Below are 144,179 nucleotides of genomic sequence, written 5' to 3' on the forward strand. Positions count from 1 at the left end.
GATGACATTGCAGGTATGAGGGAGTATTTTTATAGATATGCAAAGTAAAGCTTCTTCGATTCCCCTTTAAACTAACAACTACATTGTATTAAACAGGTGTGGAGTTACTAGCCCGGGATTTCGTCCAATCAATAATGAGACGTTGGTTACTTTTATTAAAGGGTTTATTTGTGCTTACTGTGTTTTCTTGAGTCTTCCACCTTATTCTTTCTCCTCTTCTCCCATTCCATCAGTTATCTGGTTTTGCGCACCATGATTGGTAATATAATCATTACACCCATTGATATATTGGCAGTGTCCAAATTCTTGTAGTTGCAATACCAGGAACTTAACGAATTACAGCTAAGCAAAAGCGTGCTCAGGCAATGTAGATCTTTTGAACTGTGCATAATAGCAAAACTATTTAGCTCACAATTATCTTATGGTGCTTACGGAGTATCTCTAAGGTGTTTTGAAGTTGACGCTTTAGAATATGGTATCTTGGCAAAACTAAAAATAACAAACACTACCCTGTTTTTATGATGACTATACAAAAAAATGTTTTAATGTGATTTTGAACTGCTTACTTTCTCAAGAAATAAACATTTTTCGCACCTACGAGATGTGCACGTGACGGAAAGGTTGTGAAAACACCGAAAATTTCAAAGGTAAGCGCCAAAGGTAAGCGCCAAAGGCACAAAACACATTCTATTATTATTTAACACTTTTTGTTGCTTTATCTGTTGATCTCTCTTAATATTATATAGATTTTGACCCATGTATATTATTGTCATGTTAAGCAGTCAGGTGGATCTAAAGGGGTTTATCCTCGTATGGAACTGTGAACGATAAATCGTGAGCTATTTAGCTCACAATTATCTAGTGGTGTTTACAGGGTATCTCTACGGCTCTCTGAAGCTAGGCCTACCATCAATAGCTACAAAAACTAACTGTTTAACGATATATACTTTCTAAACTCTCCCAGCGTAATGATTTCTGATGGTACAGATCAAGTAAAGAAGAAATAGCCGTAGAAGAAAGGGCCAGTCTTAAAGTGAATCAAATGCACCAAGCAACTATTAAAACATCTCCTTAGAATAAACAACATAAATTTCATGGAACTTCTATCTTCCGAATGAGTTGACTTCAAGATAGAATATTAGCTACTCTCATTAAAGTATTCGTTATGACACCACCCTAAATTCAGATGTAGACAACTGCTGCTGTCAGGTTGAAAAACGGTATTTGATTGCTTAGTATAGGAACATATTTCCGAATTGCGATTTCTTCCCAGTTTCAAAGAAACCATCAAACAGTCAGTTGTAATAAACTGTAAGTAAGGAGCGACTCCGACCAATAGCAACCAAAACTCTAAAATGGAATTTTGGTAACAACAGACACATAAAAACCGAGACATAAGAATAACGATGGATGTGAATTTACTTGTTTTTTTCTTCCCAAGGGTGATCGTATCAAACCAATGGTCCTGGAAGATAGTTAGAGAGCTTATTCGCACAAAATAAAACAGTTCTAGTGCCCTTTTTGAGTGACTAAAAAGATCAGAGGGCACCTACCCCCCTCCAACGCCCATTTTTCCCCAAGGATATCCAAATCAAAATTTCTGACTGCCATATAATTTGACATAGTTGACAGGTCCAATAACTATGCTGTTAGTGATAATACGATCATCCATACTCCCTGGGGAAAGAGCTGTAATTAACGCAATTTGCCCATATTTTTGGGCAATATTATGGGCAATTTTGCCCATATTTGATGTTTACATCAGTACTTGCTGTTCAGAAAAATAAGGACATTTTTGGGGGTAATTTTCTATGTGAAATAGGAGTGTTGGATGGAAAGGAAAGTTTCCGAGGGAATTTTCCACGAAAAAATATTACACAGAGGGGGAGGGGATTTTATGGCATGATTTGAAAACAGTCATAAATTAAATACAAAAAACTAGATTATTTAACTGAAAGTAAGAAGCAACATTAAAACTTATAACGAACAGAAATTGTTCTGTATATGAGGGCGGAGGGGGTACCCCTTACTCAACTCTCGTTCTTTACGCTAAATTTTTGGTTTTGTCCTGATTCTTTAGGGAAGACAACTCAAAAACAAGGCCCTTTGATTGTAAATGATCAGATTTTTTAAAGAGATTTAGTACTTTAAAGTAAAGAGTGAGGGTTAAGGAAGGAGCAGCCCCCTCATATACAGAATAATTTCTGTTTGTTTTAGGTTTTGACATTGGTCCTTACTTTCAGTTGAAAAAACTTTCTTTCTTAAAAATTGGATAACTGATAGAAAGCAATAGTTTTTTTAAAGTCCTTGCTGGTGTATGTAGGATCTCTTCTTTTTAACGGTTTTTCACATCATTCTTCCATAATGCAATAGCACATAATAAATCAAAAGTTATTGATTAAGACAATATAAATGTAGAAAAATGACAAAAAAGCAACGAATCTGCATCGTTTAGATTTAGCAGAATCAGACAACGGTATGCTCATCGATAACAATTTTCCAATTATAGGTTATGAATAATCAACATGAAATTGGAAGCATGTGAACTGAAAGAAAAGAGTTTACTGCAGCAAAAACTACCGGCCAGAGACAAAAACTTGACATTGTCTTGCACATAATTAAATGTACCAGCTGTGAATGGCTCCTCCTTAAAAATGGCAGCAAATTCCAAGAAGTTAGTGATTACTAACAAAAGGAAGAGGAAAAACGAAACTTTTCTTACTTTAAAATTGAAATTTGACGAAATATTATCTCACCAATTTGAGAACAGTTGGTTATAAGAATAGTTAAAGTGTATCTAAACCGCAGTCTTCTGTCATGCTGAGAGAAGCATTCAGAAGTGGCTAAGGAAACCGGTTTCAAAAACACTGAAAATTCTCTAGTCGAGTAGAGAACTACAGGGGGTAGTCGGATAGTTGTTCAACTGCAGCCCAAAGGTGTGTAGTAATATGTAGATACCAAGGATACTCTCTTGAAGTCACTTCCAGAAAATATTGTAGACTTTTTGTGTTTGGATTAATTTTAATAAAAATTAGCAGCCTGTCTTTTAAAGGTACGTTTTTTAGTCTGTATTATCATACACGGTATTTCATCGACGCCTTTTCGGTTTCGTCCAACGGCAAATGCAAGTTTCTATATTTTGTATAACGACCTGGCCATTCAGTGTAAACAACTGCTTTAAGCGTACAGAGTGAGGTGTTCACCTCCTTAGCACTGTGAATAAAAAATAGAGAATAGCGGACAAGCCTACCTAATAGGCCAGGGTTACTTGACTTCCTCCTCATTAAATTCTATCCTCTTGCCCCTCCTCCTTCTATAAACAATCGTAGGTCATTCTTGTATTCCTTTGTGTATTTAACCCATACAAAATACTTACAGAGCGCTGATTCCCCGACAGAACACTAACAAATAGGAGAAATATACATCAACATTTTGTTGAATTAGAACAAAGCTTTTTTGTTCTGGGATATTTAGAAATGGTAGGCTATTTATGATTATGGTTTATGTTTAGGATTGGAGCTGTCGAGAAGGAAACTTGTTAAAATTAGCCTATATGGCACTTGGCCGACGGGCAAGTGCCATAAAAACAATTCTTACTTCAGAATAATAGGTTGTTGACACATTTTGACTGCGGCTCCACTATACTTTACCCCCAACCGTCCCTACTGTGCAATTATGTGGCCCAAATTATATATTTCCCGTGCATTTTGCCATGTGCCATTCTTGTTTCAACCCATGTACCCGTACATCGAATGAACTGTGACGAAACCAAAAACTGGAAATCACCTGGGAAATAGGCCAACATAGTTTTGGCTATATATTTGCAAATTGGGAATTTGAGGGTAGGGGCGTAATTTCCTGTAGTGCAGGGAGGTTTAACTACCCCCAAACCCCAGTTTGCCCTCCCAGCTGAAATTTAGTGTCTCCGAAAATCTTATCAAAACTAAGATAGGTCTACTTAATTCAACTATTCACATAAAAAGATCAGTTTTCTATAGGTGATATACCTTTGCCTTTATGATACTATTTGGCTCATATTTTCATTTTTGACTTGGTCATTTTTACTCGACTTGGGAAAATCAGCTCCTGCTTTGCTCCCTCCCTCCACCCACCCATAATCTTTATGAAATTACGTACCTGATTGGGGGTCATGCATAATGGAAATTGTGGCCTGCAGTCAAAATGTCTGAATTAAAATAGAATTGTTTTCTTAATATCTTTCCTTCACAACAGTCCCAATTCCAGACTTATAGCATGATTATAATATAATGTCATATTATCATGATACTCATTGACATCGTGTGTAATTTGTCCTCCCTTTGCTATTAAAAAAGTTAACTCGTGTTCATCACTCTCAAACCTTGTGATTTCCTAATTACGGTGCTTAATTTTGGTTATTCTTAGTGTGTATCTACTATGTTTTTGCGTGATACTCACATCATATACAATTGGTGTGTAAAGATAGATAGATAGGGGTATTTTAAAGCCAAATATACAGCCATGAACACAGTACAAACAACATAAACGAAAGACACAAATAACATATTGCTTAATGCTTGAAAAAAGGTCATTGAAAAGAACATTTAACACTTGGAAAAACATATAAATAAAACATTACATTTAATTTATACTGAGATTTTTTATTTCATTGTTTAATGATTTTTTTCTTTCTCTAAATTTTTTTCTTTCTCTCAATTCTACTTTATAAAACAGTAAATAACTTTAGCATAAAGAGCGGGACGTTGAGGAAGGAACAGCCCCTTTCATACATGGAGTAATTTCTGTTCGTTTAAAGTTTTAATGTCGCTCCTTACTTTCAGTTAAAAAAACTTGTTTTTTTTATTTAATTTCTTAACGTTTTTGAATTAATGCATGTTTGATTTTGGCTCTCCGGAAATGAATAATTAAAAAAAAAGTTGCGTATTAATTACTTTTTTTGCTAAATCGCTTTCTCTTAGTTTTGATCAGACGGTTTTGAGAAAAAGGGTGGGAGAGGAGGCCTAGCTGCCCTCCAATTTTTCGGTTACTCAAAAAGGCAACTAGAATTTTTGTTTTTAACGAACGTTTTTATTAGTAAAAAATATGCGTAACTTACAAATTAACATACCTAACGAACTGCTATATTTGTATATTTTTACTATGTATATGAGGGGGTTCGCCCCCTCGTTAATACCTCGCTCTTTACACTAAAGCTTTAATTTTGTCCCAATGCTTTAAGATTGATCCCTGAATCACAAAGGCTGTAGAATAAATAGTTGAAATTAATAAAAATACTTCAGCGTAAAGAGCGAGGTATTTAGGAAGAGATGAACCCCTCATATGCGTAATAATCTCTGTTCGTTTTAAGTTTTAATGCTGGTCCTTACTTTCCATGGAAAAAACTTTTTCATATTTATTTTTTCATTGTTTTTTTTTTTAAATAATGCTAGAAATTCATACGCCCCCTTCATGGAATTTCTCTTCTCCCATGACAAATTCCTGTAAGGGAAGATCTCCCACGTAGCCCCCTCCCCTCAACCCGCCCCCCCCCAACCAAAAATTCCCCCTGAAAAGGTCTGCACACTTCCAAATAACCATTACTGTGTGTAAACGCTGGCCATAGTTTTTAACTTGCAGGCCCTCCCCCGGGGACTGTGGGGGAGTAAGTCTGCCCCAAAGACATAGTCATTATGTTTTTCGACTATCCTGAACAAAATGGCGATCTCAAAATTTTGATCCGTTGACTTTGGGAAATAATGAGCGTGGGAGGGGGCCTAGGTGCCCTCCAATTTTTTCGGTCGCTTAAAAAGGGCACTAGAAATTTTAATTTCCGTTAGAATGAGCCCTCTAGCGAAATTCTAGGACCACTTGGTCGATACGATCACTCTTGGAAAAAAAAACAAAAAACAAACAAATAAACAAGCACCCGTGATCGATCTTCTGGCAAAAAATACTAAGTTCCACATTTTTGTAGATAAGAGCTTCTACAGCAGGGCTCTCTGATACGCTGAATGCAATGGTGTGATTTCGTTAGGATCGTATGACTTTTAGGGGGTGTTTCCCCCTATTTTCCAAAACAAGGCAAATTTTCTCAGGCTCGTAACTTTTCGTGAGTAAGACCAAATTTGATGAAACTTATATCTTTAAAATCAGCATAAAAATCCAATTCTTTTGATGTATCTATTAGTATCAAAATTCTTTTTTTTTAGAGTTTCGTTTACTATTGAGCCGGGTCGCTCCTTACTACAGTTCGCTACCATGAACTGTTTGATAGGTAAAAATAAAATTACCGGCCGTAAAAGTATGGCATCAAGATTCAGCCTGCTGAAGATAAATCCTGGATGCTGAGAGCCAATAACTATAAAGCACATTTCTGGTATAAACTAGAATGAATATCAATAAGACATTGTATATTTGTAGTAAAATTACTGTTCAGCTGCTTTTGGCTAACTCAGAAAACTATTGAGCAAAGTCAATCTAAATTTAGGGCTGGATCTACAAACCCACAACTCTACTCCTGTCTACTTGTAGCCCATAGTTATAAAATATTTAGATTATTCACTCGTAGCTTCAAACAAAATTCAAAGTTGATTTAGAACCAGAACGTATCAAGGATTTTGGTTTGGGCGGGGAAGGGTTTTTTCGCGGGGGGAGGGAGGGTTACAAAAACATTAAAACGCATAAAAAATTTGTTTAAGCTATATGCATTTTTGGTACGGTTTTATCAATCAAAACGGGGGGGGGGGTCAGAAGGGGGGGATAAGGTCTTGATTTGAAAAAAGCTTAAATCTTGGCGATCACTCTCCCAAAGACTACAAGCCAAGACAAGTAGACTCTTAAGCCATGCCCGATTTTTTTTTCAAATTTAAGATAAATCTTCCTAGAATCTTTAGTCTCTTGAGCAAGGGTCAGGTGAAAGTAGGAAACTTGAAACAACTTCCTGGGACCTAATTTTGGCTTTGATACATTTGTTCTTATTTAATTTACCTAGTTTGAAGACATCCAGTGGCGCCAATAGAGGGGGTAAACTTGTCTGTTAGATTTTCAAAATACTTTTTTTTTGTACTTTCATTGAAATTTATAAAAAAGTAACATAGATTCCGGAAATACATTTACCCCCCCCCCCCCAACATTTTTGCGAATTGACGCCACCGATAACATTTCGAGCTAGTCAAGGCCACTAATGTGAAGTTTTTAACTGCAATAAACCTATAATTAAACTGATGTTTTGGCTTTAAATGTTTATTACAGTATAAAAGCGTTTGATAATATTTATTAATTTTTTGGGATAATTATTACAGCGGTTGCCACGGTTGTAATTATTTTATATGGTTATTTTAATGATGCAAGCAATAAGTAATTAATTTGAATAATTCTAATATAATTTTCTCTAGATTTCATTCAAGGATGATCCGTAATTATGAGCAGATGACCACTTAAAACGTGCTTTTTTGCACTTTTTCAGCAGATAAAAATTATCACACATTAACTGGAATTAATAATAGACGTATAACCTAGCCATAGCTATAGATTAGATCATTATATTTAGTCCTACTTGCAATGATATTATTTCACAGAGAAACCTGAAAATCACTAATCTTTTTTGTACCCCCCCCCCCTGAAAAAAATCCCGCATGTAGCCCTTTTCAACAAAATTTATTATTAGCTAGGCGCAGCTTAGATACCATCATTATGTTAAAGTATCAGGCCGATCTGCAAAAATATATAATTAACTTGATTTAAAATATTTTGTTATCTGTTTTGACTATAAAATGAACAAAAACAAAATAAAAAGACCTGTTTGATACTGTAGTCGTAAGAAAGGTATTATACGCAAGCGTAGACCTATGAACCATTAAGCTGAAGATTTACAATAGACCCTCTGCACTCATAGTAGCTCATAAAATTTTATGGACATAGGCAATAGCTCCACACTTGGATGTCGTTGTAGTTATTCTGTCTACCTGTAAGTGGGTATGACGATGTGTTTACTACGGCTTGAAACACAGAATTATCAAGGAGTTCATCTACCAATTTCGTCTTCTCTGATGCCTGAAAGATAAGCTTGTCACGTATGATAAATTAATTTATTCTCCTTTTATTTGGCTCCCATCTTTGGTGTATCTTTTATTTTGTTCATTAAAAAAACGGAAAAAAGAAAATATCACAAGGAGGGGCATAATTTGCTTTGGGGCAGAGGGACAGCTGCCCCTCCCAGAACTCGGTTCCCCCCTCCCCCCTCCCCGATGAAATTTAGTTTCTTCAAAAATTTTGTCAAAACTAAGAAAACCTGCATAATTCAAGCATCAATAGAAACAGATTAGTATTTTTAATGCACATTCACATTTATAGTATTTTGAGAATGAGAATCTCTGGGAAAGAGAACCTTAAAGCCTTAACCTAGGCCAAAATGTTAAGATCTTACAGTTGTTTCTTCATTGACTTGAATTTTGTTTTTCAAAATTTCAAATCACCCCCTCCCAAATTTACGTCATATAACTTACTGCTTTTGTCACTCATTTAAAAGTACCGTTATAGTGCTTAATAGTACCTTTATGGTACCAAATGGCTTATTTTCTAGTTTTTACTGTCATTTTCACTTGATTTTTGAAAATTGGCTACAACTCTGCCAACCCCCTTCCCCAGGATTTTGAAGAGATTACGCCACTGATGATAAGCCGTATTTCACATAGTCATTATAATGGCTTCGAATGTCGCCTTTAGGTGATAAAAATAGTATTCTAAGTTTTCAATGTGCTATTAATCCCCATTAATTCACTCAAATAAATCCAGTGGACGTAATTGTGCACACTTGCACATTAAATATGCACTAAAAACTAGATTAATAAGCTTTTCTGTCTTCTAAATGAGAGCAAATGGAAAAAGCAACACTTAGCAATTGCTCAGACTTCATTAGTCGATGCACCATAGTGTATTACATGCATTTCTTATCTTTATAGTTGGCTGGTTTATCTAATGGTGCTTACAAACTAATCACCATTTCACAGGCTAAGATAGTCAAGTCCGTAAATGTACATATAAAAGGCCTCTATTCATACAAAGCCATAACCAGAATGCTAGTCAACGTGAAGTCATACGTGAAAACTGACAAAAAGGTACACAGGTATGACATGATTTTAGAAAGCTGAAACGTTAAGGGGAACAAGAAGTTGAAAGCTATTATTTGGTTGAGGCCTTCTTATGGATATTTTGCAACCATGGCTGCTCAAAGAACGTAGGAACCCTCCCCGCGAGGTTGGTTTAAATGAGTCTCCGGGAAAATCTTTGAACTTGGGCCTCAAAATATTAATTATAATTTATCCGCTATGTCTTACCTTCCCAAGGTTTACGCAATCAATTTTATGAAAGGATCGTCATATCTTGCCAGGGGGCGGAAAAGTGTATTATTAACAGGGCTATGGATCCGGTTATAAGTTATAACCGACTCCAAACATTTTTAATGTACTGACACCACAGTCCTGATTTTTAAGTGAACAAATTTTGATTTTTTGAACATTTTAACGGTTTTTATCAAAGTTAATATAGCGAAAGACTTTGCCCCCGTAATTCAAAAGAAACCAGTGACGCTATTTTTCAAACTCAAATTTATATTTTACCCTTTTATACTGGGAATGTTGGATCGGTCTGGATTTTATTCTGCAGCTTCTCTTTTTTTATATATATGCTTTGGAAATTAAGGATCGAGGCTAAAACACTGACCGGTAGGGAACTTGATGTAGTGCTTGCAGAAATAGGTACCCTTGAATTGATTGGGCTTGAGGAGAAGCGTACGTGGCTGTACTGGCCTCAAGTGGCTTGGTGCTGCGGTGATTTGTTGGTACTAGCATTAGTTGCAGAAACACCTGGAAAGTCATTTTTATCAGATTTTTTTTTCCTTGTCTTATTGGTTTGTGTTGAATCTCGCCCAGAAAATTGGTTGTTATGGTACTAGAAAATGTGAAAAGACTAAAGGCATGTTTTTTGGACTTGTGTTGACATTTTTTTTTTATCTAAATGGACCTAACTTTGAAATATTTTTGTCGTTCTATTACATGTGCTAAGTTGTTTATTTGGCTGTTTGTAAATTCGATTTTAAATCATCTATTAACGGAATATTTGCACAGAACGTCTGCGAGTAGCGAACGTTGAGTTTTAAAACCTGAATATCGTGATAAATGTCACATTTTCAAGCTAATAAAAGCCATATTTCTTCCACAATGTTGTTTGGGATAGGTCTACTACAGTTTTTGGTATTAGGTCATTTTTAGCCTAATATCTATGATCAGTATTTCTTAAGGGCTTGGCCTATGCGACATTTTTAAGCTAAGAGCGAATGTCTTTGGCCCATACATTCCACGTGTGGACGGCATAGGCATTCTCGAAGAAATTCCTATACATTTTTGTAAATTATAAAATCGTTTCGAGTGTTTCTTATCCTCTGCGACGCACACCAGGGGATTAGGTTCTTAGGGATCCTGTGCTCTTCAAAATCTCATGCATTTTAGGGTTTTACCCAAGATACTCGGCATGCATCGCACAATTTGACCTTTTTTTAATAATTAAGACTCCCCCAAAATGTCGGCCCTCCGAAATATACCTTGCATAATAACCAGAAAAGGCTTTACGGGGTGAACAGAGTATTAGCCCAAGGTGCAGAAATTTTAGGGACGCAAAATTTCAAATAAATTGAACATTCATAATCGTTTGGTAATTTTGAAATTTTATTCTTATTAAAATAAAATAGAGGGCGCATTTGGCAATAAGTATAAGCAAGTTGAATTCGAAGTTTTTAGTTTTCCTATTTCTTTTCCCATATAAACTAGGAAAAGTCAGTTTTGTATAAATGACGAATTTTATTAACAAGTTAAAATTTTGTTAAGCTTTTGCCTGAAAATCTTTCAGATACAGGGGAGGGGGTGCTAACCGTGATTTCGCCCTGGGCACAAGGGAGGTCAGAACCGTTACTGATGCTAGCCTGTCTATCGAATCCTTTATTGTAGTGTTTGAAATTGTATGAGGTTTATAGAGTAAACATGAGCGAGTTTACAGTAGTTCTGTGGAAATTTCCCGTGAATATTCCTCTCAACCGCAATTGTTATGTCAATACCCCCGCTTCAAAGTACACAGGTTTCCTTTGATAAAAGTCATTAAATAGCTGCTCAAATGTCGAAGAAAAGCCTGTGTCTGTCTTACCTTTTTTTCTTCCGGCTGTCGACTATTTCCTCTGTTCTTCCAAGTAGAATGAAAAGTTAACATTTTTCAAAATTTGCTCGTAAATGTTGCGGGTCACTCGCTGTCATGATGTACCTAAAGCTTAGTGATTCAACCGCGGCTAAATACTGAAAGCCAAATACGACTAAATAGCCACAGGTAAATTTCAAGAATAGCTAACAATCAAAGGATTTTTTCCGCAGTGTAAGAGTCACAGATAGAAGATACCAAAAATGTAGTTACCAACAACTTACAGGAAGTAGGCTACTAAAGTTAGGTCCTCGGCAGTAATGCGCAATATTTGCTTGGTATTTTTCAAGGTTTGGAGTAACCTGGAAAATGTAAGGAAATACCTTTTTTCGGCGATTGTTGACGTCTGAGAAACTGTTAGATGTTTCTATCTTGGTCTGGTCTAATTGATAACGTAGAACATATCTTCACTGATGCACACCAGTGGAGGATTTCCCCTTCTCCCAGATTGAGCAGAAGCCCCTCTAGCCAAATCTGAAAAATTTTGGCCAGTAGACACACTTTTTAAAGCATCAGACCTCTCCTCAGAAAAAAATTCTATTAATGCTGCCACTATTACTAGGTTAGGAAAATGAAATTTTCAGGAATGGGTCTAAAGGCTAAAGTATGTACCCAGAAGATATTTTGAAGTACCTACCTCCACCCCCTCTCCCTCTAGAGGGTCCTGACCTTTGATGACCTTTAAAAATATGTGTGTTATAAAAGTGAAACCTTGCAAAATAAATATTCTGCTTGAATGAAGTACAACAAAATTGTTTTCAGCTTCACAACACTTTTGCTGCAAATGAAGTTTACTTGAACACATATAAATATACTAATTTAGGATAGCCTATATATTTGTAAAGTAGGGGGAGGGGTAAAGTATAAACTTACCTCTCAATTTGCATCAGAAATAAACTTTATCCCCACTCCCTCAAATTTGCAAATATATATCCTGTATTGGTATTTATAGGGGTTGGAGTTCACTGCAACACCAAGCTGCCTGAACCCATTACAGCTACGCATGCTCCTCCTCTATCACAATATTCAAAGCCTCCCTCTTTATATCCTCCCAAGAAGTATTCATTACCCTTACAGTTAATCTCCTTTACGACATCCTTCCATCACGCTAAGGATGACCTGCTTTTCGTTGGGCCCTAGATAGTTGCCCAACAAGGGCGATCCTAGGCAATCTGTCATCATTCATTTGCAGAAAATATCCTAGCTATCTTAATCAATCTCTCGTTATAGCCCTAGAAAGCGGGATCGATCCAAATTTTTCGTACAGTTTACTGTTTGAGATACTCTAAGTCAGCTGGTTACCCAGAACAATCCGTTAGCAATTTTCGTGTAAAATCTCTAGCAAATTCTCCTCCCCCAGAATTCGCAAAACCTTCAAAAATTCATTCATTTTGCTAACGTTTTCATCTAGGATACTTAAATCACCAGGATTATCAAAGTCAAGGAGAGGTTTATTTCCCCATTTGATTCCGTGTTCTCTAATTGCCTTTGTTGTGCTCCTTATGACAGAGTCCATCAAAATGATTCATGTAAATGGGGATATAACGCAACCTAGCTTAATTCCTGATTTGATGCGAAACCAGTCACTAACCTCTCTCCCTACCTTAACCGGAACAAAGCTATCCTCCTATATAGCACTAATCACTTTAATGTATTTATCTGGTATACCATACAAGGATTGAACCTTGACTAAAGCTCTTCTATCAGCTGAATGAAACGTTTGTTCATAATCTATAAAAGTGAGAACTATAAGGGTTTGATAACTCATAAATCATATCAGGGTAAAATTCTAATTTCCTTAAATTTGGTCTTTCAGGCACCTATATGCACCATCATTCTCCAAGCTTCCTAGTTGTATCGAACTACGTTAAGATTGCTTAAAGTTTGTTTTCGCGATTATTCTGTTTTCATTTTGGAATGTGAAATGACGTGTTGCTTTGTAGTTTTGTTTAGGATTGCGCGTACATCTTCGTACTTCAAAAATTTGCTTTAACAATTCTTATCACAACTTTTGAAGTTTTAAAAATGCACATAGGTGAAACGAAAGCTTGCTAAAAAAAAGTTTTAGAACATAATTTTCAATTCGACCAGTCTCGGGAGGGGGATTCTGATTTTCTTTCAAGCTTACATACATGATTGATGAGATTCCAAGTTCTTCTGTTCTGTCATGTGATTCTAGTTGCTTAATTTACCTACCCAATATTCAAGAGGTCATAAGTTCCAATATCTATGAAGGCGGGGTTGTCGAAACGAATTCTCTTATCATAAAATATTTTTTTTCTTATGAGGAGATACCCTCTTCCCCAAATGACTTATCCAGGGGCCCCTCGTCGTGAATATTTAAAATTGTGTCTAAGTCTGATATGACGAGACCCAAGGCTAAGAGGCAGGACCGTCACACACAGTTGTTTCAAAGCGTTAAAAAAATATCGATAAAATATACTTTTTAGTTTTTCATGTATAAAAACAATATATTAATACCCTTTACATTGGAGTGGGCTCATAAGATCGAAAAAAACATAAAAATAAGGGAGTTCCAGTGACAATACAAGAATTTATCTAAATTTTTTCATAAAAACTCGGGAATTGGGGAGGGTGTTTACGTTCATAGAGGCCTCCATTGCATATATACCTGCATTGTCTTCACCAGCTGGGCTTCAGTTGAAACTAATTTTTAATTGGGGCGATACTTGAAGAAACTGAGTTAGACCCTTATTTATCACTTGCTTTCAGGGCTAAAAAAGTCTTAGAAAGAGTTTCATAAATCTCAGGGGTATGATCAAGTTCAACAATTGCTTTTTTAACAGCAGGCTTGGATGAATCTATCGTTTTGGGGTTGTATTCTTGAAGATCCGCATCCATTAACCTAAATTCATCGTGACTACCGTAACAAAAGACCAGATAAGTGGGCTTTCCGTGCGAATCCTTTCCTATTTGCATAATTCTCACAGGCCATAGGGGGGTAGTTCTTGAATTTAGCTAGCGCAACATCAAACTGCTTGAAACGCTGCATCAATAATAGTATCTTATTTTTAGAAGTCAATAAACAGAGCAAAAAGACTTATCTTTAAGTGAGGGCCGAGCCTTCCTATTGCATCCAAGTGGATTCCAATCCCACCTGTGTAAAGTCGACCTAAAAGACTTTCCTTCGTATCACTGAGTAGTGCACTTTCCCAAAGAGGGTCTACAATTTGTCAATTCCACAAATAAAAAATCCTCCAAAAAATATCAATTCCAATTTGTAAAACTTATTTCAGTAATTGCAAGTTACTTCGTAACAGTACATTTCATCCAAGGCAGTAGCTAGCTCAGATAATGAACAATGTAAAAAGATAATCCGATTAGTTTATATGTTGTAACCTTGAAAACTAGTTCAGTACTGAAAAGTTACTAACGAGTGTTGGCACAACTCGCTAACGGAATTTACAAAGTAAATTTAAAATAGCACTTTCTTCTTTTTAGGTTCAAATTTAGTTATATTAATTCTAATGTATATTAAATTGTAATGGTACGTTAACATTGGGCCCAAGAAATCAGGGTTGTCTGGGGACAAACAAAAATATACACGACTAGACTGGACAGCAATTGCAAAATTTTAGATGAACGCAAGCTAAAACGTTAAGAAAAAAGGAAAAGGTTTTAGAGTATCTAAAATTTTTATCGAGATTGAGAACTGCAGGATTCGAAAGAATCTTGTAGTACAAAAGGAATCCTCAGAACACGATATCTATTGCTTTCTATTCTTTCCACGCTTTTTAATAGAGATACAGTTTTTAGGAAATCCCATTTCTCCATAGCGTCGTCCATATTTACTATGGTTACAAAATGTTAGTGCTTTTTTGACATTTTTTTTTTAACTTCAGCTGTAACACTTTATGATTTGAAAAGGTCAGTTTTTGAAAAAAGGGACCTTTTTCCTTTTTCGGATAAAACTCGTTAATTTTGATTTTTGACTTTTCATTTCCAAACTTGTGCCTTTCAAACTTTTATTTGATATCAAACCTAAAAAATGACAATTCTAGCTTGATTAGAATTCAACAGTTATTGGTCCCTTCACGATGAGACCTTACCAACACAAAGATTTAGCTAGGGCTATTTTGAGACAATCAAAGTTTTTCATAGAATTTTTTACCCAACCAGAAAATTCTATGAAAATCTGTTTGGCTCAAATCAGCTAGCTAAATTTTGGTATTAGTAAAATCTCACTACACCGCTTTGTATTGGTGTAAGTCTATTATCTCAATTTGATAGCAGGCTCATTGTCTTTGCTTTATGTAAAATGGCAACTTTATAAAAAAAAATCGACTTGAAGAATCATGTGACAATTCCGCTAAAAAAAAAAAATGCAAGAAATCAGCTAGAACTAGAGCCACGCCACCAGTTTTCGGGATAACGCAATAGTTATTCTTTTTTTCTCATTTTATTAATTTGGCCTAAAAAGTTTTGGCAGCCCAGTTTTTATCCGCTGTCTCGCTTGGCGCATGATTTGCCTATTCAGACTGGCTAACACAATATTGAAAGTTTGCAAAACAATAATTATACAGCAGTAACTAAGTGGATTGACAATATACAACCTATTAACTTTTTCTCACTTTTAAATTGAGCATCAAAATACACTTTATGACCTTAACTACCTTAAATACTGTTATTATATAGGAAAAACCAACACATCCCATTTAGTAGTTGTAATACATTGAGATAATAATAGAGGGAGTAGAAATGGGACTATAATAGCCGGCAATCATGTACAAGACAAGTTAAGACACGGTGGCTGTTTAGTGCTCGGTTGTCGAATCAGGTATAATCCGTATCATCAAGGTACCGGTATATGCTAATAACATGGTACGCACATGCATGGTATGTTGCGAAGTGTTTGATAATTATAGCAAAGCCTCGCGATAGTTATGTTGGTATAATCAGTTAGAGTACCTCGTGTTGGCACAGTAGCCCTAAACTTGAGATTAGTTTAGTAATTAGTGTCGAAAAAGATATGATGTCAAGCCGATTGTTTGGATTTAGCAAGTAGGAGTCAAACATGGGATTAGATTATTGTAGTTTGCCTCGAGGGGTTGTGAATAGAAATAATTGGTTTTGGAATTGATTGCAGGCCTCGTGTTCCGCCTAAAATGCTTAGTTTTGGGATTTCTTGTATACTTCTGTGTCTCCGCTCGAGATGAACTAGTTTGGTGAGCAGCTAGCTCCTTAGTTTGTTAGTGCATCTTGATAACCAATGAAGCGACGGTTAAAATGTGCATAGGCATAGCCAGGGTCATGAGTGGGGGGCGGGAATTTTCCTTTCGAAAACGGCCAAAGACTAAAAAAGAAGAAAATATTATTCCTTTTCAGAATTGTGTTTTTTTTTCAATTTTAGAGAAGAAAAGAAATTTCGCATCAGAGGCGAAGACTTCAATCGACAAGATCAAGCTTCTTATGTAAGACTTCTAATATCTCTCTCCTAACGCTTTGGTGCCGTGCTCTAACGAAGGGCGCCTGCAGGAAATTTCTAAAAGAAGTACAAAAGTTTTTTCTCTCTTTACGGATGGCTTTAAGAGCGAGACTGAAAAAAAAAAATTCCGGGATCTCCGGCCTTAAGCCAAATTAAAATGCCTTTTTGGGGTTAGGGGATAAGTCCCGCAATCCTCAAATGTTGTGAGCGAACATAGTTTAGCTCATAAATGTATTGAACACAGTTCCAACAGTAATAAAGGGATATCAAAGGATTTCTCTAAGGGAATCAAACACCTTTTCAACCAAATTTTGAGGTATATTATCTTTTTTGGTGGGTTGGGATTCCCTTTAACCCTGTTTGTGGTTACGCTTGGACCAACGGTAAAATATTCGTTTTTAGAAGGAAAATATTCCTGCTTTTACCAATGGTCGCCTTAGAAGTTTTACGTTTTCCTAGATGAAAAACTAAGAATTTTTGTTATGTTAGACTTGCTTTAATACCCGCATACGTTATCGCCTCCAGGAGCTATAAAAATTAAACGTAATATTACTAAACAATAACTTGTTCCCATTCCTCATGTTTTTATGCTTATGTGCTTAAAGTTATGTCGTTCCGAATCTTTCACATTAAAGTTTTTCTCCGAAGGCAAGCGCTGTTTAACGGAATTCTGGTGTTTTATCGATGCTCCACGCAGCTAGTGTATCCAAAATTGCTTTAGCAGCAATGCAAGAAGTTTTATCTTCTTTTTTGACAAAAAGGCTTATCGTAATGATGGTTATGTATTAAGCTTTATTTCCACGGGAGGTAAGATGTTGTCATAGGCGTTGTCTTAGGGTGCAATGAAGCAGCTGCCTCCACTGGGCTCATAATTTGTGAAATATAAGGGCAAGCAACAAATGAATTTATTAGAGGAAAATGAGTATTTGCGCAGTCTAGGACCCCCCAAAAAATCATGACTATGTCCTCACCCTAATTAAATTCCGAAGGTGAATGTGAGTTTTTATGTGCAATTTTGGGAAATTTGTCCGTTTTGATATATTTTATGTTCTCTTAGCTGATGGTATGGTTGTTGCCTTGTACTTTCTGGCTAGGCTAGGGGTTCCAACCATGCGAGGGTTCCTTGTCTACTTTGTGCAACAAGAAAATTCGTTAATGAACCCTTCTATAGGCTACATTAAAAATTATGTTATTAAACTCCATATATACATGTATACACTACATATATACACATATACACTCCATATGGGTAGGCTCTATATACAATTATATTGCTTCCAATGGAACGCTGTTGGCACTTTCATTGTATTTTTGTGTTCTTTGGTAAAAATGTTGTGTTTTCCAAAATTGCCACCTTTTATTAAAAGTGACGCGTTTATGAATAAATTATACAGAACAGGATTGCAAAGGTTATACCGTAGCTGTTTCATGGACTTTTCCAATCCACCAAGATCAATAATAACTTGTTCTGCTCATAATAGCGTGTGATAATAGTGTGTTCTACTCAGTACACCGTGGATATTTTCTCTTAGGCGGGCTCAAAAAGCCCCAATCTCTTGGATAGCCGAGTTCTTAGCCATACTGTAGATCAGTGTTTCTCAAACTTATTTAGACACTTTACCGGACTCCTTTTTACCAACAGAACGTTTTAGGTACTCCTTCTTAGTTACCGGCACTAAGTAAACTATAGCTAAAATATAAATAAATTTGCCAGCCATGGAAAATAAATAAAAAAACAAGTTTTTTCAAATGAAAGTAAGGAGCAACATTAAAACTTAAAACGAACAAAATTTATTGCATATATTAGGGGGTTCGTGTCCTCCTTAATACCTCGCTCTTTAAGCTGAATAATTTTTAGTAATTTCAAAAGAGCCATTTATTTTTAATTAACCGACCTTTGTGATTCAGGGGTCATTTTTAAAGAATTGGAACAAAATTCCAACAGAAGTGTATAGAGCCAGATATTGACGAGGGGGCAAACCCCCTCAAATACATCATAAAATATACGAATATAGAAGTTTGTTACGTGAGTTAATTCGTCATTTACGTATATTTATCACTAACAAAAACGTTCGTGAATAAAACTAAAAATTGTACTGGCCTTTTTAAGTAACCGAAAAATGGAGGGCAAATAGGTCCCCTCCCCTGTCCCTTTTTTCTCAAAATCGTCCGATCAAAACTTTGTGAAAGCCATTTAGCTAAAAAATAAAATTAATATGCAAATTTTGTTTGAATTATTCATGTACGGTGGGCCAAAATCAAAACCTGCACTAAACAAAAAACGCTCAGAAATTAAATTAAATAACAAATTTTTTTAACAGAAAGTAAGGAGCGACATTAAAACTTAAAACGAACAGAAATTATTCCCTGTTTGAAAAGGGCTGTCCCCTCCTCAACACCCTGCTCTTTACGCTAAAGTTTGACTTTAGTGACTTTAGCTCTTTCTCACAACTCTACTTTTTAAAACAATAAGACACTTTAGCGTAAAGAGCGGGGCACTGAGGAGGTGACAGCCCCTTTCATATGCGGAATAATTTTTGTTCGTTTTTTGAGTTTTAATGTCAGTCCTTACTTCCAGTTAAAAAACAAGAGCTAAGAGCTCATATGCCACTTGTGATGAGGCCAGAAGAGCTAAGAGCCAAGAGCTCATATGGTATGAGCTCTAACAAAATTCTAAGAATCAATAGATTGATTTAAAAGTAAAATCAGAGGCTTAATGCCGGTTGGGATTTAAAATAAGAGCTCTGAGTCACGATGTCCTTTTAAATGTCAAAATTCATTATGATCCGATCACCCACTCCTGAGTTATAAATATCTCTATTTTTTCTATTTTTTTTTCTCTCCCTTCAGCCCTTCAGATGGTCGAATCGGGGAAAACAACTTTATCAAGTCAATTTATGCAGCTCCCTGATACGCCTACCAATTTTCATCGTCATAGAACGTCCAGAAGCACCAAACTCGCCAAAGCACTGAACCCCTCCCCCCAACTCCCCTAAAGAGATCGAATCTAGTACGGTTACGTTAATCACGTATCTACGACATTTGCTTATTCTATCCACCAAGCTTCATTCCGATTCCTCCACTCTAAGCGTTTTCCAAGATTTCCGATTTCCCCCTCAAACTCTCCCCAATGTCAAAAGATCCAGTCGGGATTTGATGAATTCCTTCTAAATATGAAGTTTCATCAAGATCCGATCATTCATTCGTAAGTTAAAAATACGTCATTTTTTCTAATTTTTCGGAATTAACCCTCCCCCCAATTCCTCCAAAATAGAGCGGATCCGTTCCAACAATGTCGATCACGTATCTAAGACTTCTGATTATTTTCCCCACCAAGTTTCATCCCGATCCATCCACTCTTAAGTGTTTTCCATGATTTTAGGTCCCCCCCGCAAACTCCCCCCCCCCCAGTGTCACCAGATCGGGTCGGGATTTAAAATAAGAGCTTTGAGACACGATATCGTATTAAATATCAAACTTCATTGAGATCCGACCACCCGTTCGTAAGTTAGAAATACCTCATTTTGTCTAATTTTTCGGAATTAACCCTCCCCCCCAACTACCCCAAAGAGAGCGGATCCGTTTGGGTTATGTCAATCACGTATCTAGGACTTGTACTTATTTTTCCCACCAAGTTCCATCCCAATCCCTCCACTCAAAGTGTTTTCTAAGATTTTAGGTTTGCCCCTCCAAACTCCCCCCCCCCAATGTCACCAGATCCGATCGGGATTTAAGATAAGAGCACTGAGATACAATATCCTTCCAAGCATCAAATTATATTAAGGTCTGATCAACCGTTCGTAAGTCAAAGATACTTCATTTTTTCTATTTTTTTCGAATTAACCGGCCCCCCACTGCCCCCCAGATGGTCAAATCAGGAAAACGACCTTTTCTAATTTAATTTGATCAGGTCCGTGATACGCCTGCCTAATTTCATCGTCCTAGCTTACATGGAAGTGCCTAAAGTAGCGAAACCGGGACCGATAGACAGACCGACAGAATTTGCGATTGCTATATGTCACTTGGTTAATACCAAGTACCATAAAAACTTGTTTTTTTTTTTTAATTTATCAAACTGTTCGTGGTAATGAACTGTAGTAAGGAGCGACCCGGCTCAATAGTAACCAAAACTCTAAAAAACGGAATTTTGATACCAATAGTTACATCAAAAGTTCCATCGCATTTTAATGTTGATTTCAAATATATAAGTTTCATCAAGTTTAGTCCTACCCATCAGAAGTTACGAGCCTGAGAAAATTTGCCCTATTTTAGAAAATAAGAGGAAACACCCCCTAAAAGTCATAGAATCTTAACGAAAATCACACCATCAGATTCAACGTATCATAGAACCCTACTTTACAAGTTCCAAGCTCCTATCTACAAAAATGGGGAGTTTTGTATTTCTGAGATAGCCATCTTATTCAGCATAGTCGAAAAACCTTATAACTATGTCTTTGGGGACGACTTACTCCCCCACAGTCCCGTGGGAGGTGCTGCAAGTTACAAATTTTGACCAGTGTTTGCATGTAGTAATGGTTTTTGGGGAGTGTACAGACGTTTTCAGGGGGAGTTTTTAGTTGGAAGGGGGGCTGAGGAGAGGGGGTTATGTGGGGGATACTTTTCATGGAGGAATTTGTCATGGGGGAAGAAGATTTTCATAAAGGGGGCGCAGCTTTTCTGGCGTTATTTAAAAAAAAAACAATGAAAAAATAAATATGCAAAAGTTTTTTCAACTGAAAGTAAGGAGTAGCATTAAAAATTAAAATGAACAGAAAATATTACGCATGTAAGGGGCTCACATCCTACTAATACCTCACTCTTTACGCTAAAGCATTTTTAGTAATTCCAACTATGCATTCTACTGCCTTCGTGATTCAGGGGAAAAAAATTTAAGCTTTAGTGTAAAGAGCGAGGTATTGACGAGTGGGTGAAACCTCTCATATACATAATAAAAACGTACGAATATAGAAGTTTGTTACGTAAGCTAATCCGTAAGTTACATATATCTTTCACTAGTTAAAACGTTCGTAAAAAACTAAAAGTTCTAGTTGCCTTTATAAGTACCCAAAACAGTTGGAGGGCAACTGGGCCTCCTCCCCCTCCTTTTTTCTCAAAATCATTCGATCAAAACTATGGGAAAGCCATTTAGCCAAATAAATAAATATGCAAATTTTGCTTTAATTATTCATCTGCGGAGAGCCGAAATCAAAACATGGATTAATGAAAAAACGTTCAGAAATTAAATACAAAAAACAAGTTTTTTTAACTGAAAGTAAGGAGTGACATTAAAACTTAAAACGAACAGAAATAATCCCGTATATGAAAGGGGCTGTTCCCTCTGCAATGCCCTGCTCTTTACGCTAAAGTTTTTTATGTTTTAAAAATTAGAGTTGAGAGAAAGAGTCAAACTTTAGCGCAAAGAGCAAGGCGTTGAAGAGGGAACTTTCAGTTAAAAGAGCTTGTTTTTTTATCTAATTAATTTTTAGAACCGAAACGTTTACACCACATGTGCTCAGTCCAGTAGCTGTTTAACACAGGACGGTAAGGACCCCAATGCTACTATCAGCGGGTGATTAAACAATTACACGGATACAGGAAAAACCAAGGTGCACGAAAAAATGATAGGGGAATTGTTTTTTGTTGGTAATGCAAAATAAAAATAATAATGTTAGTGAATAAATGGAAAAATTCTCTTCCCAGTTTTTACGTTTTTTTTTTCAAATCTTACGTCTAATGGAGCCGTCTTAGCCAAGTGGGTAGCGCTCCAGACTTGAAATACTGAGGTCAGGGGAACGAGTCCATGGGTTGGTTTAGAACGGGGGTCAATAGTATGACTCAGCCAGAGTCGACCAAGCTCTAAATGGGAAGGTGCCTAAAGAAATCTGCAAAGTCGGCCAAGCTCTAAATGGGCTAAATAAATCTGGAGGAATACATGGGAAGCGTCGGATGATTTGCCCCAAGCACATATTGCACTCCCGGCCGAAGACTTTGATTCTGGAGATCGGTACCTGCGCAACGTACCTGCGCAACGTAGACCGTAGGTCGGCATGCGAAAAAGTTTTAAAAATAAGAAAGTAATGGAGGATTACGTCTAAGAAAATTTTAATTTTTCTGCTTGAGCCTCTTAGTTCGACTGCGCTTTTCGGAACTAAAAATGGAAATAAAACAAAGGAAACAATACGAAAAAATTTAAGTTTGTTCAAGGCACCTTCTCTATTCTAAGAAGAAAAAACTAAAACGATGCTAAAGGGGGATTTTAATGTCATGAGACCTTTTTTATCTTTGATGTGATCGCCGTTTGAAAGTTTGAATTTGTTAAGGAAATTATGTGGATTTTGTATCTTTCCAGAGGAATTTTTATGAACTTATTATTTTGTTCAGTTGTACAGTATTTATGTTTGTGCTACAAGGACACACACTTCTAATAAAGTTTAAAAAGAGTCTAAAGGTCACAAATAACATAAATAAGTATATTAAGCAGTCAATTTGTATTCTTGTACTAAAAAAGCCTCGTTTCAAAGGCTAAAAAACTAAATGGGGACTTTTAAAGCTTATTTTAGAAATTATTTCGAATCGTTTTGGTGACAACCTTGGTTACAGTATGCTGTAACAAACAAGACAAAAAAAAGGGAATGTTCATTGCATATCTATGGAATGATGACAGTCTTCTTGGTATTAGAAGACAAAAAAAAGTTGGAGCTATATATTGTTTTTGTTTTACTACTAAATCCATCATCTTCAATTTCACTGGGACTTGTAGTCATTCTTCGGTTGGTATCAAATAACCACATCCATGTCGAGTTAGCGACAAGTAAAAAGTAGTTAGATTTATCTAGGTCCAGATATTTGTATTTTTTTTGCATGACCTTAAGGTTCATGTTCCCTCTGCAAGTAGTTGCATGAATTCTAGGAAATCTTGGTGGGGCAAAATGTGTTTTTCAAAACCAGAGGGGTGATTAGCTGGTTTTTCAATTTTATGATGAAAATGCCCAGAGAAAAGACATTTTCAGTGAAACTACCCTAGAATTTTTTTTCAAAATCGGGCGGGGGGGGGGGTAAATATCTAGGGGACAAATCCCCCTTGACGCCCATGTATTTGAGATCTTGTATTTTATTTTTTTGCTATCATTTTTATCAAAGAAAAACGAAAATTTTGATATCATAGTTGAGATTTAGTTTTATTCATCTACTGAATTAAGATTAAAATGTTTTTTAGAATACCCTTATATTATAAATACTTCCAATATTGGTTGAAAATTTGAAAAAAAGAAGATAATTTTCATATTTTTATGGATTGTCTCGATCCATCTCTAAGAAAAAATTGAAGTAATACCGTAGTCCTGGTTCGGTGAATGGACATACCTGAAACTAATGAATCCATTGATATAAATATCTTAATTATATCCAATGATAGAGGATAGAAGCATAAATAAGTTAATGTTGCAGACTTGTCGGAAAATTGGTTGTTTCCGAGGGAACATATATATTAAGCTGTCTTTCCGCCACAAATAGCAAGGGTATCTGCTGGAAAATTTAAGGGGGTTGAAAGTCTGCAAAACTTGTTTGAAAGGGGGGGTAAAGATTTTGGTGAAACATTACTTTTTTTCAAATATATTTATTTCCAACACTTTAATATCATAAAATTGTGTACTTTTTCCATATTTTAGTCTTTGGAGAGACGCTATGTTTGACATTACCCCCACTCTCCTTTTCAGTGAGCGCCCATGCTTTATGGACAAACATGATCCGTAATTTTGAGCGGTATTCTCCAGTATGAGTTAAGTACTTTAAATGAAGGAGGTTTTGATATACGTAAACAAATAGGAAATTTAGGCTTATTTGTTCCACCAAAAATAAATTGTCATGCTATTTTCTTTTTATCCTAATGCAACTTAAAAAGCTATACACAGGTATAGTTTTTAAATTGGAGAGTTATTCGTGGGAGGGATTAAACACCAATTTTAGTTTCAGGCTATAATTTTCAACCACGTATGTTTTATCCCAGCAAACGAAGTACGTTGTATCAATTGGTTCAGTCCATATTATTTTATCTTATTTAGTTCATTGGGGTCAATTCACGTAAATGTAAGGAGATATTTTTTTTTTAAATGAAGATACAAAAAGAAAGACGTTTTTCAAAAAGTAGGGGGCATTTTTGCTTCTTTCGATTTTCTGAAAATAAAAATACAAAAAAGAGACCCCCCTCCCAGCTTATATGCCAGGCTCCGCAGCATACGCTTCGCTTCGCCCTTGTCCATCAAAAATAAAATTTAAGCAACTTATATACTGTTATTGAGAGTATTATAATATTATTGGAATTGATTCTTCAAGTCCACAAATTCCACTTTGATGACAAATCAAAGATTTGTTAGAATTCGTGATCACGTTTTTATTTGGATTTCGCTCCATGTATGCGGGCAAACTCTTACAAACAGCGACATAATAGCCAATTCAAATACACGACTATTATGGGAATCTCCTTAACTCATGATTTTCCAGGGGAGAGAAGTACAAGTCACCTTGGGTGCTTCATGGCTTTTATTTTCCATTTGAAACGCACCCCCAGAATCCTCATTGGTCAATAGCATAGTACGAAAACGGTTGGACAGACATGTCAGTCATTCGGAATTTATGCAAAGCTAAATAGTTTTTCTTGCTCTTATGTAACAAAATACTACAGTGAATGTAATTTCTTTAGATGTTTTAACCTACAAAAAAAGAAGAAGAACAATTTAAACAGGTTTCCTCTGAAGTTTACAGAGATAAGCTCGGTTTGTGTAGGTATCAATTTCAACTTGAAATTTTCAGTGGTTGAAACTGCTATATTTTTAGTTACTGATTTTGCTGATTTGTCAAGCCCGAAAACAAAGTGAAAAAGAGACTGCGCATGGTATTTTAATAAATATACGGCTCCTTATTGCCACCCAAATTGGGGAATAGAAGTGGAACAACTGCGTAGGCTAATGATGATCAGGGTTGCCACCTCTAGTGATTTATCACTATTTCTAGCTATTTTTTAGGTACTTATGTGTTATAGCAACCACACTCAAGTTCTTGATCTGAGCAAAAACGGTTTCTATGTCTGCATTCGTTGACCCGCTTGGCCTGCTTTCCATGATTCTTTGTTGTAGTTTTCTTAATTTAGCTACTAAAATATTATATTACCTTTGGTATATTTCATTAGGATTAACCTAACTTCACTTCTTCGGTGGGGTTGCTAATATTCGTAAATACCATTTTTATATTGCCTAAACAAAAATAATCACATAAATTGCTAGATTATTGAAGAAAATCGCCAAACTAAAAACAAAACAAAAAAACACCAAAATCTTTTTTTCACCGGGTGGTAACCCTACTGATGATTGTTGCTGAGAAAAACACGACATCTCATACACGTTATTGCACAAAGATGATTTTTGCATAGTAAAATGGGTGTATCATACGAGTTAGCTGAAAATCTACCTTTATCACAAGGCCGTATCCAAGGAGGGGACGGGTTAGTGGCTTGTTACCCCCCCCCCCGGACTCGTAAAAACGTAAGGAACATGCATATACAAAATTTGGATGCGTTTTTTAAGTTTTTCTACCCCCCCCCAGAAAAAATCCTGAATACGGCCCTGCTTCATAACATAAACTATTCGATTTATAAGAAGACGCAGGAATTCAAAAAAGAAAAAACGACAACGAATTATCGTTTGGTAACTGATACATATTCAGGAATTTATCTCCGGGAATAGGGGGGCTTGAGAAACACGAAAACTTAATGATTTTTTTGAGAAAGGCAAGGAATTACAAAGACAACTTTGAAAATCAAGTTTGGAAGGGGAGACACGGGACAGAATTATCTACTTACATGCATAATGGATAAGAATGAAAGTGCCGGTAGGTGAAATCATATGTATGATCATTACAGAAATTTAACGTTTATTGAAATTTACCCGTTACGGAATGCATTACAGTCAAGGCCGCATCCAGGAGGGAATTGACGGATTTGACCCCTCCCCCAGAAATGTTCTTTCAACTCGTAAAAATGTAGCAAAAATGGATTTGAAAATTTTTTTGACGCGTTTAAAAACAAATTGTGTACCCACCCCCTGAACAAAATCTTGGATACGGCCCTGATTACAGTGTATTTCGATTCATTTTTTTTATTGCAAACAAAAGAATATTAAATTTTCGAAGTTTTAGTGAGTGTTCTCAAGCCGCCAAATTTGCTGAAATTTGGTCAGTAGCCTACTTTTTTATTATAATTTATTTGCTCAGAACGAATAGTGAGATAAAATGTCGGAGGGCCGTTCTCTGCAGAGTATTGTTTGTGCTGTATTATATCCCTTATTTAGGACAAACTTTGAATTTATTTGAATTAGAAAGAGGATTAGTTTATTCTAAAAAAAAAGAAAAAAAAACATAAAAAGGGTCTGCCATTATGCTCTAATGAGCCTGTGTAGTTAAAATACACTTTAAATTCATTCATATGGAAACCAAGAGATAAAAAACAAAGAAAAAGCATAAACAAAATGGAATAAGAGGGAAAAAATATTGACATGGAAAAACACTTACATGGCTATATAATTACTGGAAGTCTAGGAAGCCTGGTAAATCCATAAAGTATAATCACAAAGAGATATGAAAAAACAATCAAAACTTGTAAGTTTGCCTAAAACCATCCAAAGGGGAAAAAAGATCTGACCTGGAGAGAAACTAACAACCATACATAGCATAACACAAGCTCATTATACTATTTTTTAAATTTTAAATTAAATATTTTTTTAAATACTATTTTTTTTAATTTTTTTAAATTATTTTTTTATTAAATTAAATTTTTCAAATTAAAAAATTACAATTTTTAAAAATTGGAGGATCAACAATACTGTGACCTCCATTTGGAACTTGGACCAATCTTTTGGGACTCTGCAGGCCAAAAGAATTCCGGGAGTACTGACCGTGTTATTTGCATCCTAGTGGGTGACACGTCCCTCCATTTCTGCACCACCTTTAATAATCACAAAATTTATGTAGTTTTACACTTGGGATGAATACATGACTAGTAAATTCATTCTTTACTAAAAGAGGCCAGTTTTAAAATTTTATACTAACATTTTACCTTTAATCATATGATTTATAATCTAAGATACCAATTAATTTGTAGGGGAACAGAGCGTTGAACTGGAATATGTCAATCATAGATTGAAGTGTTTGTTTTGGGTGGAAGCCTATACATTTTGTTCGTGGTCAGATCCAGCTACCATTTGTCAATGGTAGCCTATTTTTTGTTTTGGTTCTACTTGAATAACCGAAAAGCACAGTTTTGACAACCTATTATAGTTGAGTGGCCAAATATGACCTATCGCTCTTAACCCTTTTCTCATAGTGGGACCGGACAACCCAAATTTATTCCTAGGCAATTCCTCTGACAAACATTTAGCATAGTATCTTAACCCTTGAAATCTTCCACGTATAAGAAACCAACTCGACCACTGCCATTACGTTGGCCTCTAGGGTGACAATCTCGGTTCTAATACTTATCTTCCTGTTCTTACACACCTTTTCCAACTCCGAAGTAATTCAATGGAATTTAGGGGGTGGAGACAGAATGTATTTTTCAATTTTTCTATGAAAATGTCCTCAGAAAGGTTTTATTGAAAATTTTAGGGTGACCATAAAATATAGGAGGGCATATGCACCCTACCTCTTCTTCCTCCGAATGGATGACACTAAATCCGACATCAATACTGATAATTTACTACCTTGGCTGCTGAAGTTGTCCACTCTGTGAGTTACATTGCCTCCTAATATCGCCTATTCACCCCCGTTTACTCGTAGTTTAAGAATGTTGTTTTTCTCAGTGCTAATTTTCGTAGCTTTTCACGCGTCCACAACTCTAACAGCCTCTAATGATTTACTCATTTTGCTACCATTTTCTCCGGGATTCTTAAGATTATCTGCCTAATTTAAGCCCCGGAAAGCTTTGATTTCCTTAGTATTTATTACCATGTTCTCCCAAAGTCTTGGCGGAATTCCTCACCTTTGCACGAAGTCTATCAAACAACAGAGATAAGACACAACCATGGTTAAATCCTGATTTCACGCCAAACCAGTTACTAATTTGCTTCCTACCTCAACCATAGTATTATTATTCCCGTAAGTAGCAATAGTCACTTAAATGTACTTAATTCTTAATTGATATACCGTACAAGTATGGGACCTTCAATTAAGCTTTTTCATCAATATAATTTTGTTTCTCATTCTATAAACTCTGGACTAAAGTAGGTCTGGAAATTCAGATAATACGAACTAAGCGTATAAATCTAACACCGCACAGTTATTTTTCCTTAAAACTTATCCACAACCTCTCTTCCTCTACTAAGTACTATGATGCTAAGTAATTTGCTGTATAACCTTACAATTGCTGTAATGCCTTATAATTTTGGGTTCACTCTTAGCGCCTTTCTTACATAAGGAGCTTTATTTTACTGAAAATCACTTATTACCTACGCTCTATAGAAAAAATTATATACATGATATTCATAACTTCGAAACCCTATTTTCAAATGCACCTTCACCATACTTTCAGTACATGATACTTAATTATTTTTCAAACCTTTCAGTACCGTCTCTAACTCCTTGTCGCTAAATAAAATTTCCGTCATACCTAAATTATCATAATATCTTATTATTTTCTATATCCTTTTCTAGCGCTTTGTCACGGTTTAAAGTATTCTCAGAATGTTCTAGTCATCTCGCCCCAACAACCTAAATCACTAATTGTGGCCTCTTTCCTACCTTTAACTGGCACTATTCCGGATAGACTACTTCCTTACAATTTCCCTTACGTCAATCTAACTAATCCCTATCTTACTAATATGCTGTCTGACTGCACCTTTCAGGTCATCAGCACTTTAATGCATGGCCTCTGTTTCATGTATCCTTAATTTCTGCGTTTTATGTCTTCCCTAATTTCCTTGTCCCCCTCTTATTTTCTAAGTTATATTGCTCAGAAATTTCTTATACGAAACCTATACCAAGCTTTACGCTTTTTCATTAATATTTATTTGCTACTTTTGGACTTCCCTCACTAAAGCATCTTCAGCTAATTTGTTTTTATTTATTTGCTGCTTTTCGGGCTTTGCTCACTAAAGCATCATCAGCTACTTCACAAATTATGTTCCTTGAACTGTTCTAATTATCACCTACATTATCAAATTCTAAACCTCCCAATTTCATGTCGAACTGGTCTGAGAGCATTCTTCTGAAACTGTCATCCTAAAATCCAAGTCTAACCACCTGGTAAGCAGTTACGCTTCTTGAGTTTCAGCAAGTTAACTCTGGATACTGCTAGATAGTCATCTTTAATTTCTACATCAATAAGAGTTTTGTGCCCGTTTTGGGTAGTTCTGGTATACGTTTAACGACCTTATATCAAACAAAAATACCAAAAATTTAGGTCCTGCCTACTTTTCACGGCTGTAACGAGAGAAAGGTCGATATGGCTAGGACACGTTAGGCGGATGAAAGATTGCTGAAAAACCAGAAGAACTCTACCTAGCTCAAGATCCGGTGCAATGTTATGCCGTTTAATGGCTATAATTTCCTCAAATCGTCAAGATCGCCTTCAATTTTGTTGTCAGTTACGGTTCTGGTTAGGCAAACTTGTAAACGGTTCAGACCCAACTTTGACGTCGCTAAGAGGCCGGCCACTCATGCATGGTTTCTCTTCCTGTGATAGGGTTGGAGAGAGAAGCTTGTGGTAGCAGTGGGACCCACAACCAAATCACAGTCGAAACAGCTTAAACCTTCTTAACCTAACCGGTCCTCTTCGGGACATTTTGCAGGGGACGAATTATCAGTCTAACAATTACAAAATAAAATGGACATTGATTAACGATATTTCCATTTTACAAGTATAACGATTGCTTATGGGGTAAGAAGAGAGCTTAAAATATTGTGTGATTCAAATTGTTAATCACGGTCTTTTTAGTTGTCTCTGCTCTTTAAGTAAAAAATTCAGTTTTTTATATATTTTCTTTTTAATAGGGAGGAAGTTATTTGTAAAATAGGAGGTTCTGCCAGTATTGGAGTCACAGCACAGCACAGCTTAGATACCAATACAGTTATAAAAACTCGATTTATTTTTGGGACCCAGTGCGCGATAGCAATGCTAGCGGCTGGAGACAGGAAACTGGTAGCACAGCTTAGATACCAATATTGCTATCTAAGCTGTGTATGCAACAAAATTGCGTTCCCGCCTATGGTGTTGTAGTACGATCTATGCGTCGGAGCGCGGGCTTGAAGAAGGCGCCAAGTTCAGAGCTCTGTACCAAAAGCTTCTCATGGGCAAGATAGGAGTTTTCATAACTGTATTGGTATCTAAGCTGTGAGTCGCAGCAGAAACGAAAGCATTTGCTTCTGAGGTATGCCAGCTTCACTGGAAACTACAAGAAATAGGCAAATTACTTTGACTTTTTTAAGAAAAATTGAAGGATATAACCTTCGAAAATCACAGTAAATTGTAGTCAATAGAGGTAAATTCAATCTTGTTGCCCTCAGTAAGCCGAATTTCATTTTTTTTTTTTTTTTTTTTTTTGATCGTTCTGTTCTTTGTCTCGGTACGGAGGGAAAAATAGTGAAGAGGTTCATCTACCAAATATTATTCAGAAGCTGGCTAATACAGGGGCTTCAATTAATTGCCCCCTCCCCATAGTTACTGAAAAATGCTTTTTCGGTAATTTCATTAAAAGTTCCTTTTTTAATATTTTTCATTTAAAAATTGAAAGCCAACAAATAACCCCTCTAAATTTAAAAAATATAATTTGCCCCCCCCCCATTTATTTCTGAGAACTGGTGTAGCTTGACTTGTATACACAATAGACTTTCACAAAACGGCGTGTCGGTGCTTGTCACCTCAACACGGTTTCACTCATTTGTTTTCCTATACTTTTTTTATCAGATTTTCTTTCTTTTTTTTAGGCCGTTTCCTGTTTTTTTATTCATATTACTCCACTATTTATATTTCTTATGAATGTGAGTAATAAATAACTTTTATTATCATTAACGTGGCTAAATTTCTCAACTGGATCCGTTTTGAAAGAGAATTAATTCTTCGTTTTTTCATGACCTGTCCTCAGTGACGTCAGTTGTTTGGGCGGTGGGTAAGGGAGAGTATATGCCCCCTAGATTTTTGCCCCCGCGCCCCAACTGGATTTTGAAAAATATCTTTCAGGGGTATTTTTTTTGTTAAAAAAGCCTTTTTTGGTATTATAATCGTAAAAAGTGAAAACATACTACAAAAATGCCCTTGATTCTCAAAAGTAAATATTGTCCCCCTCTAAATTTTCCTCAATTGACACTACTGTCTATCCTTAATATTAAAACAAAATATAACATGTTGCAGCTATTTTATTTATTACCTCCAAAATATACTAACGCTAAAAAATATATTCACCTAAACTTTTCAAATTAGCTACGACATAAAAAAGACATTTGAAACTAGCTATTTAAAACACAGTTAGTATTATTTGTATTTTGACGAGGTTGACGTAAGCGAAAAAATACGAAAGAAACTAACGCATATTTAATTTTATAGTATCTACAATTTACCGACACCAAGTATTTACCTTTTCATGCATTATGACCCCAGTATTAAGCAATAGATTCTTAAATATTGTGCATTTTTTGCTGTTTGCTGGTGGCAATCGTTTTTGGTCACGCAGAGTCAGTTATTTAGACAAACTGCTTCTTCGTCTCTTGCGTCGCGTAATTGATCATAGCCAGAGACCGTACAGGCTACATTCCATTAAATTTTGATAGGATTCTGCCCTGAAGGTCTATATTGAGTCCGAATGGTCGTCACTAGGTCTTCCCGTCAATCTCATAAAACGGATGACGCATCCAACTATAATGAAAGAGGTTATTAATGCATTGACAAACCTATAAAATTGCTCAAGATACAATTTACTGAATAAGAAGAAGTGCAGTAAATTCTTTGGTGGTGAAAAAGATGAAGAAAGCAGGAGAATATATAACAAACTATCCAGTAATTACGTGTTATCCCGACCACACTCAAGAAGTGAAGCTAAAATCATATTGAAATATACCTAAATATAAAGAAAGTATTATAATATAGTAACAAAATTGTGGAAACTACAACAGAGAATTATGGCAAGCAGGTCGCCCAGAACGCATTATCGGTAGTTATCTGTTATAGCTACAATACTCAAGTTCTTTGTCTCACAGAACCGGTTTCTTTCTATAGATTCTTTCAGCTTAGTGTGAGAGCCACAAAGAAAAGTGATAGAATAGATGGGAAACATATAATTTGGGCAGTATATTTAAACACTAGGGACTGGGGTAGTAAAGTATTTGAACAGCGTCAAGTTCGAAAACAGTTCTTACTTCATAATATTCAGAATAACGGTAGCTAACACATATTGCATGCAGACTCGCTATACTTTACCCCCACCCTCTCTAATATGTAAATATCTAGTCCAAAATTTTCTCTAAACTATATTTTCATCATACTTAGGCATATTTCATTAGGATTAACCTAAATTCACTTCTTGATTGTTGTAGCTATAATAGAAAAGTACCTGCTCCTAAATTAACAACTCATCACTAATCTAGATGTCACCTTACTGACTTGCTCTGAATCAAACATGTACATTGTCGTTTTCCACCCTACCCTGTTTGGGTTTTCACTATGGGCCCCGCAAAGCGTTATTTTTTGTAGTTTTTGTTTTGTTTTATATGGGTGGCTGAACTTTAGCTAATAGTTGCCGGATGGGACAATAGGATTAAGCAAAAATTGAAAGTAGTGATTGAGTGGTTGCAGCCAATGTTGATTGCACACACAAAAAATTGTGAGACGCCCAGATTTGTTGCAGTAGAACATCGAACTAACCAAAACTTTTACTCTACTACCTTTAAAAGAAATAATACCACGATAAAAGTAGTTAGTCACATACAAAAGGGGGAAAGGGGGTTTGGGTCTGTGTCCCTTCGCCCTCATACAGTTCATCCTTATTTAGTGTTCAACTGTGCATACTCTCCTCTAAATAAATTATGCTTACTGGGCTGTCGTAGCTATTTAATATATAAAAAAAAATCGTTCACAAGCTCGTCTTCACAACTTTTATAGACTGACCCAGGGGGACGGGTGAAAGGGAATTCGGACATGGGTTGATTTAGTACAAAGTTTCTATTTAATGGAATACATTATTCTTTCCATTTTCTTTCATCTTCCTTTTGATTTATATTTCATTCTGAAAATACATCATTTTCCTTATGTTTGAGAGGGCCTGTAACAAATAAAGGAACAATTCGTGAATTCCATTTGCAATATTGGTTGTAATCCATTTGCAATGGTAGTTCATCGCTTTACATGCATTTTTGGTCATCATGTACACTACTGTGGGTGCTTTTGGTGTATCATGCGATTTTCTTTTGTAAATTGCTTTTACTGATGCCATCAATATCCATAAAATCACAATCAGAAATACTTTTTCAGTATATATTTTCTGTCTACTCAACTTTTGGCATGCTAATTGAGGAGTTGAAGATAGGTGACATTCCCTTTCAATTTGAAAGAAAAATATCTATAGATTAGGTGTGTAATTGAAGTCATAAAATCAAGTTTATCGAATGAGCTTCTCGAGGCAATTATAATGTCGTGTGGGCGCTAGCCTCTTGGTAAAATCAAGTTTGAAGAGATTTTAGGAAGTTTAAATGAAGATCCAAATCCACTAATGTCTTGTTTCATAAATTAGCTCTTTAGAGTATTTTTTCGTATGTGTGCGTGTGGAAATATGCTCAGTTACATTCATGACCGTAGCTAGGAGGCAGTGCCCCCTAGAAAACTCATCGTCGCTGTAGAAAAATTCCCAGATTCCGGTGCAAAATGTGTTTTGCAGAATACGTTAAATTTATTGGTCCTAGAAGATCCGGTCCCCCCTTTCTTTAGGCAGAGCAGACACCACAGCCACGTTCATTGTCAGACTTGGTGCCGAATTGGTCAAATATGTTTTTTCATGTGAATAAAAATCAGTTGTTAAACGCTGTCCCCATGTTAATCTGGCTGGTCATTAGGTTCTGCTGTAAAGGACAGTCGCTCAGTTTATTAAATTGATTGTCTCTAGAGGCTTTTAAGTAGAGCCGATAACCTTTATTTTCTCTTGCAATTTTTTCTCATCCCCTCCCCCAACAAAAGTATCTGACTTAACTAGGATGCGCTGGTACCCCTTCCCCTCCCTAGCTGTCTCGGTCCCAATCCGCTCCTGGCTCACAGTTCCCTTATCTTCTCCCCCACTGAAAAATCCAATGACCTCCCTTCTAAAGAAGAAGAAGATCAAGTAGAGAAAGAAGAAGAATTATTTTGTCTGACTAAAAATGTGTTAAGCAATAGTTTTTGCTGCTAGGGTACGGTACTTGACTTGACTACAGTGAGGTCAGCTATAGTTCATGACTAGTTACTTGGACTTCTAATATTTCTTTCAAAGCATTTGAAGAACTTGGAGACAAAACTTCATGTAAGTATTTTAATAAGCCAACTAGGGTTCAGTTAAAGGTCCAAGGGACCAAAATTAACACATGCAAATTTCTAGCAGAGTATTACATTTAGCTACAAACTGAACGAGAATTATTATTTAAAACATTTTAGATACATTTGAAAATTTTAAAGGCAATATTTCTAGTGATCGGAGGATAAGTTATAATTATTTGCAAATGACGTAAGAGCAATAAGAAAAGTGAGAGGGACAACTTTTTTGGCTTGTACTTTTTTGGGTGAAAATCCCTCTTTTGGGGCCTTGATTTGCATTCTTTTCGACGTTGGCAACCCTCCTAAAAACACATTTAGGGACGAAGGTGCTTCGCGTAACAGCAAGGTCTCGCAGATTGGAAGGAAATATGAATAGCTTTTCGACTGTTCTAAACAGATTAACTATGCATAATTTTTGCTTAAGAGCATTTTGGTCCTATTCTGGCCTAAATTGTTGTTTTGTGGTCCAAATGGGAGCAATACTTTACGGACTGCAGAACTTTAAAGTTAAATTGACCCTTTTCCCGATGTTTAACTACAGCTGGTTCGGAACGATCATCCCTAGTTAGAAATTCAGTAGGCCCTTCCCTAAGTATTCCACGACTAGTGGTTTGACACGATTATCCCTAGTTAAAAAAGAAAGAAAAACGACAGAGGGCTTGCAACCCTTCTTCTGAGAAATGTTGAATTTGATAATTTTCTTATGATAATAACTTTAGATGAGTTACTTTAAACTCAATAAGGTACTTATCTGTTAGCCAGCACACACTCGAGAATTTGGATCTACAGGTACTGGGTTGAAACAACTGAGACGCTTGGGAGAGAGATAGGATATATATATAATTTGTGCTGTATATTTGCACATTAGGGAGGGGGGATTTAGTATAGCGGGGCTGCATGTAAAATATAACTTAGTTTTATCAAAATACTGACTAAATGTTTATTAAAATATAGCCACAATGTAGTTTTACACTGAGCCGAAGCTAATTGTCTCATTATACAAGGAGTAATAAAGCGACTAATTTTATATATCTAGATTCTCGAGTGTGTACTGGTAACAGATAAGTACCCTTAATAAATTTATTTTTTTTGAAATCTACAAGAAATACAGGTTCTTTATATACATTTGAGATATATAATATTTTCGAACTTTCGGTTTTTAGAGTTCCTTTTAGGTAATAAACACGGGTCGCTCTTTACTTGCAATACAAGCATTCTATTCAACTCTTTCTTCAGTTGCTATTAATAACCCAGTACATTGTTACGATCCAAAATAGGAAGGATAAACTGAGATAGATGTTCAAAGTTGGTAATAATGCAAGTGACGAAACACTGTAGAATCCAAGGTACAACCTTCCAAATTTTATGAATGCGTCTCTCAATCTACCTATGCGCTGTGGTCTCCTCTGAGGCATTTTAATCTAGCGCTTGCCAGGGGGTCTTGATACCGTCAGATTACTAAAGCATCTGGCATCGGAGTCGGGAGCAGCAACTAAACCAGCAAAAAATATACCCATGGTTTTGTTAAGCCAATGATTAATTTTTTAATATTAATATTCAAGTATTTTTATTTCTATTATACTACGTTTGGTTTATTAAGTTTGACTAAAGTAACTTTGCAACTTGGATGTTCAGCTAAATGGGCTTTGAAAGAAACTTTGAGTTATTCAAATTACTATTTGTATTTTGCCGTTTTCCTCACACTTTGCATGGTTAAAATTGATTTTATATTTCCTCTGCCTTCAGACTTACCAAACAGAGTTAGAGGAAAAGAAAAAAAAAGTCAATTGAATAGTGAAACGAAAAATCTAGAAGGACAGCGTTTTCTTCCAATGTTTTAGAAGCATGCATGTGTAATTGATGAGCGTTTTTTTTTTACAGACAGGTAGCGTATTCTTTGCCAATTATTTTCATTTCCTAAAACATGAATACTCGACAAAGACAATTTGCTCGACCAAGCCATCAGTTAGCATATTAAGACAGGTAGTGAGTAATTCCACGAACCTTTCTTTGAAAATACTCCAACATAATAAGAAAATCTCTCAAACTTAAAATTCAGCCTTGAAAATGCTCAAATTGAGTGTGTAACTATAAGAAACGTTAGTCAGAAAGCTGTAATAAAGAGCGCGGTCTGCCGCTTTTAGTTTGAATTAAATAAAAAAGTTTTTTCAACTGAGAGTAAGGAGCAACTTCAAAACTTAAAACCAACAGAAATTATTACGTATATGAGGGGAGTCCTTTCCTCGTCAATACGTTGTTCTTTACGCTAAAGTTCGACTTATGTTACAATTCTTTAGGAAGGATCTCTGAATCACAAAGACCGTTTAATTAGAATAAATAGCTGTTTTGAAAGTACTAAAAAAAAGACTCCAGTGTAAAGAGCGAGGTATTGATGTGGGGGCGATTCTCCTCATACACGTCATAATTTCTGTTCGTTTTAATGCTGTTTCTTACTTTCAGTTGAAAAAACTTGTTTTTTTTTACTTAATTTCTTATCGTTGTTTAATTATGCTGGGAAATCCGGCAGCCCCCTTCACGAAAAAAAAATTACTTCACCAATGAAAAATTCCTCCATGGGAAGACCCTCCGAGGTAACCTCCTCCCCGCTAACCTTCGATCATAAAAAACTGAAAACATGTGTATACTTCCCAATAACCAATACTACTTGTAAACATTGGGCAAAGTTCACAACTTACAATCCTTCCCCCGGAAACTGTGGGGGGTTCGTGACTTTAGGAATACAATGAGCGTGGGAGGGGGCGTTGGTGCCCTCCAATTTTTATAGCACTTGACAAGGAATCTAGAACTCTTAATTTCCGTTGGAATGAGCCCTCTCGCGATACTCTAGGACCACTGGGGCGATACGGTCACCCCTGGGGAAAAAAAGAACAAATAAACACACATCCGTGATCTTTCTTCTGGCAAAACGTACAAAATTCCACATTTTCGCAGATAGGAACTTGAAACCTATACAGTAGGGTTCTCTGATACGCTCAATCTGATGGCATGATCTTCATTAAAATCCTATAAATTTAGGGTTATTTCCCCCTTTTTCGAAAATATGGCAAATTTTCTTAGGCTCGTAACTTTTGGTGAGTAAATGAGGCTCTAGACGGTCAATCATTTTGGTCAAAAGTTGCCGTCAATTGATTGACGTGTGTTTCGATCAACCCTTCAATTAATCCGCCAATTTCGACCAAAGTTAATGTAACACATTGCTTTGATCAGAATGATGGAGTCATTCAAACTTTCGATCAACCAACGTCAACGCTTGACTCAAGCGTCAAACAGGTTCCTAGACGGTCAATCATGCTTGAGTCAATCAATTGGCGGAAACGTTTGATCAAAATGATTGACCGTCTAGGGTATCCTTAACACTAAATTTGATTAAACATATGCATTTAAAAACACCTTAAGAACCTTAAGACACCTTAAGAACCTTAAGAGTTTTGCAATGAAAAGTTAAGTTTTGCAATCCTTTCTAAACAATACAACCTTCTTAAAAATAAGTATAATAAATTTTCTGCACTAATTGCAAAGTTTGTTAAATCGATAAAATGAGCGTTTTTATGGTCTTGATAGCCACTAGTCACGCAACTATCACATCCGTGATGATAAAGGCCTTTTTAAGAATATAAAGGTATCAAACAGTTCGTGGTAACGAACTGTAGTAAGGAGCGACCCGGCTCAATAGTAACCAAAACTCTAAAAAATTGAATTTTGATATCAATAGCTACATCAAAAGAATCACATTTTAATGCTGATTTTAAATATATAAGTTTCATCAAGTTTAGTCTTACCCATCAAAAGTTACGAGCCTGAGAAAATTTGCCTTATTTAAGAAAATAGGGGGAAACACCCCCTAAAAGTCGTAGGATCTTAACGAAAATGACACCATCAGATTCAGCGTATCAGAGAACCCTACAGCAGAAGTTTCAAGCTCCTATCTACAAAAATGTGGAATTTTGTATTTTTTGCCGGAAGACAAATCACGGGTGCGTGTTTATTTGTTAGTTAAAGGGGCAAGCTATGGCTCTTGCCTGGGCATGTATGCTTTTTTCGTCACAGTTAGATACTATAACAACGGATCTGCAATCAAACAGTTCGTGGTAACGAACTGTAGTAAGGAGCGACCCGGCTCAATAGTAACCAAAACTCTAAAAAATGGAATTTTGATACCAATAGCTACATCAAAAGAATCGCATTTTAATGCTGGTTTTAAATATATAAGTTTCATCAAGTTTAGTCTTACCCATCAAAAGTTACGAGCCTGAGAAAATTTGCGTTATTTTAGAAAATAGGGGGAAACGCCCCCTAAAAGTCATAGAATCTTAACGAAAATCACACCATCTGATTCAGCGTATCAGAGAACCCTACTGTAGAAGTTTCGAGCTCCTATCTACAAAAATGTGGAATTTTGCATTTTTTGCCAGAAGGCAGATCACGGATGCGTGTTTATTTGTTTTTTTGTTTTTTTGTTTTTTTGTTTTTTTTTTCTTTTCCCCAGGGGTGATCGTATCGACCCAGTTGTCCTAGAATGTTGCAAGAGGGCTCATTCTAACGGAAATGAAAAGTTCTAGTGCCCTTTTTAAGTGACCAAAAAAATTGGAGGGCACCTAGGCCCCCTCCCACGCTAATTATTTTCCCAAAGTCAACGGATCAAAATTCTGAGATAGCCATTTTATTCAGCGGAGTCAAAAAACCTTATAACTATGTCTTTGGGGACGACTTACTCCCCCACAGTCCCCGTGGGAGGGGCAACAAGTTACAAACTTTGACCTGTGCTTACATATAGTAATGGTTATTGGGAAGTATACAGGCGTTTTCAGGAGGATTTTTTTGGTTTGGGGGAGGGGTTGAGAAGAGGGGGATATGCTGGGGGAACTTTCCTTCGAGAATTTGTAATGGGAGAAGAAAATTTCCATGAAGGGAGAGCAGGATTTACTAGCATTATTAAAAAAAAAACAATTAAAAAATAAAAGTGAAAAAGCTTTTTCAGCTGGAAGTAAGGAACAGCAATAAAACTTAAAACAAACAGAAATTATTACCCATATGAGGGGCTCACCTCCTTCTAATACCTCGCTCTTTACGCTAAAGTATTTTCGGTAATTTCAACTACTTATTCTACGGCTTTTGTGATTCAGGGGGTCATTCTTAATGAATTGGGATAAAATTTAAGCTTTCGTGTAAAGAGCGAGGTACTGACGATGGGGCGAATCCCCTCATATATGTAATAAAAACATGAGAATACAAAAGTTCTTTACGTAAGCTAATTTATAAGTTACGTAAATCTTTTACCAATAAAAAGATTCGTAAAAAATTAAAAGTTCTAGTTGCCTTTTTAATTAACCAAAAAATCGGGGGGCAACTAGGCTTCGTCCCCCGCTCTTTTTTTCTCAAAATCATTCGATCAAAATTATGAGAAAGCCATTGAGCCAAAAAAAAAATATGCAAATTTCGTTTTGATCATTCCTCTGCGGAGAGCCAAAATCAAAACATGCATTGATTCAAAAACGTTCAGAAATTAAATAAAAAAAACAAGTTTTTTCAACTGAAAGTAAGGAGTGACATCAAAACTTAAAACGCACAGAAATTACTTCGTATATGAAAGAGGCTGCTTCCTCATCAACGCTTCGCTCTTTACGCTAAAGTTTTTTACTGTTTTAGAAAGAAGAATTGAGAGAAAGAGTCAAACTTTAGCGTAAAGAGCGGGGCGTTGATGAGGAAGCAGCCTCTTTCATATACGAAGTAATTTCTGTGCGTTTTAAGTTTTGATGTCACTCCTTACTTTCAGTTGAAAAAACTTGTTTTTTTTATTTAATTAGATACGAGAGTTATGGCTTCCATCACCGATCATCCCGTAAAAAAATCGTTGTCCGTCTAGCTAGAGGTATAAATGGAGGTTTATCTGTCTATAGCCAAAGAGGATAATCGGTACTTGTGTGTTGTAGCCACCACACTCAAGAATTGAAGTTAGGTTCATCATATTGAAATAAACCAAAATATGATGAAAATATAACAGTTTAGTAACAACATTATGTAAACTACAAAATTAATTATACAAAAAGAATATATAATGTCCAGATCGCATTATATTAAATATGACCTAAACTAATCTAACCTAACAAAAATACTAACTAAATATTTAATTAAAATATAGCTACAATGTGGTTTCCAACCGAGCCGAAAGTAATATTGTCTGGTATAAAAACCATAAAATCGGTTATTGCCTCATTTTCGCGATACAAAATCGCCAGAGAACTTGAGTATTGTAGCTTTAAAACATAGGCACTGAATATTCTTATACAGAATATGATTTGGGTCCAATAAATTTTGCATAAAAATAAACACAAGCTATAGGGACCACTAGGTGTATTCTATGGCGTGAAACTATCAAACAGTTCGTGGTAACGAACTATAGTAAGGAGCGACCCGGCTCAATAGTAACCAAAACTCTAAAAAATGGAATTGGGAATTTGGAAACGAATGGAAAAAAACGAAATTGGAGGGCACCTAGGCCCCCTGTCACGCACAATTTTCCCCAAAGTCACCGGATCAAAATTTTGATATAGCCATTCTGTTCATCTTAGTCGAAAATTTTCGACTGTTCATCTTTGGGGATGACTTAATACCCCCCCCCCAGTCCCCGGGAAGGGGTAGCAAGTTACAAACTTTGACCATTATTTACATATAGTAATTGTTAATTATGAAGTGTACAGACGTTTTCAGGGGGACTTTTTCACGTTGTGGTGGGTGGCAGGGAGGAGGTTACGTAGGAGGATCTTTCCGTGGAGGAATTCTTCATGAGGGAAGAGAATTTCCATGAAGGGGTGCAGGATTCTCTAGCATTATTTAAAAAACAAAAACAATGAGAAACGAAATATTTTTTTAAAACTGGAAATAATGAGCAGCATTAAAACTTAAAACGAACACAAAATATTATGTAGGCCTATGTAAGGGGGTTCGTCTCCTCCACAATACCTTGCTCTTTACGCTAAAGTATTTATAGTAATTTCAACTGTTTATTCTAAGGCCTTTATGACTCGGGGGTCATTCTTAAAGATTTGGGACAAAATTCAAGCTTTAATATAAAGAACGAGGTATTGACGAGGGGGCGAACCCCCTCATATGCGTATTAAAAATATCCAAATATAGAAGTTCGTTACGTAAGTTAATTCGTAAGGTACATGTGTTTATTACTAACAAAAACGTTCGTAAAAAAAATAAAAAAAAATCCAAAAGCCAAAATCAAAACCAAAATCAAAACATGCCAAAAAAAGCCAAAATCAAAACATGCAATAATTAAAAATTTTCAGAAATTAAATAAAAAAAACATGTTTTTTTAACTGCAAGTACGGAACGACATTAAAACTTAAAACGAACAGATATTATTCCGTATATAAAAGGGATTCACCCCTCCTCAACGCCTCGCTCTTGACGCTAAAGTTTTTTATTGTTTTAAAAAGTAGAGTCGTGAGAAAGAATCAAACTTTCTCAGGCTCGTAACTTTTGATGGGTAAGACTAAACTGGATGAAACTTATATACTTAAAATCAGCATTAAAATGCGATTCTTTTGATGTAACTATTGGTATCAAGACTCCGTTTTTTAGAGTTTCGGTCACTATTGAGCCGGGTCGCTACTTACTACAGTTCGTTACCAAAAAAACTGTTTGATTCCAAATGCATCAGTTTCATTAAGTTCAGTCTCACCCCGAAAAAATTTGCCTGAATTTCGAAAAAAGTGGGAAATACCCCCTAAAGGTCTTAGAATCTTAATGAAAATCACACTGTCAAATTTTGCGTATCATAGAACGCTACTGTAAAGGTTTCGAACCTCCTATTTGCAAAATTTGGCATTTTGTATTTTTTGCCAGAAGGAAAGTTTAGGAAGGGAGGAAAGTTGCTTTCTCTTTGCTGACTCAATTTTACGCGTCAAGAGTTCAAGGGTAATTGTCCGTGGTAAATTTTCACCATGATTGAACTGTCTTGAGGATATATTCATGAGGAGGAGGGATTTTTCCGTGGAGGTGGAGCCAGATTTTCCGGTATAAATTCAAAAACGATCAGAAATTAAATAGAACAAAATGCCAACAAAAAATAAAAGCAACGTTAAAACTTAAAACAAACAGAAATTATCACGAATATGAAGGGGTTGCCTCCTCCTCAACACCATGCTCTTTACGCTATTTTTTTTTTTTAATTTAACGTAAGATCTAATATAACCGGTTTCATAGCGACAAAGACAAATCACGGGTGACAAAATACATTGGACTTTTGTAATTTGGAATAGATATTTGCACATTAGGGGGTGGGGGGTAAGGTTACGTTAGGTTTGGTTAGGTTACTTTAACCCCTCCCCCTTCCCCTAATGTGCAAATATATAGCCCAGCTTGTATTATTATATAAACTAAAATATTATATTTTTATCATGATTTGGTATATTTCATTATGATTAACCTAGCTTGACTTTGATTGTGTTCTAGATTGTACGGGGGTACTCTTTTTTTGCTTCAGTTTTTTTATTCCGTTTTGATGAGTCTCAGCTTCACCCAAGTTAATTATAGCTGCTCTCGTACACAGGGTGTTGTCACACCATAGTCCCAAATAAAATTTTCTCTGCCGATATTTTACGGACTGGCCTATATGCGACAAATATTCCGTCGTTTTAAGGAATTAACATGGGCTGAATATAGTAATCAGTATTAGTCGATGTGTACTTCGATTCAACCTGCAAAACTGCTTCAATCCCCGAGTGCTTGGAAAATGCCAAATCTTGAACAAATATCTTGATTAAAATTTATCTTTCATAAACATGGGCAGTAGGTTCCTGATCTTCGTTATAATGTAGATAGTCTTAGAAAATGGGATTGGCTGATGGTTGGGACTGGGCTAGTTAGGATTATCTGATTACAATTTAGGAAACCTTCTTTTTCTAAATTTAAAACTTAAACAAAAGTTATTCCTGCATCATAATCTATTTAACTGCAATTATTCTGCTTCGCGGCACTTGCTTTAGATTTAATGTATTCATGGTAGATTCTGTCTATTATTTATATATTTTGTTTTAACTCTAAGATCTAATGTCAAGATTGGGCAGCATTTTTTTAGTTTGACTCTAGCATAAAGTGTATGTTTTTGTAATTAGGGTCCATTGTTGACTTTAAGTGCATTTAAAATAGTTAATGTTGTATGTGATTAAAATATTTCAGATTGTCATATACCAATCCGATGGCGGATCAACCCACGTCTTAGGTGGTATAATAGAGATTTTACAGTGGTTTAACTGTTGAAGTGAGGATTGGCTGCCTTACTACCTGGTATGTTACCATACGTCCTCAAATACCATTTTTTTAAGTATGAAATTATCTAAAAGTCTGAAATAAAAATTTTCTGTTAAAACCGTTGGTTTCAAAATACTTTCTGGTTATTTCCAAAGCATTAGAGGTGGCTTAATAATCCTTTTCATCTTCCTTTTAAAGCGATTATTTTGTGAACTCTGTTTTTGAATATTAACTTGTTTTATGTATGTTTTAATTAAGCAAAACAATTAAAGCAAAAAAAAATAAAGCAATTAAAGTAAATAATAAAAAAAAATCAGGAAAGCAATGTTTTTGTGGTTAGGCTGCATTATTGACTATCAGTACATCTAAAATAGTTAGCATTGCATATGATGAAAATATTCAAGCTAGTAAGTACATGGTAAGAATATTTAGGCAAATGCGGTGGCGGAACAATCCGAATTCTAGGTGATATAATAGAAATTTTACAGTAATTTTACTGCTGAAATGGTGATAGTCTGTCCGACCACTGTTTACTTTACCCCAAGTCTTCAATTACCATTAAAAAAAAAAAAAAATTCTATAGGCACTTCAAAGCGTTTTCTACGACGTGACGTTATCTTCGTGTTAATGCCGTTGTTTACCGAAGTTTAGTGGGGATTTCCACAATATTAGAGAAGGCTTATGGCCACCTTCATCTCTTTCTAAAAGGAATATTTTATCAGCTCTTTTTCTGAAGATTATCTTGTTATTATGTATGCTTTGATAAAGCAAAACAATTGCATTTTTCAATTTTCTGTATTGATTCTCTTTTATTGCATCTTTTTTAATGTTTTTTCGGTAACTTGTGTACTACATCAACCACACCCAAGAAGTGAAGTTAGGTTAATCATAATGAAATATACTAAAATTTGATTAAAATATAATACTTTATTAACAAAATTGTGGAAACTACAAAAGAGAATTATGGAAAGCAAACCGCTCGGAACGCATGGACGTCAGCATCACGATGAAAGGAGCTCTTTAAATATGACCTAGCTGTTGACTTCCAAAAAGGTTCCTTTTCAAAAGAGTATAAAGTCATAGTGTGTTCATTGACGCACTGTTTTCTTTTGGGCAATACCGCTTTATCATGGAAAAGTATAATTGCCTCTTCTTCATTTTTTGGCAAATCCCAAATCTTCATTTGAAGATCCATGGTCAGACACTATCCATCATCACTTTACATTGCAAACTAAAGGAGTTTTATGACTATGTTCCAAGTGATACTGTCCAAATATTGGTGTAGTCGGCATGATACACAAGTACAGTTTTCCCAATTCATTCTAATCTCCTTTTTGCTTCTCCATTTCCAATCTATAATCTGCTTCGAGTCTCTATTATCCCCAAGCTGCGATATAGTTATGCCTCGTGCAGCGGGTATAGTCATACCATAGTCACAGCTATAATTTTCCCTGCTGTTATCGCACAGATTGGGGGATATGCAATGAATATTCCTTAATTTTAAGAAATTCAAATGCATTTTTTTACTCCACTTTCAATAAAGGCCATTCGATATATTGTTTTGCTTATAATTATTTTTTTGTGTCTGCAAATTCTTGCAACTCATTTACTTTGACAGTAACTGATCGTTTTCTTTTGAATCAAAGATGCTTAAAGTAATGAATTAAGCGAAAATTTTAGCATAGTTGTATAAGTTTTATGCGTGTGTTAACTAAGTTTCTTATTGTGTTATTCAGCTACAAGCATCCCGAGTAGAAGATTGTTTCAGCGTTGCAATGTCTTCGTTTAATGACTGAATTAACAAGCTTTTTCTCATGTTCAGCTCAAAGTAAGGGCATGCAAACAATGACAAAAGGTATATTCGTATTTACGTAGAGAAGATGTTGCATACACTATATAGCAATATCTATAATTGGTGCGCTGTAAACCAGTAAGGTGATATACAAAAAAAAAACAGGAGCAATTCTAGCCCAGTTCAACAGCTGTAGCGCTGCTCGAAGACCTCCGAACACCAAGAAGTCTTCATTCCCCCATTCAAATGATAAGCCCCTTTCTGAGGTAGATTGTGACACCTATAAAAATCGATCATCCCATCCTACCTAACCTCACATTGTAGGCGAGTATACTGTATGTGTTCTTCTGTTCCGTTTTTTGACTTTTTTTTTATCACAACCCTACAAACCCTTCACCCATATCTGGACCCATTTTCCAATCCTTTGTACCGATAGTCTTAATTTCAAAACCAATTTCAGGATTGAAGTCAAAAATGATATTTATTTTCAAATGAAAATGAAAACTGACGCTAAAACAGTGTTCGACACATTATAGATATACTGGTTATTCGTAACCCATAGCCAAAAAATGGAGCCTGGTTATTAGAGGGTGACAGCCCCTCATACTTGGAGCAAGATTCTGTATGCTTTAAGTTTTAATATCGTTCTTCATTTTCATTAATTTTTTTTTTATTTCATTTCCATTCGTTTTTCGCATTATATGTAAAGCTATTCTAAATCTGAGTCTAAATACGAGCTATCAAGGATATCCTTACAATAAAGTGTAACTTTTAAATTGCTTGGTTCGCAATGAAAAAAATTAAATTGCAAATGCTCCCCCTGAAAAGCTGGAATCATGCCCCTGTTCCTTAACTTCCGACCTTGGAGGATCTGAAATGCCAAAAAAGATTTCGCAGGTCGTCAATATTTAGATTTTTCAAAAGCAGAGAAGGCAATCGTTTCACAAGGAATCCATTGAAGAAATCTCCCCCTCACTTCTTTTGCCTTTGTGCCGGTGTGCACATGAATGGGATCACTATTTTATACTAAATCTTGGAGTCTACTAGCGTCATAACATACCAGAAAATAGTTATTCTCCTAGATTTCAGCTTTGGATTAACCCTATACACTACTAGATGGTGATCTTTACTTTTAAAATCACAACAGCACTCCTATATACCCTAGTATCTTCTGTCAATCCTGCCAATCTTGGTTTGTAGAAACATAATTAATAAGGCTTGATTATCGTGTTAACGTATGAATTAAATGCAACAATTTTATGACCAAATACAAATTATGTATTTGGCTACTGTTTTATGACTATTTTATGACCAAATACAAATTTATGGGAATTTCAAATAAGAGCCTGAAACTCCTCGAAAATACCATCGGACCAAATTGACGCTGTCCCGTTAGAATCACCGGTCGAAAACACCACACAGACAAATTACAGTTCCTCACCTTCAACGACAAGGAAAATTGCTTTTTTTATGTCTAGCACTGATTTCTCCTGTTTTCCCTCTTTTTCCAAGCGTTATCGTATTAAACCAGTGTTCATAGAATGTTAAGAAAGTAGTAGTAGTAGTAGACAGGTTTAATAGCAAAAACTTGACAGTTATTGCTGATTTGTGTTTCTTTACAACATATTCAAAATCAAACTACACTTGTAAATATAAATCAAACTATAAATATTAACTCTTATTGTACATTTTGACGAAAACTGGGACGAAAGAAAGGGCTCATTTGAGTGGAAATCGCAATATCTAATGCCCTTTTTAAGTAACAAAAGCGGTCGTGCCACAGCTAAATGACATTTGTCGCTATTTCGTGCCACCAAACATCACTATTTGTTCATTTAGGGTCTAAGTGAGAGGATTACAAATTCTAAGATAGCAAATCGTTTCGTCATGACATTTCAAATGACCTAATTTTTCTAATGAAGGGAAGAGCGAAATTGAAACTTTAAATGAACTAAAATTAATTCGCACTTTATGCAACATATGTCCAAAATACTAGCTGAAATATACTGATTAGTGAAAATGTCGTATATTTTGAGGATTCTAAAAAAAAAGTTTTTTTTACTGAAAACTTAGTTCGGGTGAGGTTTTTGGAGAATTAAAATTGTACATTGAAAATTATTGATTTCACACTCGGTGAAAAACTATTGAAAGCCTTAAATATTGCTTTTGTGTTTTCTGCAGGCTACTTAAGAACTTTTCGCCTCCTAGTCCAGTTTTGTTGCGTCGGCTTTGTGTTTTCATTAAAGCGCTAGTTTTTCAGAATTCTACAGATATTGGGAAATACCAGTAGTCGGTGTATTTGAGATAGTTTTGCAGATACGAAGCAATGATTTTTATCTTTTTAGTTTCAATCTCGCTCTTGTATTTTATAGGAAACACTTTTTTTTTAAGTCAATTCAAGTTGAGTACCCTCTAAGCGATAAATGATATTGTCAGTTTGAATCTGAGAAAAAAAGAATCATGAAAAAAAAATAATATTTTCTACGGACCAGACCACTGGCCCTGACCATATAGTTAAGAATGTTGATGTAAAAATTGGCGGTTGTCAAAGATGTCTTCCCTTACGTCAGGAACGTAACCAGGACTTTAATTTTCTGGTGGAGGGGAGAATATTCAGAAAACAAAGCACAAAAAGAAGCGAGATATATATGATAAATATAGGAAATTTTTGGGAAAATTCTAAAGAACTCGAGGTTAAGGGATGGAGTCCCGAAAAGTTCCTCTTCCAAACTGCATTCTATCATACCTGCAATCTCGTGAGTTAATATTAAGTATATATTATATAATGGAATAATATATTAAGGTAATATATAATGTAATTATAGGCCTATATCTATACATATATGTTATTATAATAATAGGTAATAACACAATATATTACATTATATAATAACACATAAGCAAAATCTCGCGAGTTTTTTGTCAGCTTTACAGTAAATTAGTCTTGTTGGAATTTTATTTTATTTCTTACTGAGGAGTTTTTGCCAGGGGACAGCCGATATTCTGTTTAAATCTTTGTTTATATGTGGGAGTTTTGTTTGAATTTTCATATTAAATTACACTATTTTAGGATCTCAGCCGAAAATGTTGTATTAGCGAATTATGCTTGTCCCTTCCAGCAAAAAGCTGTTGAAGGAGTTTCTAGTGGAGGACAGGGTGACTCGAAAATACTTCCCGTTGATCAGGTTTCTGGCTACTTGGTCTATTAGCTATATCTCAAGTATTTTCAAAGAAACATTGAGTAGGATTGAGAAATCTAGAGGAAGGCTGTGATAGTCTACTGTTGAGTGTTCATAGCTTTTTGCACTTTGACCTGCAGGGATTAAATGAGCTCCGAAACCATAAATTACTTACTTACTCATTTATACTAACATGAAAATTGACAGCTGGGCGTTAACATGATCTTCGGAGGAGATTTTATTTCACTGTTTGGCTTTATGTACGTTCTGTAATCTAATAATGATTAGGGGATTGCCTTGGCTAACTTTTTGTAAATGCAAACAAATATTGATTTCTATCTATTAAATGACTGGGTATTTTTGAGCATAAAAGAGGGCTAGGTGAGAATTCTCCCATACCCAGGGTTGCTATGAAAAATATTGACGAAAGATAGTAGGCCTGAAGCACAGTTTCAAAAAATGTTGATAGGCTGTCTTAAACTGAACAAAATGTGGACATTCAGTTTAAAAAGTTCCCCTTAGGTCATATCTAGTAGGTCTCTTGGCCTCACAACCCTCTTCCCTTCAAAACCAGAATATCCCTATAAGTCTCTGCTCTTCTCCCGGTCTATCGGTCTTTGAACTTTTGGCTGAAGGGGGACAGGAGAATTCATTCTACATTTTGAGCTAGGCTTAAATGAAGCTCTCAAGCTGAGGGCCGGATTAAAATTATCATTGAATGTTTCACATTCACACTAAAAAGAATCACAGTAATAAAGGTCTTATTTACGAGGTCTTATTACCAAAAAAAGAAACGTGTTTTGTAGTACCACAATGTTAATCCGCTCGGACCTTTAACAAAATCGGACTGGTATGGTCTAAAGGCAGGCTCGACGAGGGGGAAGGGTGACATCGGCAAGGCGTCAACTTCAAAGAGACCTGGTACTAGATTTATTTTAATGTGTTATCAACATTTGTGTTATAAATTTTCTCTTTCTTGGTTTAATATATAATGAATTTTTTTCCATTCTTCCCATTATAAGCTATTATTAACCTATTAACCCATTACTAACCTATTCTTCCCATTATATAGAAATTCATAATAGTTTTACTATGTTTTGAATACATGTTGTAGTTACTATCCTCTGGGTCCGGTCTTGGCTCTTCGTGGCCCTTCCAGTGGAAATGAAAAATCACTATCTAATCTATCTACTATGGCGTTCAATTTCTAACAAAGAGTAAATCAGTTTTTTTTTAATATGCACTAATAACTTTCGAATAAGACTTCATGGAGACTCCTTAGTTGCCCCTGTAACAAGTTATCAGTCACGAGCAGGAGGAAAATGCTTTGGGCCCTTGCTATTCCGCCAAAATAACTTCCTGTAATTTGTGTATTTTCTTTGTAGTTATTTTCTTTTAGTTTATATTCTCTATTTTGGATTATAACTTCCTGAAAATAATCCACCCCTTCCTCCACCCCTTCAAAAATAAGCTTTTGTCCCTGTCATCTTCCCTGTGTACAGGTATGCCTACATTAGTGAGTAATCGCTCACACTTCAATATTTCTACTTGAAATATGTTGTGCCTACTCTTAGCGATAATGACATGCATGGCCGTGTTCAATGAAGAGGTTGCTAGGGGGTTTTGAATCCCCCCCCCTCGAATTGACTCGTAAAAACGTAACAAAAATGAGTCTAACTAAATTTTGATGCGTTTTATAGTTTTTTGTCCACTCCCAAAAAAAAACCTGGATACGTCCCTAATTTTATACATTCATTACCTAGACTTATTTCTAGTTATGTTTCTTTTTGAGAAAAAAAGCGAGTTGAACATCCCAGATACGCTGGAGAATAATTGAAATTTGTAAAGAGGTAGTCAAGGGAACTCAGATAGGATATTGGGTTTCTCCTAAAATAAACAGCCGGCGAAGCCTTTAATGTCATTTCCATTGTTATATTTTGTGTTTCACACATATATAAAGAAATACATTTTTGGAACAATTTAATTGGACTTGTTGAGTCAACGGCATTTCCACCTTTTACTATTGGCAAAAAACTTGAAAATTTTGCATCTAAACTTGTCTTTTTTTGCCAATAAGATGAATGAGTTACACACCAAGAATGTGCTTCACGAATTAGGTTTTGTTTTTGTAGTTGATTCCTTCCCAGTATTTTCAGTCTGTTGAGCTATTTGTAACTGATGGGATCTCGTTGTAAATGGTGCTTTCATTAGACAGTTTTTTTTCTTTTCCTTTTTTTACTTGAAATGTCAAGAGATTTTGATTGACTGGAAATCTGCAATCCAATAAGTAAGGACGTGTTATATTCATAAGATTGCAATTTGAATGCGTATCGTTTTTTGAAAGTATTCTATCGTGTTTAGTGTTGAATCAATGCAAACTACTTTCAAATGACAACCCTGAACCTGTACAAATCATAACGTTGGAAATTACCCGTAGGAGTAAATCAGGCTTTCAAGTACAATGTTCGGTACTTGTCTGTTATTGGAAACCCATTCAAGAAGTGAAGTTAGGTTAATCTTAATGAAAAATAACATAATATAATATAAAATGATACTTTCGAAACAAGATTATGGAAGCATAACCCAACCTAACCTATCCCCCTAATATGCAAATATATAGACCAAATTATATATTCTCACCACACTCAAAGTTCTTGATCTAAGTAAAACTGGTTTCTCTCTCTGCATTTGGAGATAATTAGTTTACTCTCAGTGAGATAAACTACTATACAGGTATATTTTAATTCGATATTTGATAGCCTATTATAAAGTGTGTTAGATTAAACATTTAATATGATGAGTTCTGGGTAGCCTGCTGTCCATAATTTTCTGTTGTAGTTTCCATAATTTTGTTTCTAAAAAATTATATTTTCATCATATTTTGGTATATTTCATTATTATTAACCTAAATTTACTTCTTGAGTGTGGTCGGGATAACTAACAAGAATCATCGCTTTTTATCAGACACTGGTTGAACGTTTTTAATTAATACTGGAACAAAGGAACATTTAAGGTCAGCAGATATCAAAGTTGGCAAGGACCTGTTTGTGAAAACCCGCAAACATTTAGTCTATTTCTACAATAGGGCTATAAACAAAGATTTTTTGACAAACAACTGTCGATCAGGGAGAGAGAAAATACTATGAAACGTAGAAACATTGGGGACAATTGTAGGCTAATCTTGAAATGTTGGGGAGAGGACTTGGGCCCAAGCTTTCTCCACCTCCGCTGCAAACGTACATGTTAAGGAGTTTTTTTCTTTTAAATCGCACTCGAGTTTGTGATATGCATGGCTTGACTTAAAAACTAGTCGTTCCATGACTCACGACCATCTAATGGATCGCATATAGCCTTGACATTGACTATGCTTGACTCGCCTTGCATTCAACTTGAGGCTATCGCTACTTTTCCGTACTCCAAATCTAGTAAAATCCTATCCAGTGTCGTGAATGGGATGGATTTATACATTAGTTGATCATAGGTTGATGCCTAAGCAAAAGGATTTTCCTCCGCGTTTGATGATGATTGAACTACCATTCGGAGCTTTCTCTTCCTTGCGATTAATTCTACTAAACATACAAACATAATAAGCAGAAAAATATTTAAAGATTTTCGCTTCTATAACTGTCATGAGATACAATTCGTTAAAAATTACTTGTTAATATTCAAACCAAATACAAGATATAATCTACTACTACTACTACTACTACTTCTAAAAGAATCAGTAAAACAATACACTAAATCATCCCACCACGTAGGAAGTGCTCTGGTATTTAACTGAAAACCTCTCCTTCAATGCCTCCCACAGATGGACTAGGAAGCTCATGTCCAAAAGCATCCTTTCTTAGCAGTTTGAAACACTGTATTTAGCAGCAAAATCACATTGGAATAAAATGAGGCAGACTCCAAATATTAATACACAAATTCCTCAATCTGCAAAAATTGTTTAGGAGGCGTGTTGCATTTGCTATTTAATTGCCTGTTACAAGTGTACATCTACACACGTACGAGATTGTTTAAAGGCCGAATATACCATAAATTAGCTATGTCGACCAAAATTACCTTTAGGGTATGATCAAATGGGAGAAACGAGACGAAATCCTACAGGGCTAAAGATAAAAAGTCTGTATTGTCGCAAACAAAACCAATTCAAAAGCGTAAACTCAGGTTTGATAAACTTTGAACTTAAAGAAGAAAATTGTGTGAAATACCTTACCGAAAAACTATGACAATTTTTTTAGGGAGTATTACGCTAACTATCGTGTATAACAAAACCAGAAAAGAAACTCGTGAAAAACAACAGATATATAGCCAGTAAGAAGAAAAACAAAACAAAAAACAATTGTACGAATGCTTCGCCTGTATACAAGACGTAAAACCAAGGGTGAATCTGGGATTTTTCTCTTTGTCAGGGGGGGGGGGGGGTTACAAAGAAAAACAAATCAAAAGCTTGTTTATGTCCATTTTCGTTACGTTTTTGTAAGTCGGACAAAATTTTTGGGGGGAGAGGGGGCTCAAAATCGGTACCCCCTGGATACAGCCTTGCCTAAAGCATTTCCTAATGTTTTAGATTCTCTCTTTCTCAATGCTGAGGACATCTTGTGGTACACAGGCGTAAAATTCATACAATTGCTCTTCTTTTTTTCTACTGGCCGTGGACCCATTGTTGTTACAGATTCTCTTTTTTTTTTTTTGTCATTTTAGGCCAGTTCGGCTGTAGATCTTTTCTTCGTCATTTATAATATCTTCTTGACACTTCTTAATAAAACTTATGGAACTGAATATAGGTATGGTCGAAAGGTAAGGGGGAAGGCTGGTACCTAATACCGGTGACTGCATGATCTAAAAAAGGATTGAACTTTTTTTTTAAGTTCTGGCATAAATATCAGTACCGGGAGATCGGGCTCCGGCACGCGGTAGGCTTGTATATATTTGACTCTCTAATTATGCATTAGCATAATCATCGCTTTTAGTTTTAATCACGCGATATCAAATAAGCAATTTCTATTGATTGAATTCAGTTGTATTTCAAAAGAAATTATGAAGTGAATTCAATTCCTCCTTCCTATTAATGTATCAAAGAATAACTCGTTTATAGGATTTCTTCTCCCCTGGGACTCGTTGTGATTCTCACTGCTGGTTCTCTTCTAGCCACAAGTTTCGATTACCATTCAATGTGGTCATCCTTTTGGCTTATCCTCTAACCGTAGATGATCATCCCCGTCGTCTCTAACTGCAGATTTTTTTTTGCCCATTATTTTTATTTGGGATTTGGTTATGATGCTTGTTGTCGCATTCCTTCTAGCCGCAGATCTCCTTGGGCTTCGTTTTCATGCACCATTACCTCATATAATTTTGCGTCTGTCATCGATACTAAAAACCAATTACTTCTTCTTGTTTATCCTTCAGAGACTTACATAGGCTAAACTAACACGTTCTTTCATTCCATTATAATTTTGCTTTGTCTTCTAACCGCGGTTTCCGTCGTGTGACATTTTCATTTGCAGTTCAATGTGATTTTTACTGCTTCTTGTTCCATGCCTTTTCTTTAGCTGTTCGTAGTAATTTGTCATCTTTGTAATTTTGTATACGTCATAGATACTAAAAACCATACAACGACCCTTAGGAGAAAAAATTATGTAATTTTTGCTATTTAAATGTTTAACATAGATCTGACTTCACTCATATGATTTTTTTTTTTTCCTAGAATGAATTCATTTCCTATTTCCTGTGTATCGTTCACAGAACGATAAAGCCAAAATAACTGCATTCCATTCTATGGGGATTGAGAAGTTCAGGCGCGAATTCATTTTCTCAATTCTGCGCATCTTTGCCGACGCTAAAATAACACTTCTTCATTCTAAGGTGAAGAATAAGCAATATCAATTGAATTAAGTAATTCTGGCTTGAATTCAATTCCTTCTCCCTATTTATCCTTCACAGACTCACGAACGGTAAACTAACGCGTTTCTTCGTTCCATTGTAATTTTACTTTGTCATCTAACCGCAGATTCCGTTGTGTAACATTTTCGTGTACATTTAAATTTGATATTTGCTGTTTCTTGTTCCATGACTTTTCTTTAGCTGTTCAGAAGTTTTTCCTCTTCAAATGTATATAACTGTAACGTCACTCGCATATTTGTTTTTCTTCTAAAATTAAGGCTCTAAACGAATTTTCTCAAACTTGTGACTCATCTAGGTCGTTTTCTTAGGCCAGAAAATCCCAACTTTCAAATTCAAAAATATGGAGCCGTTTTCAAGAAATCAAACAGTTCGTGGTAACGAACTGTTGTAAGGAGCGACCCTGTTCAATAGTAAACGAAACTCTAAAAGACGGAATTTTGATAATAAAAGATGCATCAAAAGAATCGGATTTTCATGCTGATTTTAAATATATAAGTTCCATCAAATTTAGTCTTTGTCATCAAAAGTTACAAGCCTGAGAAAATTTGCCTTATTTTGGAAAATAGGGGGAAACACCCTCTAAAATTAATAGAATCTTAACAAAGATCACACCATCACATCCAGCGTATCAGAGAACCCTATTGCAAAAATTTCAAGCTCCTATCTACAATTAAATAAAAAAAACAGGTTTTTTTTAACGGGAAGTAAGGAGCGACATTAAAACATAAAACGAACAGAAATTACTTCGTATATGAAAGGGCTGCTTCCTCATAAACATCCCGCTCTTTACGCTAAAGTTTGCCTCTTTCTCTTAATTCTACTTTTTAAAACAGTAAAAAACTTTAGCGTAAAGAGCGGGGCGCTGATGAGGAAGCAGCCCTTTCATATACGAAGTAATTTCTGTTCGTTTTAAATTTTAATGTCGCTCCTTACTTCCCGTCAAAAAAACTTGTTTTTTTAATTTAATTTCTGAACGTTTTTGAATCAGTGCATGTTTCGATTTTGGCTCTCCGCAGAGGAATAATTAAAACGAAATTTGCATATTTTTTTTGGCTAAATGGCTTTCTGATAATTCTGATCGAATGATTTTGAGAAAAAAGAGCGGGGGAGGAAGCCTAGTTGCTCTCCGATTTTTTGGTTACTTAAAAAGGCAACTAGAACTTATAATTTTTTACGAATCTTTTTATTAGTAAAAGATATACGTAACTTTTAAATTAGCTTACGTAAAGAACTTTTGTATTCTCCTGTTTTTATTACATATATGAGGCGGTTCGCCCCCTCGTCAGTACCTCGCTCTTTACACTAAAGCTTAAATTTTGTCCCAATTCATTAAGAATGACCCCTGAATTACAAAAGCCGTAGAATAAATAGTTTAGTTACTAAAAATACTTTAGCGTAAAGAGCGAGGCAGTAGGAGGAGGTGAGCCCTTCATATGTATAATAATTTCTGTTTGTTTTAATTTTTAATGCTGCTCCTTACTTCCCGCTGAAAAAAACTTTTTCATATTTATTTTTTCATTGTTTTTTTTAAATAATGCTAGTAAATCCTGCGCTCCCTTCATGGAAATTTTCTTCCCCCATGACAAATTCCTCGACGGAAAGTTCCCCTAACATATCCCCCTCTTATCCACCCCTCCCCCAACCAAAACATCCTCCTGAAAACGCCCGTACACTTCCCAATAACTATTACTATATGTAAGCACTGGTCAAAGTTTGTAAATTGTTGCCCCTCCCACGGGGACTGTGGGGGAGTAAGTCGTCCCCAAAGACATAGTTATAAGGTTTTTTGACTACGCTGAATAAAATGGTTATCTCAGAATTTTGATCCGTTGACTTTGGGAAAATAATTAGCGTGGGAGGGGGTCTAGGTGCCCTCCAATTTTTTTGGTCACTTAAAAAGGGCAGTAGAACTTTTTATTTCCGTTAGAATGAGCCCTTTCGCAACATTCTAGGACAACTGGGTCGATACGATCACCCCTGGGAAAAAAAAACAAACAAACAAATAAACGCGCATCCGTGATCTGCCTTCTGGCAAAAAATACAAAATTCCACATTTTTGTAGATAGGATCTTGAAACTTCTACAGTAGGGTTCTCTGATACGCTGAATCTGATGGTGTGATTTTCGTTAAGATTATATGACTTTTAGGGGTCGTTTCCCCCTATTTTCTAAAATAACACAAATTTTCTCAGGCTCGTAACTTTTGATGGGTAGACTAAACTTGATGAAACTTATATATTTAAAATCAGCATTAAAATTCGATTCTTTTGGTGTAGCTATTGGTATCAAAATTTAATTTTTTAGCCAAAAGACAGATCACGGGTGCGTGTTTACTTTTTTTTCTTTTCCCCAGGGGTCATCGTATCGACCAAGTGGTCCTAGAATGTCGCAATAGGGCTCATTCTGACGGAAATGAAAAGTTGTAGTCGCCTTTTTAAGTGACCAAAAAATTGGAGGGCACCTAGGCCCCCTCCCATGCTCATTTTTTTCCCGAAGCCAACGGACCAAAATTTTAGATAGCCATATTGTTCAGCATAGTCGAAAATTCATAATAACTATGTCTTTAGGGATGACTTATTCCTCCGCAGTCCCGGGGGAGGGGCAGCAATGGTTATTGGGAAGTGTATAGACGTTTTCAGGGGGATTTTTTTGGTTTGGAGGGAGAGGGGTTGAGGGGAGGGGGCTTTGTAGAAGAATCTTTCCTTGGATAAATGTGTCATGGGGGAAGAGAAATTTAATGAAAAGGGCGCAGGATTTGTTAGCATTACTATAAAAAAAACAATGAAAAAATAAACATTAATTTTTTTTTCAATTGAAAGTAATGAGTAGCTTTGAAACTTAAAACGAACAGAGATTATTACGCATATGAGGGGTTCTTCTCCTCCTAAATACCTCGTTCTTTATGCTAAAGTATTTTAGTAATTTCAACCATTTTCATTCTAATTTCGTTCTATGGCCTTTCTGATTCAGGGGTCATTCTTAAAGAATTGGGACAAAACTTAAGCTTTAGAGTAACGAGCGAGGTATTAACGAGGGGATAAACCCCCTCATATACATAATAAAAATATAAGAACATAGAAGTTTGCTACGTAACTTAATTCTCGTTACGTATATTTTTTACTAATAAAAACGTTCGTTAAAAATTAAAAGTTCTAGTTGCCTTTTTAAGTAACCGAAAAATTGGAGGGCAACTAGGCCGCCTTCCCCACCCCTTATTTCTCAAAATCATCTGATCAAAACTAAGAGAAAGCCATTTATCCAAAAAAAGAATTAATATGCAAATTTTATTTTAATAATTTATGTGCGGAGAGCCAAATCAAACATGCATTAATTCGAAAACGCTCAAAAATTAAATAAAAAAAACTAGTTTTTTTTAACTGAAAGTAAGGAGCAACATTAAAACTTAAAACGAACAGAAATTACTCCGTGTATGAAATGGGCTGTTCCCTTCTCAACGCCCAGCTCTTTACGCATACGTTCTTTACCGTTTAATAAAGTAGAATTGAGAGAAAGAGTCAAACTTTAGCGTAAAGAGCGGGGCGTTGAGAAGGGAACAGCCCCTTTCATACAAGGGGTAATTTCTGTTCGTTTTAAGTTTTAATGTTGCTCCTTACTTTCAGTTAAAAAAAACTAGTATTTAATACATACATACATCAATACAAAGTTGCTCGTTTAAAGAGAGTAGATTATTGTCGAGGAAACTCTTTTGCAATTACGATATTTATTCTTTGAAGGAGTCAAATAAACTTATTCCTTTAAAGAAAACCAAGATTCACTCACTAGCGGATCCAGGGAGGATGGGAGGGCCCCTCCCCTGAAATTTTTCTGGTGCCCTCTTTCCCTGTTTGTTTTCTGTTTTCACTCTTTTTTAGAACAAATTTGTTAATTTGGTCAATTACTGGCACCTTTGTCATATTACCCCCCCCAAGATTTTGCTCATTGGAGCCCTTGTCACATTACCCCCCCCCAGGTTTTGACTTTAGATCCGCCCCTGTATTCACTTACTACTTTAAGTAATAATACAATAGGACATATAACTGTACTACGTCAGTGGTGTTAATTCCCGAAATTAGGGGGCAGTGGCAAACAAAAATGAAATTTTTCGAAATCCAGGGGAGGGCAACTTTCTTTTTTCATTTTTTTTTTCATTAGAAGTGCCAAAAATTAAACATTTTTCAATGAAAACCTTTAAAAAAAGGTGTTTGTCAAAATGAAGGAAGAGAAAAGTTAGGGGGGCAACACCATCCGGCAGTGGTGCAATTTAGTCAAAATATTGGGGCGTGGGGCGAAGTTGTAGCCAATTATTCTAAATCAAGTGAAAATGACAATTAAATCTGAAAAATCAGCCATATAATACCATAAATATCAAGATCATAGTCAGCGCATTAGCGCTGCCTAAGTAAAGAACGGTGTTGGCACAATGTATTATTTATTTATTTTGATTCTGGTTTGTTTAGACCTGGGCACTTCGTATCGAAGGATTTGTTGTAGAAACTTCGAAAAGGGCTCACTCGATTGGAAATTGAAAGGACTACTGCTCCTTTTAATAGTCAAGAGTGATTGGAGGGCAACTAACCCTCTCCCCCGCCCACCATTCCCCTAAACAGGTCCAATCAAAAATTTTGAGATATCCATTTTATTTAGCGCTAGTTGGAAGGTCCATCCTCAAATTATATCTTGGAGGATGACAACCCCTCATCCTTTTGCCCTGGGTTGTAAGTTTTGCCCTGGAGGAATTTAAGGTTTTTACAGAAAGCGTTGTCGTAGAAACTTTAAAAAGAGCTCACACAATTGAAAATCGAGAGGGCTTGAGCCCTTTTTAATAGTCGAACGTGATCAGAGGGAAAAGGCCCCCCCCCCTCCAACGGCCATCATTTTCCCAAACACTTCAGAAAAAATTTCGGTATAGCATTTGTTTAAGCGGAGTTGAGCGGTCCTGAACTTATGTCTTTGTGGAAGACACTCCCTTCCAGTACCTTCAGGGAGGGGCTGTAAGTTATACCCTTGGGGCATATAAGGTTCTTTATCATTTGATTTGAGATTGGAAGTTACAGTTCCCCTTTTAAGGATCAAAGTGATTTGAGAGCAACCAGCCTCCCCATCCACTCTCAACATTTCCCATAGCACATCCTATCAAAATTTGGAGATAGCAATTTTGTTCATCGTAGTGGAAGCGTCAGAAAATTATATCTGTGAGGAAGATAATCCCAGACAAGGGTTGTAAGTTGTGCCCTGGGTGCATACAAGGTTCTTATTGAAAGGGTGGTCGTTTATGTTTCGGAGAGGACTCGTTGGCTTGGTAATCAGAAGTTCTAGTTGCTTTTTTAAAAGTCGAAGTGATCATAGCGAAGTTCCTTCATCTCCCACACACACACACGTTTTGAGAAAGTCGTTTTATTCAAAACAGTCCAATGGTCATATAGCAAGGCTTTTGGGGTTGACACAAACTAACAGAGCCTGAGGGCGAGGTCTGTAAGTTATGCCCCTGAGGAATTGGAGGTTCTTATGGAGGGTGATGGTTGTATAAACTTAGAGGTGGCTGGCTCATTTGATTGAAATTGGAAGTTCTAGTGCCCTCTTAAGAGTTATCAGTGATGGAGGTCAACTAGCCACCATCCCCCACAACTACTCTTCTTTTCACTAAACGCATCTGATTGATATTATGCTATGTCGATTTTGTTTAAAAGAGTCCAAAGAAGATGTAACAATGCCTCCAGGGTTGGCACAACCCCCGAGTGCCCTGGGGCAAGGGCTTGTAAGTTACGCCGTGGGGGCATAAAAGGTTTTTTATAGAATGCTTGTAAAGGTATGCATGTTTGACTTCTACGTTCCAAAAATACGAAGGGCATTAAGATGAGTCTTTCAGGGAATGTTGAGGGGAGTATTGAACTAAATGATAACATGTAATGTGTATATGGGTTGTCAAATGGGTGTAACTCGGGAATAACCGAGTATATTGATTTGGAATTTTTAGGAAATGATAAGGGAGTTGATCAATTGACCAAAAAGGTAATATTTGCACGCTACTACTGCTTCTTCTACTGCTACCACAAGTACTATTACTACTACCACTACTGTCGCTACAACTACTACTTCTGTAGCGAGTTCTACTAAGGCTGAGGATATTAAAACACTATCTGAGGAGTTTCTGAGGGGAAAGTTGAACTAAATCAATACATACTATACATATACAGATTGCTGATACGGCCGCATCTGCAATATTTTTAGAACGGCTTATCATATCAAGAGGATACTTCAGAGGCATCTTGAGTGGGATGCTCAGTCGACCAAAAGGCAAAATGTACCTGCTACTACTGTTTCTACTACTACCACTACTACTATGATACTAGTTGAATTAAGGCTACACGTATGAAGATGGATAGTTGACAGAATATTGAGGGGGAATTTAAACTAAATCAAAACACACTAAGCGAATGTAGATTGTCAAAAGAGCGTATCTTCAGAATTGATTTGTGTATTTAGTTGGAACTCTCAGAGAATACTGAAAGGGGATTATCAATAGACCAAAAGACAATATGTACACACTACTACTAATGCTACTGCAACATTTACTAGTTCTACTTCTACTGTTGCTCCAATTACTACTTCTATCGCGAATACTTGTAAGATTAAGAGCATTAAGATGAAAATTTCAAGAAGTATATGAATATACAAGTTATCAAAAGAGCAAATCGACTATATCATAGTAATGTCCAATTGCATTAAGCTGAGTAATTATACTGCTGCTGTGATTGCTATTACGACTATACCTAAGGGTATGAAGGTGAAATTTTCAGAGAATATTTCTGAGAATTTCTGTTGTACGGATGACAAGCTGCCATCCGTACAACAAAAATGGTCCAAACCCTTAACTGATAATAACCCCTGTACTTTCCCAAGGCCAGAACATAATTGTCACTTACTGAATTTTTTTACGTTTTCATTTTTTTAACTTTAATAAATCCAATATTATTAACATTTTAAGGAACAAATATCAGGATAGGCCTATGATGAATTAAACTAACAATGCACATCCATTGGTATTTTTTTCAGCAAAGCCCAAGTAATGTTTTGGCCTTGGGAAGGCATAGGAGTTTTGAGCCCTACTTATGTTAATTTCTGTCTTTTGGGTGTGACTCGGTTATTTACTGTAATTACTCGGTTATTTATTGTTCATTTTGGGTTTTATTTATTTATCGATGCTGATTTTTGGTAGACACGCTTGATAGATTATTTGATTTTTTTTTCTCATTTTTGATTTAAAGAAGCTCTTTACTTTTCTTTGAAAAACTTAGTTTATCAAAAAAATTTTAAAATTAATATCCTAAAACACTGACATGTATCTGTGAATGTTTGAATTATGCTGGTTTAGGCCTACCTTAGTTTTGAAAACATTTTTGCTAAAACTAAATTTCAGCTTGGAGGGGGGGTATACTTGGGCTGGGGGGAGGGGGAATACTTAGCTCTGGGAGGAGAAGTTACCCACTGCCTCATAGTAAATTACGCCCCTGCCCTTATAAATAATGCTGCTGTTGTGCATTGTTGCATTGAAATGCTTAATAGTAAGTTATATAGCTTGAAACAGTTTCAGTAGTTTTTGGAATTTGGAGGTGGGACGAGGAGTCAATCGATATTACTCTTTTTCTATCTACAGTATCATCACAAAGGTGGCGAATCTTCTGCTGAAAGATTGACTGAAACTATCAATACAAAAGATGAATTATTAATTTCAATTTTAATTTGCTAGCTCCTTTTTTGACCCCTCTCCCCCTTTCCTTATAATTACACTCAAATGCCCCCATCCACCAAGACCTTTGGCTTTGTGTTCGTAGTATAATGTCCAACTTAATATGTGGAACTTTGAAATTAGGAGTATGTTGTATTTCTTAACCTTTATTCAGCTATCGTTATGCTGAAAAAAAGTGTACCGGAAGTTGGATAGTTTTATGCTTATTATGAAATGGCAAAGTGTCTGATTTCAAATTCTATAGAATTTTGATTACTTTCATTTCTTATTCTTTATATTAAGCCAAAATTAATCCGTGCGTACAACTGTTCTTTGTTACTACGTTTTCTTTTAGTAACCTTAAGCAATATAGGCCTATTCAACACTACTATTGAGTCCATCTGTTTACGAACGGAAAAATAGGGCACAGCATATTTAAAGTGGTTATTAAGAAACTTAACGTGTACCACCCATAAAAAGAACGAATTATGAATTGAATTTTTGATTTTGAAACAGCTACTCCAAACTCACTGCACTAAAGAAAGTTACAAATTCTCGGTTACAGTTTTATTCGTGCTATTCATTAATTAAACTAATAGCAGGCACTCGTTGCATACTATTAGTTCTTGTTCTGCTATGCGTAGCAGCACGTTGGACGCCCTGTTGAAGTTCTTATTTTTTCCAATCAGAATTTCATACAAACGGTTTATAGTAAATATCTGTATGTATTTTTTTTCTGATACAAGTCTTAAAAATAATTATTTATCAAAAATAGTTTATACACGATTATCGCCTTTGCATTCTCTGGTAAAAAAGAAAATAAAGGTAAACGTGAATAATCAGAAAATTAGATACATGTATAACTGAAAAAAGGAAAAAAAAACTCGATACTTATGTAATATGCAACCAACACTTAAGAAGGGAAGTTAGGTTAATCCTAATGAAAAATACCAAAACATGATGAAAGTATAATTCAGTCAGAAACAATTTTGGGCTATATATTTGCACATTAGGGGTGGTGTATAACCTAGCCTAACCCCAACCCCTAATTGCAAATATATAGCCCAAATGATAGAATTCCAATATATTCTGTCACCGGCCACAGAGTGTAATTTAATTGTTTCTTAATAGAGACGGATAAAATTGGTTTCTTCTCGAGTTTTATGCAGCGTAAAGTTGGGTGTTGGCGGTATAGTACATAAGCATCAAAAACTCAACGCAGCTGCACATTTTTTTTTTCTCAGCTATACTAAAAATTCAAAATTTGTACGACGCATTTTTACCCAACTGCCAATGGCAGCTCATCATGAATAAAACCCGAAATTTGTATGGCGAATTTTTAATCCAACCGCTTGGGGCTTCTTTGTTAACTCATCTTTTGTTGTTCATTTTTTCCCAAAACTTTCACAGATTTTATAGCCTAGTTACTTTTTATATATTTTTAATAGCTTTTTTGCTGGTAAAGATTGTGCTTAAATATTTCATATCCTAATTAAAACTCATTAAAACTGTTCAACTAGTTTCTTTATTAGTTCGGATTTGTTTGGAGCTGGATTATGTCTTGTTTTGAGCTCATTTTCCTATATTTTCTTTTCTAATTTTTCAGAATGTGTTCTTATTTCTATTTTATTTTAACTTATTTTCATTATTTATTTTTATTATTAATTATTTATTTATCTTACCTTATTTTTCAGAATGTGTTCGTAGGCTGTATTGTAAATCAAAGGAAACCCTTGGTGAGTTTACCTCTTTATATTTGGAAAAATCTTTTTCTTTATCTTTCCTTTTCCTCTTGTTTTCTTTTCTTTACTTTTTTCTTTATCTTTTTTCTTTCAAGCAAAGAAGAAGGACTTTATCTTTAAAGATTCGAACTTTTTTATCGAAATAAAGAAGCGGACTTCATCTGTTTCCTCTTTATCCTTATCTTGTCAGCCAAAGCAAAACATTATTTTATAAATATCCTTTTCTGTGGACCAAATTTTTGCTTAATCCCAGTTTTATTTTGATATATATATATATATATATATATATATATATATATATATATATATATATATATATATATATATATATATATATATATATATATATATATATATATATAGGTTATTTATAAGCCTATATATAAAACCTATAATATACAAGCCTGTATATTATTTTTATTCTATGGTTATAGCCTATAATGTATATAAGGGGACATCGAAATGCAAGGTTACGTGGGATTATCAAGGAATTAAGAAAATATTTGGAAGAAGTGTCGGACAGATAATGAGAATGAACGTTTTATTATTGATAATTACTACCGTATACCTTGTATTTGTGCTAGAAACAGGAAAATTTCATTGTACAAAGTTCATAGGGTACTTATGTATTATATAGTACACACTCGAGAAGTGAAGCTAGGTTAATCCTAATGAAATATACGAAAATATAATGAAAATGCAATAATTTAGTAACAAAATTGTGAAAACTACACAAGGAATTATGTTAGGGGGAGGGGCACAGAACGCTTTATATTAAATACCTAACCCAACCAAAATAAAATCTCTTTATATCAAATATTTAATAAAAATATACCTACAACGCAGATCTCAACCGAACTTAAGCTAATTTTCTTCAAATACTGACAGGTATAAACCGGTTGTTGTCTTAGCTGTAGATCCAAATTCTTGAGTGTGTACCATATAATACACAAGTACTGTTAATAGAATAATAAGCCCTGTAAGTCTTAGTTGTGCTTGGGAGTGCAGGGAGGGGTGCTTTTCTGTAGCCATCATAAAAACTGAAAGAGCATTTCTATTGTCAAAATGGTATATCCTCGAAATCTCAGAATGTTTTCGGGTATTAAGTTAGAATACAATTTTTTTTCAAGGCTTTTGGGGGGTGAAAATATCTTGGAAAATCATTTATCTAGATCGATGAAACTTTCAGGAGTGAACCTATAGTCCAAGTCCAGTCTAACTTAAGCTGACATTACCCTCGTAAAAAAAAGTTCCAATTTCAAATGTGGAACATTCTTCGTATCTAGCAACAGAAGTTTTTTTTGGCAAAATTTACTCTTTTTTACTAAAGTAGCCTCTTTTTGCCGAATTAAGGAAGATATGTCCCAACTTCCGCGTTAAAAACTGTCCTGCGGTTCAATTGGATTAATTTTGAGACAGATTTTTGCAAACCAGTTGCATTATTCCTTATTTTTGGAGATAAACATAGCCCCGCCTTTTATAACTTGGTTAACTAATCCTGAAAGACAAATCAAGAAATTATAGACTGACGTGGAAATGCTATTTTTGAAGCGACCAATATTTCAGCCTTTTAAAACATTTTTCCTCTATCGGAAATATTAAGCCAATAAAAAGAATGAAGAGGTTTTTGAGTCGCATCATTCTTTACTAGTAACTTCTTTTGCTTTATGGTTAGTGTAAGTTCTAGCTAGCGATTTTCCTGGTAGTTTTTAAAGAAATGTTGTAGGTCAGAGCTTAAAAAGTTTAGTCATAAACCTTGGTCTGTGACTTAGATATCTGGATTAGGTAAAAAGGGATATAAATATTAATTAAATAAATTTAATTAAATAAATATCAATTAAACTTGTACAAAAGCTTAAAATATAATTATTGAAATGTCGAGGGAAGAGGCAGGAGCAATCAAACCCAATGTGGGAGGAGTAGACACAGTCCTACAAGACAGTGAAAGATACCTTTTCGTACTTTTAACCGCCTATTAGCTGAGTCGAGTAGCATCAAACAAGTTACTAATTGAGGTTCTGTATACCATTTCCTCTTACATGTATATTTCTCATATTTATAACTAGTTTATCAGCAAGATAGAATTTTGTCTTTAAAGATTATTATGAGCAATGAAAACATGGATAAATAATGATAATAATAATAAAAGGTTACTGAAAAGAAAAGGACAGGAGAAAAACATAAACTTTAAATTGCTATCACGTATAGAAATTAGGCATACAAAGCAAAGCTTATATAAGTTTTGAACGAAAAGTAAAGACCAAAATTAATAGTTAAAACTAAAAATTATTGTTTTGATTCCTTATATTTTTGAATAAAAATGTGGTCGAACTATAGCTTTTTTCAGTAAAGTGCAAATGACCCACGAGGCCTTAAGTGGTTTGAAGGTTGGTGGTTTTGTCATTTCATTAAAGGTATGACTTGTTCTTAATTACAGCGTACTTTCGTCTTGGTTTGGGTTCTTCATTTCATGGTTTTATTCGCATTCTCAGATAGAACTTTATGATGTTTTAAAGGGATTCCATATAAAAATCACAAAACTGGTCAGTGACATATAAAAACAATGATAGGCCAACGTCCTGCGACTGACAAATTATTCATTTTTGTGACTATTACTTATGTCAGATAAAATGATTAGAACTTTACAATGGCAGTTTTGGATGACTTAAAAGATATACCCATGACACAGAAAAAAAATGACAACGAGAATTGTTAGGTAGCAAACAGGAGCGTAAGAAAGAATTTTTGGGGGAGGGGTACAAAAAACGAAAATCCATGACAAAAAACGATAATACAATATAAGCGGTACGCGGGTATAAACGGTCTAAAATAGTCTGCGCTCTTCTGACAAAATTAGGACAATCTGAAATGCGCCATTTCTTTTTGATTGAACCGGAATGTAAATTATGGTTGGTATTGCAATTTAAACTATGAAATATAAATATTTTTATATATTTCCATGAATACTCACCAAGGGAGTATCCAGGCTTTTAGTTCAGAGGAGGGGGTACAAAAAACGCATCAAAGATGTGTTTGTCTGCATTTTATTGTGTTTTTACGATTCGGACAAAACTTTCGGGGATTTAAATCCAGTATTCCTCCTCGCAGGATACGTTCTTGACACTCACTAATTTGTTTTAATGGTCATCCAAGGCCATTTTTTTTCGATACGAGCAAGTATTACCAGAGGCTTTGGTTTTACCAGGACTTAAGTGGGATTATTTCTCATTTACCTTTTTTCAAACATTTTTCAAACCTTCTTGTTTCACAGGGAAGAAGGGGGGTACAACCTCTTGGCCTCTCCCTGGCGGTGCTCATGTGCTCACCACTTCTTTCCACTGTCTCTTTCACTTTAGTCTTATTTTATTTATTTGTGTATTTTTTCGGCTCCACAATTTATTCTTTGTAGGTACTTGTCGGTTATTGGAAACACACCGAAAAAATTTATGTCAGATTAATCCTAATGAAAAACAAATAAAGATGATTACAAAGGAATATTTTAGAAACAAAATTATGGAAACTTACCCTAATCCAACCTAACGTAACATAACCCCCACCCCACCCCTAATATACAAACATATAGCTCAATTTATGCATGTCCATTGCATTCTGTCCAAATCCAATGTATTGTATCATCTGTCGCTTGTTTTTGTAGCTATGAAACCGGTCTTCTGAGATGTAACCTAAGCGTAATTCTTGAATGTGTTTCCAATAACTGACAACTACCTCCTTGTACTATGTTTGAATCATTTGTCCAAAGTTCATAAATACGTGTTGCTAAATTGTACGTGATAAAGCCTTCATTATCGCGATTGGAATCCAGACTTCTGAAATCTCATGTTTTCTATAAATCGAAATACGCTAACAATAGATTGCAACTTTCTTTTGTATTAGGATCCCAAATTTGGATTTTGGTTAATACAGGTTTTAGACCTTATGGCCATCAGTTTGTCTCCTAAATCCAGTTGCAATAAACTGACTTATTGTACTTTAAACTTAACCAGGAATCTTGTTTTAATTGCGTAGTCTATGTAATCTTCTAATAAGAGTCTTAATCAAACGGTTAGTGGTAAAGAACTGTAAGTGAGGACTGACTCTAAAAAAGATAATTTTAATAACAGTTAATCTATCAAAACAGTTGGCTTTTTATGCTGAATTCAAATATATAAAATTCATTAAATTTAATGTCACCCATCAAAAGTATGAGCCGTAGTATTTTTTTCCCTAGACTTTAAAAGGGGAGAAACACCTAAAAGAAACCAAGCGATCTTAATGAAAAATGTTTCCATGAAATTGCACGTATCACAGAACCGTTCTGCAGAAGTTTCAAGCTCATACCTACAAAAATTCGGAATATCGTTTTTCTTACCAGAATATAGATCACGGATGTGTTTTTTTTTCAAGAGTGATTGCATCGAACCAATGGCCCTAGAGATTGGTAGAGGGCTCTTTCAAAGGAAAATTCAAAGTTCTTGTTCCTGTTTTTAAGTGACTAAAAAGACTGCACGGCAACTATCCCCTTTCCATGCCTTTCTTTTCCCGAAGACATCTGATCAAAATTGTGAAATTAATCCGGTAAGTATGCCTCTGGGAATGACGACATGACCCCTACAGCCCCTGGGGAAAGGGCTATAATTTATTTAATTTGCCCATTGTTTACAAATAATATTTGGTACTAGGAAGTCTAAGGAAAATTTTGGGGTATAAGGGAATTTTCTACGGGGAGAATTTCCTGTGGGGAGGAAATTTTTTCGGAGAAAATTTTCTTCTGGGCGAGGAAGTTCCCGGCATGAGTTTAGAAAGTTCAGAAATTAAAAAAAGATTTGGCATTAAAAAAAAAAAATAATAATAATGATCTCACAACAAGGAGCACCGTTAAAACTGAAACGAAAAGAAAGTTTTTCCGTACATGAAGAAGTCTGGCCCTTCCTCAATCCCTCGCTCGTTATGCTGAAGTTTATTGCGTTTTAAAACTTTTCTTATTCCAAGTACACGAACCTTGCAAACTTTAGCATAAGTCAAACTTAAGCATAAAGAGCAAGGAGTTGGGGATCTTGCAGCCGCCTCATGCATGGGATAATATCTACTGGTTTTGAGTTTTAATGTTGCTCCTTAGTCTCAGTTGATTTTTTTTGTTTTTAATTTAATATCGCTAGAAATCGTGTTTAGTCAACCCAATTTTAGATTTTATTTCCTATATTTCTAGAGTAATGTATCGTAGTGCTTTATAAATTCAATTTTTCAAAAAAGTATGACCGTACCGGATATTAAAATATTGTGAGGGATTGTTGTGTTCTACCCGTTGCTCTAACTTTCTCTACTAAGTTAACAATAATATATTTAGATAATTCCTTGGAATCTCTATAGAAGGGTTATCTGATTCGCTGAATCTGAAGGTGTGATGTGATTTTCATTAGAATTCCATGACCCTTAGAGGGTGTTTTCCCCCTTTTTCAAAATCAGGCAAATTTTCTCAGGCTCGTATCTTTTGATGGGTAACACTAAACTTAAGGTTACTCATATATTTGGAATAAGTATAATTGGCCAATTCTTTTGATGTATCTAGTGGTATCAAAATTCTGTTTTTTAGAGTTTTGGCTTCTGTTGAGTCGCGTGGCTCCTTAATTACAGTTCGTTACCACGAACTGTTTGATACCTTGAAGAGTAGAAGTTAAGGCTAAAATTAACACTTCTGCTATGCCTGGCACGTTCCACCTTGAGTACACAACATTTGAAAATGGACTGTCCCTCTGTCGGATTACGCTGTTTTTCGTTTTTTTTTTTTTTTTTCTGTTGTATAAGCTCCAGTTATTATCACTCAAATTATTATCAATTTACTAGCCAGATCGGGCTCCATGAACTTGGGAAAAAAGAAAAAAAAATTATAGAGTTGAAATAAAAAAGTGTAGCAGTAAAGCAAACCCAAAAATATAGTTATCAGAAAGAAAATAAAAGTTATCAGAAATCAAAAAGAAAGTTAGAAGGAGAATCAGTACGGGTTGGTTTCGAACATTTAAAGAAAAATATTCCCACAATAGATAGAAGTGAAATTCGTGAAAGTCAGTTGATATTTTAACCATTTAAAGTGTCCGAATTGTGCTCATTTCTCTTCGATGAATTTAGACAATTGAATTTATTGTTGAATCGTTCGTCATTTTCAACAGTATTTTATTTACTTTAGCTATATACTTCAAGAACTATGAAAAGAAATTTCATGATTGTGTCAGACTTGTAGACAATAAAAAATACTCCTCGATTCAGACCACACATCTTGAGGAGTTCAGATGACTGTACAGTTTCTTCAAGTCTGACAATAGGAATGACAAGGTCCTAGACACTCCATCAGCCTCAGTAAAGTTATTTAAATGGTCTTTTATGCAACCTCACAATTTTTTTTGCCTTAGGGTGGAAGCTATATCACGCACAATCCAGCAGCTATAAATACCAAAGCTATTGTTGTGTACCGTTTTTTTCTGTTGGATATCTCCATGAGCGAACTCTGGAGCGAATAGGGAATTCTTTATGAACTTGAACACTTTGCCGCGAAAACTGTTGGAAAACTAAAACAGGAAAGGATAAACTTATTGTATATCCTAATACGAGTAAGTGTTTGTTTGAAAAGGACATGCTTTTTTTCTGAGCTCAAGAAAATTCCTCGTTATTTTGGCGGTCTGGACTCAAATCTGAACGTCGGATTAATTTTCTTTAAATATTTGTTAGGGCACCGAAAATATTTTCACTAGGGGAATCGTATTGATGTATCGTAGCTTCTGAAAATCCCCTGTCTTTTTGATATAAAATCAGTTTTTCTGCATCCCCAAAATATTTAAAATAATATAATTGACGGATCACGACGGTGTTCGTCTTTACTCCATGTATCAATAACAAACATGAAACTCAATTGAATTTGTAATATCTGTAATATGAAGCTGGCACGGCAAGGTTGGTAATATTAGGATGGTTTGGCACAATGAGTAACACAACCCGTAACAACTTTTAGAATAAAATTGACTCGTTTTTTCCAATATTTTTAGTCATAGCTACCGCGAGAGGCGCTTACATCAGCTATTGTAATTTTGGTGTTGCGGTGCATAAGTTCGTCTTTAATGGCATAAGATTTGCTACAGCGATGCAGGCTTACACTGCAAGCCCAATTCTAAACCATTGATTTGCTGAAGTGGTAAAAACAAGTCCGAGTATTCCGTACTAACACGGTTAAGTTTAATTTTTTCCTTTAAATTCTTTTTCTTCTTTAAATCTCTTCAGACTGCTTTCACCACTAGATAGGAGTTGTTCCTTGTAATCCTACAATAAATGTGTTCTCATTCAGGCGCAATAGTACAACATTTTACAAATAGTACAAAGACGAACATTGTAAGGGTTAGTACTGAAGAACAACTGTTACCCATAAGAACAAGATCCTTTTACCAAAAGATAAATCGACTCAAGGATGCACACGGTTTTAAATGTTACGAGACACCACAAGGGATTTAAGAAATATTTTTATGTGTGTTACCGTTTATTTGTGTTACATTTCAGTTGATTACAGTTGAATCATTCAAGCGTTTCACCCATTCTAGTCACAGCTACTCTAATGGTTTTATCGTCGAACTCTAGTGGATTTTTCGTTACTGACGCCACTACGTAGAGTCAGCGCCATTCACTTAAGGATGCTGAGAATTTTACTTGTGGATCTTATAATTTCTGGCAAAGGGTGGCCTTAGGATATTTAACAAGGACTCTATTTGAATTTGTCGGAAAATTTACCTGACAATCTGACAAATTTCTAACTGACCAAGAATCAATTGACCAAAATCTCTTACTGACCGAAGGCCTCGATTTACTGGTAATAAGTGCACTTTTACACTTAGGTAAAGTTAACAAACTACTAAATGTCAGTGAATTGGGTTTTTATGTCAAATGTAATCGTTTTTCTTAGAATATTTGAGGAGTTGCGCTTTTTTTTTAGAGGAATCCTTCCATTTCCTATAATCCCTGCCCTTACCAAGCATGTTAGACGCCATCTAATTTACTTAAACTGGGGTGATTCGAATGTTGCTGGAGGATACGGAAGCCTTTTAGCCTTAGACTATGCTAATAGTCTAAGTAATTATTCATGCATAATGTATTCATTATGGCCTTTTTAGGCAAATTTGCCCGTACTTTTTTACTTTTTCAGGTAGCCCCAGTCTCCATTAATTCTTTTTAAGGCGCAGGAAGGCAATTCGGGCGCATTTAAAACGGCTTTTTTCGGAAAAGTTTGTTTTTCGATGAACAAAAAAAACGCTTTTACTTGGCTGATTTCACCTGAAATAGCCATAATGAAGACTGGGCTTTGCTCAATTCCTTTTGTCACAACATTGCTATTACAAGGTACCATTTTTTGCAGTTCAAGAAAATCAGTGATTCTTTAATAATACTTATAATTCTACTAGTAGAGGGCAAGAGGGTTCGATTTGACCTTGCTACCAGTGGGATCTGGTTTAGCAGACAAATGTGCAGGGTCGCCATCCCATTAGTGATTTTTATATTGCCTAAACATAAAAATCACTAAATCAGCACATAAATCGCCAGATTATTGATAAAAATCACTAAATCAACGAAAAATCAGTAGAATATAATTATTTTTTCACCGGTTTGCAACCCTGCGCAAGTGCTATCACAGTCCACGTAAAACGGTCACAAGCTACCTTATGGGACTTACATGACGGAAGACCTGTTGCAGTTGAAATTTTGATTGCCACTTAATTTTACGTTTTGAAGAGAAAATCTGTAGTTCTTAGTGAGACCAATCCCCACGTAATCGGTAAAAATCTCACTCCACCTAAGATGATTCATCCTTTACCAGGCTATGTTGTCTAGTTCTCTTGAAGAGAGCTATTTTGAATACCAGAAAGCAGCAGTAGGCTAGTTTTTTTTCTGTTTATGGCACTTGATATTTAGCAAGTGACATATAACAATCGCAATTTCTGTTGGTCTGTCTGTCCCGGTTTTGCTAGTTTGGGCACTTCAAGATACGCTAGGACGATGAAGTTTGGCAGACGTATCAGGGATCAGAACAGGGGGGTTAAATTAGAAATAGTTGTTTCCCGATTCGACCATCTAGGAGGGAGTAGGTGACGGTTAATTCGGAAAAATTAGAAACAATGAGGTATTTTTAACTTACGAACAGGCGATCGGATCTTAATGAAGTTTGATGCTTAGAAGGATAGCATGTCTCAGAGCTCCTGTTTTAGATCCCGATCGGATCCTGTGACATTGGGAGGAAACCTGAAATCTCGGAAAACGCTTAGAGTGGAGAGATCGAGATGAAACTTGGTGTGAAAAATAATCACAAGTCTTAGATACGTGATTGACATAACCGGAATGGATCCGATCTCTTTAGGGGAGTTGAGGGGGGGGATTTGGGAAAAAATTAGAAAAATGAGGTACTTTTAACTTACGAACGAGTGATCGGATCTTAATGAGATTTGATATTTAGAATGATATTGTAACTCAGACCTCTTATTTTAAATTCCGACCGGATCCAGTGTTATTTGGGGGAGTTAGAGGGGAAAACTGGAAATCTTTTAAAACGCTTCGAGTGGAAGAGACCGGGATGAAACTTGGTATAAAGAATAAGTAGAAGTCCTAGATATGTGATTAACATAATTGGACCGGACTCGCTCTCTTTGGAGGAGTTGGGGGCCTAATTCCGTAATTCAGAAACATTCGAAAAAATTAAGTATTTTTAACTTACGAACGGGTGATTGGATCCTAATGAAATTTTATATTTAGAAAAACCTCGTGTCTCAGAGTTCTTATTTTATATCCTAACCGGATCCGGTGACATTGTGGGGAGTTGGAGGAAGAAACCGAAAATCATGGAAAACGCTTAGAGTGGAGAGCTGTCGATGATGCCTCGTGGGGAGATTAAGCACAAGTCCTAGATACGTGATTAAAATAACCTGACCGGATTGGCTCTCTTTGGGGGAGTTGGGGGCCTAATTCCGTAATTCAGAAACATTCGAAAAAATGAGGTATTTTTAACTTACGAAGGGGTGATCAGATATTAATGAAATTTAATATTCTGAAGAAACTCGTGTCTTATAGCTCTTATTTTAAATCCCAACCGGATCCGGTGACATTGGCGGGAGTTTGAGGGGGAAACCTGAATCTTTGAAAATACTTAGAATGCAGAGATCAGGATGAAACTTGGTGGGATGAATAAGCACGTGTCCTAGATACGTTATTTATATAACCGGACTGGATCTGCTCTCTTTGGGGGGATTGGGGGGATTTGCTAGTTTGGGCACTTCCAGATAAGCTAGGACGATGAAAGTCGACAGGCGTATCAGGGACCCGACCAGATTAAATCAGAAATAGTCGTTTCGCGATTTGACCATCTGGGGAGGGGGGGGTGGAAGGAGAGCTAATTCGAAAAAAGTAGAAAAAATGAGGTATTTTTAACTTACGAACAGGTTATCGGATCGTAATTAAATTTAATATTTAGAAGGACCTCTGTCTCTGAGCTCTTATTTTAAATCCCGACCGGATCCGATCACATTGGAGCGAGTTGGAGGGTGAAACCGAAAATCTTGGAAAACGCTTAGAGTGGAGAGATTGTAATGAAAATTGGTGGGAAGAAACTCTTGGCTCTTCGCTCTTCCAACCTCGTCACAAGTGCCATATGAGCTCTTGGCTCTTGTGTTTTATTGCTACTAGTTTCAAAGGTGAGACTTTGCACCCTCTTTTTTTTATAGAATTGATCCTGAAGTTTACTCAGTTCGTCTTGAATTATCCGTGATTATTAAGTAAGGGATGAGGTTATAAAAATCTAAAGAGGCTATTAAGTATTTATATGGAATATTAAAAATGGAAATTTCAATAAATTGAAAAATTGGAAATATCTCCCAACACAGTTGCTAACTGGCTGTTTTCACTTTCTTCCAGTTCAGTTTAAAACAGACTCTTCAATCCCGACTTTGAAATTTGTTTTTATATACAACAATTAATTTTTTTATAGGATAAATAGACCAAACACCACAGTGCAAACACCAAATTGTGTTCATAAACATACACTGAAACATACACAAAAAGGTGTTGCGGTACAAAGCTTAAATTTTACAGTAGGATGAAAATACTGAGAAAATTGAATAGGTATCCAATATACATGAATATGCAATCTCTTTTAAGTGACTTCGTAAACTCAGACAGAGTTGATCCAGGTCCAAATGGATGCCTAGAGAAATCTTAGGGGGACGTGGGAAGTGTCAGATCGTCTTAAGATCCAATATACAAGAGATAGGATGTCGATATCGAAAGCTCCAACATCGAAATATTCGAAAATAGAACAGGACCCATTTAAAAAACGGACTTCTAAATATATGACGAACGCAACAATAAATGAAAAGACGTATTGAACCATTTGATATAACTCAAGCTGTTTGAGGTGGGTGAGATTTCTTCACAACATGTCACGAATTGTCATTTCACAAAATGTCGCTTTTCTACAGAATGTCACTTACACCTTCTGAATTATCACAGCTAGTTCTTTTTATCTGCCGTTTTTTCTTTAAAAAAAATATATTATGAATGATTGAATGTATGCGATATGTATTATAATGACAAGTTTTCCAAGCGAAATAGAAGCCTTCCATATAAGTTCATTTCTTTTCACTTCAGAAAATAGGCCTACATCATACAAGTTAATTTAGTATATTATCGCCCTATAAACTTTGTTATTAATAAGAAAAAGCTCAAATTTACAATCCAAAAAAAACCTAAGTATGTATAAACACATGGATAAGGTAGATGGAATCATTTAAACGTTAGTTACCAATTATGGTGTTGCAAATAAAACCGAAAATGTCGTGTTTCTTATTAGGAAATGTTTGCAAATCGACCTTTTGTAATTTGAGAATTGCCCTTATTGAAGCCACAAAAAATTTCTTCCAGTGTCTCAATTCTTTAACCAGTGGGTTCCATTCACGAAAATATAGAAGGGGGAACAAAATATATTTTCAATATCTGTGGGGTGCGGTGTACATACAAACATTAACGAATCTATGCTCTATGCGCCAACTTAAACATTTTCTTTCACTAAATTGAAAAACTTTTTTCAAAAAAAGTTTTTAAAAGAAAAGCAAAAAGGTAAATTAAACATAAAACGAGCGGAAATAAAACCAAATAGTGAACAACTATAAATACATACTTGAAACTAAAAAAAAGAGATTGATGTAAATAATCAGTTTAAACTTCAAAGTAACATAGCCTAAACTAAAACAAACGGAAGTAGGGCAAACACCACCATATGCCTTGTAGAGGCATAACGTCATTTTCACTTTACTGAAAACAATCCTTATTTTGAGCTGTGAGTTTTTATTTGTCATAACATCAACTAAAATAAGAAATAAAATTCTTATTAACCAAAATTACTGAAAAGATTAAATTGAAAGTTTAATTTATAGCCTATTTTATTCATTTTTGAAAGTCTCTTATGTTATTTTGAAAGTCTCGAATGTTATTTATGAACTTTGTTAATGTATTTTGTTTTAGGTAAAGTGCAATTGATATTCTGGTGTTTACATGGCTTAGGGGGTGTTGTTTGTAATCTCTTTTCCTTTAGTTACTGTTCATTTAAAGTTTAACTTGAGTAATTGTCGTAATTTCTGTTCGTTTTGGAAATCACTTATTTATTGCAGTGATGTATGTTCATTTCACACATCGGTTACTATTCAAATTTATTTCCGCTATTAAAGAACTTAGGTTGGATTGGTACGTGAATTGTTTTTTTTAAATGAATGAGTTGAAAATTTGCACAATTTTTAGGTTTTTATAGGATTGTACCGATTCTGACCAACATCTTGTTACAACCCTGCGTACAGACAAATATTAATCGACCATCCTCTTGAACATGTCTCAAAAGTTTGCCCAACTTGAATGCACATAGTGCGTTTTGATTTAGTTCATTGCTTCCCTCAGCTTTCCCGAAAAACTTAACTTGAATTTCCTTAGCCTGTTTGGCCACTGAAGATTGAAGGCGCTATTTCTACAATAATAAATCCTAATATGTAAAAAATGGGCAAATTACATAACTTACAGCCCTTGCCACAGGGGCTGTTGGGTCATGTCATCCCCAGAGTAATTAGCTATTTGACCTTTTGTTTGTGTTGAACAAAATGGCTATCTCAAAATTTTGATCGATCTTCGGGGGTAAGGCAGCAAAAAGATGCTTCGGAGAGGGGCCATTTGACCTTCAATCGCTTTTGACTCTTAAAAGGGGCCCTAGAACTTTCAACTTTCAATTGACTGAGCCCCCTCAATATTTTCCAAGTCAACTCCTTCCATATATAGTGGCTTGGGAAAAAAATATTAATAATAAATCAATAATGCATAGAGCCCTAATTGACTGAAGGTATTAATGTATAGATATTATCAAATTAAAGTCTCACTCAGTACAATGGCTCGCATCAGTCAGGGGGGCAAGGGATTTTGTGTCCCCTAAATTTTGAAAAAAAAACTTGTTTAGGGGTATGTTCGTTGAAAATGCTGTTTTTTGGTATTTTCATCGAAAACGTTAATGAAAACGAGAAATACTCCCTAGATAATTAAAAATAAATTTGTCCCTCTCCACTAAAGTTTCGTGAATTGACACCACTAAAGAGAGGATTCCTGCCTTAGCATCGTCCCAAGAAACCCCCCTCTCTTCCTGGAGAATTTAATTTTTTAAACCATTAGAATGTTTTACTGCAACATACAATAAATTATTACTATAATATTACTGAAAAAAAGCATGCTTGAGCTACCCACTAAATGCGTTCTTTGACTTACCAATTATGGCTATCAATCCCTCTTCAACTACATGTTTTTAGACATCTTCGTACAGAAGTGATAATTACAACTGGTATCAAACGTGTCACGCGCCCTCAATTCTGAACCAAGTGTGAAAGACATCACAAGTAATATATGATCTTCGACAAAGTAGGTATTTAAGTCTGAAAGTTTAGGGACTTAAAAACTATAAACATTCTTACTCGTCTGAATAATTAGGTAGACATAATTTGACTCTTTTGGATGAATTCATCCTCACTTCACGGTCGCTGCGGTAGCGCAACCTAGTAAAGAGCGAACCTTGGCTAAGAAGCTAGTGACCGAAAACTAAAAAAAACGTGCTTTCAAAGAAATATTTAGCGTGAGTAAATTGTCATATGGTAGCTAAATGACATGGTATGAATAATTGTATTTTTTTTTTTTGCTTTTTTTCAAAAAGAGCGAAAAGCCCTCTTAGAAGGGCCAAAAATTGAAATAAAAGCGTACCAACTGGAATATCCATGGCAAAAATACTTGACTAGAGGATTAGAAATCCCTTGTCTTGACATATGGAATTTTAACCATTTTTCTCTGCCAGTGCCAGAGGGCCAATGGGATGACGTATAGAGATGGATATCGACAGATTTGATGGTCCGTCTTGATATTTGGAACCCTTTTAAAATGGTAATAGAGCATTCGGTTGTTTTACATTTTGCGCCAGATAGCAATAATTTCGGCACATTAATTTCGACATATTTTCTAAATAGAATTGATAACCAATGGATTCAACATTGTTGAACAGCTACGCATTTAACATCACAGTTTGTTGTTTTTTGTTTTTTGTTTTTAATGTGTGGCGCTCAATCAAAAGCTTTAAAGCTTTCCTTCTACATTAAAGCTTTCCTCTCTGCTTTTCCATTTGATTGGCCAATTTAACGTAATTTATCGTTAGTTCCCCCTGGATTGGGTGTAGTTTATTATTTTCTGTCTCCACTTCGATTTACCCTAATCTGTCGAGTCAAAACTGTGTATTTAGACAATCGCCACCTCCCGTCCCCTAAGCCTGGCAAGCTTTCAAAAATACAGTATATTAAAATTATTATTTCTTTTTATTATTGTAATTTTCAATTTCGGATTTGTTCTACTTTACGAGTAGGCTTACTTCGATTGTGCGAAAATGCGTTTTCAAATCACTCTGTGTATAATTTTTTGTCAGTTTTTTTTCTCCTCCTCCTACTTTACTCCTCCTTCATAATTTTTTGTCAGTGTTTTTCTCCTCCTCCTTCTTTACTGGCTCGCCGGATTTTGGGATGTGGTTTGCATTAAAACTAAGCGCAGAAACAAATGGATATATCAAACTCACAGTGATTAAAAGTAACTGAAGTTTAATTTGATGCTGAAACTGTAATGATTGAACTTGGAAAACAAATATATCCTTCTCATTGAAAGTACTTCGTTTAGAAAACTTGCTGGTATATTTATGTAAGTAATAAAAATTACTTAATTCGTGTTTCTTATTTTAACAGTCTTTCATTCATATTGGTATATTTCATTTCAGTTAGAACAAAGAAGTTCCCCTACTCGCCACTTCAGAATCTGTTCATTGCCAATATTAATTCCCTCTTTTCTCTAAGCAGTAAAAAGGTGGGCCCCAAGATTAGAAATTTTTGTTAGATGTGTCGGAGGTCAGTCACCCTGCAATGTAATGCAAAACATTTTTGTTTTTTCATATACGTATTTTCATTAGTTATCATATCTTACTGCATTTCCTGAAATTACTTAAAAAAATAAAAATATAGTCAGTAGATGTTATAATTTTTTTCAGTAAAACCAAAATGAAGAGTTGAAAATAAATTTATGGTGGAAACAAAAAACCAAATTAAATTAAATAAGAACAATTTTCAAATTCTCAATGAAAACACTAAATAATTATTGGTTTCCCTACGACCGCTTGAACATTATGAGTAGGAGGCTAAGGGAGAAACATCCCCCCTCTCATTGAGGGTAAATTTTGCTTGTTTTAGGTTTTAACGTTGTTCCTTTTGTATATTCGAAAACATTGTTTTGTTTTTTTTTGTTTTTTTTTTTTTTTTTTTTTTTTTTTTTTTTACATGAAAGTTCGGAACAAAATTGTCGTTGGGAATGTCCTGCGCATTGAAAGAAGGAAGGTTATTAAATAATTAAATAAAAAAAACAAGTTTTTTTAACTGCAAGTTAGGAGCGACATTTAAGACATAAAACGAACAGGAATTATACCGTATGTGCAAGGGGTTGTCCCCTCCTCAACGCCTGGCTCTTCACGCTAAAGTTTGACTCTGTTTCACAACTCTACTTTTTCAAACAATAAAGCGTAAAGAGCGAGGTATTTAGGAGGGGACAACCCCTTTCATATACGGAATAATTTCTGTTCGTTTTAAGCTTTAATGTCGCTCCTTACTTGCAGTTCAAAAAACTTGTTTTTGTTTATTTAACTTCTGAACGTTTTTGAATTAATACATGTTTTGATTTTGGCTCATCGCAAATGAATAGTTAAAATGAAATTTGTATATTAATTTTATTTGCTAAATGACTTTCTCATAGTTTTGATCGGACGATCGGACGAATCAAAGAAGTGAGGAAGGAGGCCTAGTTGCCCTTCAATTTTTGGTTGCTTAAAAATGCAACTAGATTTTTTATTTTATTTTTTACGAATGTTTTTGTTAGTAATAAACATACGTACCCTACGAATTAACTTACGTAACGATTTTCTATATTTGTGTATTTTCATTTCGTATATTGGGGTTTCGCCCCGTCGTCAGTACCTCGCTCTTTGCTCTAAAGCTTGGATTTTGTCCCAAATCCTTGAGAATGACCCCTGAATCACAAAGGCCGTAAAATAAATAGTTGAAATTACTAAAAATGTTACAGAGCAATGTAAAAATTACAGAGCAAGGCATTGTGGAGCAGACGAACCCCCTTCTATACGTAATATTTTATGTCCGTTTTAAGTTTTAATGCTGCTCATTAGTTCCAGTTGAAAAGATTATTGTTTCTTTTTTTTAAATAATGCTAGAAAATCTTGTACCCCTTTCATGGAAATTCTCTTCCCTAATGAAAAATTCCTCCATGGAAAGATCTTCCCACGTAGACCCCTCCCCCTGACCCACCCTCACCACAACGCGAAAAAGTCCCCCCGAAAATGTCTATGAACTTCATAATAACCATTACTATATGTAAACAATGGTCAAAGTTTGTAACTTGCAGCCCCTCCCCCGGAGACTTTGGGGGATTAAGTCGTCCCCAAAGATATAGTTATTAGGTTTTTGACTACGCTGAACAGAATGGCTATCTCAAAATTTTGATCCGGTGACTTTGGGGAAAAATGTGCGTAGGAGGGGCCATAGGTGCCCTCTATTTTTTTGTCACCAAAAAAGGGCAGTAGAACTTTTAATTTCCGTTAGAATGAGGCCTCTCGCGACATTCTAGGACCACTGGGTCGATACGATCACCCCTGAAAAACAAAACAAAAAAAAACAAAACAAACAAATAAACACCCATCCGTGATCTGTCTTCTGGCAAAAAAATACAAAATTCCACATTTTTGTAGATAGGAGCTTGAAATTTCTATAAAGGGGTTGTCTAATACGCTGAATCTGATGGTGTGATTTTCGTTAAGATTCTATGACTTTTAGGGGCTGTTTCCCCCTATTTCATAAAATTAGGCAAATTTTCACAGGCTAGTAATTTTTGATGGATAAGACTAAAGTTGATGAAACTTATATATTTAAAATCAACAGTAATATTGGTATCAAAAATCCGTTTTTTTAGTTTCGGTTACTATTGAGCCGGGTCGCTCCTTACTACAGTTCGTTACCACGAACTGTTTGAAACTAGCTATTGTACAAACTTCATAAGTAATCCCATTCATTTTCAATTGTGGCACCTATTTGGCATCTAAATTCCTGTAAAACATATTGTTGGTCCTGTTTGACACAATTGTCTTTTTTGAAACTAAGATAGTTCCAATAACAAATTGCGTTTCATATTTATATGTAATATATACATATATATATATATATATATATATATATATATATATATATATATATATATATATATATATATATATATATATATATATATATATATATATATATATATAGGCCTATATTGAAAGATTGAAATTGGAGAATGCCGAAATTCACCAGTGAATGTCCGAATTTTTTTTTCTCCTTGGATTTAGTCAGCTTTGCCAGTCAGCTTTTTCAGTTTTAATGCAAGGTTGATGGTGACAGGCTAGGTTAGATTTTTAACCCATTTCTGAGATCTATAACCTAATCCAACCTAACTTTAACTTTTACCATCAAACCTTGCATAAGACTGACAAAGCTGTCTGGCAAAGCTGTTTGAATGCAAGCAGAGAAAAAGGAATTTGAGATGTTCATTAGTGAAAATATATAAATATATATATATATATATATATATATATATATATATATATATATATATATATATATATATATATATATATATATATATATATATATATATGTATATATATATGTATATATATATATATGTATATATATATTTATATATATATATATATATATATATATATATATATATATATATATATATATATATATATATATATATATATATATATATATGTATATATATATATATATATATATATATATATATATATATATATATATATATATATATATATATATATATATATTATACATATATATATATATATATATATATATATATATATATGTATATATATATATATATATATATATATATATATATATATATATATATATATATATATATATATATATATATATATATATATATATATATATATATATATATATATATATTATACATATATATATATATATATATATATATATATATATATATATATATATATATATATATATATATATATATATATATATATATATATATATAATTTTTTGGATGGGGAAGGTCAGTTCGTCATTTTGTGAAGAGAAAGGGGGACGGCTGAACCCCCAAAATGCATTTTGATTGCTAATTTTTCATGAGAGGTTCTTCAGATCCTAATGGAAGGTAATGTACATCCCTTCATCTGGGCAATGTATTCGGAATAAGCATGCAGAATACATGGTAAGGCGGAGATAGCTCCCTTCTTATTGTAGTTTGCGGAAAATAAAATGTCGCATGCGGAAAGACGAAATGGACATGATATATCCCCATGGGGCTATATGTACACTGATATCCCACTTGAAAAACTTTGGCATTTCAGCCTCTCCCCCTCTATCAACAATTACTATTTGTTGATGGTGCAACTTTTCACGGTTGATCTTGGTTTCCGAAGTATATATGAAAAGTTGAACTTAAAGGCTTTTGAAAATGAAACTGCGGAGCTTCATTTGAACTGAAAAAAAATTACCTTGATATTTATGAGGGGTTGCCTCCTCTTGAGCTCATTCCCCCAATCTTCACGCTAAAGTTTAGTTTTTTCTTTATGGATAATATTAATAGCAATTATAACATGTTGAAACATCAGTCCCCCATTTTAGTGGGGATCAGCCTCATGTGTTGGACAATTGAGGCTTGTTTTAAGTTTTAACGTCACTTTGAGGGCCGTATCCAGATTTTTTTCGGGGGGGAGGTTTACAAAGGATTTCTTGGGGGGAGTTGAGTACAAAAACTTCAATAAACGTATCTAGAATTTGTTTATATTCATCTTTGTTATGTTTTTATGAGTCTGACAAAAATTTCAAGGGGGGATTCAAACCCCCTTACCCCCCCCCCCCTTCCTTCTGTAGACGGCATTGGTCAATTTTTAATTCATTCGAAAAATATTTTTTATTTGTAAAATAATAGTAAAAAAAAATCGACGTTAAAAATAATCTATGAAACAACAATCTAAAAATCATGTGACTTGTTTAGTAGGCTTCAAAAGTTACTCGGCAGGTAAGTGGTGAAATCGAATTTGAAGACCACTAATTGCCAAATACTTCCTGGGCGAAGGGTAAAAATGACAACAAAGAAGAATTAGGCCATTAAAACACGTTATCATTACCTAAAAGAGTCTTTGTTTAAATATTGAGCCTCTCTGCGACTGAAATGACTATCAATAGGCCTGATCACGCTTTGCGACAGGCTCTGATTAATTTAGCTGTTTTTCTGGGCAAAGAACTGATGCCTATCGTTGTGCCTTTTATCCTGCTCCTTGTGAGCACTATTAGTTAAATCCCAAATAAGGGGTAGTGGGTATACATAAATCGATTTTTAAGGGGGTCTTGTTCCCTTCCAAAATAAATTCTTTCTTTATATATTTTTGAAGCTTGTTTTGGAGGGCTCGGTGTTAAAGCGGATCAACCCCACATATTTACCAAGGGTGGTGGTCTTTGGACGTGTTCCCATCGGTAGAATGTCAGGTTTTCGCGGTTTTGCTTTTAGTTGCTAATATTTTACAGAGAAATCGCATATATTTGCGTATATTCAAATAGGTTACCCCCTCCTTAAATTTTAGTCTCTGAAAGAAATTAACCTTTGAGATTAAATAGATAAATAAGCAATAAAACTAAATATAAATGAATAAGTGAACTAAAAAATTAATAATTCCTAATCTGAATAGATTTTACCCTATACGTTTGCCTAATCAAGTCAATTTCCTCCCAATTTCAAATTACAGATTCCCCAACAGTTCAATACTTTTCAAGGTACTTCTGAACAAATTCTTCGTTCTTACATTAGCCGAGGTGTTTCACTCGTTAAATGTACATTAATCATATCCCCTCCTTGATAAAACTTTGAAAGTCTTGAAAGCTCATGTCCTGATCCTCTCGGATCCTCCTGTTAGACTCGGACAGTGAAAATCTGAACGCTAACAGACCAGCTTTCTATAAAAATTCACTAAAAATTTAAAGCTAAATCTCATTAATTGAAAGAAACGAAGGGACGTCCTCTTTCAGAATGTACACCAGGCGGTACATGTAATTTTAGGTATTTTAAAAATACCTAATTTAAGGTATTATGTCGAAAAGGTGTCGTATATATGGGGAAATTTGACCAATCGAGTATATAACTATAAATGCGACATCATTTTTTTTGCAATTAGAAGAAGAGGAAGAATTTGCCACCTTCATTAGAGATTTAACTTACATTAAGGCAATGTTAAAGTAGGAAATTTACAATTCAAGACTTTGGATGAACTTCGTCAATGAACTCTCAGACAAATCTATTGAATGAACCGTTAACTATTTGCGGACTGGAAGATATTATTTTGTTCTGCATTTGTTTTATTATTTGTTTTGTATAAATACTTAAGTTTTAATTTTAGTGCTTTAGTATTTCTGCTGATGAAGATCGCTCTACTTGTGATCTAAATATCCAATTTTTTTAATCTGTTTTCACTGTCTAATAAATGAATTTACCCATATTTGAACCTTTATTTGGTGGTAGGGTAAAAGGTCAATGGGTCTTATGTGGGGGGATTAATTTAGGGCGAGCTGTCCTAACTTTTCGTGAAAGGTCGTTCAGATCAATGTGGAAAGAAGATTTAGCCTCTACTATCCACTCATTTTAAATGATATACTCGGAATAAGCATATATTATGGATGCTAAGGGGAGAAAGTCGCTCTTTACCTTCAACTAAAAACGTCTTTTAAATATAGCAATGATTCAAACAAAGTAAATAGTTATGCACTAGGTCAGCAGCATTAATATCGCTAGGTTATTTTCTTTGGTTATTTAAAAAAAAAACTTTGTCCATATAAGGTAGAGCGCCGTTAAAATTTAGAAGATTAAGGTAAAAATGAGGGATATTGCCTCTGTGGTAGCCCCTGAAAACGTACTATGATTTATGAAATGTGTTCAATTAGTACTTGCAAGTATGTTATTTACTCATTGTTCTAATTCATATTTAACATAAAATTAAGTTTCCCAAACAATAATTTATATGACAGTGGATATTTACTTCAAAACTTAGTAATTATGCCCAGTTTATTATCTAAGCCTACTTAAATATTCGGTTTAGAACCTGCATAAAGTCCAGTGAAATGCAGTTTAAATCTTAGCGTGTCAGAAAGGAGGGGCATTTCTCCTTCTGACCTCATTAATTTATAACGCCGCTCTCACTTTTTACACGGAAACACTTTTTTTTAATTTAATTTCTTGTCTTCTTGTTCATTTTGTAATGAAAATTTTTCACATTTATTGATTGGGACTTCGTGGAATGGTCATTTCATCACACCAAAATCAGGATTATTTTTCATACTTTTCTTTTACTTTTGAAGGTTTTAATGAGCGAACTAGTGCCTTGCTTTTTCAATTTAGATGTTGTTTTTCTTCATTTTTTATACAAATAAATTTTTATCTCATTAAAAAAAATTATATTTGTTTAATTTATGTTAACCTTTAAATTAGACATATTATTAACTAATCTCTTGTCCATTTTTTCTTAAATTTCCATTCATCTTCAATTCAATTAAATCTTTAATTTTCACCATAGGTTAGGAATGGTGCGTAAGGTTTCGGTTTGGTACAATCAGGCGTGTACATAGCATCGGCTTACCCCATCCTCATATACTTTTTATCTTTATACGGATCAGGGCAAATGTTTTATCCATCTCCCCTTTTGGGGAGCATACAATGCATTTAATTGCTTATTGATAAACAGGAATTTAGGGTTATATTCCATAATTTTTTTATACTTTTGGTACTAATCTGTTAGCCAGTGCACACTTGAGAATTTGGACCTATAAAATCGGACAGTAACCGGTTTATTGCTGTTTGTATACGAAGACAATTAGCTTCGGGTCAGTGGAAAATTACATTGTATCTAAATTTTAATAAATATTTAGTTAGCATTTTGGTTAGGTTACAATTGCATGCAGCCCCGCTATACTCAACCCCCCCCCTCGATGTACAAATATCGATGTAACCCTCTATCCATTTCCCTAGTACCTCAGTTGTTTCAACCCCGTACCTGTAGATCCAAATTCTCGAGTGTGTACTGGCTAACAGATAAGTACCATACTTTAAATCCTCGGTATTTATCTGCTTTGAAAAACACAGAAAACGTCGCTTCTAATCGTCTAAGAAGAAGTTGTTTTTTAACCAATATTTTCGTAGCTCTATCCTTTCATGTTCAACAACGACCTTACTTTTCCTTTTCATTCTTTTTGGCGTCAAATTTAGCGTATAAATGTTTCTGTACTGATAAAGCAACGGCGACGGTTAGCCGACAATGCAATCACTCCTGGTCTTGATAAGATTACAATAAAGTACATATGAGATAAGCGCGAATAATCCTTTATTATTTTTCAGAATTAACCGAGCGGAAGGCTGAATCCCGGTAGAGCACCTGACACTGAAAAATAGCCATCAAAGCTACCCCACGGATGAATTGGTAGTCAGTACCTGAGGTATTCAACCATTGTACCCCCCGTTGTCACATAGCGAATGCTGAGACCCTGAGTCCAACCCGAGAGAGATTCAATAGACAGTCTTCAGTAGTTGTTTGATGCGAACGGACGGGACTTGTTAGTTTGATACTGCTTATTGCCAATTTTGCCATTGGATATTCAAGTTGGAAAAATATACTTTGTGACTTGTAGGAAAAGTATATTACATTTTGGATAATAGTGATCATGCCCATATGCTTGTAGTTGAGTGGGCATCACACTTGAGAATGAGAAAACCTAGACTGTTTGGTGTAGAGGCAGCTTTACCAATGCCTGGACCCTCTCCTTCATCAAAACCATCTAGGAGTCTGTGTTTAGCCACTGCGTGCCTAGCTTTTACGTTAGGTACTGTAGTTGGTGCCATAGTTGCTTTTGTGCTTTTACCTGGCCTTCCTTACCAAGACCTTACTAATTTGACTCTACCTGTTACTGAAACTAAGGCTTCTGTAACTTTTGTTGAACCTTTAAAAGTGAATATATCTCATGTCAGGCCAGAGCCCATCGAAATCACTGAGACAAATGTGATACATATACATTCAGAAACAGTTGATGGTATTTTTTGGAGTGAAAATGTAGAAAATCTACTGCCTAAAGGATTCACTGAAGAAATAGAAGAAGAATGGATACGATACTTGAAAAAAAGTCGGATTGCTCGACTTGAAGAAGGTTGTGGTCGGATGCAGAATCGTCTTGTCATTTTTGATAATGGTAAGAGATCTTGTGGCCGTTACCGGCAAAATTTCGATCAAATTCAGGGAGAGATTTTTAGTTATTACCTAGCTCGCCTCCTTGGTATTCGTAATTTGCCTCCCACATCTCTTGCCCTGGTTAGACCTGAAAAAGAAAAGTGGTTTAATATAAGATCGCAATTAACCTTAGCTCAGTGGAATGAAGACCGTCCTGTAGTTTTGACTCAGTTCATTGAAGGACTAGAACCAGCTTTAATTCCCCCAGTGTTAAGAAACTCAACTCGACGCTTACATCCATCAGATATATCCCAGTTCAGAGTTGATGAAGACGTTGAACAGCTCAAAGAGTTAGCCCAGTGGTCAGAGCTGATTATTTTTGACTATTTAACTGCAAATCTTGATCGTGTGGTAAATAATATGTATAATCTTCAATGGAACCCTCAAATGATGGACGCACCTGCCCATAATTTAGTGAAAGATCCACAGAGCGGACTTTTAATTTTTCTAGACAATGAAAGTGGGTTGTTACATGGTTATAGATTACTTGATAAATATGAACATTATCATAAATTATTATTGGATAGTATGTGTGTATTTAGGCGGAGGACAGTGAAGCGATTACGGAAGCTACAGAGTGGAAAGAATATAGGTAGTTTGATGAAAGATTTATTTGAAAGTAGAGAAAAAGAAGTATCTGATTACTTACCTTTCTTACCCGACAAAACTATTAAAATCTTAATGCAAAGGATAGACAGGGTGTTAAGTCAGGTTGATCGTTGTGAAAATTTGTATCAATCCTGAAGTCTGTGATAAAATAACTTTTTCATTAGAGTTTGGCAACTCATCATAGCGCCATTGTTTCCGAACGTCCCATTTAGGTTGAAACATTGCCTCGAGTCTGAGATCTCCTGGGGTATCCGTAAGTCCGCTACCCTATCCAATGTGCCACCTAGGGATCAAATGATGAAGTGTATAGTGTTTCGTTTCGTTCATGCAAATGCAATTGCTTGTTTAGCCGAACGAACGCCAAGCTTGTTGGATCCCATTATTTGTTACGAATGAAAGCAATCCATTTTTGTTTTCAATCAAAGCTTGTTTCTTTCCTCGTATGTTCTTTGTTTGGCCTAGACCGATAATCGCCGAGTTTTATAATAGCAAGTTTTTTGTCTTTTACTGTCTCTTGCTGAATGTCGAAAAAAGCTTAAATGGTTTAAAAATGAAGGGGAGGGGGGAGTATTGGTAGATTCTTTTATTTAGAAGACCTTTGAACTTTTTATTCTAAAAATCGTGTTTGAAAATGAAAAGTAAACACAGACAGTACCTATAAGTTTTACTGAAGACAACGAAAAAACAAATGAGAATGTGTTTATGGTTTCTATGGAATATTCTTGAAAACTGTTTCTGATGCAAATGTAGGCAGAGAAACATTTCTAGTATCAAACCGTTTCTAAAAGTATTTATTTTATCCTTCTCCACATTTTACCCATCCTGTAAAATATTAAACCTTACGTTTTAAATCTTTTAAATGTTTTGAAAAAAGTATCTGAAAATATGGTGATTTTTCAATACGATGGTCAAGGAAACCAAAAATGATAATTGTAACTTGAGTGGGGTTGAGGTGAATAATCATATAAATTGGTTCAAAAACTTCTTAAGCATCATGGCGCGTATCTTGAGTAATAATTATGGTACCATATCCAACCTAACGAGTTTAAGGTCTTTAAACTCACATATCCCAATGATATTATGCATAAGATAGCATTTTTCTTTTCTTTTCAAACAAAACAATTTCTATGCAAAACACTATATTTTATATTTTGTATTCCTATTATTTTCTTTGTTTTCGTATGACTTTAATTTTTAAATCCTCAGACCTGCTGTGTCAAAAATCGGATTTAAGTCATTTGTTTAAATATCTCCATATCCAAAATGAATTTGAGCGATGTGACAAGCAATATCTGTTTAAATCGTACATAATTTGCTGTTACCTGTTTTTGACCCCTGTTTACTTGACTGGGAAGTGGACTTTGTTTATTGAATTTACTGTCCCACACCACAAAATTCTATAGCCTGTATATATCAAGTTGGACTCAGGAATTTGTGACAAGGCGTTTTAGCGGAGACAGTAATGATTTTACAGCCCTTCTGAACCCTATTAAATACTGAACCTACCTGGGCCTAAACGATGTGTAACTATGTCAACTTGAACAATGAGATAATCGAAGGGGATTTTGGGTCTTGTTTTAAATGCCCTTAAGGTAACGGAAGGTGACAATAAACACTTGCTGTAAGAATTTCAGTCTGTAAGAGTAAATTAAACAATGATGAGTTACATTTTTTCATAACTTGCTCTACTCTGTTAAATTGAGCAATATCCTTTGTTAAAGAATTTGAACGTTCTTTCTTTTGTTTGCTGTGTTTTGCAAACGGATTTTTTTTTATGAATTTCGCCAATTCAAACCTAGTCTGTCGTGTATTTTATGAAGTGTATATTACATATGTATTTAACGGAGTTGTAAATTTAGTTGTTTCATAATAATGTATATATGTAAAGACTATTTTTAATAATGTTATTAAAATTATGCGATCGTATATTTTGTTTCTCTTTGCACTTAAGAAATAGAGGTTCTACGACTCAAGTTGTTCAATCAAAAATGCATAAGCTGCACGGATTTGAGTTAGTGCAGCTCATTGGCTCAGCAGAAACTGTTTGTGTTCTCTGCTGCTGAACTCATTGCATCCTTCTCAATGTCGCCGGGGCTGGGGGTTAGGACCTCCATTGTTCTTCGAGTTTGAATGTGCTATTCTGGGTTTGAAGAAAATGCTGGCACGCATTTGTTACACTTGGAGCAAATCCAAATACATAATGTAAGCGGTTTTCCAAATTTTACCAATCGATGCATTAGACTGATACTCTTTTATGATACGATTAACTCAAAACCATGGAGAATGTACGCAATGTGTTTAGATTTTGGCTGGTGAGTACAGGCACAAATGTGAAAGGGATATTCCGGACTGTGCCCCATCCGTCCGAAACCTGCTATTTTTTTCGTTTTTTTACATAAACCCTCTATTGTTCGGTTTTGAATGTACCTTGACCTTCCCTCCACCAGAGAAAACCTTCCCTATGTGTTGGGGTGAGTATTGTATAAAAAAATTTATTTGTGAAATATAGCCAGAGGCACAAGAGCATCTTTTTTGTGCATAATCCTTGGCTTGGTTTCATGCATGGATATGCTTTGGCAATGTTTGTCTTTTGTCCTTATGCTGACTACAATAGAAACAAGTCTAAGGCTATTTTTCCAAATGAGCTCCGATATAGTGTCGTTTCAAGGGAAAAAAGTGAAGCTAACGAATGTCTTGGAATAGTATCGACTATCTATACTTCAGCTTCATTTCATTTTTAATGCAGTATATATCTTAGATATATTCTTTAAATGATTTTTTCTTTTTTGAAACAGCAGACAATCCATAATTTTGTTTCGTAACCTAATGTCACACAGTAGCGTAAATTAAGCCTAAATATGCACTTTTTTCAAGGTTTATCAGTTTTTTATGGTTGTGCCATCTTGACTTTGCCATTGCTTTCTAGTAAGTACAAAATCAAAGAAAATTCCTTGCAAAAGAACAGTGACTTAAACCATATGCCGGTCTAAGCCCTGTTATATCACTGTAAAACCCATCCACAGGTCTTTTTCTATTTATCCTAGTTCGAAACACAATATGTTCTATATATTCTTGTTTTTTTATCACCAACAAGAAGTGTTAAATAGTACAACACACTGGGCAAAGAAGAACAAAAGTGTAAACATAATTAACAGTTAAGCTTAAGGTTTATGTTCCCTGTGCTAGTTTCGGTATGTTATTTTTCTGCTCTCGTGCAATTGTAATATATCAACGGGAGAGGAAAATTTTTCTATTACTCAATAGCTGAGATTCAGTTCTATCCACCTACAGACGTGAATTCCTGAAATTTGGTATATAGAGTTTTTTTTTTGGATTAAAAATAATTTGAAAATTGGTTGAAAATTGCTGAAAAAGGACAATTTTTTACATTTTTTAAGCTAGTCTACACCCTTATTTAAGAAAAAAACTTAAGTAATAATTCTGGCTCGGTGAACGAACAGACCCGAGAGTATAGGTATATAAGTATCTTGTCATTTTGCTGCAAGTTACAGCTGCAGACTTGTAAAATTACCTATTTTAGATGGAACATATACCTTAAGCTTCAATCGGTAATAATTGAAAAAAAGGGAAAACTAACAATTATCAAAACTGAAGGAAAGACAACACTGGCTCGTCCGCACTAAATGCATGGAGCTTGTAGCTGTCGGGATACGGGAGTATGTCTGTGAAATCTAATACTAAGCTTCTAAAACTTCTTGTTCGCATGACTTTGTTTTGATTCTAGATACCAGTTCAAGGGCAGTTTGTATTAAGCCAACTTTGCAAAATAGCCAAATTACTCTTAAAGCAGTAATTTTGGGCCATGCCCCACCTAGGTGTTTCTAAATTCTTGACGCCGCCTCGTGATATTTAAATTCTGTTGTTCAAAATTTTACATACATTCCCTCAAAGGAAGCTTGAAAGGCTATTAACTTGGATTTTTTTTTGTCCTTCTTTAGGCTATGCTAATAAAAATATTGCCTGTATAAACAACCATTTATATAATCCATGACGCTATTTCAATAATATAATGTATTTTTTTTTTGCTCTTTAAATGCATATGAATGTAACGTTATTCACATGAAAAATGTTTTTTTCTTCCAAAATTAAGGCTCTAAAATATAGTTAGCCAAAGGGTGTACGTCCTGCCCACGACCCTGCAAAATATTACGATGCCCCAATGGTGGGGCCTACACCCCATGTTGGTAATCACGGCCCTGAAGAAACATTCTGCTTGTGATCTTCCCTAAGTGAAGGTGCGGGCCCCCAGACACCATCCACAATGTGATTCTTAGTAAATGATGTTTTGTTAGAAACAAAGTTTTGGAAAGTGATAATTAAGAAAAAGCAAATGAAAGTATTTAATGACTTGTAATTGCTTTCGTTTATGGCTGAAGTTTGTATATAAAAAAACAGAAAAAAATTCAAAGGATAAGTGATGGCATAGAAATAGGTTTCTCTGGTGTGAGGAAGTGATTCGATTGAATTCAGAAGTTAAATCTGCATTGGTGAATGAAATAAGCTATGTTGTATGTCGCTCAGTCTTATTCTTCTATACTGTGGAGTAATAATAAAGATTTTGAACTTTCTCATCCTCTGGTTATTTAGGACTTGAAATCAGCTGTTGGAATTGGAAACCATAAAAACGCTGACTAGTTATGCGTCTGGGTCAATCCTTGAAAATATGAGATTTGGAATTTTGATTCAAATCACCTAGAGTTGACTCATGAACACTATTTATAAGTACCAAAATTTTGGCACATTTTGTTCAACAATGATAGTTTTTTACGAACAAGTAAGATTAGAATTCTCTTCTCAGTATCTCTTCTAAAGACTGACTTTAAAACGTTGAAACGTTTTTGAAATGCACGAATAGAACAGAAAGATGGGCATAATCACAGAAGATGAAGAAATCCTGCCGAAGAAGATATCCTAAAGCCTTAGAAGAAACATTTATTTATTCTTACAAGATTTATTTTTCCTATGCTAACTTATCTAGGAATGGAATAAAAAAAAAATTCAAATCTTATAACTAAACTGATAATTTGAACTTAGAATATTTTCATCGCAGTCAGATATAAATTATGCTTTTCAGTTGGGATGTCAATTTTGGTCTATGGAGCTTAAATGGTTTATGGCCTCCGTGTGCTTCAGTTGTTTGTGCTCGTTAGCCTAGAAAGACAAAATATGTGTATTATTCAGTAATGATAGCCATTTTCGTCAGTCCTCTTTGACAAGTAAAAAAAAATATTCTTTGACAAGATTACAAAAAAAAATTAGAAAAAAAGAAAAGCAGGTAGTGGAACTTTAAGTCGACTCGAAAACGGTCACAGCAGCGAGGGTCTTATTTCAATTCAAACAGATCGTGGTAACGAACTGTTTATTCTGTTTATTCAATAGTAACTGAAACTCTAAAAAACGGAATTTTGATACCAATAGATACATCTGAAGAATCGAATTTTTATGCTGAGTTCAAATATATATGTTTCATCAAGTTTGATCAAGTTTCATCAAGTTTACGAGCCTGAGAAAATTTGCAGTATTTTCGAAAAAAGGAGAAAAACTCCCCTAAAAGTCATAGAGAACTAATGAAAATCACATCATCCGATTCAGCGTATCAGAGAACCCTACTGTAGAGGTTTCAAGCTCCTATCTACAAAAATGTGGAATTTATATTTTTTGCCAGAAGATAGAACACCGATGCATGTTTATTTGTTTTTTGTTTGTTTGTTGTGGTTTTTTTTTTCAGGGATGATCGTATCGACCCAGTGATTCTACAATATAGCGATAGGGATCATTTGAATGAAATTAAATGTTCTAGGGCCCTTTTTAAGAGACCACATTGAAGGGCAACTAAGCTCCCTCCCACGCTTTTCCTTTTCCCAAAGTCACCTGATCAAAATTTTGAGATAGCTACTTTGTTCAGTATCAAATAACTATGTCTTTGAGGAAGACAATCCCCCACAGTCCCCGGGGGAAGGGCTGCAAGTTATGAACCTTACCCATTGTCTACATATAGTACTGGTTATTGAGAAGTATACAGATGTTTTCAGGGTGTATTTTTTCTGGTCGGGGGAAGGAGCTACATGGGGGCATCTTTCCATCTAGAATTTTTCAGGGTTAAGAGAATTCTCCATGAAATGGGCGCCAGATACCCCTGCATTATTTAAAAAACGATCAGATATTAAATAAAATAAAAAAGAAGTTTTTCAACTGAAAGAGGAGCAACATTAAAACTTAAAACGAGCAGAAATTATTACATATATGAGAGGGTGTGCCCCCTCGTCAATGCTTCACTCTTTACACAAATTTTTTTTTAGTACTTTCAAAAGAGCTATTTATTCTAATTAAACTGCCTTTGTGTTTCAGGGGTTATTCTTAAAGAATTGGAACACAATCCGAACTTTAGCGTAAAGAGCAAGGTATTGACGAGGGGGCACACCCCCTTATATATGTAGTAATTTTTGTCTGTTTTAGGTTTTAATGTTGCTCCTTACTTGGAGTTGAAAAAACTTGTTTTTTTTATTTAATTTCTTAACTTAATGCGACAACAAGTTGCATTAAATAAATAAACAAAAAAAAATTGAAAAAGCGATTGGCAAAAAAAATAACGAATTCATTGGCTAACTTTTCTAATTCTTGTAAATAAAAGAAAATTTAACATCAATAACGATAGTGACGAAAAAATGTCAAAAAAGACCAAGAAAAAAAATCTTATGTTTAAGCCACCTCTGGGACTGGCTGCTCCCTCCTCAACGCCCCGCTCTTTACGCTAAAGTTTGACGCTTTCTCTCAACTCTACTTTTTAAAACAGTAAAAAACTTTATCGTAAAGAGCGGGGCGTTGAGGAGGGATCAGCCCCTTTCATATACAAAGTAATTTCTGTTCGTTTTAAGTTTTAATGTCGCTCCTTACTTTCAGTTAAAAAAACTTGTGTTTTTATTTAATTTCTGAACGTTTTTGAATTAATGCATGTTTTGGTTTTGGCTCTCCACAGATGGATAATTAAAACAAAATTTGCATATTTATTCTTTTTGGCTAAATGGCTTTCTCATAGTTTTGATCCAATGATTTTTAGAAAAAGGGAGCAGGGGAGGAGGCCTAGTTGCCCTCTCAATCTTTTGTTACTTAAAAAGCCAACTAGAACTTTTAATTTTTAGGAACGTTTTTATTAGTAAAACATACACGTAGCTTACGAATTAGATTACGCAACGAATTTCTGTGTTCGTATATTTTTATTATGTATATGAGGGAGGTTTACTCCCTCGTCAGTACCTCGCTCTTTAAAATAAAGCTTAAAATGTGTCCCAATTCCTTGAGAATGACCGCTGAATCACAAAGGCCGCAGAATAAATAGTTGAAATTACTAAAAATACTTTAGCGTAAAGAGCGAGGTATTAGAAGGAGGTGAACCCCTCATATGCGTAATAATTTCTGTTCCTTTTAAGTTTTAATGCTGCTCCTTACTTTCCCCAATCCAGAACTTCTTCATATTTATTTTTTCATTGTTTTTGTTTCAATAATGCTAGAAAATCCTGCGCTCCCTTCATTGAAATTCTCTTCCCCCATGACAAATTCCTCCGTGGAAAAGGTCCCCCAACATATCTCCCTCTTCTCAACAACTCCCCCCCCAACCAAAAAATCCCCTTGAAAAGTATGTACACTTCCCAATAACCATTACTATATATAAGTAGTGGTCAAAGTTTGGAACTTGTAGCCCCTCCCACGGGGACCATGGGGGAGTAAGTCGCCCTCAAAGACATAGTTATAAGGTTTTTTAGACTATGCTGATTAAAATGGCTATCTCAGAATTTTTATTCGGTGACTGGGAAAATAATTGATGTGGGAGGGGGCCAATGTGCCCTCCATTTTTTTGGTCTCTTAAAGAGGGCACTAGAACTTTTCATTTCCATTAGAATGAGCCCTCTCGCAATACTCTAGGATTATTGAGTCGATACGATCATCCCTAGGGGAAAAAAAGAAAGAAAACAAATACACATGCAGCCGTGATCTGCCTTCTGGCAAAAAATTCTAAATTCTACATTTTTGTAGATAGGAGTTTGAAAGTTCTACAGTAGGGTTCTCTGATATGCTGAATGTGATGGTGTGATTTTTTTAAGATTCTTTGACTTTTAGGTGGTGTTTCCTCCTATTTTCTACTAGGTCGATACGATCACCCCTGGAAAAAAAATAGATACGCATCCGTCATCTGTCTTCTGGCAAAAATACAAAATTCTGCATTTTTAATGCGGAATTAAAACTTCTAGAGTAGGGTTCTCTGATACGTTAAATATGATGGTGTGATTTTGTTAAGATTGTATGACTTTTAGGGGGGTGTTCTCCCCTATTTTCTAAAATAAGGCAAATTTTCTCAGGCTCGTAACTTTTGATGGGTAAGAATAGGCTTGAAACTTATATATTTAAAATTAGCAATAAAATGCGATTCTTTGATATAGCTATTGGTATCAAAATTGCCGTTTTTTAGAGTAATGTTTACTATTGAGCCGGGTCGCTCTTTACTACAGTTCGTTACCAGGAACTGTTTGACTGGTTTTCTGTGTTCACTTTGGGATAATCAGCTTATTCTGAGGGAGATAAAATACTATTCAGGTATATTTTAATTAGATATTTAATACATAGAGGTGGTTAGGTTAGGTATTTAATATAATGCGTTCCGGTGGGCCTTCTTTTCATAATTCTCTGTTTTAGTTTCCGTAATTTTGCTACTAAAATATTATATTTTCAGAAAAGTTTCGTGTATTTCACTATGATTAACCTAACTTCACTTCTTGAGTGTAGTCGCTATAACACGTAAGTACCATTCTTTTTTTCATTTTTTTTTTATTTTATTTAGTAAAATGAATCTCAGTACTTGGTGATTATTTTGTTGCAATAAAACCTTAACAGCCAGAAAATGGTTCGAATTTGTATCTACGCTAGTGAGCTCACACAATGAAAAAATTTTTTTAGTGTCTTAAGTAGACGGATGATCAAATGATCGATGATAATATGATTGATTATTTAGGAACTAAAGAGGACTGGAGATGGCAACGTTCATTTGTATTCAATCGTCGAAATTTCTTTGCTGTCGTCGATTTTTTTCAATTCTCGCTTGGAAAAATTAAACAATACCATAGGTCTTTCTGAATTAATGGGTAGAATATTTACAATCATATGGACGATCTGCTGCTTATTTGGACTTACAATGATGTGTTTATTTAATTTCTACGCTCTTGAATTTTCCTTAGAAGTGCTTTATTAACTTAATGACTTACTCAGTTCCTCAGGTATAAACAGAGGCGGGACGGGGATGATTGCCTGCTAAATTAAAAAAGAATACTGTTTTTGGCATTTTTACTGAAATAAATAAAAAAAACGACAAAACTACCCTTCCCCCCAAAGAATTAAGAAAAATTAAGGGACTTGTGTCTTATAGCCACCAAACTCAAGTTCTGTCGAGAAGTGAAGTTTGGCTAATGGTAATGAAATAAAACAAATATGATAAAAATAAAATACTTTATTAGCAAAATTATGAAAACTATAACGAAGAATTATGGAAGGGGGGCTGCCCAGAACGCGATATACCTAAACTAACCTAACCAAAATACCAACTAAATATTTAATTAAAATATAGCTACAATTTAGTTTCCCATCAAGCCGAAGCTAATATTGTCTGGTATAAAGATCATCAAAACTGGTTATTGTCTTATGTTCGCAAAAATAAAAAAGAACTAGTTTTTTTATAACGGAAAGTAAGGAGGGACATTAAAACTTAAAACTAACAGTAATTACTCCGTATATGAAATGGGTTGTCCTCTCCGCAATCCCTCGCTCTTTACGCTAAAGTCTTTAATTGTTTTAAAAAGTAGAATGGTGGCAAAGAGTCAAAGTTTAGCGTAAAGAGCGAGGGATTGCGGAGAGGACAACCCATTTCATACACGGAGTAATTTCTGTTCGTTTTAAGTTTTAATTTTGCTCCTTACTTTCCGTTGAAAAAACAAGTTTTTTTATTTAATTTCTGAACGTTTTTTGAATTAATGCATGTTTGATTTTGGCTCTCAGCACATAAATTATTAAAATGAAATTTGCATATTAATTCTTTTTTTTGGCTGAATGGCTTTCTCTTAGTCTTTGAGAAATAAGGGGTGGGGAAGGAGGCGTAGTTGCCCTCCAATTTTTCGAGACAACTAGAACTTTTAATTTTTAACGAACGTTTTTATTAGTAAAACATATACGTAACTTAAGAATTAACTTACATAACAAACTTTTATATTTTTAAATTTTTATTATGTATATGAGGGGGTTTGTCCCCTCGTTAATACCTCGCTCTTTACACTAAATCTTAAGTTTCGTCACAATTCTTTAAGAATGACCCCTGAATCAGAAAGGCCGTAGAATAAATAATTGAAATTACTGAAAATACTTTAGCATAAAGAGCAAGGTATTTTTCTCCTCCTAAATACCTCGCTCTTTATGTTAAAGTATTTTTAGAACCTCTCATATGATTAATTTTAAGTTTTAATACTACTCCTTACTTTCAATTGAAAAAACTTTTTCATGTTTATATTTTCATTGTTTTTTTATAGTAGCCTAATGCTAGAAAATCCTGCGCCCTTTTCATTGAATTTCTCTTCCCCCTTCAAATATTCCTCCAAGGAAAGATCCTCCAACATAGCCCCCTTCCCTCAACCCCACCCCCCAAACCAAAAAAAATCCCCCTGAAAATGTCTGTACACTTCCCAATAATCATTACTGTATGTAAACACTGGTCAAAGTTTGTTACTTGCAGCCCCTCCCCCAGGGAGTGTGGGGCAGTAAGTCTTCCCTAAAGATATAGTTATTATAGTTTTCGACTATGCGGAACAAAATGGGAATCTCAAGATTTTGATCCATTGACTTTGGGAAAAAATGAGTGTGGGAGGGGCCCTAGGTGCCCTCCAATTTTTTGGTCACTTAAAAAGGGCACTAGAACTTGGAACACTTGGTCAATACGATGACCCTGGGGAAAAGAAAAAACAAACAAACAAATAAACACGCACCCGTGATTTGTTTTCTGGCAAAAAAAATACGAAATTCCACATTTTTGTAGATAAGAGCTCGAAATTGTTGCTATAAGGTTCTCTGATACGCTGAATGCAATGGTATGATTTTTGTTAAGATTCTATGACTTTACGGGGGTGTTTCCCCTTATTTTCCAAAATAAGATAAATTTTCTGAGGCTCGTAACTTTTGATGACAAAGACTAAATTTGATGAAACTTATATATTTAAATCAGCACGAACATCTGATTCTTTTTATGTATCTTTTAGCATCGAAATTCCGATTTTTAGACTTTCGTTTATTATTGAGCCGGGTCGCTCCTTACTACATTTCGTTACCACGAACTGTTTGATACAAGATCTTGGATGTGGTGGCTATAAGACAAATATACCAAAATTAATTTTAAACCCTTTTCCCTGCATCATTGTGAATTGAAACCCTAAGCTAAGTCCATTTATATTCACTTTGGGAAAATCTTGTGACCTCAGAGCAGGCACTGGTAGAGGGCAAGAAGGCAATGGCCTGCCCAGTAAACAAGAATTTATTAAACATATTATAAAAATTTGAGAAATATTTCCATTAAAATCTTGGTAAAAACAGAGCTGATAAAAACACTTGCCTCCGACCCTTGGAACATCCTGGTGGTACTCATGGACCTCGCTCGGAAAGTAAAAAAGTTGAAAGGATGAGAAAACTTAAAATTCCTAGAATGATTTTATTAAATAAGCCTGAAGGAACTTGCCACTTTTTCGTATTATACTGAAATCATCCATATAAAAGAAACACAAAAAAAAGAACAAAATTAAAGTTGCTGCTCCCGCGATGTAATTATATTTTGTGTAGAACAGATTCGACTTCAGTATGTGTAAAGGTAATAATTTGCATTTTTGTCAAAGTAATATTCAAAGCTCATTCTTTTATAATCAGTCCACTTGATTGACTGGTTCAGTCCATTCCTCTGTTTCTTGTTTGGTTCTCAAGGCACTTGGAGGTTTGTGTTTCTATTAAAAACAAAAAACAAAATAATAATGTTATATGTGTGGTTTTTCGTTTATGGAAACAGTTAAAGCTCACAACTTTTAATACATAAATTGTTTTTGCTGTATCTTTCAGGCTGAGGGAAAAATGTGCTTGTAAAAACAACTAACTGATAGTTATAGTAAAAAAAAACTCGTTTTTTGCTCTCTGCCCTCGTTTAAATTTATGTTTGGTAATGCAACGTATTTTGAATTAACGTCTTAGCTGAGATTACGTTGAATATCCCGGTGGTTAAGTATTAAGTATTAGTAATAAAACATAGATATAAACATAGACATAAGAACAGACATAGACATAGACATAGAAATAGATATAGACAAAGACATAGACTAACCTAACCTGTCTATTCTGACCCAACTAATCCTCTCGATGATGCAAGATTTCCCGGGTGGCGGAAAACATACGGTGGCGGAAAAACGCGGTGGCGTTAAAACACCCACACCGGAAATTCTTTTACGGCTACTGTCATTCTCATGCCCAATATAAGTCAATAGCTAAAGACTTTGAATCATAAGAAGCGAAAGACTTTCTAATCTACAACTTGGTAAGATACAAGATTCCATAACCATATAACCATTGCCATGTAGCTATATTTTGTGTTGAGTCGTTTCATATCAGATTAAATGTTAGACTGACTGAAAAGAAGATGAAAAGAAAGACTTTTTTTCAACTGAAAGTAAGGAGCAACATTATAACTTAAAACGAATAGAAATCATTCCGTATATGAGGGTAGGTTTTTCTCTCATCAATACCTCACTCTTTACGCTAAACTATTTTATAGCTTAAAAAGAAAGATTCTTAGTCCAATTAAACGCCCCTTGTGTTTCAAGAGTCGTCCTCAGCAATGCCGAAGAAGAAGTTCTTAGCGGAGTACCCCAGGGGTCAATTCTCGGCCCCCTTCTGTTTAATCTCTACATCAACGACCTAGTTGAGGGCATCAAATCTGACATCCTTCTCTACGCGGACGACACAAAGCTCTATCGCGTCATCTCGTCATGTGAAGACATTCACCACCTGCAGGCGGATCTCCAACGAATCGATGACTGGATGAAGAAGTGGATCATGGAAATCAATACCCAGAAAAGTCATATCCTCACTCTGGGTCCACAAAACTTTTCGTCCTCATACTTTCTTGGTTCCGCTGCACTCACTCTTAGTAGAGAAGAAAGAGACCTAGGCATCTTAGTGGATTCTGAACTGAACTTCAGTAGCCACTATGAAGCTGTCGTCAAGAAGGCTTCCAAAGTTGCTGGTATGATCAGAAGAAACTTCTCGTGCGAGGACGACAAAATGCTTGCTACGCTCTATAAGTCCCTTGTCCGCCCGATTCTTGAGTATGAACATTGTTCTACAAGACCATACTACAACAAGGACATCGATGCTCTCGAAAATGTTCAGAAGAGGATAACTAAATTCTCTCCCAGGTTACGCTTCCTTCCCTACGAAGAGCGGCTTAGAAAGCTTGAAATCCCAACCCTCGCCTATAGATTCCATCGTGGTGATCTTATTGAAATGTACAAGCTCTGCAATGGAGCCTATGATAACGTACCAGCCCAGAGAATCGTGCAGTTCAATAAAAATCATCTCCGAGGACATCAGTACAAAGTGAGTATGGAACGTTTTTACAAGGACATGGGCCGATGGACTTTCGGCAACCGAGTTGTTCAGCATTGGAACAACTTACCAGAAAGAGTAATCTGCTCCACAAACCTACGGACATTCAAGAAGGAAGTTGATGAATATTATTCAAGTGACATTTTCTCCTTATGCAAATTTAGAAGAAATGCAAGTTAAGATTTTTGATTTGTAGAGGCTTAACGGCCTGCCATCAAATTTGCGAATATATTTATTTATTTATTTATATTTAAAGAATTGGGACAAAAAGTCAAACTTTAGCGAATATAGCGTTTATCATTTTCTATATAGGAGCTTGAAACTTCTACAGTAGGGTTCTCTGATATGCTGAATTTAATGGTATGCTTTTTATTAAGATCGCTTGACGTTTTGTGAGTATTTCTCCTTTTTCGAATTAGACAAATTTTGTCAGGCTGCATGGGTATCGTTAAACTTAATCTCCCTTATAAATTTTGAATCAGCTTACAAACTTTATTCTTTTCATTTTCCTATTGTTATCAAAATTCTGTCTTTTAGAGTTTCGGTTACTATTAAGCCGTGTTGCTCCTTACTTATAGTTCGCTACCACGAACTTACTTACTTAGCTTAGACTTAGGTCCTCCCACGCCTGAGGTCGCATAAGGCAGCAATAGTGGTTCGCCACGGCGACCTGTCCTTAGCCCTCGACCAAAGCTCCTCCATCGAAGACCTCGCCAGCTTCGCCTCCTTCTCTAACATCCTGCCAACGGTCATTTTGGGTCTCCCTGACTTGCGGAGGCCAGGGGGTATCCAACACCATATGTCATGAGGTAGCCTTCCATCACCCATTCGCACCATGTGCCCCCAATACATCCATCGTCGCTTTCTAATGGCATCAATGATGGGGGTATGATTCGTCATGGTATAAATCTCATCATTTCTTATTCCCTCAGTCCAATGTATATTCAAAATAGATCTTAGGCAGTTATTATCGAATGCCCGTAGTCGTTTTCCTAGTTGCGCAGTGATACTCCAAGTTTCACAGCCACATGTAAGGACGGAGAGGACATTGCTATTATAAATTCTGAGTTTAAGCTTCCGGGAATGTTTGCTATTTCTCCAATCATTTCTGAGACCATTGAAGGATAATGAGACAATATCCATGGAATTTTTGTTTGTCTTTCCTTGGTTTTAAACCAAGTCCAAAGGTATTATAAAAATTATTGTCGATAAAGCGAAGTTCTTAAATTATATCAAGTTTTTTTTTTTAATCTTGAAGTGAATTTTCTTATTTAGTGGCAATGATACAGTTTTATGGGATCACTTTTCAAATATATCAGAATCCAGGATCCTTTTATCACCCACGATGTCTAAAAGGATTTTTATCTTGTCTTTTAAGAGATTATTAATCGAAAACCTTTAGCATTTAATTTGCAATTAATTTTTTTCTTTCTAAATCTTCACTCTGAGTCTTCAATGTTGGGTTTGCTTATGGACACCGATCTATTAGTCCAGGTAATGTCATCTCTGACACATCTCAATCCCTGACACTATCTCAAACCGACATCTCTCTAAAAGCAGGCATTCAGGTAGAAAAAAGCTCAAATTTAGAGAGTCTATCAAAGCCAAAAGTGAGGATACATTCATTTGCGCAACTTGATTTATTGTGACATTGTGAAAAATAAAAAAAAATGTATAACAGTTGCTTAAAAATTATTAAAAATATTTTTCCAGATAATAACTACTTTTAATGGATATGATTGTTTTGCCTTATAATTTTTTTATATTTTTTTTCATTCATGAGATTTTTGTCATCTATTGGTTCGGCTTCTATCTAGTTTGAAGTATCATATAAAAAAATGTTGAATTTTCTTTTGGAGGATCTAACTTTAGTCGGGAAGGGATTGGAACTGATCTGAAAATTGTTTAATATATTGACATTTTCAACACAACGCAAAAAATTTTTGACATGTAGCAATCTGAAAGTTCCTTTTGACATCAAAGAAAGCAAATTCGTTCTTCTTGGGTCGAGGGGTAAGAGTCAAGGATCTCGCCGAAAAGAGAGATCAGCAGAAAAAGCCAATTTTGCATGGTTAGAAAGGTCTCCTCTGTCACGTCGATTTCCGCCCTGATGCCCGATTTCTGTCCAATCTCTGAGGAATCAAAAATCTATGTGAGATCTTGCAGGAACCTGCTTGCCATGGCAGAATAAAGAAATTAGAATTAAACAATGAGATACATGCTAGCCATGCAATAAAGTGATTCATCGGTTTTCTAGATGAAGGGCTCAAAACCTTCAATTGGAGGTTTTAAACCATGGCAAAGCGATTGTACATTTTAAAATTTACATTGCCCAGCTTTACGACACTTTTTGAGCAAAAATTAATATTTTATGGCACAAAATAGCAGAGAACGCCACTTTGCTTTGACAAGATCTCTTTTGTTATTCAAAGCAGTTATCATCTGTTGATGATTGATCAACAACCTTGATAGTCACGGCAACAGTCATGTCATTATCTGCTAAAAATTTATGAATAAGACGGAACTCATTGCGGTTTCACGTCATACTGTAAGGCTTGATGAGAATATTGTATATTTTTTTTTTTCAAGATGGAAATGGGGGCTAAATACGTCCTATTTAGGGCTTTAGACTATGACCGACCGGCTGGCTATCGTAGACTTGGCAGATTCTGGCATTTTGACAACAAGCGTTGTTCCCTCCTCAACGCCCCGCTCTTTACGCTAAAGTTTGACTTTGTCTCTCAACTTTACTTTATAAAACAGTAAAAAACTTTAGCTTAAAGAGCGGAGCGTTGAGGAAGAAAAACCTCTTTTATATACGGAGTAATTTCTGTTCGTTTTAAGTTTAAATGTCGGTCCTTACTTTCAGTTAAAAAAAAACCTTGTTTTTATTATTTAATCTGTTATATAAAACAAACTTGAGAAGAGAGTTTTGGTGACAATAAAATATAACGAAAATAGAATAATTTATTAAGAAAATTTGAAGATATTTGTGAATTATCAAATTGGGAGCTTCGGCGTCGGTTGACCGTCTCAAAGACAAAGGAGAGTTCATCATTAACGCGATTCTTGACCTAGTTCATTATTAACGCGATTCTTGTGGACACCGGTTAGTTTCCTTTGACTAGTGATAGAGAATATAGTGTCTTACCATGGATATTCAAATTAAGATTTGGGATTTGCCAAGGACAGAAGAACAGGTAATTATATTTTTCTAGGATTAGGGGTTGTTACCCAAAGCAAAACACTGCGTCAATGGACACACCATGACTTTTTACTGTTACGAGAAGCAACATTTTTGGAAGTGTGACACTGCTTTCTGGGAGCACATTTCCAAGTTGAAGTTTTCACAATTTACCATATTTTGTTTTTTTCATTAGCATTAACCAAACTTCACTTCTCGAATGTGTTTTATATAAATGACAAGTACCAATAAAAATGATAATAGAAACACGAGTTTCACTATATAATAAATTTTAGAAATAGAGCGGGGACAATATCCACCTTAAACTTTTTTCACAAGGAATTTCTTTAAATTTGCTTTAAATTACTTGAGTGTTAACGTCTGTATCAAGTCCTCTGGTAGACAATTTTATACCTGGTATTTAGAGAAATGACAGATATGCAGATAGAGACAGAAGTCAAGCACAGGAGATACCGGGAAATTTTCTGCTTTCCGATTTCGGCCTGTATAATACCACTTTGCATGACTGTTTTTGGTTTAAACGCGTTTACATTTTGTAAAGAACTCCTTGGATTCTCAAAGTAGTCACGAAATTTGGTTTATTTTTCTTTTGCTTTTGACTATATCATTTATTGATTTTCTCGAAATTAAGTGGTTGAATTCCGTCAATATTATTTTCAATTTGCCTTTAATTTTGCTAACTGCTCATTAAGTTATCACTGTCTCTATGTAGAGCTAAAATTTTACTTTTTTTTTTTGGTCTTTTGGTAATACATTTTGTGTACAACTGTCTTTATTACCATTGATTATGTTCCTTTATGTTAGTAATAAAGTATGCAAAAGTACCTAATTTTAACTTCAAAAGCATTTGAAAAATTTTTCACAAAGTCCCCTGTGGATTCTTGAAAAAACCCTTTCCAATGCTGCGTTCCAAGCATGGCATATCAGCGAGTTACATCCAGCAAGTCTGGGCAGATAGAAGCGGTTTGGCTACTTTGACTACTTTCATTCATGTACCTCATGCTGAGAGGACCGTATCATTTCTGAACTCGAAGCATTCAGATACTTCTGCCATGTCAAGGGGGAAATGAGTTATATATGGGCGGATTCACAGTTGCCCAACATGAACAACCGATTTTGGATAATTAGATTAAAAGAAAAAGTCTTGGCAGCTATTGTATAGTGAGCTGGAACATATTTAGCTTCAAATTTTGCACATTCGAGAGAATCATCCTTTTTCTAAATATGATTTACTGTGGATCAGCGGAGATAAATTTAGAGCTATAGCAGAACAATTTTTCCATGCTACACATTTATCTCGCACCGTCTCCATAAGGAGATTATTCCGTCCAAGTTAATCTTCCAAAGCGAAGATTAAAAAAACAACAACAAAGAATCATGACAGTGGTGTCAATTTACAGAATATTTTTTTTTTTTTGGGGGGGGGGGGGATAAGAATTTTTCTATTATTGAAATGAAAATTTTAAAGAGGTTTTGTTGAAATACGGCCAAATCCAGGATTTTTGTTTGGGAGGAGTGCTATTTTTTCGGGGTGTTTACACAAAATAACTTTAAAAGCGCATCAAAAATTTGTTCATATGAATATTATTACGTTTCTACGAGTCGGACCAATATTTCAGCAGAGCGGGAGGCTCAGACCCCTTACCCCTTCTAGATATAATCTTGGTTCAAAATCAAGGGGGACAATTCTTATATTTTTTTAAAAGAAAATACCAATACACTGTTTTTCAAAATCTACCCCCTTCACCCTATTGGTTTCAATATCTTACTTTCTACCTGGATGAGACCACTTATATGGCCTGGCTGGTATTTTTCCCCTGCTTCTAGGGAATTCTCCCAAAACGCAGAAGTTTAAACAGAATTTACACTATTTCAAACGATGGTTTGAACATTATCAAGTGTAACAGTCAATTCTGACATTATTGACATTGTTTTCACTGAGGTAATGCTATGCAACAAAATTAGGGGACAGATACTGATAAACAATGTCATTTGTGTTTACTTAGATGACGAGTATTTTTTTCCATCATGGCTATCTAATAAGTGTCCCCTCCCAAATTTTGATGTATTATTGAAAATAATATCGACAATATTAGCGTTGAATGATATAGCTAATTTAGCTTAACAGCTAATTTAAATTCAGCTTAATTTTATTTGAATCCGCGCTACCGTCGCTTAAATTTCAGCATCTGCGATCCAGTTTGTTCGCCTCAGCGACTCGACGTAGTTCAATTGTCCATTCAGGAATGTAGCCTACACCATAATTTATCCGGCGAAGGGGATAAATTCGCAAAAATTACCCAAAATAGGTTGGTCATAAAATATACAGAATTTACAAAAGTCTTGTTATTGGAGGAATTAGAATTTTGAACCTCCGTGCGTTATGCGTTAACCTCCGTGCTTTAAACCTCCGTATACTTTCGTGCATGAGCGTTATTCGAAGAGGTTTATTTTAAATTTAATTTACCGGGCAAGGTTTTACATCTATGGCTACAATTAAGGGCATATGGCCTTCAAATCCAGACCAGGAAAAAGGTTGTTGATAGAAAGAGCGTGATTCATGAAGGGCGTTATGCTTATCCCATCTGTAAGGAGGATTAAGATCGGTGGTTCCCAGCCAATTTTTAGCCATGTCCCACCTAGGAATTTCTAAACTCCTGGTGCCCCCCTCGTGATATTCAAGTTTTGTTATTTGAAATTTCGCATATTTTCACCCAAACAAAGCTTAAAAAGACATTAACTTTGTATTTCTTGGGGGTTCGTCCTCTAGACACATTTTACGCTAATGAACGACGTTTTCTGTATAAACATCTTCTATATAATATTGCATGACGTTATTGCAATACTATCATATATCTTTATTTGCTTTTTAAATGTATGTGAATTTGACATCATTCATTTGTTCTTGAAATGCATACGAATGTTATGTCATTCACATGATTTTTTTCCAAGTTGGGGCTCTGAAAATTAGTCAGCCAAAGGATGTACATCTTGCCCATGACCCGCGCATCCCAGGCTGGGAAGCACGTAGATAGATAGATATTTCTTAAATATACATAGATATTAGATATTATATCGTATTAGATATTATATCAGATATACATATCGATTTATCTACTCTTCAATCAGTGAGTGTCACTCCATTAACGAAAAAGTTAACGTCACAATGTCCAATCGATTCATATGTAGTCTATTACCGTCAATATTCAAACTGAAATTCCTTCTTTTTTTAGTTACCAAAAATTACAATACCAATGCCACTTCAGATTGTGATTGAATATTTCGGCATTTTTAATTTTCGTTCTGTTATGCACAAACACGTGTACCTCTTTTTCTACTATCTAAATTATACACCCGTCTTAATAGACCCGCATTATACAAGTTTTTCATCCATTTCTTCTGCACTTCAAGGAAATCAAAACGGGAAATCAATAAGGACGAAACATTAAATGAAGAGAATAATTTTGAAGAGTAAATACGAAATCTTAAAGGAACTACTCAGCACATTGTTTAGTTCATTAATTCTTCTCCATGACTTGATAGAGGAGATGTATGTTTTGTGATTATTTTAATTTTAACGAATTTTTTCGGAAGCTTTGGTCTTACTGATGATATAAGAAGTTTATAATGCTAAAGCCAAGCTGCTTTAAGGTTCAAGAGCTTCGCTTCAGGAAGTCATCCTGAAGACAATCCGGAAGACAAGTATAACAATCTGCTTGACAAAAAAAAGTTGTGGTTCTTCCACCTTCCGATAGCAGTATGAACTATATGAGTTATAATATTATAATTGCCGTCCCTGATCACTTTTCCTTGCTTAAGTATATTATTTGATTTGATGAAATCATGGTTTGTATATTCCTCTCCAAATTTTCGAATTGTATGAAGTTTAAAAGGGCTGAACTGCATTCGAAGTCAGCCGTGTAATGGACTGTCGACTCTAAAAAGAGTGCAAATCAAACAGTTCGTGGTAACGAACTGTAGTAAGGAGCGACCCGGCTCAATAGTAACCAAAACTCTAAAAAAATGAATTTTGATATCAATAGCTACACCAAAAGAATCGCATTTTAATGATGATTTTAAATATATAGGTTTCATCAAGTTTTGTCTTACCTATCAAAAGTTACGAGCCTGAGAAAATTTGCCTTATTTAGGAAAATAGGGGAAAACACCCTAAAAGTCATAGAATCTTAACGAAAATCACACCATCAGATTCAGCGTATCAGAAAACCCAATTGTAGACGTTTCAAGCTCCTATCTACAAAAATGTGGAATTTTGTATTTTTTGCCAGAAGACAAATCACGGGTGCGTGTTTATTTGTTGTTTTTTTTTGTTTTTTTTCCCCAGGGGTCATTGTATCGACCAAGTGGTCCTAGAATGTCGCAAGAGGGCCCATTCTAACGGAAATGAAAAGTTCTAGTGCCCTTTTTAAGTAACCAAAAAAATTGGAGGGTATCTAGGCCCCCTCCCACGCTCATTTTTTTCCCAAAGTCAACGGGTCAAAATTTTGAGATAGCCATTTTGTTCAGCATAGTCGAAACCCATAAGAACTATGTCTTTGGGGATGACTTACTCCCCCACAATCCCTGGGGGAGGGGCTGCAAGTTACAAACTTTGACCAGTGTTTACATATAGTAATGGTTATTGGGAAGTGTAGAGACGTTTTCAGGGGGATTTTATTTTATTTGGGGGTGGGTCTGAGGAGAGGGGGCTATGTTGGAGGATCTTTCCTTGGAGGAATCTTTCATGGGGGAAGAAAAATTCAATGAAAAGGGCGCAGGATTCTCTAGCATTACTATAAGAAAACAATGAAAATAAACATGAAAACGTTTTTTCAAATGAAAGGAAGAAGTAGCATTGAAACTTAAAACGAGCAGAGATTATTACGCATATGAGGGGTTATAAAAATACTTTAGCATAAAGAGCGAGGTATTTAGGAGGAGATAAATACCTTGCTCTTTATGCTAAAGTATTTTTAGTAATTTCAACTATTTATTCTACGGCCTTTCTGATTCAGGGGTCATTCTTAAAGAATTGGGACAAAACTTACGATTTAATGTAAAGAGCGAGGTATTAACGAGGGTACAAACCCCCTCGCATACATAATAAAAATGTAAGGTTATGAAAGTTTGTTACGTAAGTTAATTCTTAAGTTACGTATATTTTTTACTAATAAAAACGTTCGTTAAAAATTAAAAGTTCTAGTTGCCTTTTTAAGTAACCGAATAATTGGAGGGCAACTAGGCCTCCTTCTCCACCCCTTATTTCTCAAAATCGTCTGATCAAAACTAAGAGAAAGCCATTTAGCCAAAAAAAGAATTAATATACAAATTTCATTTTAATAATTTATGAACGGAGAGCCAAAACCAAACATGCATTAATTCAAAAACGTTCAGTAATTAAATAAAAAAAAACTAATTTTTTTAGCTGAAAGTAAGGAGCGACATTAAAACTTAAAACGAACAGAAATTACTCCGTATATGAAACGGGTTGTCCCCTCCGCAATCCCTCGCTCTTTACGCTAAAGTTTGACTTTTTGCCACAATTCTACTTTTTAAAACAATTAAAAGCTTTAGCGTAAAGAGCGAGGAATTGCAAAGGGGACAACCCATTTCATATACGGAGTAATTTCTGTTCGTTTTAAGTTTTAATGTCGCTCCTTACTTTCAGCTAAAAAAATTAGTTTTTTTTTATTTAATCAAGGCCAAAAAAGAGTGAATTTTGCACAAAAAGAGTGCAGGTAAAAAAAAGTATACATTTCAAATAAAAAAATGCAAGTTGGCAACCCTGTTCCTCGGGTTAAATGCCCTTTTTACGAATATGTCAACTATTGACGTTAAAGCGAAGGAAAACTTACACCCAAAATGAGGGATTTTCACTCTTCCGTATCCCCTTTGAGGTAAAAAAGATTGCATTTCACACGAAAAGTGTGCAAGTTGGCAACCCTGGTTTGGATTGCTCTGTTCTTCGCAGCTTTGCACATCCCCAGGGTATTACGTTGGACAACATGATGGTGCTATAGATTTTCTTTTTTAATCGCTGCATTGAAACTTGGAAGTAAAAAGTGGGCGGTTGAAATGAAAAATAATATATTTGAATTCCTAATATATTACGAAGATGGCAAAAGCAGTTTGTCAAACACACATAAAAGAGGTAAAAGGCAGATGAAATTGAAAGAAAAAAATAGCAGTATTTAAATAATATCAAGAACTGACCTATAGCAGGGGTGTCGTTTAGGGGGCAGTTGGCCCTCCAATAATGTGGAGAAAATTTATTATATATCCCATGCCCCTTGACTATCTGGATATGGACCCCTCTTGCCCCCAATAAAAATGCTGGAGATTCACCCTTGACAGTTAAAGCTAGTTAATGGTTTAAGAGACAGAAGACAAAAAAATATTTGTTAATTAGCATTAAATTAATTAGCATTAGCATTTAAGGTGGAAATAATCAAACAGTTCCTGGTAACGAACTGTAGTAAGGAGCGACCCGGCTCAATAGTAAACGAAACTCTAAAAAACGGAATTTTGATGCTAAAAGATGCATTAAAAGAATCGGATTTTCATGCTGATTTTAAATATATAACTTTCATCATATTTAGTCTTTGTCATCATTTTGACAAATAGTCAAAATTTGCCTCATTTTGGAAAATAGGGGGAAACACCCCCTAAAATTCAGAGAATCTTAACGAAAATCACACCATCGCATTCAGCGTATCAGAGAACCCTATAGCAAAAATTTCAAGCTCCTATCTACAAAAATGTGGAATTTCGTATTTTTTGCCAGAAGACAGATCACGGGTGCGTGTTTATTTGTTTTTTTGTTTTCTTTTTTTTCCCAGGGGTCATCGTATCGACCAAGTGGTCCTAGAATGTCGCAAGAGATCTAACGGAAATGAAAAGTTCTAGTTCCCTTTTTAAGTGACCAAAAAAATTGGAGGGCACCTAAGCCCCCTCCCACGCTCATTTTTTTCCCAAAGTCAACGGATCAAAATTTTGAGATAACCATTTTGTTCCGCATAGTCAAAAACCATAATAACTATGTCTTTGGGGATGACTTACTCCCCTAAGTCCCTGGGGGAGGGGCTGCAAGTTACAAATATTTGACCAGTGTTTACATACAGTAATGGTTATTGGGAAGCGTACAGATGTTTTCGGTGGGATTTTTTTTTGGTTTGGGGGTGGGGTTGAGGGGAGGGGGCTATGTGGGAGGATCTTTCCTTGGAGGAATATGTCATGGGGGAAGAAAAATTCAATGAAAAGGGCGCGGAATTTTCTAGCATTAATATAAAAAACAATAAAAAAATAAACAAGAAAAAGTTTTTTCAATTGAAAGTAAGGAGTAGCATTAAAACTTAAAACGAACAGAGATTATTATGCATATGAGGGGTTCTAAAAATACTTTAGCATAAAGAGCGAGGTATTTAGGAGAAGATAAATACCTCGCTCTTTATGCTAAAGTATTTTTAGTAATTTAAACTATTTATTCTACGGCCTTTCTGATTCAGGGGTTATTCTTAAAGAATTGGGACAAAACTTAAGATTTAGTTTAAAGAGTGAGGTATTAACGAGGGGACAAACCTCCTCATATAAATAATAAAAATATGAGAATATAAAAGTTTGTACGTAAGCTAATTCTTAAGTTACGTATATTTTTTACTAATAAAAACGTTCGTTAAAAATTAAAAGTTCTAGTTGCCTTTTTAAGTAACCGAAAAATTGGAGGGCAACAGGGCTCCTTCCCCACCCCTTATTTCTCAAATTCGTCTAATCAAAACTAAAAGAAAGCCATTTAGCCAAAAACAGAATTAATATGCAAATTTCATTTTAATAATTTATGTGCGGAGAGCCAAAATCAAACATGCATTAGTTCAAAAACGTTCAGAAATTAAATAAAAAAAACTAGTTTTTTTAACTCAAAGTAAGGAGCGACACTAAAACTTAAAACGAACAGAAATTACTCCGTATATGAAATGGGTTGTCCCCTCCGCAATCCCTCGCTCTTTACACCAAAGTTTGACTCTTTGTCACAGTTCTACTTTTAAAAACAATCAATAACTTTAGCGTTAAGAGCGAGGGATTGCGGTTTTCTTTGTAAATTCCTCCTATCAGAGAAAATACCTCCCCCCTGAAAAAAATACTGGATACGCCCTTGTTTGTACCGCAAATGGCACATGAGAAACATAATGATATTATTCTAGATGCCAGTGCAACATGAAAAACATTAGAGGGACAATTACTACAAGGTATACGCGCTATTTTAATCAATTTTTCTTTAAAACATGGGCGCCGGCAGTGAGGGGGGACAGGGGGCTATGCCCACGGGAAATTTGGGATTATAAAGTAATTATAAGGAAACCAAAGAAAAAAGAGCTGAATAGGGAAAAACCATGGAAAAAAATGTGTGCCATTCCACTGTTGGCTGCCTGCCAATAGATTTTTACCCTTAATAAGGAAAATATAAGTTCTAATTTATGAACTTATAAACTGGACCCCTTTCCAGTTTTCACAAACATTTTTTCTGTATGATTTTGTTGGAGCAAAAAAAAAAAAATCAAATTTTTCATAGTAATGAATGGTAGGTAAATAACGATCCTTGTCAATAACGAAAGCATAAGAGCCTGACTATTGATAAATCAGCTTTTATGGTGATCCTAAATATGTATTTGTTAATTAATTATTGTGCAGTTATTAGTACACAAGAAAGTTCGTATAATTATAGGAAAAACAAGGAAAACAACTTAATAAGGGGTAATTTCGATAAAAATATGCCGTCAACTTTGCTTGCATTGCAAGAGTACCCATGAGCTGATATATGAAGCCACTATAAACAGAAATGTTTCTCCTGAACGGAATGCTGGGAATTTTTGTATTTTCCCTCTGAACGGATACGTTTTTTATTGTTTTTTATTATTTTTTTTTCCAGGAGTGATTGTATTTATCAAGTTTTAACTATGAAAAAATTCAATTTTTTACAGTTATGAAGTATAAAGGCGTCGAATACATCGGTTTTTGATATTCAAAATTAGATTAAAAATATTGAATTAGAAATTTTTATTTTATTTTCTTAATTTTAGATTTAATGTTTTACTTTTAACAAACTACTTCGATAATGCGCAACGTTTAATAAATACTTGAGTCTAAAGATATTAAATATTTTGATGTTTGATATCCAAGTTCAAAATTGTCGATATTGTTAAAAAATATCCAACTTTTTGGCATTGCTCAACAGAACTGAACGCTGGGACTTTATATTTTAGTTTTTGTAAGTAGGCTATTGTTTTGTGTATTTTTGTAGTTAATTTTTTTTATTTTTATACACTTTTACTTTAACTGACATATTTTTTCATTTGCCATTAGAAAATGTTAGTCTCTAAGCTTCATTAAATAAAAAAACAAACAAATTTTTTAACTGAAAGCCAGGACCAACGTTAAAAATTAAAAAGAACAGAAATTATTACGTATATAAAAGCGGTTGCATCCCTCCTCAACACCTTGTTCTTCACGCTACAGTTTTTCAGCACTTTAAAAAAAGTTACTTATTGTTCTAATTAAACGACCCTTGTGTTTCAGGAAAAATTTGTAAAGAATTGGGACAAAATTTAAACTTTAGCGTAAAGAGCGAGATGCTGAGGAGGGGGCAATCCGCTACATATACGTAATAATTTTGTTCGTTTTAAGTTTTACTGTTGCTCCTTACTTTCAGCAGAAAAAACTTGTTTTTTTAGATTCATTTTCTGATCGTTTTTTAAATAACGCCAGGCCTCCATGGAAAAAATACCCGTTCCCAAACAAATATCCTCTGGGCAACCCCAGACCCGGATAATTACCCTTAACATCTCCAGGCCTAAAATTGAATCAGTAAAGCGAAAGCAAGACACAAAAAGAAATTTCGTATAGGAATTCTGGTAAGTTCACCCAGTGTAAAACTTCTCTTGAAAAGTTCACCCTCTGGAAATTTCCCTCTCAATGGAAAATTCCATGGAAATTTATAACCTAAAAACCTTTCCCCAGGGGCTGTAGGGGTTTATTTTATCTCTAAAGATCTAGTTATATAACTTTTCAACTATATTGAAGAAAAAAGCTACGTCAAAATTTTGATCGGACGATTTCGGGAGAAAAGTGGCGTGGGAGGGGGCCTAGTTGCCCTCAAATTTTCTGATCACTCATAAGTGCACTAGTACTTTCATTTCCGTTAAAATGAGCCCTCTCGACGTTTTAGGCCCACTGGGTCCCCCCAAAGAAAATAAAGAAACAAATAAACACGCATTCGCGATCTTTCTTCTGGCAAAAATTACAAAATTCCAAATTTTTGCAATATGAGCTTGAAACCTCTACAGTAGGTTTATTTGATACACTGAATCCGATGGTGTGATTTTCATTAATGTTCTCTGACTTCGAGAAAGTCTTACTCCTTGTTTTGGAAAATCAGACAAATTTTCTCAAACTCGTAGTTTTTGATGGGTAAGACTAAACTTAATGAAACTTATATATTTGGAATCAACATATTAAGCCAATTCTTTGATATATCTGTTGGTATCAAAATTTTGTTGGTATCAAAGTTTCGGTTACTATTGATCCGTAATATGTAATAGTATGCTCAATATTAATATGAAATTTTGATATCAATAGTTCCATCAAAAGAGTTACATTTTTTTTGCTTATTTTAAACATATAAGTTTCATCCACTTTAGTCTTACCCATCGAAAGTTACGAGCCTGAGAAAATTTGCCTCATTTTGGAAAACAGGGGGAAACACCCCCTAAAAGTCAGAGAATCTTAACAAAAATCACACCATCAGATTTAACGTATCAGAGAACCCTACTATAGGAGTTTCAAGCTCCTATATATAAAAATGCTGAATTTTGTATTTTTTGCCAGAAGACAGATCACGGATGCGTGTTTATTTTTTTTTCCTGGGATGATCGTATCAACCCAGTGGTCCCAGAATGTCGCGAGAGGGCCCATTCTAACGAGAATTAAAAGTTCTAGTGCCCTTTTAAGTGAACAAAAAATTGGAGGGCACCTCACACACTCACTTCTTCCCTAAAGTTACCGAATCAAAATTTTTGAGATAGCCATTTTGTTCAGTATAGTCGAAAAACTAAATAATTATGTTCTATGGGACGACTTAATCCCCCACAGTCTCCGGGGGAGGAGCTGCAGGTTACAGACTTTGACCATTGTTTACATATAGTAATGGTTATTGGGAATTGTCCAGACGTTTTGAGGGGGACTTCTTTGCGTTGAAGGGGGGTCGGGGGGAGGGGGTTATGTTGGATGATCTTTCCATGTAAGAATTTATCATGAAGGAAGAGAATTTTCATGAAGGGGCCGCAGGATTCTCTAGCATTATTTAAAACAAAATATGAGAAAAAAAAGTTTTCAGCTAAAAGTAAGGAGCAGCATTAAAACCTAAAAGGATCGGAAATCATTATATATATAAGGGGGTTCGTCTCCTCCAGAATACCACGCTCTTTACACTAAAATATTTTTAGTAATTTCAATTATTTATTCTGCGGCCTTTGTGATTCAGGTGTCAATCTTAAAGAATTGGGACAAAATTCAAGCTTTAGTGTAAAGAGTGAGGTATTGACGAAGGGGCAAACCGTCTCATATACGTAACAAAAACATACAAATATGGAAGTTCGTTACGTAAGTTCATTCGTAAGTAATGTATATTTATTACTAATATAAACGTTCGTAAAAAAATAAAAAGTTCTAGTCGCCTTTTTAAGTAACCAAATATTGGAGGGCCACTAGGCCTCCTCCCCCACGCCTTTTTTCCCTCAAAATCTTCCGATTAAAACTATGAGAAAGCCATTTAGCCAAAAAAAAATAATATGCGAATTTAGTTTTAATTATTCATGTGCGGTGAGCCAAAATCAAAACATGCATTAATTCAAAAACGTTCAGAAATTAAATAAAAAACAAGTTTTTTTAACTGCAAGTAAGGGACGACATTGAAACTAAAAACGAACAAAAATTGTTCCGTATATGAAAGGGGTAGTCCCTTCCTCAACACCTCGCTCTTTACGCTAAAGTTTTTATTGTTTTAAAAGTAGAGTTGTGAGAAAGAGTCAAACTTTACAGTAAAGAGCGGGGCGTTGAAGAGGGGACTGCTCCTTTCATATGCGGAATAATTTCTGTTCGTTCTAAGTTTTAATGTCGCTCCTTACTTGCAGTTAATAAAGCTTCTTTTTTTAAATTTAATTACCCACCAAATTACAAACAAAGATCATTGGAATATTGATAGTTTTTTCTGCGTAACTAAAAGTATTGTATCAATAGAACTTTGTAGTTTCATGACATGTAATTAAACAAAAAGAAAAAATAGGGGGCTATCCTGTTCTGAAAGAGGTACATTTTACACGGCCGTTATAAAATCGAAACGTCGTATCTTTGCAGGCAGGATGCTTTTTTAAGTATCTCTAGTCTTTCTGTTATGTATTTTTAAGGCGTAGAAAATGGCAAAAAGACAAGTCTACATCTGTTATAATCTGCTGAAGTAATAAATCTTTCTGTAATTTTGGTTTGATTTTCTTTTAAGATTAAATGCATAATAATCAAATAAATTATTGATGAAATAAATTGACCCGTTTACCAGGAATCCTTTTCGTTTAAAATTTAATGTATTTTGTGTCATTTTACATGCAATTTAATTGCTCTTTTTGTTTGAGAGTTTTTTCCTGAAAGCATTTAAAATAAACTTATTCTTACCAACAAATTTCAAATATATTCCCTGTCACCCAAACACCACTGACATTTGACCCCTTCTGGAAAATTTTCTGCCGGCGCCCTTGCTTTAAAACCTCTAATAATCTTTTATAAATCAATTACAGTTTTTCTAATAGATTTAAATAACACTTGTAATAACTTTTCACTCTTTTTCCAACTTCACAGAAAAACTTTCTATTTAAATTTCCCTCTTTCGTAAATCTCTATTGTTACACCTCGACAATTATTAAATTTTTAGTGCTGAAACAAGCCCACGCTTGAGGATAATCATCTTTAAATACATGGTACAGCTCGAAAATAATAGGTTTCGCCAACCGGCGATTTAACAGCTACTAATTGGGATTTACAAATGAGGGCATAAAAATACAGACTAATACACGGTGGTAGGGTGACGGTTCTTAATAGAGATTTGCAATAGGTGGTACTGACTAATAATTAAACATAACTATTAATATAAACAAAAGTAATTGAATCGTTAATTTTCAAGGAATTATACGGAGTTATTATGGCTGTCTGAGGTCAGGGACTCGTTCTACTTTGACGCCTTCTTTGTGAAAATGAAAATGAGATTCAAGGGGAAACACTCGGGTCTAAAAAAAGTTGCGAGAAAAGCGAAAAAAGAGAGCGAGAAAAGTTGTATATGAAGACTCTCTATTGAAAGACCAAAATCAAAAGATACTAATTCCAATTCAATGACTTGATACATTCGTTCTGAAAATGAGAATCAAAGGGAAATAGAATTTTGAAAACAAGAAAGTTGAGACAAAGACTAGTGGAGCTGATGCTATTTATTTTAGAGAGCAGAATAGTGGTTTGGTCTTAAAAACGGCTCAAACATCAAAAATAGAAAAAAAGATAAGGCATTAAATAAAGTGCAGTGTCAAAAACATAAGTATTAATATTATTATTTTTTCATTGATTCATGTCTTAGAATAATCAAGTATGAGAAAATAAACAAAAATTAAACAATAGATAGGACCAAGCATATGGGAAACAAAAACCTACATTTTTTTGCTAAAATCGGCTAGTTGGAGCTGTAGATCCCCCATTTAGTGTTCTTTCCTAGTATGATAGCCACTACCGTCAAAATTACGTCCCATGCTCCCTTCTCCCTAATGGGCCATAAATGGCCCTAGGCTAAATAAAAATTTGGTTTATTCTGGGGTTTTGCCCGAGGATTTACCATTATTTTTTGTACTTATTCCACGTGAGCAGCTGGCTTATAATGAGAAATAAGGCCAATTTTAAAACTGAACCAACATATTTTTTATATAACTGAATACTATACCAAGCCCTCCCAAAAGGAGGATTCTTGGACGCAATTCTGACAGTGATGACTATTATATTTGAAATAGCATTGAATGAGATTCAAATTATATATTTTCTCTATCTGCACTGGCGTCAAATTATTTCAACTAGGAGGGGGGAATATCTCCAGAGGTTAGACCCTCTGGGTGTATTTTCATAGAGAGGGTGGACAGAATGACTTCAAAATCTGGAGGATGAGAATTTTTTTGTTTTTCAATGAAATGCCAAAAAAGGGAATTTTTCAATGAAAATACCCAAGAAAGGCGTTTCCTAAAATAAAAGGAGGGGTAACCCCCCCCCCTAATTGATGCCACTGCCTATCTGATTCTTTCAGGGAGTCAAAGGCCTGTATCTTTCAAGGCTGAGATATATCTGCTGCAATTGTTTTTACTATGGTTTCTAGTGTAGTCGATAGTAATGATTCTAAATATTGCGTCCCACTGGGTCAAAACCTTGTGCAACAGTTCGATTCTTGCCAATGAGCCCAAAATTCGTTTATAAGGGCCATCGTTGTGCCGTTTATTTTCCGAATCTCTGAAATTGAAAGCGAACTTTAACAAACTGCACATATTCTGAATTGCGAAGACGAAGAGATTTTGATGGTATTTTTGGTTTTCAGCTAAAAAGGATATGGCATAAATTAAGGGTCTCTAGCTCCAAAAAAGATAACATTTTTAAATTATGTTCATGATTTTATACTTATGCTAAGACGTTTTGATTCATAATGCTTAATGCTGCGCCACCTGATGGCTCAAAGCGGCGTAAGGAGAAGCGTTAAATAGGACTATAGGTTGGGAAGAATGTTGATTACGATGCTTTCTAGTGTCTAGTTAGATTGCGTTACGTGCTTAAAATGTCGACTCAGTTAGACATTATGCTCTTGGCCACCAAGCGGCTTAGAATTGCATCGTAGCCAACATTTGCGGATGAGTTTCGGAGACAGACTTTCTGGAGCTGTTGCGTAAAAAAACGAAGTTAAAACAGGTGATACATAAGTTACCATAGATAATCGACTACAAGAGGTTTTTGGGAGGACTAAGAGTCTATGAATTTCGTCTTTGTTCCCTACGGAGATGTTTTGCATAGTCAAGACTCATTAGAATCTTTTATTTAGAAATGAATAATAACAAAAATAACCATACACATATAATCTAATGTCCCGTTTAGGGACGTCCATTGCTGTCAGCTTCGCGCTTGTAAGCGTTGTCACAGAAACTCATTTTTGTACATATATAAGCATACACTTTTGCGTTCATTTTAAGCTTCCATTTAGGAATGAATGATTACAAAAACTGATGTACATAAATCTAACCATCGCATTCATTATTTGATTCGAACGTGCTTGTAGCTTTGAGAATACATCGTGTAGGATCTGAACGGCACCTAGAAGCACTGTCACAGAAACCTGTTTTCGCACACTTAAAGGCGATCACAGTTGCAAAATGAAACCGAAGAGAGCTGTTGGGGGATCTAAGATGCGACAGTTGGCATTTGCCTAGCTCCTTGCATTATTCAGCCTGTTCCATCAATCAGAGCCAAATCAGAGTCAATTTATGTCTTTGAATTTGCTACAAGCATCTGTATTAAGCATCTTTTCAAATACTGTGTGAATTAAAAGTCAGTCGGTGCAGTGCGCTGCAGTGCGCCTTGTACCCACGGATATAAGTGTGCTCAGAGTTTGCTAAGGCATCCAAAATCGTTCGCATTTCTTCCTTAAACCAAAATCAGGCTGTTTTGTGATTCTCATCAAATAATCAAACCGATGACGGTGAAGACGGAACGTGACGTTGCCACCAGAATCCCATATTGAGTTTTGGAGCCTGCAAGGCAGTTTAAAGGCACTTGGCTGCCTGTAATCACATCGAAACCTATAGAATCTCATCCGCTCAGGCAGTGCAACATTGGAAAGAAATAGCTAAACCTTGGCCCCAGCTTCTCAAATATTATATACCCAGGCAGAGGCGTAATTTGCTGTGGAGCAGGAGGAACCCTTACTTAGTAGGACAATAGGAAAAAACCCGCGGCCTTGGAAGTGTTCTATATAAGGTGAGATGTAGATATTGATAGAATCACAAATTGGATAGACTTTGACTTCCATGGAATAGTGAACTAAATAAATTCAGTTAATCAAATGTCTGAGAAAAGGAATTATAGTGATTCTTTAAGAGAGTTTAGTAAAGTTTTATCTCTTTTTTTTTTATTATGCTTAGTGAATATGGATGGAAGGATATAGCTTTTATCACGGTTTTGTTTTATTGAAACACATTTAAAAATTCTCCATTTACAAATTTCTCCTCGGACAGTTGTATATTTATCTAAAGTTTGTGAAATCCTCCAGAGTTGGTAATCCCAATGTCCCCTTTTATGTGTTCCAGAGAGAAAAAGTACAGAAAATAGTGTTCACAACTGCAGTTTAAGACATCTCTAATATGTTTCTGTAAATACTTCATATTTGGAACTGTGTCAGTTAACTCTAAGAACTGAACCCGGAGATCTTTTAGCTGTAACGAAGGGTTTGTCTCTCTTTACATGCCATTTTTGACCTGTCGTTCAAGATGAATAGCAGAAGAATTCTATTTGTTTGTCCTGAAATTGATTGTCATGATGTCTGGCTACGGTCTTCGTAGTTGGTTTGGTAGGCTATTTCGTTGTGCCCCACCCCTTGCCAAGAAATATATCGTACCAACTGCAACAATTTTTGTTGCCTCAACACTACAAGACTGGGGCTCGGATAAAAATTTCAAAGACAGTCTTAGGGAAAATATTAGATCTTCAGCAAGAGTTGGTGGCGAACAATTAAAATCTCAACGAAATGCGGAAGGTTTGAAAAGAATTACCTTACCTTAGACCTTAGATCCTCCTGAGCCATCGGTGGCGCATAGGGCGTCGACAAAGTCTCTCCATTCATCACGAAGCTGTGCGGCTGCAGTGATATCTTCCCATTGCGGAGTGAGGGAAATGTTTGCCTTTTTCAGGTCCCGATCATACTGCCTCCGCAACGTGTGTTTTGGTCGGCCTCGTCTTCGTCTTCCTTCAGGCTGCCACTGATACACTCTTGAGGGCAGTCTGCCTTCGGGCATGCGTAGAATATGACCCAAATATGTCCATCTTCGTTTCTTCAAAACTTCGGTCACTATGGGCTAGTTTGTTTTCAGCCAGATTTCCCTATTGGTAATTTTCTGATGCCAACTGATTTTGAGGATCCTTCGAAGGCAAATGTTTTCGAATCCAAGGATACGTTTCTCAAGTTTTTGATTGAGGTTCCAACATTCACTGGCGTACATCAATATAGACAACACATTGCTGTTGAACAGGCGCAATTTTAAACGAAGTGAGTATTTGTTGCTTCTCGAAATTGGTGTTAGTCTGTTGAAGGTGTCTGATGCTTGTCCAATCCTTCTCTTCATTTCAAATGTTACATCGCCAGTATATTCTATCCAGCTTCCTACGTATTTAAATTCTTGGACCTGCTCAACAGATTTATCGGAGCATTGAAGACTTAGGAGGGAGCCAGATGTGGACATACTTTTTGATTTGTCGACGTTGATCGACAATCCGACCTCTTGGGCTTTTTCTGAGATTTCATCAAATAGCAGCTGTAATCGATCTTTGGCGCCTTCTAGTAGTACTATATCATCTGCAAAGTCAAGATCTGCGAGCTGTTTGTTGTTGACGTTTACTCCATAGCCCGTAGACTGTCTGAGTACGTAGTCCATAACTATTGTAAATAAAAGTGGTGATAATACACATCCTTGCTTGACACCAGTCATGATTTTGAAGTATCTTGTAACTCCGTTATCTGTTCGAACACAGCATTCTGTTTCTTTGTACAGGGCGATAATCAGTTCTACTATCTTGGGGGGTATTTCATAGTATTTGAGGATTTTCCATAAGATTTTTTGGTCAACCGAGTCAAAGGCCTTTACTAGGTCAATGAAAAGAAGATATAGCTTTTTATTCCATTCCTTTGAGTCGTCAACCAGCATTCTCAGTATTAAAATTAGGTCTGCACATGATCTTCAAGGTCGGAAGCCGTGTTTTTCATCACGAAGATATTGGTCCAGTTTCTGCTGTAGGCGTTGTAGTATAATAATTGTTAAAAGTTTACTAGGTATCGACATTATGTTAATACCTCTCCAGTTTCCACAAACAAGCGCATCGCCTTTCTTGAAGAGCTTAATAATGGTTCGTTTCGTCCAGTCACTGGGCACTTTCTGGTCACTCCATATATGAGTTAGCAGCTCAACCCAAACTGTCATGCAGTCGCGGACTGAAGTTTTCAACATCTCAGATGGAAAGGCATCAACAACGATTTTGAAAAGCAAAAATATCAAGATAAAAAGAAGAAAAAGGTTTTTAGATAAAACAAAATTCTTCTCATAAGATGACTTATCTCCCTCATAAAGAATCAGATCCATCAATTGCTTCATAGTTAAATCTATTCAATGCTGAAAGTGTTGGTTTCAGTGTCAAGCACGGTTACTAAGACCAATTTCATCCTCAACAACCCCTGTCAGAAAATATACACTTTCAAATATTTTCCAATGAAGATTATTTCATTGATTTATCAAGCAGATCTATTGATTTGAATGTTGTGGATAGAAGAAACAGTCTGACAATCAGACTCCCAGCGCTACTGATGGTCTATCCTATGAAAACTGTATCCTGCACAATGCTGCACACCTCTTGCAACTGTCAATCTCACTTTAGCAGTACTTCACATGCGAAAACAACAGGTTATGAGCTCTGTTGCATTGGCAATGGAAAAACTGAGAGCAATGATAACAATATCAAACTCTTCGATTCTCATTTAGTTACCAATCAACGTCTCATTGCCACATGTTCTCATAGTTCTACTGATTCATAATTTTTCAATAGAGAAATTCCCTCAAAAACCCACCTTGGCCTTTGTGGGGAGTGCTAGTGCCGTTGGGCCCAGGACCGCATCTCCGCATGATTTTTAGTTTTTGGGCTTATCCAGTCTTGTGAGCAGAGTGAATAGGATCCTTCTCTACAATTTATCATTTGATAATAAATCCTAGAGAACTCTGTACGAATCGACTATGCAATCACTGGATCATGATTCACAACTTTTTGAAAATGGAATAACTGATTCATTGTTTTCAAAATCTCATGGTGTAATTGTTTTTGAATTGTCTGACACTCAAGATAAGACTGTTGCTAGAGCTGGGAGTATACGTTTAGATTGAACATTTGCCGATGCCTTGACTGAAAGCATTACGTTAAAGTCACTAAGTCAATTTGAAACCTATTGGGAGATCACTCATGATGGTAGTGTTCTACTAGACTTGGCACCATGAACACGAATCAAATAATTGATGTATTTAACTTGAACCTATTCATGTCAATCCTATATACAAATCCTATAGTCTACCCTAACAAACACAAATACTATAGTCTACCCTCAGATTTCCTTGACCAAAGCCAAGATGATACTCATATCATTATCATTGTTAATAGTAGTATGTTGGATGTAAGAAATAGTGGTCACTGGCGGTGCATCTTTCAAACAATGAAAAATATAGAATTTTGGATCTTCTCGGCTTACCATATACATTCTATGGCCACCATATGAAACTCGAAGAGTGGGGAACCTTTAACGCCTAAAAGCTGTGGCTTTCGTGCTCTATTGCATTTTATTTTCCGATGTCGTGGCTATACCTATAAGAAAGTTTTCACTATTTATGTGGACGATCCTGGTCTGAATGATTTCATAGTGGAAACTACTATTTTCTATTTGTATAAAATTGATTTCAGTGCCCTAAGTATAAAGAGTTTTGACAAGATTTGTCAATTTGTTTATTAATAAACATGTATATACAAAAGAAAAATGTTTTTTTTTCGCTTTCTTTAGATTTCTTCTTTTTCTTCTACACGTAGATGATCGTCATCGTCGACAACAACTAGTTGTGGTAGATAATTTACCTTCACTTTGTATTGATCAAGTAGGGGAAAGTCAGGATCACATTTACTACAATACAATGTAGCTTCTCTCTTATTGTATCTCTTTATGTAGTCAATGATAAGTTTCTCGTTTATATTTGTAAAATTCATGTGTTTCAATTTGTTTATTTCATGCAGTGTCCCAAGCAGAATACTCAAACGAATCATCACTCTCCGTAACTGCCAAATAAAAATATGTTGGTTTATGATCATAACAGCCAGTGTCTTCGCCACGATGACTTAGAAAACACACTCTCTTGCTGTTCTGGCACTTGAATCGTGTTCCGAATTCTTCCTCCCAATATAATTTAGATCCACGACGATGCCACTCTCTTAGGAATAGACTAAATGATCGTTTAGAATTTTTTCTAATAATACAGGGACAAGTGTTTTCCCACTGATCACATTTATCTTAGTGACGGTTTGAACATAGGAACCCTCTGATGTGAGAATCACAGACTTCTTTAGTACATGAATTACAATCCTTAAGATTAATGGTATCTGGTATGTCCTCTTTGAAGCTTACGTGGATTGCACAATCTACATTTCTCATTATATTCATCCTCAATAGTGTGATTCGCACAGGATGACCAACTGCCCAGTGCCTAGAAACACAGGGAGTATGTGTAGCACATTTTCTTCATTATTGACATTGAGGCTGCAGATTACAAGCTAACAAGCGTCCCAGAAAGAATTTTCTTTTTTTTTTAACTTCGAATACTCGCTTCAGATTTTCTAGAGACAGAGGAGAATTAATAAACATGTGAAATTACACTTCAAACTGATTAAACTTGTCTCAGAGGGATTTTGAATTCTTGATTTATTTCCCGTTCTCGTGGCTTCATTTGAAAATAAAGTTTTAGATTTTCCATACAAACTGCTGCTAATACTTTTTAAAAATATAGGTAATGTTCAAAAGCAAACCTACTATACAATTTTGTTTTGTTTTAATTAGTGTGTCCGTTAATTGAGCGAATACATTGCGATCACAATGTAAAAGCATCATACAATAATCCAGGACTGGTGAACCCTGTTTCATGATGACATCAACCATTCTTTCACTGAGGATTTTCCTCTTCACCAACAACTTTTGAAACGTTGCAATTTTTCCAAAGCGACAAGATTCTGCATGATTTTTTGTTTCTTAAATACGTTCATTTTTTTACTCTTAATGTTTTCACTGCTGATTACAAACTAACTAGCAAATGTCAAAGAAAGAAGATTCGTTACTTCAAGTACCCTCTCATCACCTGTTGGATTTCCTGGAAAAAAGAAGAGTAAACAACCATCTAAAATGTTTAACTAGAAAATTAAAAAAATTTCACTTACAAAATTTCGTTTTAAACGAAGCTTACAAGGATATTCATTATATTCACTTCCGCCGCAAAACATAGCTGCTCATCCATCTTGAATCGACTCAGAGGTATTACACCTCTACTGAACATCTCATCCCCTTCGACAGTTAATCTGCTCCCTGGTGCTCTCTCTGCTGCAAGATTTGCAGTTCTTATTTTTACTTCATCACTAATCTCTTCCTCGTATCTCTTAATGTTTAATACATTGAAATTACTCATTTTTGTATTATTCCAAAGAAAACAAAGTACCATTCACAATGACACTATCAACAAATATTCAAGTTAGAACTGTGATACTAATAGACTATTCATCGAACTCTTATATCAAACAGTTCGTGGTAACGAACTGTAGTAAGGGGTGACCCGGCTCAATAGTAAACGAAACTCTAAAAAACGGAATTTTGATGCTAATATATACATCAAAAGAATCAGATTTTCATGCTGATTTTAAATATACAAGTTTCATCAAATTTAGTCTTTGTCATCAAAAGTTACGAGCCTGAAAAAATTTGCCTTATTTTAGAAAATAGGGGAAAACACCCCCTAAAAGTCACATAATCTTAACGTAAATCACACCATCGCATTCAGCGTATCAGAGAACCCTACAGCAAAGTTTTCAAGCTCCTATCTACAAAAATGTGGAATTTTGTATTTTTTGCCAGAAGACAAATCACGGGTGATTGTATGGATGAGTAGGGTTGAGGCCTCATTCAAGTGCTGGTCTATATTAATCACTAATTTAGGAAAACAGTCTTCCTTTTCTCCTTCTGTCTCTTTATTTTTTTTTTTTTTTTTTTTTTGTGTGTGTTTGTGCTGTAGCATTGGTGATTTCTCTTTTCATGATATAATAATGGTTATTGGGAGGTGTACAGTCGTTTTCAGGGGATTTTTTTGGTTGTGGGGGTGGGTTTGAGGGGAGGGGGCTATGTGGGAGGATCTTTCCTTGGAGAAATATGTCATGGGGGAACAGAAATTCAATGAAAAGGGCGCAGGATTTTCTAAAATTACTATAAAAAAAAACAATGAAAAAATAAAGATGGAAAAGTTTTTTCAATTGAAAGTAAAGAGTAGCATTGAAACTTAAAACGAACAGAGATTATTACGCATATGAGGGGTTCTAAAAATACTTTCGCATAAAGAGCGAGGTATTTAGGAGGAGATAAATACCTCGCTCTTTATGCTATAGTATTTTTAGTAATTTCAACTATTTATTCTACGGCCTTTCTGATTCAGGGGTCATTCTTAAGGAATTAGGACAAAACTTACGATTTAGTGTAAAGAACGAGGTATTAACGAGGGTACAAACCCCCTCATATACATAATAAAATTAAAGAATATAAAAGTTTGTTACGTAAGTTAATTCTTAAGTTACGTATATTTTTTACTAATAAAAAAATTCGTTAAAAATTAAAATTTATAGTTGCCTTTTTATGTAACCGAAAAATTGTATGGCAACTAGGCCTCCTTCCCCATCCCTTATTTCTCAAAATCGTCTGATCAAAACTAAGAGGAAGTCATTTAGCCAAAAAAGGAATTAATATGCAAATTTCATTTAATAATTTATGTGTGGAGAGCCAAAATCAAACATGCATTAATTACAACAACAAGAAAATCCTTCAAGATCTTACATTGTTGACAAATTAGTTAGGTTTTTAAGGTCTTACTTTGTTTTGACAACCAGGCTAGGAAACTGGGGTCTCCCCCAAGGTCCTCCTGTGCTGACAAAAAACGTCCCTGGGCTATCCCTATAATCTTGACCTTGGGACTGAGGAACTACATACTCCCTATTAAAGGCATATAGGGGCACGGTAATTGTAACCTTACATACTACTAGCGATGCTTATCTGCCTAGTAAACGGTCTTTGATTTTGTTTTTGCTTTGAAAATGGAGAATGTTTTTTTCAAAAAAATGTTTTTGTTATCGACTGTATCCATAACGGCAATAAACCCAACACTAAGATTGGATCCTGCTTAATAGGTATGGCTAATTGTCCAAACCCAACTCAATTTTGAAATCTAAATCTCCTTTTGTATTTATCTGAAGGCTGATGGTGAGATAGGAATTTTTGGTTTTGCACTTTTTAGGCTCCAAGCTCATCCTTCACCCCTCAACAAAGATACACCGGCTCTCCTGCACAATGGCTTATGAGTAATTATACAGCACTGTACACAGTCATAGTCTTGTGTACATAGTATAAGCCTCAAACGAATTAACTTAGCTAAATGAAGCTCAAAAACAAATGTCTTAGGAACCGTTTATTTCGAACGTGCTACTTCTATCTGTAGGTACGAATGTGTTCGCCCTTGCACTGCATCGTTGTCTGTGAAACTGGAAAGCTCAATATATAGTTTTTATCTATAGTGTTAAATCGACTGACTATCTTAAAATATTAACTTGGTGACATTTTGGCATCCTTTCGGCCAAAATTTTTCCTTTTTGTCATAAAATGGCTGAAAGCACCAAATATAAAAGGGGCGAAAAAATTTTCAGTGTCCTTCCTAAAGTGCCTTCTCTTGATTCTCCAGGACGATAGGTTTGGTCCGATCATCTCCTGAGGAAAAGAACAAAACAACGAATGAACCCGAACCCGTGACCATCCTTCATGGAAAAAATACAAAATTTTATACATTTTTGTAGATAGGGGATTGAAACCTCTACAACGGAGTTCTCTGACATACTAGATTTGACAGTGTGTTTGCACTAAAATCATTCACCCTTTCAGGGGCGTTTTCCCCCGTTTTTGTAAATGAAGCAAATTTTCTTTTGGTCAGAACTTCGGCTGGGTAACTTTAAACTTGATTAATTTCATATATTTGAAACCGTCATAAGAATTCAATTCTTTTAATGTATGTGTTGCTATCAAAACTCCTTTCTTTAGGGAACAAATTACTATTAGTGCAAGTCACTTGAATGTCGTTGCCATGGGATGTAAAAAAAAAATCATAAAACCAAATATTTCTATTTAAACATTAACAAAAATGAAGTTCCTAGTAACATTTGTCTCCTCTGTCTTGTGAAATTTCCTGACATTACTTGATATTACCCTTCGTCTCGACCTTTTATTACCAGTAAGGTAAGCATATAAATAAAATCTTTTATGTTATAAAGAAAACAATTTTCTGAATTAAGAAGAGAAATATCACCCAACGCGCTGATTTTCCTGCTCAATCCAAATGAAGGCAGACTGGATATCAATTTTTACCGTCCTCGTCCCTAATTCATTCCTATATTTATCTGAAGGATCGTGGAGAGTTTGATAATTTGGTCATAAAATGCATTTTTGAGAAATCTTGCACACACGCACCCTACCTACTCAATGGCCCATCGGACATCCGCGATAAGAGTTGACACGCAATTAAAAAAAGCGCATAATTTTATTAAACATTGAATAAATCATCGTATTTAAATGGAGCTTTAAAATAAATGTCAATATTCCCTTTTTTATTTTATATATGCTACTTGGCTCACACGGGAATGAATACGCCATCGCTTTGCACTACTGCATCTGAAAAACGTAAGTCCAAGGCATAGCTTTTTAGTGAGATTACCCCCTCTTTGGGGCAACATTGTATTTTGTCCCAGAAAATGGCAGAAATCACCTCATTGACATTAGCTTTAAATCAAAGATAAAAAAGGGCACTAGAACTCTTAATTCCCGTTGGAATGAGCCGTCTCCCGATTTACAGGATGATTAATTCGATACGATAACTCCTGGGGGAAAAACCGAAAACAGAAGAATATACAAACTAACGCGCATCCGTTATAGTCTATAAATACTATACCTTTATAGCTAGAGTGTATTGTAGAGTATTTTCTCACCCTTTGAATTTCTTAAATAGCCCCCTTTAAGTATTTTGCCTTGAATTTTTAAAAATGACAAAAATAAGAAGTTGACAAAAAATAATTGAACCATGTTTACTGCAGTATAAACCTTAGAGAGTGATGTACTATTTTCATATGGAACTATTGAGGATTCCTCTTAGAAAAGAGGAGGCTAACAGAAATGAATCATATAACAGAATAGAGCTCATCCTCGACACCACAACTATTCAGCTTTTACGAAAGATCCTACGCCAAACATGATAAAACTCCTTCTTAGTAAATATTTCAGTTAGTATGAACTAGAGTTCATTCTTTACCATAATTTTTCTTTTTTAGCTCTACTGTTAGCGGGGCACCAGAACATCATAGAAAGCTTTTTAAAGGTCCATTTTAAACGAAATTTCTATATCTACGTGCTCTGGTAATTAACAAAGCATATTGTTAAATATTAATTAAATATTAAATATTGTTAAATATTGTCAAATATTATATCCTGTTTTCACAAAAAACTGCATCTTCGTATGCAAGATGCTGTTACATTTGAGTTGATGTCAGCATTGACTCTGCTCCTTGATCCTTTAAGCTCCTTCTTTCCTATGTATTATGTCAATTAGTCTGCATACTATTGTATTACCTTGTCGAAAGATAAGTGTATTGCATAATCAAATAAAAAAATTACATTTTAATTTAATATTTCAGTTACTATGGGCTAGAGTTCGTTCTTCACCATAAATGATCATCCTTACATGTGCTCAAACCTTGTTCCTTCCGGCTGCCTTTTTTATAGCTTCCGTCACCCCAGTAATATACGAAAATGCAGTTTTTCGTAAGAAATTGATTTTATTTTAAATATTATTTCTTATTAATTACAAAATCACGTAGATGTAGCGATTTCCTTTAAAAACCACAAAACAGATTCCTATGATGTTTGAATGCTTCGCTAGCTGAGGAGAAAGAAAAAAAAGAACGAAAAAAGATGCTTTCGATGCGGAATATCGTGGCTGTAGCCACTTTCCTTGTTCTTCAAGTCCATGGATTTTCCTTGTTGTTCAAGCCAAGGGACTGTAATTTTCCATTACAGGGTTTTCGGGCAAGAAAGCTCTAATGGGGCACTTTGTATTTCGATCTGACATTACTCTTAATAGTTTTTAATTACCGCTACAATCACGATACATAGAAAAAAAAAATTAAAATTACATCCCTCTGTAAGAACTTCCTCTATTAACGGTACTGTCTCATCAGACAATCTAACTTTCATTATTTTTGTTAACTCCCTGCTGCATTTCTGATAATGGTTGAACCTTGAGCTTCAAAATTATTGCTAAGAAGTTGTAAAGCGGCCTGTTCCTAGTACTTTCAATTACTCTTACTATCCAGGACAAATACCTGAAGGGTCAACAGGGTCAGTCTCACTTCTTGAGATCAGGATATCATGGGTAGTATTCGTAGGAGCAGCCAGGCGTTAACCTTTCTGAGAAGTAGAGGATGAGGAATTGCAAGTTCAGAAGCACACCTCTAAGGACTATACTAGGAGGATGACAAAACCTAGAAAGAGCAATGGCAAGTCCAGAAGCACACCTCTAATGACTATATTAGGAGGCTGACAAAACCTAGAGGTTATTATAACATCTAGGTTATCCAGAGCGGTGAGTACAATTCGGGGCATTAAATTGGTACTTTAAATAGTGTTGTTCACGGTGAGTTATAAGCCTTGGAGCCACAGCTCCCTTCAGGGACGTGCGAAAGGAGACCTCAGGACCACCACTCCCTCCTCAAAAAAAATTTCGAATTATCCTAAGTTTTGTGGGCATTTCTTTCTTAATATCAAACATTGTAAAATTATTATCCCCTCCCCCAAATAAAAAGAAAATTCTGTGTTTAGGGAAGTACTTCGCTAAAGTTTCGGCTTTGATGAACTAGACATGAAGAAGAAAAAGCTTCCTGGGGAGCTCTCTGCTATAACTAAACAACATTTTGTTGTCTAATTTCAAACTTTTGTTTATTCTGTGTTCCGCATAAACGGGCCATGCAAACCAATTCTTTTCGAGCTTCTATGAATAAGGCCCGATTCTCTTTGTTTAATTCTTCAATTGTATTGTCAGAAGAAGGGAAGATGAAAAGACTGTGAGAACTACGCTTCAAAGGATAATCGTGCAGTGTGTTGCCAGAAACTATCTACATATGAATTCTAGACATTTTGTTTGCCTCCGGTCAATTTCGAAATCTTATTTTTCCCTAAAATCAGCATTTTATGTACAACTCAATTTGTCATGCTTCTATTTTAAAGTTGGTATTTTTTGTTCTCTTTTTTTATCTTGGCCGTCATTAGTTTTACAGGATTGTCGGGTATGAAGGGGATGACAGAGCAAATTTGTTGCAAGTCGTCACACTAAGATCGTTTGCAAAATCCATCTGCTCTGACAGGAGAGAGTAAATTATTTTTGTATTGAAATGTTCGGTCTAAATTACATCAAGGCGTTCATATCTGTGAAACAAAAACAAAGGGAAAAGAGTTTATTTACATGAGGCCAAAGGCAAAGAGGAAATGTAAGCGGGTTGGGTGTTTTAAGTGGATCTAAGTTTTTAAGGAGAATGTTCAGAAACATATTATAAAGTCCTTAGAATACTTTTAAAAGTGTTTGCTGTTTTTGGATTAATCGGTGTATGCTAACATCCAGGGTTGTATCCAGGAGGGGGTACACGGCTTGTGTCTCCACTCCCCTCTGAATTTTTTCTCAGAGTCGTACGAAGATATCAAAAACATATACAAAATTTTTCTTACCCCCCCCCCCCAAACCAACCAAGAATATCCCATACCTGACCAAAACTCCTGGATACGGTCCAGCTCACAGCGTGAGTTATTTGGAGTAAACGAAGGCATGTAGAAAGGTCCACAGGCGTAAGAGACTTGAGCTGGAACAATAACATCCAGGTTTGGAGGTACGAAGTTTTGTTCATGCGCAATAATTACTATTGGTACTTTTTGATAGGATAAGTACCAATAATTACTATTGGTACTTTTTGATAGGACTTTTTACTTCTATTCTCTGAAATGATTTATTATATAGTAGAGATTGAAGAGCGTTTCAATAATACCGAGATAGGTAGCCTACGTAAGCGAAATTTTTTTCGGGGGGGGGGGGAAATAATGAAAAAGTCGTGTTTATAACATTTAAATATGGAAGCTCTATAAATTTAAGAAAATTTCGCATTTGAGGGGTCTGTGCCCTGAGACCCCCTCCTTCGTATTTCCTTGTAATGAGATGATCTGGTAAAATCTTATAAAAACAACTTCTAAAAATCTCTGGCTTGAAATTTTCCACTCCAGGAAAAACAAAAAGATTGACATAGTTACTAAAAAAGTCTTGATCAGAAGATGGATTTCCCTTGAAAGACTCTAAAAACTGAATTAAAGGTGCTAAACTTTTGCAAAATATCATATTGAATCATTTTGATTCTTTTTTTCTCGTTTAAAGAAAGCTATTGAAGTTTTAATTAAGCTTAGGAACTATCTCAGAACACAAAAAAGTGCAACGGCCACACATAAGAGAGATTTGCAATTGTTCTCATTCCCCTTCCCTCTCCTCAATCATCGCAGTGGTTTGACTTGCCCTTTCCTGAAAGCATTTGAAATGTAATAAATATGGCCGGTTGTCTTTCAAAACTTTCGAACTGAAAAGCTAGTGCTTTAGAAAAACAAGAGCTAAGAGCTCTTATGGCACTTGTGACGAGGCAAGAAGAGCTAAGAGCCAAGAGCTCATATGGTATGAGCTCTAACAAAATACTAAGAATCAATAGATCGATTTAAAGGGAAAATCAGAGGTTTAATGCTTGTCAGGATTTAAAATAAGAGCTCTGAGTCACGATGTCCTTCTAAATATCAAAATTTCTTAAGATACGATCACCCACTCGTAAGTTATAAATACCTAATTTTTTCTAATTTTTCCTCTCTCTTTAGCCCCCCAGATGGTCGAATCTGGGAAAACGACTTTATCAAGTCAATTTGTGCAGCTCCCTGACACGCCTACCAATTTTCATCGTCCTAGCACAAAGCACCAAACTCGCCAAATCACTGAACCCCTCCCCACATCTCCCCCAAAGAGATCAAATCCAGTACGGTTATGTCAATCATGTATCAAGGACATTAGCTTATTCTATCCACCAGGTTTCATCCCGATTCCTCCACTCCAAGTGTTTTCCAAGATTTATCCCTCCAACTCCCCCCAATGTCAAAAGATCTGGTCGGGATTTGAAATAAGAGCTCTGAGACATGAATTCCTTCTAAATATCAAATTTCATTAAGATCCGCTCACCTATTCGTAAGATAAAAATACCCCAATTTTCACGTTTTCCAAGAATTCCGGTTCCCCCTCCAACTCCCCCCCCCCAATTTCACAGGATCTGGTCAGAATTTAAAATTAGAGCTTTAAAGCACAAGATCCTTCTAAATATCAAATTTCATTAAGATCTGGTCACCCTTTCGTGAGTTAGAAATACCTCAATTTTCCAAATTACCCTCCTCCCTCCAACTCCACCAAAGAGAGCAGTCTGATTATGCCAGTCACGTATCTTAAGACAGGTTTTTATTCTTCCCATCCAGTTTCATCCTGACCTCTCCGCTTTAAGTATTTTCTAAGATTTCCGGTCCCCCCAAAACTGCCCCCCCCCCCCCGATGACGCTGGATCCGGTTGAGATTTAAAATAAGACATATGAGTTACGAGGTCCTTCTAAATATGAAGTTTCATGAAGATCCGATCTCTCCTTCGTAAGTTAAAAATACGTCATTTTTTATAATTTTTCAGAATTACCCCCCCCCCTAATAGAGAAGATCCGTTCCAATTATGTAAATCACGTATCTAAGACTTCTGATTATTTTTCCCACCAAGTTTCATCCCGATCCCTCCAATCTAAGCGTTCCCCCAACCCAAAATCCCCCCAATGTCACCAGATCCGGTCGGGATTTAAAATAAGAGCTTTGAGACACGATATCCTTCTAAATATCAAATTTCATTGCGATCCGATCACCCGTTTGTAGGTTAAAAATAACTGATTTTTTCTAATTTTTCAGAATTAACCCCCCCCCCCTAACTACCCCAAAGAGAGCGGATCCGTTCTGGTTATGTCAACCATGTATCTAGGACTTGTGCTTATTTTTTCCACCAAGTTCCCGATCCCTCCACTCTAAGTGTTTTCTAAGATTTTAGGTTTCCCCCTCCGAACTCCCCACCCCAATGTCACCAGATCCGGTCGGGATTTAAAATAAGAGCTCTGAGACACGATATCCTTCTAAATATCAAATGTCATTGAGATCCGATCATCCGTTCGTAAGTTAAAAATACCTCATTTTTTCTAATTTTTCAGAATTAACCCCTCCCAATTACTCCAAAGAGAGCGGATCCGTTCCGGCTATCTCAATCATGTATCTAGGACTTGTGCTTATTTTTCCCACCAAGTTTCATCCCGATCCCTCCACTCTAAGCGTTTTCCAAGATTTTAGGTTTCCCCCTCCCAACTCCCCTCCAATGTCACCAGATCCAGTCGGGATTTAAAATAACAGTTCTGAGACAAGACATCTTTCCAAACATCAAATTTCATTAAGATCTGATCAATCGTTCGTAAGTTAAAAATACTTCAATTTTTCTATTTTTTCCAAATTAACGGGCCCCGCACTCCCCCCAGATGGCCAAATCGGAGAAATGACTATTTCTAATTTAATCTGATCCGGTCCCTGATACGCCTGCCAAATTTCATCGTCCTAGCTTACCTGGAAGTGCCTAAAGTAGCAAAACCGGGACCGACAGACAGACAGACAGACCGACAGAATTTGCGATTGCTATATGTCACTTGGTTAATACCAAGTGCCATAAAAAGGTCGTTAAATAAGCATTTCCGTCTCTAAGCATTGGGACACGAAATTTAAACCTTTTATGACATGGCACTTGCGTTAAAGCATTCATTTTTGGACTATTGACAGAAAAGAAAAATTAAACTTTAGCACACAAACCCATGGGCTAAGGGCAGACCGCTTCATGAATAAAATAATTCCTTTGGTATTAATTTTGATAGCGCTCTTTAATTTTACATTGAACTTTTTTTAGTGTTTTGGGCAAAATATGTATTTTGAGGCCTTAGTTATCCTCCCCCACCAGAAAAAAACAACAACAAAAACATCCTATGAATATTCTTCTAATAGCTGGAGGAACCATAGCTTAATGAAAAAGGGTCAATAATAACCGTACATTCTTATTCGGCTGAATAAGGCACAGGCACATTGCCATGACAAGTTTATGTATCTGAAAAAGTAAGCTAGAATCTAAAATTCCCGCCCGAGTGAGTTCTCTCTCAATATTTTGTGACTATTAGTTTGATATATCGTCCACGGGAATCAAATTTTTAGGGATAGGAGTCTTCAAACTCAGCATATTGTTCTCGTTGTAAATTTCGTCAGTATATAATATTTTTTGAGGGGGTTCCCTCTTCTGTTAACTAAAAAGGTGCAAATATTCTTAACGCAAATATACTCTTTTGATTAAATTTAAAATTAATGTGTTTCGTATCTTTCAAACAAGAACGAAAATTGAATTCTGTTGACGTGTACATCGTTGTCGATATTCCGTGTCTTAGAGTTGGGTTTCCATTGGCTAGATTTGGTATTTACTTACTCGTACATGTGGCAGGAATCAGGAGTTTCCACCTCACCCGGCATCGATGATCTTAAAGACCTCCTTAGAACATGTTGAGCAATCTTCTGCCAGCGGCTCTGCAAATTTGAGCCACTGAGTTGACTCATGGATGATGTGAGTTGGCCGAACTATTTGAACCCTTTGATAGGTCTAAGACTTGACTTGACCAAGCACCACCAGTTCTTCCTCTGTCTTCCTTGGTGTCTTGTTTCAGGAGCTAACAGGCTCGACAAAAAGATTGGACATGGCAAGTCCTCTGATGTTTCCGTAATACATAACCTAACTATTTCCAACAGCATTCTTTAATAGCAAGCACAACAACCGTTTGAAAATGAACTTTTGACGTAAATTTGCATTGGAGATAAGTTCACGTAGTGTTCTTCTGATAATACTTTGTGGATATGTGGGCTCAAGCACCTTCAATGTATTCGCATCCGTCGAGGAGAACGACACCGACTAGTGCCATGTGAGTTCGAACTTTAGCTCATTAAGTGACTTCGCGGTGAATGCATAGGGTTTTCAAAAGTAAGGCAAAGACTCTCCGCTCTGTCTATATTCCCTGTTGGATATCAATGTCGGAGAACTACCAGTACAAAGGTGGAAGCCCAGGTATAGGGAACGGTTGGCTTTTTCCAGCTTAACTTAATTGACAGCAAGTGAGAATAGTCCTGTAAAGTCAATAGTCAAAATTTTCTTTTCTCTGTGCTGATTTTCAGGCATATCGGGTCAAACCAGGCTACTAAGGGATCACGCTTGTTTTATGCTTCTTCGGGCTATGAGACAAAGCCAGCACCAACGGTCTATTCAGATCAGTCACTGAGAAAAGCCTATCATAATAAGAACACAGAACAAGAACAAAATAAGAGAACCTATCATATGAGAACACAGTGCATTGTCAAGTACCCAATCCATAAAGTAATCGAGCAGAGTCGTAGGGAGGACCTACTCTTGTTTTATTATGAACTCAACTGGGAGCTTGTCAATTTTGTCCTCATAGAATCAAAACTCGGTGACTGACACAACTTAGTTTTCCTCCCTCAGTTCAATAAACTTTAGTGACGATCCATTATTTTCAAGGCTTTTCCAGAGTCTGTTTATGTTATTTTCTGTAATTGATTCTTCCATCTTGCCAAACGCTCCTTCCAACAGCTCACAAGTTTTCTTGATCTTGAATACTTCTGAGAAAGTCACTTTGCTACCAACAGATTCTTTTAGAATATAGTAAAGCTTGCGGCTATCATGTAAACTTGCCGCTTTCTCTCATGGCAAGGCAAGATCTTCCCACATTCGGTGGTGGCCCAGACGAACAGAGCATTTAGCATGTCTACATAGCTTTCGTTTCTTCTTTCAGGGTGTCCATATTTTGTCTCCACTCATTAGCAACTGACAGGGTCCCAGTGGTAATCCAGCGATTTTGTTTAATTTTCCTCTGCCTGAGATCTTATCGGTAGTTTCTGTCATCACTGTTTTATACGTTTCTTCTGCTCTTTTTGGGGTCTAGGCCCTTATGAGAACTGAAGGTGTCCAATTGTTCAGTCAGTTCCCAGTTGGAGGCCTGCCAAACTTATTTGCCTTGTAGCTTATCTGTGGCAAAGTGGGCCTTGGGTTTGTTTCTCCTCCAAGCTGTCAGACGTAGTGAAATTGATGAACCAATAAGCCTAACGTCAGATCTAGACCGGGAGCCTGCGTCCACACATTTGTAAGAGTGTAGGTCCTGTACAAAGCTTGTCCAGTGCTGGCTCACGAGAATGACGTCAATTTGGGCCTGAAAGACCGCATCATTGGAATTCCGATTTAAACTGTAGCTAGGCTTGTTTTCAAATACGGTATCGGTGATAACAGGGTGATTTATCTTGGTGTGGTTTACCAGCCTTTAACAATGTTCGTATCTGCACCCTTGTTCTTATTTTTTCAGGACTTGTGTTTGGTCTAGCGAGACGGACCAACTGTCGTGTTTAAGTCTCCGACAACAATAAAGTAATCACGTTTCGTAACAGACGAAGCCAGCTGCTGCTGCCCACCGTAGAAATTGTCGTTAGTTGTATCAACAGAATCATGGGTGGGGACATCATTAGAGATTATTGATACATTTACTGGAGTTCCTTTTAGTCTGATTCTGGCAAGTCCATAGGAGGCTGGTTCCCATTCTAAGAAAGAATTTATGGTTTTTTGATTCATGATGAAACCAACCCCGTGTAATCTCGAATTCATCTACCTGAGCGTAGAAAAGATGGAATTCCTGAAGCGTTTCAAGAGCCGCAGTAACTATGGAACCAGAATCGGACACTTTGACGTCAATATGCATGCTATGTCTTTGGTTAACTTCTACATCTCATGGACAAGGAGAGCTTGTGAACCTTATTACTTAACATATCTTACATTCTAGAATTCAACATTAATTATGGGCTTCACCTGTTTAATAGCTGTAGCAGGCTTTCCTAGATATATGGCTTGAAAAGTATTTTTCAACTTCACCACCAAAGTCAAAGTCGTGTCACCTGTCGTGAATGACGTGCATAGTTAGCTTTTTTTCTTCTCGACGCCCGTACTAATACGGGGCTGTTTTTCTTGCCGGAATCTCTTAGCCGTATTTAAACCTTTTCTTCTAGGTCTTAGGTCCATTAATGTTTCTTAGGAAGAGGATTGATCAGAAGGTCCCCTGCCTTGCGTGTCACCTGGAGCGTGTCGGTCACCCTCTCGTTCTTATTGGTGTTTGAAACTAGAGAGAAACAGACTTTTATCAACTTTTATATTCTCATTTCAAGGTCTTCAAAGGCACAAGAGTGTGAATGAGTTGGCTATAGTAATTTAAACCATGTTATGTTGTAAAATTGTAAGTTTACAAGAGAGCAGAAAAGCTACAAATTTGTCGTGTTTTCATTGTTGCTAACAAGTATTTTTAATACAAAGAAGGTTCCGAGAATTTTTGTAAAATGATTTTTTTCTTAGGCATCGACTTAGACTTAGGTCTTTCCATGCCAGCTAGTACACAAGCCAACAATGGTGCCTCTCCATGACAACTTCTGTTGTGATTTTGACCGAAGTTCTTCGAATGACGATCTTAACAGCGTAGTATCCTTCTCAAGGTATTGGCCTAATATTGTCTTCTGTCACCTGCGTCTTCTGATGCCGGGAGTAACACAACACCACTCATCTTAGGGTAAGCAGTCCTCACGCACCCGCACAATGTGGCCCCAATCACGCCATCAGTTAATCATAATTGCATCAATCATGAGCACCTGCTTTGTCTTTTCAAGTATAGAGACGTTATTGACCATATCAGTCCACTAGATACCAAGAATGCTCCGATGACCGATGTTCTCAATTTTCTTCGATTATCCAGCAGCGTAGTTATTAGTTTATCTAAAGTGCCTCCTGCGCATGCAGTGCGTGTGGTAATTTTCCACTCAAGGCTTTCGTCACGTTTAATGATATTACCAATGTACTAGAACTCTTCAACCTCCTATGGTACATCGGATCCGAATTTGAGTGGTGGGACAGAAAAGGTATTGACGTTGTTTTGCATGACTATTATTCTTTGTGTACTGATTGACAGACTCGCTCGCTCGGCCTTGCTGAAGAACACAGCGATATTCTTCTGAAATTCCTCTCTTAAATGAGATAGGACGGTTATATCATCAGTAAAATCACCGTCACAATGTGTGGTTTTGGTTCCTCTGAATTCCACCTGTGAAGTTACACATTTGAAGTATATAATCATTTACTATAGCAATTAGCACTGGCGTGAGGATACGTCCCTGGCAGACACCAGACTTCACACTGATGCATTCGGTAAGGTCCCCATCATCAGTCCATAGATCACATAACTGATTCTCTTATAGTATGACAATCATATATATTGTCAAGAAATCCATAAAACTGTTGTATTACCCATAGTGAGTCTCTGTTGACTGAGTCGAACGCTTTTTAAAGATCAATGGAGGCAATAGCAACTTCAGTCTGCCATTCATTTGTTTCTTCTATGAGTACCCTCAAACTGATTATCAAATTAGCGCACGATCTCGCTGGTCGAAACCCATGCTGCTCATCTTTTAATGTTGCAGCGACTTTTGACTGAACACGGCTCAGTAGTTCTTGGGAGAAATTTTTTGGCAGAACTTGGCAGAGTGATACCTTGCCAGTTATTACAGTCACTTGTTCAGTCTTTATTAAAGAGCTTGACAATAACCCCTTTCTTCCAATCGATGAGAATATTTTCAGTTTTCCATATCTGAGTAAGAGTCTGATGAAGGGGCTCAGCCATGACTTTAGCTCCATACTTCAATAGTTCAGGCTGTAAGCCGTTAACTCCTTCAGCTTTGCGATTCTTAATCTTATGCAATATTGTATTGACTTTAAACAAGCTTATGGGCTCTTTGCTTAAGTTACATTGAAAAAATGTTAGCTTAGACGGAGGAGATAGAAGTTTAGCTGACGGCGGAAAATTCAGTACCTCATTGAAGTATTCTTTCCATCTCTTATCAATGTCTTTCTTTTTTGTAAGAAGTCGGTCAGCCTTACTTTCAATCGAATGAGTTGGGTTTCTGAAATATCCGGTTATTTCTTTTGCGATACGATAGACTGTCCGGCTATCACCCTTACTGGCAGCTGCCTCAACTTCAAGTGTCTCTGTCTCAAGAAAGAGCCGTTTGTCCGCTCTTGTAGACCGTTTTATGGCTTTGTGGGCTTCCTTAGACTTGGATGTCAAAATTTTTTGTAGTCGACAGTGGACTCGCTCAAGTACGAATCCAACATGATTTTGACCTCTTTTCGGTGATTCGTAAGTTTTGAAGATTTGTCGCTGATCCACTGGTCACTTTTCTTTTTCGCATACCTGATGTTTTCTTCCGTGGCACTCTGCACAGATTGTACAATAGACTCCCATCTCTTGTTCACTGTTGCAGTTGTATCTTCAGTCGAAAGACTTGCAAACCTGTTATCAAGATCTACACAGTACACTTGTCAAAGACTCTTGTCCTGGGGCTTATAAACGTCGAAGCACTTGCTAATGGTTTTGCATTTCATCACGGTCTTCAGCTTAAATTTAAACTGACAATCAGCAGTTGGTGGTCGGAGAATGAATTTGCACCATGGTAAGTTCACACATCCTCTTGCGATCGCCTATGTTGCTTTTTCACCAATATGTGGTCAATCTGGCTTCTTGTAGCACCGTCCGGGTGAAGACAAAGTATATTTCTGTACTTTACACTGGAGAACCATGAACTGCCAACTACCAGGCCACAGCTAGCCCACTAATCAACCAGATGCACTCCATCATCATTCATAACGCCCAGACCATGTCGGCCTAGCAAACCAGATGCAAAACTAATATCACTACCAACTTTGGCATTAAAGTCACCACACACAACTAATACATCGTTTCAGGTACTGTATTGACTAGGTCATTCAAATCACAATAGAAACTTTCTTTGGTGTCCCCGCCAGCATCGTATGTGGGGGCATAGGCTGCAATGACGGCAAGTTTAGACTAAGAGCTTTCAAAACGGGCCTTAAGCATTTTTTTTTTCATTCTTAGGTACAAATTCCAACATCGACTTCTTTGCTTGGTTACTGACAACTAGGACAACTCCGGCTTCATGTCTCTTCTCTTTACCTGAGAAGAAGACCTCATAGTTGTCAACAATTACCGAACCAAAACCAGTCTGCCTGGCTTCATAACGAGCTGTTATTTCAATCTTATATGATTAAAGAGTTCTAATCAAGCCCTCTAGACGACCCGGTTCCGTGTTAGGATTGAAGTCCTGACATTCCGAAACGCAATACGAAAAGGTTCATTCGCTGTAATAACCTGTGTCTGGGAACGGTCAGTAGCCGATTCCTGAGAAGCCAAATTAGGTCCGATTGTCGTTTAGAAAATAATCCAAAATTTTCACAGGGATTGATTAGCCAATCGCCCTCCTCCTCGAGAGGCAAGGATTCTAACAGGCGGAGTAAGGCATCAAAGGTACGAAAAGTTTCTTTAAATA

General features: G+C 35.6%; 1 protein-coding gene and 1 long non-coding RNA gene across 7 annotated transcripts; one reads left to right on the forward strand and one right to left on the reverse strand.

The window, feature by feature from the left end:
• Positions 1 to 325: 325 nt before the first annotated feature.
• LOC136025230 (extracellular serine/threonine protein kinase four-jointed-like) lies at positions 326 to 91,352 on the forward strand. Of its 6 annotated transcripts, none has more exons than XM_065701063.1 (5): positions 326 to 647; positions 2,510 to 3,052; positions 44,409 to 44,516; positions 64,775 to 64,816; positions 87,935 to 91,352. In XM_065701063.1, the coding sequence occupies exon 5, from the start codon at positions 88,266 to 88,268 to the stop codon at positions 89,559 to 89,561; it is 1,296 nt and encodes a 431-aa protein (XP_065557135.1). In that variant the 5' UTR covers positions 326 to 647; positions 2,510 to 3,052; positions 44,409 to 44,516; positions 64,775 to 64,816; positions 87,935 to 88,265; the 3' UTR covers positions 89,562 to 91,352. The 6 variants fall into 6 exon arrangements, with proteins under 6 accessions (XP_065557135.1, XP_065557136.1, XP_065557131.1 ...); XM_065701059.1 differs by lacking the exon at positions 44,409 to 44,516 and adding an exon at positions 69,227 to 69,397 and having other exon boundaries at positions 327 to 647; XM_065701064.1 differs by lacking the exon at positions 44,409 to 44,516.
• On the reverse strand, positions 31,846 to 87,825 carry LOC136025237 (uncharacterized). Its single transcript, XR_010617042.1, has 3 exons — positions 87,772 to 87,825; positions 78,635 to 78,798; positions 31,846 to 32,558 (listed from the first exon to the last, which is right to left on the reverse strand). It is a non-coding gene; the product is annotated as an uncharacterized LOC136025237 (long non-coding RNA).
• Positions 91,353 to 144,179: the final 52,827 nt, after the last annotated feature.

This window comes from Artemia franciscana, chromosome 3 (genome assembly GCF_032884065.1).
Source record: "Artemia franciscana chromosome 3, ASM3288406v1, whole genome shotgun sequence".
In the NCBI taxonomy this organism is placed as follows: Eukaryota; Metazoa; Arthropoda; class Branchiopoda; order Anostraca; family Artemiidae; genus Artemia; species Artemia franciscana.

Excerpts from the sequence above, each read along its gene's own strand:
- LOC136025230 (XM_065701063.1), top strand. The coding sequence starts at position 88,266 with ATGCTTGTAGTTGAGTGGGCATCACACTTGAGAATGAGAAAACCTAGA.